General features: G+C 41.8%; 1 protein-coding gene across 1 annotated transcript; it reads left to right on the forward strand.

Annotated features, from left to right (window-relative positions):
* Positions 1-60,091: 60,091 nt before the first annotated feature.
* On the forward strand, positions 60,092-113,141 carry LOC127574179 (frizzled-6-like). Its single transcript, XM_052022960.1, has 7 exons — positions 60,092-60,356; positions 61,353-61,740; positions 95,276-95,472; positions 97,294-98,311; positions 102,178-102,326; positions 102,894-103,304; positions 107,400-113,141. The coding sequence occupies exons 2-7, from the start codon at positions 61,552-61,554 to the stop codon at positions 107,569-107,571; spliced, it is 2,136 nt and encodes a 711-aa protein (XP_051878920.1). The 5' UTR covers positions 60,092-60,356; positions 61,353-61,551; the 3' UTR covers positions 107,572-113,141.
* The last annotated feature ends 18,103 nt before the right edge of the window (positions 113,142-131,244 follow it).

Raw genomic sequence — 131,244 nt, forward strand, 5'->3', positions numbered from 1 at the left:
ATTAGGTCTAAATATCAGGATACGTGATGTCGACTTTGAAGCTATGGACCAATATCTCACCCGAAGGGATCGCGACCGCCATCATCTGCACCTGAGCGGCGTCGCCACAGGCACCCCCCGCGGTGCGTCACGCCTAATGCAATGGTCCTCTGGCAACACACTTGATGCGGGAGGAACTCAGAGGGTGAGGCAGCATCTGTAGATGGAAACGGGCAGCCGGCTGAGTCCAGAAACTGTCCATCCACCCCGATGCTGCCCGACCCGCTGAGACCCTCCAGCGCCTGCGGTCTCCTGTGTCTCACGTGGCCCCTTCGTCGTTGCCGGGGAGACGAGGTCACGTGGCCACGAGCGGGACCCGCCGTCGCCGCCCCTCGATGTGAGCGGGGCGGTGAGGACTCCGTCCTGTGTGCGGCGTGGGGACTCGAAGAGCAAATGCTGGAAACACGTAGCAGGTCGGGCAGCGGGTGTGGGAAGAGAAATAGAGTTAACTTTTCGTGCCCGAGGCTCTTCGTCAGAGCAGACTCAACGGGAGCCTCCCTGATCAGGCCGCAACTTATGTGTCCATTCCCCCAACACCCTCTCAAGTGTCCCTAACTCCATTCCCCCGGCCAGCCCCCGCCCCTTCGTGGAAGCCCTCCCACTCCCCACGAATCTGCTAATCCGGGAGCACCATCCACAGATGTCCTGAAGCCCCCAAGCATTGTCCCACCCCCGAGCTCTTGATCTTAAAAAAGCCCAACCACAGCCAGTCCATATCCCCATCCCCCAAACCCAACCAGTTCTGGACCACAAACTTGACAAGTTACTGCTGGTTCTCTCTCACCAACAACAGCACTGACCCAACCACTTCTGGACATTTCCTTCACATGCTCTGCAAAGTCACTTGTGTGAAAGGGTCATTTGATAGCGCCTGTGTTTTTAAGCAGTGGTTCCATTTGTTCCAGTGGTTATTGCATTGCAGAATAATTAATGCACTCCGGTGGGCAACAAAGAGTTTCTAAGACATACCCATTACAAATTAGAAGTACGTTATATTAATATTAAAATAAAATTCCTTAAGGCTAGAAATCAGAGCCAATAAACTCATATTCTAATATCTGCTGGCAATGCTTTAAAGGAGTGTTGCACTGGGATTGGAGCTGTCAAGCAAATACTTGTATTTCCAGCTCGATATTCCCTGGTAAATTAGGTTGGTTTGAAAAAAAACAAGAATTTGGTTACAGTGCTGCTGAAACTACCAGTATTTGCCATCATTACCCCAGGAACCAGTAGCAGCTTTAGGATTTTCATATATGCATAGTTTTATGGGGAAGCCTAGAAGTTGCTGTGAGTGATTCATTCCCTCCTTCACAAACCATACTGTTTTGCAGTCTTCTCTGCCACAATCAAGAGAAATTGGTTGAATAAAAGAAAACGTTGGGTATTTACACACTGGTTTTGCTGTAAAAAGCCATGAAAATGTTATCCCTGTAACAGACCAAAGTGTATTTTTAAAGACATACTAAGAATCTACTTCTGCATAGCAAGCTCTATGGTCCTCAAATACTAATTCCATGTGGATTGTAATACTCCCATAAATATTTAAAAATGTTACATTTTAGTAGTTAAAATGACTTTTAATCTTTGGGACATTTATGAATAATATTTCAGCTTCCACGTTACTCTTATGAAAATGTTCCATCTATTTTCTGCTCTGTAAAATGATTAAAATATCAGCTTAAAAACTATAACAACTTGATTTGTTTCTGGAGAAAACTGCTCAGCCACTTTGAAAACATCATATTTGCTGGATACCAGGTCACTGTTGAATTAATGCCTGACATCAACCAGCAGGAAAAATAGTAGGTAACTTTGGGGTCAATAGTGAATGATGTCACTTTCCTACTGACTGCAAACTTCAAGCCATTTCTGTACGCTGTACACAAGAATGCAACAGTATGCTCTGAAAAGTTAAAAAAATGCTGGAAAGTTGAAATAAAAATATAAAGCACTGAAAATATTCAGCAGGGCAGGCAGCATCTGAAGAGATGGAAACAAGTTAATGATTCATTAGTGAAACTGTTTGATTGACTGATAATGGGCAAGAATGTACTGATTCCTGCATATGAAGGTTTCTCTTTCAAAAGAAAAATGAAATCAGGTTTTAATGTGATAATGGATCTATCCATTTGTTCTTCAGAATCAAGTCACTTGATGAGTCAACTTGATGACTGGATTGCAGAAAAAATGTTTTTTGTCTCTTTAGGCTTGAATCTATATCTGGAATGAAATCAGATGATTATTCTATATAACATGAGCAGCTATGTTTGGAAAAATAAGATCTTGGTGTCATTTTCTTCACACTATTTTACAATTCAGAATTGGAGAAAACTAGCAAATCATCTTCCTTCCCTTGCAGATACACAAAGGCCAAACAAAAGCAGAGCCCTGAAAGCTGTGGAAGTAAAAGAATGGAGTAGGTTGCAAAGATCAAGGCAAGATCATAAGAAGATTTGATGATAAGGCTATCATTAAAAAAATAGGAATGTTGCTTAAATAGTACTCTGTGCTGGACAGAATAAAGAAGGGTGGCATCATCAACCATAACAAATACCAGAACAATAACCAATCCCAATTACAAAGTATTTTGTAAGTGAATTTGTACAAGGTGGTCTTGATACTGCAGTTCTGGTAGGAGATGGAAAGAGATCTTTTAGGTTGAAAGAAGAGATCTTTTAGTTTAAAAGAAAACAACAATTAATGATCTAAAGAACAGTATTTGGATAACATGCAAAGGTCAAGGACAGACTGAAGAAATGCTTAACACAATTCAGGGAAGGAGAGGGATCCTATCAGAGTAAAGAAGGTAAGTGCAGGGCTATGGGCAGCAGTTAAATAAACAGTAGCTGAGTTGAAGGTGGATCGATGGAGTAGGAGGTTGGCTTCATAAGCATTGAAACTGCAAGGAAGGATGGAATAGGAAGTATCCAATGATGGGCAATTGGATGTTGGGGCCAAAGGCTGGGCATGGAATGACGGCAGTATATAAGATGCTTTAATGTGAAGCTTGGGTAGTAATTTTGCTCCTCCCGATTCATAGTAAGTTACTGTTCCATAGGGCTGCTTTCCATCAGCCTCCACCAGTTTGGGACCTTAGAAGGCTGCACGTCTCTCAATGTCTCAGTCATAAATAAGAAATCAAAGCAATGAATAAAACTGGAAATAAAATAGAAGATGCTGTGTTAGCAGGTCCAGCAACAGTTGCGGAGAGAGAAAAAATAACATTTTATCTGAATGGTCAGCAACCTGAAATGTTAACTCTGTTTCTCTCTCACAATGCTGGCTGACCCACTTGACTATTTACAGCATTTTCTGCTTTTAATTTGGATTTCAAGCATCTGTAGTTTTGGTGAGTAAAATTGGATTTTTTGTTTCAATTTTGTCTATTCCTAAATTGAATAAATAGGTTTCTATTCCCCAGAGCTTAGAATAGGTTTCCATTCCCCAGAGCTTAGAAGAATAAAAAATCACATCATTGAAATGTGTATTATTCTGAGAGGGCTTGGGAAGATGCTGAGACAGACCCCTCCAGCTGCAAAGTTTTAATTTGGGGAAAATAACTTTAGAGTTAGGGAGTCAGCCATTTATGAATAAAGATGAGGAGAAATTTCTTCGAACCTTGTCCTTGCTAACAGATGCACAGCCATTATGGAGACAAAGCCCTGCCTTCACAGAGGAAACCCATTGCACTAAACACAATAGTTCAAGAATTAAGTAAGCATCTCCAGTCTAGGTATCAGTATAGTGCTGCTGGCCATCAACAGCAATAGAATTGCAGTCAAAATGAAGGCTTGGGGCAGGTATATAATAAAATATAATTTTATTATATAATTTTGCTTGATGATTCACAGTATTTGTACTGTAATAACTCTGAGCCATTGTCTATACCACACAGTTTTAGCAGCCTAGTTGTCAGGGTTGGGGAGTTTTTTATTTCTGCCATTTTCTGACAAATCCTGAAAATGTCAATAACTCAGTAGATTTTAACTACCATGGAAGCTTATAGTATAGAAAGAGGCCATCCAGCCTGCTATATCTTTTGAAAGAGCAGTTATGATTATGCCCATATACACTTTTAATCTATAAATTCATAAGATTCTCATCCTCCTGTACCTGATCTCAACAACCATGAGTTGGAAAGTTTGTGTTCTCTCTTGTTCTATTCCAATGATTCTGACTCTAGTCTTTGACCTACTCACCCGTGAGAATTATTTTCCCTTTCTTCTCCATGAAAACATCATTTTGGAAGTATCTATTAGGTGACCTCTTAACGTTCTCTTTTGAGAGCTGAACAATCCTTTCACAACTGCTTCTCATAACTGAAATCTCTCATTCATGGTAACATTCTGATTAAGCTCTTTTCCACCCTATATGAGGCCTTTATGTCCGTACTGAATCATGTTGCCCTGCATTGTTCATAACTAATTTCTAATCATTTATAAACTTACATTATGATCTTTTTACCCTTGCATTCAACTGCTTGATTTGTAAAACCAAGTAATCTTTTGATATTTAACCACATTTAAGAATGTAAATATTTGGATTTGCTCTTCAAAAATATGCATTGTCCATTAAGGTTAACATAAAAGGCACGATGCTCAAAATATTCAAGAGATAACTTAATGGCTGCCATGCATTGTCCCAACCTAAAGCAGACCTGGGAACTTATTGGTCAATGGATTACATTTTTCAAGATTGGATTGTTTCCCAGGTTTAATGTTCCATAAATCCAAATGTCAATGTTGGCATAATATGCACTATAATCTGAGTGCTGTATTACGTGGTAACAGATGGTAGGTATTTGATGTAACCTCATTAGATTTTACAGATATTCAATGAGCACTGCAGCCTGCATCTAGAAGTTCATAAGGTCGCCATTTTTCTTTGCCCAAGAACAGCTGTTGCATATTTACAAATGTCATTAAACTATAGCATTCAGTGCCTGAATTTGACTAATGTGTTATTTAATCCTGCCTAGGCTTAATTCTTTGATAGTCTACAAATAACATGCCATCTACACCAAGTTACCAAGTTGGAAACTACAGAGAAGAAGATTTTATATTTGGCTGCCCAGTGGAAATCTTGTTAGCTAACAGACTGAAAATGCCTAACCGCTTGATGTATGTTCCCTGCCATACCCAGCCCACATTGTTGTTAAGCAGCCTTGTCCTGTGTCTCTCATTATATTTGTGTGTTTTTAATATAAGAAAATACATAGGAACCAATCATAATTATGATTGACAACTGCGCATATTATATTACATGTTCTAATTATTTTCTATGACCCAAGAGGCCTTAGTCTCTCTGTTGTTTCCAGTTGTCACACCACAAATACCAAGCCTCCCCACATCCCCCCACCCACCCCATCACTTCGACTCCCATTATAATATTTGCCTCTGTCCTTATTTTAAGAATCAATGGAGGCTGTGACAGGAATATTCAGCAGATCCTCACCACATGAAATAATTTTCATCTCTGTGAAACCACATAACGCATTTCTGTTAGAAACAGAGAAGGACATGGAAAGTATTCCATGTAGTGGCTTCCAGACTACAGAAACAGTATCTTCTGTTGTTTCATAATTTTAAATTTCAAAATCCTAGACAAGACAGATTCAAGACTGAGGTCTAGTAAGGACTGGTGCCCACAGACTGAAACCACCCTCTCATGGAACTATAGCTCATTTCCAAGTTGCTGGCCTTATTGCACCATGACAGTAAAATATAGGAGGTGACACTTTGCTTCCCTGGAGCAAACACCAGAAATGTAAACAGCAGAAATTCCCTGCTAGTAGCAAGAGACCAGAGTCACATTTATCCCATGAATTTCTTGTAAAGGATGTGCAGACAATCATCATTCATGATGCTGGCCTTTTCTTTCTAGAAGAGAAGAAAGAAAATCATGTGTTGACATCAGCAAAATGCAAGTTATTAGGAAAAAAGGTCTGCTTTCCAGAGTACTCAAAGAGAATGTGCACTGACTGTGCTTTGTTAATGGTAGTGAACTGAGTCACACAGGAAGGGTTGCTACTACTAACTGCTGAGTTGTTCACTGCAGTGATGAATAGAAGTATTTTTATGTGATAGCAAAGAGGACGCAGTGAATTAAAAGATCTCTCTTCTTGGAAGGTAGTGGGAAAACATGATAAGATGGCAGTGTCAAAAGCAGTGGCCAAGGAATTTTATCACATAGTGCAGTATTTATACATGCACAATACTACATTGTCGAAAAAAGCTAAGCAAGCACACAAAGTACTTAGGAAAACTAACTGAATGTTATTGTTTATTGCAAGGGGAATTGAATGCAAATATTGGGAAGTTATGCTTCAGATGTATTGAGCATTGGTGAGACCACATCTGGATTGCTGTGTACAGTGCTGATCTTCTTATTTAAGGAAGGATATTAATGTATTGGAAGCAGTTCAGTGAAGGGTTAGTAGACCAATATCAAGAATAGGCAGGGTGTCTTGTAAGGAAAGGTTGAAGAGATGAGACTTGTGGTTACTGGAGTTTAAAAGAATGAGAGGAAGCTTGATTTAAATATATAAGATCTTGAGGGATGTTGACAGAGTAAATGTTTCCTCTTGTAGGGGAATCAAGAGCAAGAGATTATTGTTGAAAAATAAGGACTGCTCATTTAAGATGGAGGTGAGGTGAAGCCCTTAACATAATGGGGTAAATGTGTAGATGTAAATCTGTAACCTTGATGTACATAGTTTTGGATGATTATTGGGGTAGAGGGAATGCTCCTGCTTGCTTGCACCTTGCATATACTTCCACAGGAGAGAAGATTTTAGCAATGAGATTTCACCTCCTTCATAGCAAGAGCAATAACCAAGTTAACGCATCCTTGAATAGCAGAGTTGTATATAAGATAATATTGATTATAAGCATTCATGACACATGATCTGTGGAGGACTATATATTTGTCCAAACAATAATATATACATTTAAGACCGCAAAGGTCCTCATAATGAACAATTTAACTAATGCTCTCCTGCAGCTCTTATGAAGAAATTTTATGGGAACACAGAATCAGGGATGAGGCTTTACTACTCCTTCCTTTCTAGTGATTTTCTTCATTAAAAGGTTTGCCAAAGGTCAGATCTCACAGCATAAGGGAACCATGATTACTTCCATGATAACTCCCAGACATATAGATCTGAAATAGTTGCCCTTGTTTATTCATTATTTAAATACAACTGGAATTTCAGCTATGACCTCTCTTTTACTTTCCATACCATAAGTATTATTACACAATTTCTCCATGTCTGCATGCTTTTCTCTGTTTTCTAACTGAAGGCAACTTTAATGCGTGCATTGTAAAAGAATGGAGTTCCTGAGCAAATATTAGTTAATTAGCATGCCAAAGACTAATTCAATTCACTGTGTGAAAGAAACATCCAACATTGTGTGATTAGCCTGAGAATAATTTTGCTGCAATTGCTTATATACACAAAAAAATCTTATTTAAGTTAATATAACTAAATAAATTCTTGAAAAAAACACCACAGAATTGAGTCAGCGTTAAGCCTCCAGTTGTGCTTGCTAATGCATATTTATTCCATTTAGTGTGAAGTTCTACTCAACTCACATTTTTTGGTTCATCTGTGTGTTTCTGTTATGAACATTGGACTTATATAAAAGCTACTTTTTATTGATAGTGCACTGGCCCCTCCCACCCCAATTGAAAGACAAATAATTGATTAACTTTTACTGGCAGTAAATGGTTAAATCATAACCACACATTCTGGCTCCAAAATCCTGGTTCTTGAGAGACAGGGTATTTGATTCCTGAAGGGAAGGAATTTGAGACAGAACCCATTTACAGCAACAATTTCTATTTATGTAGCAGATTTAACCTCACAAAATGTCACAAGGCACTTCAAAGGAATGTTATCAAACAGAATTTGACACCAAGCTACTTTAGTAGGGCAGATGTCAAAAAGTTTATTCAAAGTGATTAGTCAAGTAACTGAAAGATCACATAAGTGAGAATTATGGGGAAGAGGGGTTGAGACCAGCATACATCAGCCATGATCAAACTGAATTGTAGAACAGGCTTGAGGGGCCTGATGGCTAACTGCTCCTATTTTCTTGAGTTCTTGTGATGGTTTAAAGCAGGACCCTAAAGGAGTAGAGATGAGAGAGACTCAGAGCATTAGGGAAGTAATTCCAGGGCTTAGCGCTTAGCCAGCTAAAAACACAGGTGCAGAAGGTGGAACAATGAGGCATGAATTAATAGAACACTGAGATCTCTGTTGCAGGACTAGAGAAGGTTAAAAAGATAGGGAGAGGTGAAGGTAAGGGATTTGAAAGCAAGGAGTAGATTGTTTTCAATCAAAGCATTACTTAACCATGAGGTAGTATAGACCATCAGGCAGTGTGATGGGATTTGATGCAGCACTGTTTCAGTCAGGATCACGTTTAATGGAAAGTATGAGGTGGAAGATGAGACAAGTACACGGATGCTACGTCATTTGTACTGACCCTTAACATTCTGATAAATGGTGATGCTGATAAAGGCCCCACTTCCTTCTTTCTGAACAGAAGATTAAGGAACATGAGATGTTTTGCATCATTACTCAACCTTCTCTCCGCATTGCATTGCCATGACTTGCTAACCAACAGTTCAGACAGAGCATTACTGATCCAGGCTGGCCATGCGAATATCTTTATTACTTGCATTTGAGATGACCTGCATTTCTGAACGGGGATTATATTTTACATTATTTTTGCTGGTGGTTTCTTGGTTTTCAAGGTTAGTAATCCCAAATATTAATGGAAATTCCATTTTTTTTCAGGCAACTAAAGATGTATACAAAACAAGAACCTAGAGTGAAAGCCATATCGAGCAGAGTTCTACAAAATTGTAAAAATGTAAGTCAAGTTCCTATAGAAGTGGATATTTTTGGAAGTCCTTGATCCTAAAGGGGATCCTGTGAGTAATTGGCAGGATAACAGGGGCAAAGCTGTTGCTGTGGAATTCAAACCAGGATAAGATTTAACTGGCCCAAATTATGCTTTAAACATCAGCTACAGCTGGAATTTTGAAATAACCCTTGCTCAGTTGTGCAGCTAAGAATTTAACCAGCTATCTTTCAGGAAGTTTCAGCCAATGAAATCTTCTTTCCTCCCTTCTTTCATGAATCTGTACCATGGGATCATAATGTGCATTCTCATTTGATCATTAAAATAGAGGAATAATGAGAACAAAAAGGAGAGGCGAGAACAGAAATATGCTAAATAAAGCTACTTCTAAAGAGACCCAGTGGAAAACATGAGATCAGACATCAGCAAAGATGACTGTTGCATAAAAGTAAATTTCAGCCACATTACGAATGTCTGGACCTGAGTGCCCACTGAGCTGCATGGTAAGAGGCCTGAGCTATAAATTATATGCAATAGATCCTTTGAGGTGGCATCCTGAATCTCTGTGAATCCAGTCACCATTATTCCCTCCAGAGAGTTCCCCTGAACTTGGAGGCATGAAATCAAAGCATTCTTGCTGGATGTGTAGCTTTTGGGATTTAAGAGTAGGGGGGACAGTAAAGGATGATTATAATCGTCCCTGGTTCCAGTTTTTACTTCAGTTCTTTCTGCACTGTGCCAAAGCTTTCTCATTTATTAACAAGATCAACTCTTTCTGTAATAAAACTAAAATTGCTGGATGTACTCAATCAGCCAGGCAGGATCTGTGAAGAAACAGAGATAACAGGCTACTAAATTGTTCTCATTAATTCAAAGAAAGCAGTATTGCACTGTTGAAAATAGGCTTAAGCTGGAACAGAGAATATTTGTGCACATTTCTGGATGCCTCAGTACCAGCCGGGACAGGTGTTTTCTTCATCTTTTGGCAGGGCTTTTTGTTGTCCCAGGCATTGGTTTGCAAGATAAATGTTCTGCAGTGAAATTTTCAAACTCACAGGTTTAAAAAAAATCATAAGTTATTATTTACTCACAACGCAATCCTGTTTTTCCAACCCTATCTCTCTTGGAACATTCCATCTGTGGGCACTGTTCACCAGCCTGATGGAGTCCGTCTGATGCCTTGAGAGCACTCTTCCATGTCTACCATCAGTAGCATCCATTCGTTCAGTACAACACAATCAGTGACTGGAAGAGTGCTGCCTGCATTGCTGACAACTGCAAGAACTTGTAACATATCAATAGGGAGCCCCATTTTGAAAGCAACAATGCTAGTTTCTGCACAGAAATATACAGGAAAACCCAACAATGCTTTTCTGGAAACCTCACAATTAAAGTTCCCACTCTTTATGCGACTTTAACTACCAGTGTAAGGGTAACCTGCAATGCCATTTTAATGCCAAAAGAATGGCTTGGAGCAATTTCTAGATTCTAGTAATCTTGTGTTGAGGAATTTTCATCAAAATCATGCTGTCAATTTCAGGTAATAACATTGCAATGTTGAGATACAGCATTGCACTTTTGTTCATTTTGTATTTTTCCATATATGAATACATATCATATGTATTATTTATTTAATAGCTCAGACTTTGCAAGATTCTGCCTGCACTGTGAAGCTTTGCTGGAGAGGAATGTTGATTTGGAGATTGAGTATTCACACCCATTTCACATTGATCTGCATTTCAAGATGCAAAAATATTGGCAGAAGTCAGAAGGCTATTCTGCTGGGCAAAACAATTCTTCATTTCCATACAGAAACCTTTCAAATCAGATTCCACATCATGTTTAACGTTCATCTACTGAGCTGTATCCTCAGTATTAACTTCGTTGAGATGAAATTATTGTGTGACTCATCCATTGGACTGTGATGTTGAAATTGAATTCCGAAAGCAAGCTTTCTGTTGAAAAAGTTGAACCTGATCCTGTAAGAATATTTTACAGTTGGATTGATATCTAGTTCAAATTTATTTCACACTTTGGTTTCTGTTGATATAGAGAGTCAATTTTGCTTAAAGAGTATTTATAAATTGTTGCTGCTTGCTGCTAGAATTGAAGTTGCAACAAAGAAACTCCTGACAATAAACTACTTATGGTTGCACAATTTAGATAAGAAGGGTAACTTCATGTGAAATCCTGATATTCCAAATGTGATGACACTTTTGTCTCTGTGTTTGGTCGACACAGTGGCAAGACTGTAGAGCTGCTGCTTCACAGTTTCAGCAACCTGGGTTCAGTCCTGACGTCTGGTGTTGTTTGTGTGGTTTGCATGTTCTCTCTGTGACCGCTTGGGTTTCCTCCTAGTTTCCTTCCACATCCCAAAGTTGTGCAGGTTGATAGGTTAATAGGTCAATAGGTCATTGTAAATTGCCCCTAGTGTGTAGATGAGCATTGGAAGCTGGAAATACAGGGAGAATAAAATGGGTTAGGATAGAATTAGTGTAAGAATGCATGCTTGATGCTCAGCATCAGCTCAGTGGATAGCAGTTTATGGATGTTTACCCTACCCTTTTTTGAACATCCTGCAGCTGCTCTGATACATCCTTCACCCTGGCACCAAGGTGTCAACATACCACGCAAGAATTTCACTTTCAAGCACAGAAATGCCTGCTCCCCTTTCAAATGAATCCCCTATCACTATAGCTCTCCTAGTCATTTTTCCTCCATCCTGTGCAGCAAGGCCAGCCATGGTGTCACAAACTTATCTGTGGCTGCTTTCCCCCAGGAGGCCACCCCCTCCACAACAGTATCCAACATAGGATATCTGTTTGAGAGAGGAATAGAGACAGGGGACTCGTGTATTACCTTCTTGCACCCACTACTCTGCTTGGTGGTCACCCATCACTTTTCTGCCTGTGCAGCCATAATTTTGGGGTGACCAGGTCACTAAACATACTATCCATGATGTCCTCAGTGGATGCTCCATCGTGAATCTATCTTCCACTCTAACTGTACAATATGGTGAGACAGGAGCTGGATCTGGACACACTTGCTGCACACATGGTCATCAGTGACCTTGATTTCCCACATAGCACAGGAGGAACATACCAGAGGATCAAGTTCTCCTGCCATGGAGGACCCCTGAATTACCTTAGTATTCAAAATTAAGGGAGTAATGAATTACACTAGGGGCTTTATTCCACTCTAAATACAATCAACTATTATCTGAAGTCCCTACTTTTCATTTACTTAGTTAAAGCTGCAAAGAATGATAGAAATACCCACCTGTTGCCACCCACCAATCACCCTCCTCACCTAAGCGCTTTACTCACCAAAGCCCTCACTCTGAGATTGCTTCACTGCAAGATATGCTGTGCAAAACCACACTGTGTCACACAAAATATGTTGTGAGGAATCTGACTGGCATCCATTGATGCTATCTCATATTGGAAAGACCCTTAAAAAGGGATTACATAAATTTCCTGCTTGAATGCCTTCTAGTAGGTTTATGACACAAATAGACTCTGCTGTGACTGTGCAGACTAAGTTTTTGTGTTACTGAGTAGATGATACCCCATCTCCAGAATTTTTCATTTACACTTTTCATAGACTTCAGATCAAGAGTGCAAATTTAAGATGGCAGCTACACCCCATATTTTGCAGTCAAGTTGGTTATAATCAAATTCTCCTTAAAGCACACACAATAGTGGCAGAACATGCAAATAGCCACGGCTACAAGCAATCTGTAAAGGGGACTGGCAAGTTTAGCTACTCGTACTGTTTTGGATAACAATACTGATTCTGAGTACACCTTTTACATTCCTCAACAAAGCAATGATCCTTTATTGTGCACATGGCTTCTGGAGTCCATCAAGTATTGCTATCACCCCACTCACACCCCACCCACCTGACTTTTAAAATAAGACATCCACTCAGGCTGGGCGCTGACATGAATCCTTGCCATCTGTCGGCACTCCTGCAGCAATGATCTGGCAATCTGGCTATACAGAATGAACCACTTAGGCAATGTGTAATGGCTGGTGTTGGAATAGCTGGGTGAGTGTTGCGGCTGCTCAGGACAAAGACATAGGGGTCAGGTATGCAGCCTGTACCAGCAAGGTAAGTGGGAACCATTATTAGAGATTAGCTGCAGCTACTACATGTGTTGACAGTCAGCCTGGATCCTAGGTCTCTCATCATCTTTTGCTTGTTGTAGAAGCTAATGTCTCCATATCTCTTGTGTGCACGGCTGCCTCTAACTTGGTGATTTCCCTTTGGTAACAAGCTCAATGACCAGTAACCACACTTGACCTTGTTACCACATAGAAATTTCTCAGGAGGTCCCATTACAAGAGCACCAAGGGAGATCCAAGCCTCAACCAGGTTCCAAGTACAGCAGAGCTCAGCAGAGAAGAAGGCAGGGATTCAGGCCATGTTCTCAGCACAGCAGTGCTATCAGTCAAGTATATTATTATAATGACCTTTTCATTGTTAATTCCATTGATACTCTTGATTCAGGGACCATATCCTGGGTGCTAAATGAAATGCCGGTGTAAATTTCATGTGTCTGTGCTATTTGTCTGTCCACAAAAAGTATGATCTATTACTTCTAATAAAAAAAGGAAAATAAATGAGAAGCATTTGTAGCTTTGCATGCTACCTTTCTGCAGAGTTGTGATTTGTGCCATGTGTACAATTTCCCAATAATAAAAACAGCCTTGACATTCCTTCTGATACCAGAAGCCACATTCTGTGGGCTACCTTCTTCCAAGCAAATCATGCATCTGTTTTAGAATGAAACATTCAGCTTTAGCAAGGTCATACTCCTCCAACAGGTTCTTATAGATGTCCTCAATGGTGTGGAGAGCTGTACCTGTGATGGAAATGGCTGAGTCCACCACTCTCTGTAGCCTCTTGCATTCCTGTGCTTTGGAGTTCCCAGACCAGGCTGTGATGCAACCAGTCAGAATGTTTTCCACTGTACTTCCATAGAAGTTTGTCAGAGTATTTGATCACGTGCCAAATCTCCTTAAACTTCTAAGAAAGTAAAGTTGCTGCCACTCCTTCATCTATGTGCTGGGCCCAGGATAGGTCCTCTGAGATGTTGACACCTAGGAACTTGAAGCTGCTCACCCTTTCCACCGCAGACCCTTCAATGAGGACTGCTGCGTGTTCGCCTGACTTCCTTTCCTAAAGTTCACAATCAGTTCCTTGGTCTTGCTGATGTTGAGCACAAGGTTGTTGTTACGACATCACTCAACCAGCTGACCTATTTCATTCCTGTACACTGCCTCGTCACCATCTGTGATTCTGCCAACGACAGCAAATTTGTAGATGGCATTGGAGCTATGCTTAGCCACACAGTCATAGCTATAAAGAGAGTAGAGCAGGGGGCTAAGCATGGCACCGGTGTTGATGGCCAGTGAGGAGATGATATTTCCAATCTGCGCTGTTGTCTCCCAATGAGGAAGTCGAGGATCCAACTGCAGCGGAAGATACAGAGGCCCAGGTCTTGGAGCTTGATGATAAGTTTTGAAGGGATAATCGTTTCGAGCATTCAGTACCATCATCTTCATGGAACATTTCTGCCCATGCATGATCCTAGGAAGTTAGCTAATGAGCATGTGTTTTAACTCACACTATAAAAATCACCGCACTCTCTGTAAATGCCCCCATTATCTATAATGGTGACAGCACCCTTTTGAAAGGTGCAGGCTTGCGCTTCAACCAGTCACACTGCTGATCAGGTTACTTGTTCCTTTCTCCAAGGTACAAAGATGGGCTTGCATTATTCAGTGACAATCAGCTGTTTTAGCAGTCAGCACAAACCTAGCCCTACTTTTATGGTCATGTAAAATAGAAATATATTGTTAAACTTGTCAGTTTTCTGCACAGTGTCTTGAAACAATCAAAAAGATTGGGAAAAATCAATTTACCATGTTATTGCCGAGAGCAGCACTATTGCTACAGTATTAAAGTAATTTATAGAAAATTGCCTGGAGTTTGTTGTCAGCAATTCGCCACTAGCCTCAAAATTACCTGCTTACAAATATCTTCCAATCTCTGTGGTGTGGAAATGCTGAAAGTTTTGCCTTTGCCTTTGGTCTGTAACTAAGCATAAAGATGTAAACAAGGATAACTTGGTCAACCCAGTTTCTCTCCTTTCTTTCCTGACTATGTTACATCTACCTCAAATGTACCTTCCACTGACTGTGATTATGTTAGCATCCTATCACTTCTGGGGACTATTTGGCCAATGTTCTATTTCCTCAAACAGCAGTGGATAATTTTGCCACTTTATATTTCAAATTTAAATAAAAGAACCACACAATAATTTTGTGAGGCTTCGTAAAGAACTCTGGCAGAAGTATTCCACAGCAACCTATAACAAAATCAGATTTATCTTCTGTCCTTGAAACCTTCAAAAATAGTGGAGGAAGTAATTACATTACTGAGTCATCAAACACAAATCTATCAATTATTGCAAACGTGCAGAATATTCCTTCCAAACCTTTGATCTTTATCCTTGGTAAATGGATCACAAAAAATAAACATTTTCACCTTGTGAATCAAGTGTGAAAAATGAACGGGCCATGTGATTACAAATGGGACTTTGTACCTTTCAGCTTGTCATTGAAGCTTGTTGATCTCCAGCAATGTGTTAGAAAATGCAAAGCTCTGAAAGGAAAAAGGAGGTGAAAAGAGTTTATTTCTGCATGAAAGTGTGGGATGTGCTAGGTGATTCATTATTTGCAAGATCATAATGAGTCAAGTTCAATCAGCACATTAACCTGTTCAAGCAGATGCTTATTTAAGCAAAATACACAAAAAATCTTTCTGAGCTGTTCTAAATCTGCTTGGCACTGAGTAGAGACTGAATTCTTTCTAGAAAAATGGTTGTTTTAAAGCAAGTTTAATAATGTATGATAAAAATATGATGATCTGAGAGAGACCTGCAGGGTTCCAAAAGAAAAATCACTGATAGATGAATCATGTTAAATATTCATATATGCAGTTGGTTCAAAAGTTCCAGCTGATTCCAAAGGCTTTTATTAACCATCCTCTAGAGGTGTGCTGGTGATATTGAAATTAGGTTTGACATTTGATGAATAATCTCCACTTTGAAGGCACTGTTTCAAATTTGCTAGATCAATTAAAGGGCTCAACACATGGTCAGGACAGCTGTAAACAAGGTAAATTGTGGTAGAGATGGTGGGGGAAGAGGATGACAATCCTGAACCCTGGAAAAAATTCAACAGTTACATTAAAATATGTATTTATTTGTTTTCATTGCACGTGGAACTGGTTGTCTGGCCTAGGCTGCAACTAATTCTGAGCTACAATGACATTCAACATCCTATGTACATTGAAGGATCCCAGGTTCCACATTATGCCTGAAGCAAGGCTATAAGCTCCTCTTAAAATGAAGCTAATCTCACTTAATAAGGTAAAACTGAAATCTATGGTCATCAACGAGGAAATGCTCTAGAGGATATCACTGCGGGGGTTTTGTAAGATGGAGTTCTAGACCCAACCATATTCAGATATTTCTTCAATGTCCTGTCTTCCATCATGAGGTCAGAAATGCAGGTGTTCACTGATAATTGTACAACATTCAATTTCATTTGTAACTCTTTAGAAAATGAAGCAGCCAATAGCATCATGTAGCAAGATCTGGGCAATATTCATGTGAAGGTTCTGCATAATACTGTCGTTAGTTCCAGAATTCGGACCCAGTGATAAGTAATGAACAATGATATATTCCCAAAGGAAATCTCAGGAAGGCAGCCAACATAATCAAGGACCCCTCCCACCCCATTCATACTGCCGTCTCTCTTCTCCCCTCTCCTGTCAGGCAGAAGATACAAAGGCTTAAGAACATGCACCACCAGGCTCAAGGACAGCTTCTATCCTGGTGTTATCAGACTCTTGAATGGATCTCTCATATGCTAAAAGGTGAACTATTGATCCCCCAATCTACTTCATCATGGCCCTTGCACTTTGTCTACCAGCACTGCATTTTCTCTGTAACTGCAACACTATATTCTGCAGTCTGCTTTTTTTTTGTTTTTGCTAGCTCAATGTATTTTTGTATGGCATAATCTGTCTGGATGGCATTCTATGACTTTAACCAATGACTCCACCATAGAGCCAATTCCATTGTAGAATTGACTATGTCATTGCTCCAGCTGTTCTGTAGATCTTTTATGCGGCAGAATTGCACCACACTCCATTGAAGTGGAGCTAATCTACAGGGTGAATGGGAAAATGTTCAAGCTCTGTTGTTTTCACTCAAGAACCAAAACCGCCCTGCCTCAGTTGTTGAGCTGCAGTGCACAGAGGTCACATTCCAAATCACTGGCAACTTATTCACTAAAGGATTTAGGAGTATGGGCCATGCACTGAGAATTCATAAAACAAAGATTCTCTTCAAACTGTCCCGCAATACACAACACCCCCTTGAAAATGTAGATCATTTTCAATATCTAAGAAGCCAAGTGTCAGCAAGGGCCAATGTGATAATAGAATTCACCATCACTTCCAGTGTGCCAACACAGCCTTAGGCCAGTTTAGGAAAAGAACATTTGAAGGTCAGGACCTCAAACCCAGCACTAAGCTCATGGTCTATCATTGCCAAGTTCCCCGTAGTCAGCGTCATGGGAGTTATCACTGATTAGAAGTTAAACTGGACCAGAAAAATATTATGACTACAAGGGCATGTCGAATGCTGTGCATCCTGCAGTGAATGATTCATCTCCTGATACATCAAGGTATTTCCACCATTTGCAAAGTCAAAGTCGAGTTTATTGTCATATGCATAAATACATACATGCACAGATGTAATGAAAAACTTACTTGCAACAGCATCACAGGTAGATAGCATCAGATAAGTAGCATTCACAAGAAAAACATAAATTAAACATAAATTATACACAATTTTTACAAGAAAGAACACAATTAGAACAAAAGAAAGTCAATGGTTGTGCAAAATGATCAAAGTGTTCATAGTGTTGCTACACTAAGGTAGTGATTAGGGTTGTGCAGGTTGGTTCAAGAACTGAATGGTTGAAGGGAAGTAGCCGTTCTTGAACCTGGTGGTGTGGGACTTCAGGCTTCTGTACCTCCTGCCCAATGGTAGCTGCGAGAAGATGGCATGGCCTGGATGGTGGAGATCTTTGATGATAGATGTTGCCTCCTTGAGGCAGTGCCTCATGTAGATATTACCGATGGTGGAATGGGATGTGCCCATGATGTATTAGGCTGAGTCCACTACTCTCTGCAGCTTCTTACATTCCTGCACATTTGAAATGCTGTACCAGACTATGGTGCAGCTAGTCAGGATATGTTCAACGGTACATCCGTGGAAGTTTGTTGGAATGTTTGGTGACATACCAAACCTCCTTAACCTTCTAAGAAAGTAAAGACGCTGGTGCGCCTTCCATGTGATTGCATCTATTGGTATGTACCTTCACTAGAAGGACTATTGGGATTCAAGAAGGTGACTCAGCACTACCGTCTCAAAGGGATCTAAGAAAGGCAATAAATGCTGGCTTTGCCATTGACACCCACTTCCCATAAATGAGTAAAAGAAAAACTCATTTTGAGACTGTTATTATCCTGTTGACACCGATTGAAAGCAGTGAAAGCTACTGTCATTGAATGCAGGGTTGAATTTCATTGCTTTGTGTCAGTTCTCTTTGATGTTCAGAGCGGATAGTGCTGTAATCACCTCAGAACACATTTTCTCATTTTACAGATATAAAGAAAAAGATCCTTCTTTTCATCATTTTGAAATCAAAATTATAAGTCTGTATAACTTTATTGCTGATGTAATTATGTAATGTGAATTTGCCTTGGAAATAGCAGAAAATCAGCTCATCATGAGGCATCTGTTACACTGCTCCTTTCACATTTCTCATGGAGTTAAACAGCCACTTAACATGCAGAAGTAACACAAATTTCTCAGGGATGCTGTGGGGTGCATAAGGCTGACATCAGAGGATCCAGAAAATGCCAAGTTACTGACACTGCCAGAGGATAGTTATTCTTTATACACAATTTAGAGGGATACATGAGCTTTTCTGCTAGTGAAAGGAAGAGGGTGGAAACTGCAGCAACTATCATGTGCCACCCACTGTATTCATCTATCTGAATCCCCAACATAAAGAGGTAGATGTTGAAATTGTGGAGTCCTCATTACTAATGGGTTGTGTCATAAATTGCAGCACTCCAGTTGATTCTGGGCCAGCACTTTTCTGTTGAAACACATGGAAGGGAAGAATGAAGGACAGAAGCTCAGTTACAGATCGTATTTCAAATAAAAGGAAACTTGATTGAGTGCACAACAGGCTAACAATTTATCGGTAGCTATTCTGCACATACTCCAAAATAATATTTCACCCCCACCCCCCAAATACATCCTGAATTTCTTTGCATTTTGTCACAAGGCCAATCTTGTGACCTCTCAGAACTGGAATGAAAGTAACTGTCTAATAAGAAGTAAAGTAGAATTAAAGTATACCCAAAGCTGTCAGTGGCCCAAAATAAAAAAAATACTGAAAACCGAAGCAAACTTTGTAGTTCACTGTTTCTCTGGATTCAGATTTGATTACCAAGTAACTTTTGAATACATAACTAAATCATGAATTATTATGAGCATCAGGCTGCTATAATGCCTGTGAAATGGTCCTGCAAGAATAATTGACTTTTAAGTACTTAATCAGTGTAGCCCCAGAGGTGACAACCAAGTTATGGCTGCTCTGCTAAAAAGATTACCATCTTCATCTAACAGTTTAGAGAACTAGTTAAACAGAAAGATCCCAACTTATTCCCAATTAGAGTTATATGCGCTGTAAAACTGTTAATATTGTCTCAGTCAGCTACTTACTCCAAATCAATAATAACAGACAGCTGGTTATTATCTATTTTATACGCCTGCTAACCTTACCTCCTCCCACACTCACCCAGAGGAATCATTTCAGGTGGGAAAGTGGTAGAGGTGATGAAATTAATTAGATAGGAGGAAAGAGTCAGCTTGCTTCCCATTGTTGATTGCTAACCTCGGATTTTATTAGAAATGAAATGTGTATCAGATGCAAAAGGGGATAGAATCAGGCTCTGTTGCTCTGCTTTGCTCTCTCTCCTCGGTCCAAATCCTTGTGCTTCATTTAATCTTGCTTTTTAGTTAAAAAAATAATAATTTTAATGTAGCAAAATGATGGGTGATGCAGTCTTTATGAGAGGTGAATACTGTGTTATGGAATACATGCTCCAACAGAAAGAAGAAAGGAAGATGGAGCAAAGGGCTTACTTGCACAAATGTAAATTTCACCTTTCAGATATCTTTCAGGACACCCTAAAGCACTCTCCTGCCAATTAAATACTTACGAAATGTAGAATAGATGGCAGCCAATTTCTGCACAGGAAGCTCCCACACATTTTGGAAATGATGATTGAGGAACAAATATTGGCTAACAGAAAAGGAATAACTTCCCAAATTGTCTTTAAAACAGTGCCATGGGCCCTTTCAAGTACACCTAAGAGAGCAGATGGAGCTATTATTTAATACCTAACCCAACTAATCATCTCAAATAGTATTGCATTTCCTCAGTACTGCACTAGAGTATCAGCCTAGCGTTTTGTGCTCATCAGTGGAATGAGACTAGAAGCGTTCACTGTAGTTCCAAAAGTACTCCCTATTTTCTACAGACACAAGGTCAGATTTAAAAGCTAACAATTATACTGGTGGACCGAGAAAGTACAGAGAGAGAGATCAAGTTGTAAAGTCACCAATTATCTTTTTTCTCTTAAAGAAAGTGAAAAAAGTAAAGGAAAGCACAGCTAAATATTTTCACATGTGACCATGACAATTAGTAGTTTATTTTAAAAGTACAACACAAATATATTGTGTTAGCAGAAAGACTATACATTATATGGGGAGTACCACTACTCTGCTTTTGGAGACTTATTAATGAAGTTGCATCAGGACTGATTACCTAATGACTTATAAGCCAATGTCTATATGGGACATAGGAATTTGCTAGTATAGAAATGGAAAAGGTCATCTTGCCCCATCAGGATTTGAAAACAGAGTATATAGTTCATCTTGTAAAGTTCCAACTATAGTATATCTCTGCTTTTAAAGTGCAAATTCTAGCATCTGCAACCTCTTCTGTTTACATTTTAAATTGCATTATATTATCAACTTCAGTTGCTATCATCTGTAGACTAACCAAGCATTAACCACCCTCCATGCAATAACTGATCACTGCATTCACTTAAACCCTGAGATTTGCAATATGCTTCTTCTTGTTCTCAGGACCATGGTGACAAAATTGCCAGTGTTCAATTTTTTGTTTCCTGAAGTGTCTTGAATTTTTCAGTAATATCGTTTTACATTAATATAAATGCACTCAGTGACCTAAAAAATTCAGTGGTATGGTTAGAGTTGACAATCTCCACATAAACAGCCTCTAAATGCAGGCTGAACTTCGTCAAACTGGGGAAGAGAGAAAACATCGGCCCTCATACTTTTCTGCCATTACCTTTGAGCTCCAAGTCCCAATCTCGACCTAGACTAGTGAGAATAGGCATCATTTTGGCATTTAATAGTAGGACAGGACTGAGAATGAGGGTGTGGGAATTCCCATGCCAAGGTGTCTCCTTAATTCAGTATCTAGCAGAGGAAGATGCAGATTCTCTACCCACAGGGCCAACTCAGCCATATTGTCCTCTGACCAATAGATAGCAGATCAAGGCTCTGGTGAAGTATGTAGCCATTTGGGTGAACTCCTCCTGGAAGGTGGACTCTTTAAAGTAGTGGACTTTCAGTCCAGATTTCAGTAATTCCATATATCTATATAATATGTATATTTATATATACATATATACCTCGTTGGATGTTCCATAGCAATTTACAGCAAATGCAATACTTTTAAATTGTAGTTATTGCAGTGAAGTAGGAAAGGCAACATCCAATCTCTGCAAACAAGCTCCCACAATACAAATTAGTAACAAACAGGCATCTAATGTAATAGTTTAATTGGTTTAAGACATTTAGACTTACATGGATAGGAAAGGTTTACAGGGAAATGGGCCAAATGCAAGCAAATGGACCTAGCTCAGGTAGACAATTTGATTGGCATGGACGAGTTGAGCCAAGGGGCCTGTTTCTGTGCTGTATAACTCAATGACTCCAAAGTTCTCATGTGAGTCTTGCAACAGATAGCACCATGGGGCAAATTTTCTAACTCCGGTATCTTTAACCAGCAACAAAGCTTGTAAGAAATTCATGCTGCTGTGGACTATTTTCCAATCATTTAAATCAATGGTTAGAAAATCATGCATAGTGAGATCCTAAATATTCAAAATGCATTCCATTTCTGGTGAGGCTTCCTGCAAGAATGCAAACTTAGAAACGTGTCTCCAAAACGTAATCACATCCTGCACTGGAGCCCAGTATGTGTAGCGAGATGGTGTGATACACATCCTGACTGCAACAAAGTTGAATTACAAACTATGGGATATTTGTTTGATCCATAGAATTTCTTTGTTTATTAATCTACCATAAGTTTTGAAGTCACCATATTTTCTTCATTTCTAAATCCAGCTTATAAAGCTATTTTTCAGTTTGAATTCCATGGATCATTTTACAACATTCTTTAAGTGGTTTCTTGGAGATACGTAATAATAAATTTGTATGGGTCACTGCCTGTGGTGAATAACTAGACATTTCTTTGGTCAGTGGCTTCTCGAATAGGGATTTTGTTGCTAATCTCACAACTGTTTATGTGCTGCCTCAAAAGGGAACAGGACAACAACCTGATATTGATTTATCTGCCAACATAAGTTTTAAAAGTTGCCTCTGACATAGGAACAGTTTCTCTCTAAATTGTCTATAAATGTAATGATTTAAAAAAAACTTGTTTAACATTCCCTCAGATCTACCTTTCTTGAAGGAGAACAATCCCAACTTCTCCAGGCTGTCGACTTCCCTCCATAGATTCTGCATGACCCGCTGAATTACTCCAGTTTGTGTGTTAAACAAGCCAACTGTTCTTTCCAGCAATATTCAGGTAGTATCAGCACAAGAATCAAGGAATGCAGGCTTCCAAATGATTCAGGGTATTACTGACCACAAGAAGATTCCTTTTAGATGCTGCAATCAGCTCTGCCATGTTGAGATGAAAGGGTTTGTGACACAACTCACAAGCCAGTGCCTGGTATTCCGGCCACATTAATGATGTCAACAAACAAAGGGTGGTTCATAGCAATAATGCCAGCCATCAAAGATATAATTTACAATCCATACCTCTGTGCACACCATACATATTATAAGAGCCTTATTGCCATAGGGTTGTGATAGTGTATACTGAAGCATAGATTCTGCCACCTGGAGTGCATTGGATGCTGTGCGCCTTGTCATGGAACTGTTTCCATACAAATTCCTAAAACAATCTGTCCTTTTTGGTATAGAGATCACTATGCATGGCATCTTGCTGCAAACCTATTGTGAATATGTAATGGAGCCACAGTTGATGTGAGTTGGTTATGCAGACTCATCAAACAGACTTCTTTGCCCTGGATGGTGTTGAACTTCTTGAGTGCTGTTCTATCTGCAAGAGCCCACATGAGCTTAGAACATATGATTGCAGTGCTGTCTTGGGTTACAGTATTTATTTGGCAGGTCCAGTTTGAATTTCAATAGTGATCCTCAGAGATGGCAGGGAGGCAATATCAAAGAAACGAAATCTCTTTTACAGCACAAATGTTACTTACCACTTATCAAAGATATCTACTCCAAACACCTTTGAACCAGATGTGACTATCCAGTGAGCATTTTCATCCCAATCTCCACGGATATTACTTTAGGGCTACTTGGTAAAACATACAGTCAAATGCTGTGTTGACATCAAGGACAGTCATTCTCATTGGGAATTCAATTGTTTTATCAACTTTAGAGTGAATATGTAACATAGTCTGGAGCTGAGTATTCCTTCAGGATTTCAAACTAGGAATTAGTGAGTAGATCATTGGTGAGTAAAAGTCACATGATGATGTTGTAACAATACAGAACCACTCACATAACACTATTAAATTTTCATATCCAATTGAAGATTTTGATTTAACTCTAAAATTTATTTCCCACTGATTGAACTGGCAAAAGAGAGTGATTGATCACCGATGTTGGTTATTTGGAAGACCAGAATATGAAAGAGATTACTCCCAGGGCTGGATTATCCAATTGGACATCTGCCTTTGAGTCATTGATAATTTATAGTTAACATGTGCACTGTTACCTGTTAAACCAATGGAGCTTTCAAGAATCACTAGAGTCAGGAATGGTTCCAGAGGACTGGAAAATCGCAAATGTCACTCCACTCTCTGAAAGGGAGGGGGGCAAAAGACAGGAGATTATAGGCCAGTTAGCCTGACTTCAGTGGTTGGTAAGATGTTACAGTCCATTATTAAGGATGAGGTTTCGGGATACTTGGTAGCACATGACAAAATAGGCTGAAGTAAGCATGGTTTCCTTAAAGGGAGATTTGGCCCGACAAATCTGTTGGAATTCTTTTAGGAAGGTACAGGCAGGATAGACAAAGGAGAGTCAGTGGATTTGTTTACTTGGATTTTCAGAAGGCCTTTGACAAGGTGCCACACATGAGGCTGCAAGATAGGAGCCTGTGGTATTACATGAAAAGTACTAGCATGGATCAAAGATTGGCTGACTGGCAGAAGGCAAAGAGTGGGAATAAAGGGGCCTTTTCTGGTTGGCTGCGGTGGCCAGTGATGTTCCGCAGGGGTCAGTGTTGGGTCCACTACTTTTCACGTTATATGTTAATGATCTGGATGACGGAATCAATGGCTTTGTGGTCAAGTTTGCAGATGATACAAAGATAGGTGGAGGGGCAGGTAGTGTTGAGGAAGCAGGGCATCTGCAGAAGGACCTGGACAGGTTGGGAGAATGGACAAAGAAGTGGTAGATGGAATACAGTGTAGGGAAGTGTATGGTCATGCACTTTGGTAGAAGGAATAAAGGCAAAGACTATTTTCTAAGTGGGAGAGAATTCAGAAATCGGAGGTGCAAAGGGACTTGGGAGTCCTAGTGCAGGATTCCCTAAAGGTTAACTTGCAGGTTGAGTCAGTAGTAAGGAAGGCAAATGCAATGTTAGCATTCATTTCGAGAGGACTAGAATATAAAAGCAAGGATGTAATACTGAGGCTTTATAAGGCATTGGTCAGACCACATCTGGAGTATTGTGAGCAGTTTTGGGCCCCATATCTATGGAAGGATGTGCTGGCATTGGAGACGGTCCAGAGGAGGTTTACAAGAATGATCTCAGAGATGAAAGGGTTAACATATGAGGAGCATTTGATAGCTCTGGGCCAGTACTCACTGGAGTTTACAAGGATGAGGGGGTATCTTGTTGAAACCTGTAGAATATTGAAAGGCCTGGATAGAGTGGACATGGAGAGGATGTTTCCAGCAGTGGGAGAGTGTAGGACCAGAGGGCACAGCCTCAGAATAGAAAGACGTCCCTTCAGAACAGAGATGAGGAGGAATTTCTTTAGCCAGAGGGTGATATATCTGTGGAATTCATTGCCACAGACGGCTGTGGAGGCCAAGTCATTGGGTATATTTAAACTGGAGGTTGATAGGTTCTTGATTAGTAAGGGTGTTAAAGGTTACGGGCAGAAGGCAGGAGAATGGGGTTGAGAGGGAATAATAAATCAGCCATGATTGAATGGTGGAGCAGGCTCGATGGGCCGAATGGCTTAATTCTGCTCCTCTGTCTTATGGTCTTATACTTGGTGAACCCCTGAATAAGAACTAAATTCTGTGCCACTTGTCAATCACCAGCCAGTGGCAGAGGCCATGTAACTAGTCTCTTCTGGGTCCTCCAAAGTAATAGAAACTGTCAGAGATGTATCTCAACTATGTCTTCTATTAGAGTGGCCTCATACCCTCGCCTACCCAAATAAGGATACAACTGAGGAAAATCACCCAGTTTTCCCATCTCAAGCACCTGGATATGTTTAAAAATATATAAAAAACACATTTTGCAACTTGGCTTTACCGTCTTTCTAACTACATCAACATGAGCCTCTAGTATCATACCAAAGCAGAGCATGTATTCCATCCCCACCCATTGCTCCACTCCGCTAGACCTCTCTCTTATTCCAGATCACCTCCTTCACCTTGAACTCCTCCCCAATGCCTGAGTCCCAGACTGAGCTAGAGACCTTGCAGCTTCAAGCTCCCATTCAATCAGTGGCCTCTTGTCATTCCATAAACCTGGTGTGATGAAAGATCTCAATGGAGCCTGAATCGTGGGATGAGGGGGTCATTTGCCAAACCTGGGCCACGAGGCAGCAAGAGACTCCATTGCGCCAGCTGACATGAGATCAGAAGGTCAGTGGTTTGGCAATGAAGGCCGCTACCTTCCAACCAGAAACAAAAGTAAGTACCAGAAGCTACTTCCATGGTTGGGACAGTCCAGCCCTTTACAGCAGCTGTGGCTTGCCAAGCAGTATAGCAAGAGCAAACCAACTCCAATTACTATAATGAGGTATATTATTTGAGAGGCAATATTCCACACATAAATGTAAATATCTTTTTTAAATTGTCTCCATGGCTACAACACTAATATAACAAATGACAGCACTAGTTTCATAAAAATATCCAGTTGAAGATTGCAGATGAGAAATTTTGTGATTAAAATAATTAATATGTCCCTTGATTTATATTAAATCCCTTTCCTCATACTGATTTACTTTTTCGTGACAAAAACAAATTCCACCAAGATCAGGTCATATTGTGATTATGATGGTTTAGCGTGTGTGCAGATGTGCCTAACAACTGAGATTACTGGGAAGCAACAATAGCAAGAAGTTATTCATACATCTTTAAAACAGGGAAATCTTGCTAGGCACTCCAGAAAGTGGCATATAAATCAGACAGTGAGTGAGAAAAGATATTGAAGGTGCTTCGAGCGATTTTGATGGAGAGGGATCAAGCAAGGAGGATTAGTTTGGGAGTGCGAAGCTGCAAGTGCAGGAATCAATGGGTAGGGAATGGCAGTTCTCCTGGCTGGAAAAGCTAGAGTGCAAAGTGAGAAGAATATGCTGAGAGCTAAGCAAAGCAAGGATATGATGATATGCAAACCAGAATGGGGATTTTAAATGAATGAACTGGCATACACAGTGGTTGGAGATTGGTCAGGGCAGGTAATAAACAGGAATGATTTTATCCAGGATTAGATCTATATGGCAAGATAATAGTAGATTAGAAGTTTGGAGTGGTAAAGGAATGACAGCACAGGCACTAAGTATATTCTGCAAAAAAATTACAAGCACATTTATGAATGAGTTGGTCCAATTCGGTATGTGCTTGTGGGCGAGGGTGGGGTAGGGTGGATCATAATATGCCATGGACTTAAACAATCACACCCAGAATTTCACTCACCCAAAATTTCCAAAGGCTTCAAAATAGCATTTATCTTTCTTTACAAATTTTCATTCATCACATTACAGAAAGAAAGTTGCCACAATTGGGAAATCATGAGGAGTGCATTTATATTTATTACTTTTGTAAAGATCATGTACCAAGTATATCGTTCACCAAGGCAAAATCATAACCCTAAAATAATGAAAGAATAAAATACAATTTTTCCAATAAGTAGTTTCAACTGAAAAGCAAAATGCACAGCAATATTTAATCTAATATACTAATGGAAATGTGTGGCGGTTGCTACCGTGGAATAAAACAAGACTCTACTCGGAGGATTGCCAAACAGAACTGGTTTATTTTCCCGCCTTGCGCGGGCCCTTTAAGGGAGAATGTTCCCACCCAAAACAACCGGCAACGAAAAGACGAGGCCCGCCGCCATCTTGGGCCTCGTCGCTCCGACGCTGCGCGACCCGACTGCCGAGCCGGTTCGCCTGACTAGACGGTGAGTCGCCACAAATGAAAACATCTAACGTTCAATAGTGACCACTTTCCACCAATTAGTCTGGTCTTTTACCATTTATACAAACAGTGAACCCAATACGGCCTTTAGTGCTGGTCGTCCAGCATATTCTAGGTTTTCCCCCTTCTTGCTCCATAGTGCCTGTGGAATGGTATTAATCAGACTTTCTGTTTAATATCCAAACACTTCCATTTTTTCTTTTCTTCTCATTCAAGTAAAGGCTCATATTTACCAGTTTCTGATTTAATCATTCATTCTGTGTTGCATATTTTTTATGATACCAAAAGTAGCCGTCTAGCCTATTGAGTCCATGTGAGCTTGTGGAGCAATCCTAATCCCTACTAATTTTCCCTGTAACTTATTCTTTCCACATTCCCATCAATACTCCTCAGATCCTATCACTCACTTACAGACTAACAGCAATTTTACTGTGGCTAATTAACCTACCAAACCACACGTTTTTGGCATGTGAGAGGAAACTAGAACACCTGGAGGAAACCCATGAGGTCACAGGGAGAACATGCACCATCCACACGGACATATTCATTTGTTTTCCGTGCAATATGTAGAGTACAGGTAGAACATTTCAGAAGTGACACTTTTCAAAGGTTTCAACTTTTCAAGTATTTTTAGTATATGCCCAGACCTCAGAGACGGAGAGCCCTGTTGAAGTGACAAGAGTATTTATTGTGGAGTTCTGTTTTCATTGTGATTTTGTTAATAGTCAGATCTTCTTCAGCTAATCTTTTTTCAGTTGTCCAGAAGTAATGATTATTCTTCTGTTTACTTATTTCTGTTGCAGCATCTTCTTTGATGTTACTCCAAGATATTTTAAGTATATTACTTTTCCTAACTTCCCGTTGCTAATTATTATTGATGTGTCATTGTTACAGGCTGATGTTATCATTACCATGCTCTTCTGCACACTCATTTCCATCATTTTTCCTTTATGGCCTTATACAGCCTTTTCCTTTGAACTCTTCTGCAATTGAAACAGTCATTAATAATGCTGTCAAATGGCACTTACTTACCAATAATCTCCTCACCGATCACCAGTTTGGATTTTGCCAGGATCCCTTTGCTCTAGAGCCTTGATGAAAGAGCTGAATTCCAGAAGTGAGCTGACAGTGATTCTTCTTGTCTTCAAGGCAGCATTTGACTGAGTGTAGCATCAAGGAGCGCTAGCAAAATTGAAAGCAATAGGCACCAAAAGGAAAACACTCCAGTGGTTAGAGTCATACATCACACAAAGGAAGATGGTTGTGGTTATCAGAGGTCAATCATCTCACTCCAGGCCATCACTGCAGGGGTTCATCAGGGAGGTCCTGGACCTAACTATCTTCAGCTGCTTCATCAACCACCTTCCTTCTGTCATAAGGTCAGAGTGGGGATGATTACTGATCAATTCTATCCATAATTGCTCAGCAAATGAAGCAGCTCATGCCAGCATGCAGAAAGTTCTAGACAACATTCAAGCATGAGCTGATAGTGGAAGCTAATAGTTATGCCACAGAAGTGCCAAGCAGTGACCAGCTCCAACTAGAGAGAGTCTAACCATTTACTCTTGATATTCAATGGCATTATCATATCTGAGTCCCTGAACATCAACAGCCTGGGGGTCACCATTGACCAGAAACTCAACTGGATCAGCCTCAAAAATACCATGGCTACAAGAGCAGATCAGAGGCTGGGTACTTGGCAGCAAATGTCTCACCTGCTGACATCCCTCAAAGTCTTTCCACCACTTATAAGGCACAAGTCAGGAATATGGCAGAATTTTCTCCTCTTTCTAACAACTATGAAGAAGCTCAATACCATTCAAGACAAAGGCACCACATCCACCATCAAGGCTACAGTTACCCACCTTGGCCTTGCCAGCACTACCCATTATCTGGAATAAATAAAATTGTTCCAGTTATTAAGTCAATACCAACCACAAAATGAAGGTGGTTAATTTCTCATCCTTCAACTGACACCCTTCCAGTGAAATTCTCTCGGGCATCTGATATAATTTTTGTTAGATACAAATAAATAAATACAGTGGAAGAATAAAGCCTTAGAATACTTCAAATGCTATTGCAAATAACTCTATGTTATTTAATGTTAGTATCTACAACACTCCAATATTAGTATTGTTGAAGAATTCTTCTGTAAGATTTATCATTGTGGGATTAATGTTACGTTCCTTCATTATCAGCCAACTCCATGCCATGTCAAAACCTTTCTTAAAGGCTTTCCACCAAAAGGAGAATAGTTCAAGTTAGAAATATCAACTTCTCCACTTCAGGACTCATGAGCAAAGCAATTAATAACTTATTCTTGTGGAAGCCCAGAATGCCCATTGACTTCAATTGGAAAAATCAGAAACAGAGAGAATTATAAATTCGATTTTTAAAAAATATTTTTTAATCAAGTGCTGATTTAAATTGATACGATTGTTTTAATTGTTCCTTAGTGTGTGGTATTTTAATGTTTTAATGATTTTCAAAACGTGTATAGTATTTTTAATTTTTAATCATTTTTGGATGTTTATTCATGTCATAAGCATCCACAAGCATTCAATTAGCAGCTTTAACTGTGGGTTAGCTGTGGGGGGGGGGGGGGGTGGGTGGAGGGTGGTGGGGGTGCAAAATTTAACTGATTATGTGGGAATGGAGCCTATGCTTCACGGCACCTCACTGATCATTTCTGTTTAGACCAATGATCAAGAGCAGGCAACCAGTGAGTTAGAGCAACTTGCTGATCTGTGGAAGATCCAGGTCAGTCTACAACATTATGATAAAGTTCTTCTGGGTATTTTTTGCACATTATTCTGAGGTTGAGATCCATTCAAATTGTGCTTCCTCCAGATGTAATTCCAGTTTAATCTCTTTGAGTAAATCTGCATTTTCAACCCATTTAGGATAATTCTAAGAAGCACCTTACTTGAATGATGATTGAGGTTAATAGTTTGGTATGGTATGTTATTGTATATTATTCTTCTTGGAGATACAGATTTTTACTAATTTTGTCCACCACATTGGCCAGGTTTTCCTTTTCCATATTATGCTGCAGTGTTTTTTTGCAATTGCCTTATTCCCTTTTTTTTTCAATTATTCTGTGGGCCTTTGGCCAGCCCCTTTGTTTTTACTTTTGGTTTTAATGTTACTCTTCTTACACAGTCCCAGATCCTCCTTTGTCTGATTAAGTTTTCACTTCTGGGTCTGCCTGGTTATAATATTTATACAGTTATTTTGCTTACTCCACCTTCCTGTCATTTATTGTATTGTTTTCAGTAAAGACACAAAGTTTGTCCCATTTCAATTGCTCTTCCTTGATATACCTTGGTTACTTTTTTGAGGTTCTCACAAACTTTTTTGCTATTGTGTTCAGAGCCTTTTTATATCTCTTTACAACAGTCTGGTATCTTGTTTCCTTTATTTATTTTGATTCTCTCTTTTTTGATTTTCTGTCTATTTTGGATACGATCATAACCCGATTGAAAGCATTTGGCTTTTAGTTCTCTATATGCATCACACATTTCAATAATATTGTCCTTCATTCTTGTTTTCTTTTCCTTTCACTTCCTAGTATTTCTTGCATAAGCCAACTGTGATGTTCTGAAAGTCATTTACCAAATGAACCTGCGCCCTATTTTCGTTTCAGCATTACTTTTGTCCAGTAGATCTATTAGTTTCTCAATCTATATTTATCTCATGATCCCTTTTTCTCACTGCTCTTCTTAAGTTTAATTAATATCATCCCTAAGGTTGATAGTAATCTTGACTGAGTTTGAGTATTGTTCCAAATAATGTTTATTCAACATCACCTGGAACTGACAAAGTCATCATTAGATTACTGGGGATACACCTGGCTAGTATTACATCTTACTTCTGAATGTCTTATGTGGTTGAATGCTGTTGACAATTAGAAGCTTTATGAATTACAGCGGTGTTAATCTTCTCTCATTGTTTCAGTCACCTGAGACAATAAGACTATGTTTGGTGTCGTTGATATTATTTCAAGTTTGTCATAAAAACTCTCAATTCCTTCTTCCGTGAATTGGGATGTTTGTACAAATATTAGGATCATTGTAAAGTTCTTACAATTACAATTTAAAAATTTGGATAGAAATCCTAGTTTTTTCTATTTTATTTATGTGGTCTTTGTGTATGAGAAATCCTATTCCCCTTTATAATTACTTTTCTCTCTGCAGCATCAGAATGTGTGTTCTTCCTTTATTAATAGTTCTCCTAAATTTGTCCAATGCACCAGTGAATCCAAGCACATGCACTATAATAATTTAAATTCCTCAAGCCATTTTATGCATCGAGAGTCCTCACATTCCCACACTGCAGTGGTAATTTCTTGTTTACAGTAGAGAATCTAGTGGAGTAGAAATCTGTCCTTCATCACATGCTAAACATGCAATATAATATATACACTGTACTCTGATTCTGAAATTTAGTAGAAATGACCTGAATTTTGGAAGTGGAATGCCATGAACATTCCCTACTACATTGTGTTTTAATGCATAAAAGCAAGGACAGATTTTGACCTGAGAACTTACTATTGGTAGGTACTATAAAACTATTCACTATGTGCTTTATTCTGTTCAGAAATCATGGGAACACAGTACTCTAAAATATGCAGTTCCTTAATGTGATTCTGATTGTGGGAATAAAATTAACACGGATGTTCATTGTACTGTTCCATTAATTTTTCTGTAATACTCCTTAAACAGCAAGTCAGCTGTTTCACCAATATAACTCAGAAAGCTTATTGAAACTCCTGCAGTGGAAAATGCAATTCTTTTCCCAAATGTCTTGGAGAAAAGCAGATTTTGATTTGCTGGGAGGTACAGCTCATCCATACTCATGCTCTCAGCTTTGCAAATGGAGTCACATGTGTGGTTGGTTACTGCCTGCCAACAGTGTGGCCTTGTCTCCACAAACAAACTCACCACACAAAATGATCTTTATAATTTAGATTTGATTTGTTTTAAAACAAAATAGTAAAATCTTTTCTTAGTGCAGCATCTCATTAGGTAAGCAGTGAAAGAAATGTTCTAAAGCATTATTAGAAATTATTTAGACCAACTACAGTTGCAGTATAACACACAAAGTATTTGGTTTCCATTCTTTTGTTAGAGATTTAATACACATACTTATTGCGACTGCTGCAAGGGACATTTTATGGCAATATACAACGTCCTTTATGTTTTACAATGCACTTCACATTGTGAAGATTTAAATAGAATTTTCAAGACAAAATAATTTATTTCACACAACCAGCCATGGAATCATAGTCATACAACAAGGAAACAAAGGACTGCAGATGCTGGAATTTGGATGAAAAGCGCTATGATGCTGGAGAAACTCAGCAGGTCAGGCAGCATCCATGGTTTCTCCATGAATGCTGCCTGGCCTGCTGAGTTCCTCCGGCATTATAGTGTCTTTTATTCAAACAGGCTCTTCAGCCCACCATGTCCATGCTAACCATCAAGTTCCCATCTATATTAATCCCACAGGCAGTGACACCTCCACCATAATTATCCTCAAAGCTGGTGCCCCACAAGGCTGCATCCTTCATCCCCTACTTTAATCCCTATACACTTATGGCCAGATCCTGCTCTAACTCCATCTACAAATTTTCAGATGACACCTCTGTACTGGGTCAAATCTCAGATAATGATGAGTCGGAATACAGGAATGAGGTAGAGAGCCTAGTGACATAGTGTCATGGCAACAACCTTTGCCCCAAGGTCAGCAAAACAAAAGAGCTGATCATTGATTTCAGGAAGGGAGGTGGTGCACATGCTCCTGTTTACTTACATGAATGGTATTGAGGTTGAGAGGGTTGAAAGCTTCAAGTTCCTAGGAGCGAACATCATCAATAGCCTGTCCTTGGCCAACCATGTAGACGCCACAGCCAAGAAAGCGCACCAGCACCTCTATTTCCTCAGGACGCTAAAGAAATTTGGCAGGTCCCCTTTGACCCTCACCAATTTTTATCGATGCACCATAGAAAGCATCCTATCCGGATGCATCATGGCTTGGTATAGCAACTGCTCTGCCAGAGACGGCAAAAAACTGCAGAGAGTTGTGGACACAGTTCAGCACATCACGGAAACCAGCCTCTCCTCCCTGGACTCTGTCTATAGTTCTCGCTGCATTTGTAAAACAGCCAGCATAATCAAAGACCCCTCCCACCCAGGACTTTCTCTCTTCTTCTCCCTCCCATCAGGAAAAAGATACAAAAGCCTGAAAGCAGGTACCACCAAGCTCAAGGACAGCTTTTAGCCCACTGTTGAACGGTTGGACTATTGAATGGTCCCCTATTACAATAATATGGACTCTTGACCTCACAATCTACCTCATTGTGGACTTGCACCTTATTGTCTGTCTACACTGCACTTTCTTTGTAACTGTAACACTTTGTTCTGCACTCTGTTATTGTCTTCCCTTGTACTACCTCAATGCACTGTTGTAATGAAATGATCTGTATGGATGGCATGCAAAACAAAGTTTTCACCGTACCTTGGTACATGTGACAATAATAAACCAATTTACCATTTATCAGCATTTAATTTGGAACCTTCTATGCCTTGGCAACTCAAGAGCTCATCCAGATACTTTATAAATATTATAAGAGTACCTGCCTCCACCACCACCTCAGGCAGTATGTTCTAGATTGCAACCACCCACTAGGTGAAAAAGTTTTTCCTCAGATCCCATAATCCCTCTTACTCCTCATCTTAAACCTATGCCCTCTGGTTTTAGATGTCTGCATTATGGGGAAAAGTTCCTTACTATCTACCCTATTTATGCCTCCCACAGTTTTGTACACCTCTTTCAGGGCTTTCTCCGCTCCCTCTGATCTGTGTTGATTTTATGTCTAACAAGAGCTCTTCCCATTCTACTTCATCTAATTACAGTTACACATGCTTTTCTTATTTTTTAACTCTCTCCCCACTAATACATCCATGCACTTTGCATGTTGTGGTGCATTCCAAAGTCTAAACACTCTCTGGGTAAAGACATTGCTCCTGAACTCCTTATCACATTTACCTGTGACTGTCTTATATTTATGACCCCTAAATTTGGACTGTTTAACAGCTTTTGACTCCTTGAGTTTTAAATATCTCTATTAAGTCATAGCCTTCTCTTTTCAAGAAAAAGATTTCAGCCCATTCCATCTTTCCTAATAATTGTAACTTTTGTTCTTTAGTTATAAGCAATTAAAAATAAATCCTAATTTATTCCAATCTTTTCAAGAAAGACATTTTGTATGAGGCAATCTATTTAGTTCTTTCTCTACTGAGTCAGGAAGTAAGCTAAATATGATACAGCACACAACACAAACACCTCTGTAGCAAGAACAACCGCATTCATATAATGCGAAAGAATGCTCGTTGCATGGTGTAGATACTGAGGGAAAGAGTGTTAGTAAGGGTACAGGATACGTTAAACATATTAAGGATGTGTCACACAAATATGTAACGTTTAGCAGTTTGTCATGTTCTTACAAACAGGCCAAATTTAAATTCCTATGCATGCCCCAGATCCAACAACACCACACAAGAAAGAATCAGAATTCAGAATCAGGTTTATTATCACTGACATATGTCATGAAATTTGTTGTTTTGTGGCAGCAGTACAGTGCAAGACATAAAAATTGGTATAAGTTACAAAAATAAATAAATAGTGCAAATGAGGAATAGCGAGGTAGTGTTCATGGACTGTTCAGAAATCTGAGATTATCAGATTACATTTGACATTGAGTCATATAAGGAGATATTAGAACTGTTAAATTAAATCTTGACCCAAGAGCTAAATTATAAGGAGTCCCATTAAGGAAGAGTAGAAGAGAGGCAGAGTGAAGACAGCCATCAATGGTGGAAGAACAGTTAAAAGTCAGGGATCTGCATGAGGCATAAATGGGAGGCTGTAAAAATCTCAAAGTTGTGGAGCTGGGAAGAACCTAAGGAGGAGCTGCCCAAGGAGACTAGACTGGGAACTAAGGTAGATCAATGGTTGGTGAATACATAATGAACTTCTGGCTGGTGAACACAAATCTGGGAGAGAGATTGTTACACAGAAAATGAATAGCATTGTTCTTTTCGGTGTAAGCAATGGAACATCCGATAAACATGGACTGGAAGAAAATCTTCACCATACTTTGGTTTCGACTCTGGAAAGTCAACTGGACGCTTCTGGCATGATCCATGCTATTGCATCTGATGCATTTTCACAGATGCACAGACAATGACATCCTTCATCGTGTTCTGCCATTTTTCAGCATTGCCAACATAAAATGGAGTTTCCAGCCTAGGAAACAACTTTCAGTTAACAGTTCCCAATACACCTCCTTGCATTTCCTGCTTCTGTTGAAATGGTATTTAAAAGGCCACCACATTACAATAGGAAACTTCAGTCCAATGGCGGCCTGCACTCGTACAAAGTCGTCAATGATGACAAATCCCAGTCTCTGATATGCCACCTGTTCCTCACTGAAATCAAAGAGGATGAGATCATCCCTTTGCAAATATAGAGCCTGTGTGACATTTCAAATGTTTCAGTGAGCAGCAATTTGAGAAATATACCATAAATCTGCTTCTACTATCTGAAAAGATCAATTAGCAAGAATGATATGCATCATCATCACCTTGAACTCCAAAGAGAAAGTAGTCCAAGCACTAGAACATGGCTGAAAGTCTGTTATCATGTAACATCCAGCAGACTGTTACATGATGACAGACTTTGATTACCTGAGCTTATAGACATGTTCCTCATCAGAGTGGTCCTGATAGGTTGTGGTGTCTCTGAAGACATTCTGGGAATAGGTTCTTCTCAGATGGACATTTTGGCCCTTCTTAGTCCAAGGTCTTCGACCCTCCCTATTCCAAAACTTCCAGTAATGGAGTGGTGCCAGCGATGTCACAGCTGTGACATCCATGGAATGATTGGTCCAGCAGCAAAATGCTGGAGAAAACACAACCTGTTAGTGTGCACCACACTCTGTGGACTTTGGAAGATGTTTGTGCAGAAACCGCCCAGTTAGGTCTCCCAATGCAAGTAGAACATCAAGAAAAGAAGATTCTAGCTGTGCTCCTGGTTCTATTGAGACTGTTCCATAATGGTCACAGTGTGAAGCTTTGAGCTCCAAGTTATGTTGGTAGTGGCTGACATGGGGTATACACAACTACCTACATCATTGGGCATGTAATTGACATGAGGAAAGGTCAGGCAGTCTAAAGTGAATCTTGCACAAGAGTGTCTGATCTAATTCAGTGGCTGCTGCAATTTCCCCTGGAAATTTCCTATTGATTTTACCTTAAACCGACATCATTCGGTGATCTAATCTCTAGGTTTTAATCTCACAAGGACCAAGTTCTTCTGTGAGGAGTTTCTTACCTTTCCATCAATATACCTGCTCAAGCAGTTATGAAACCAACCTTGTAGAAATCAGATTATTTACTTAAAAGGCTACGTCATAGATTAATTGTTTGTCAAGTCATTAGATCCCCTTCTTGTAATTGCTCCCATTGATACTAGCATCATGGGTACCTGTTGATCTTTGTTCCATTCCAGTCTCATCACTGATTACACTCATCCCACCATTCCAATGAATCAGACGATACTCAGCCTGACTGACCACCCATATTCATACCTCTTCCCTGTGCCCCAAGTCAGCTCTTGTAGCTGTGCTAACCTTTTGCAGCCAAATGGCTCCCTACAACCTTGAGGCTTTGGTTCTGTAACTCTCCTATGAGCAGATTGGGCCACAAGTGGGCACCAAGCCTCCACACAATGAATCCTGAGGCTTCACATCCAGCAACACAGTTTGTGCTGCAATAGACTCATTTTCCCATTCTTAAGTGTTCCTGATCCCTACTAACCCGATACCTTCGGGACCATTACATTCAAATTGTTCAACAAATTCTGAACAGCAGTGAAGCAACACAGCAGAAAAGGAACAGAAATAATGTTTATGAAGCCTTTTTTTCTAGCACATAGCTTCTCAGGTGAGCATTTTGTCAATAGATAGCCCTAATGGTGCTTTGAGAGTTACTTCATTCTCATAGTAACATCCTGTAGAAGGAGTCAGTAGTGAGTGGCAAGAAGCAGCATTTAATCAACAATGGGACCATGTTAGACCCGACCAATGCCCTGTGTTCACCCCTCATGGGATGCCTGCGGTCACACTTAATTTTTGCAGCCATGCAGCTCCAATGACTGACGCTGGCACAGTGATGTTGCAATTCAGCTGTCTCTCAGCTCCAGCAACCCAGGTTCAATCCTGATCCTCAGTGTGGAGCTTTCACTTTCCATTGGGTGCTCTGGTTTCCTCTCACATCCCAAAGATATGATGTTATGTTAATTGTAAATTGTTCCTAGTGTAGGTTGGTGACAAAACAACCAACGGGATATTAGAGTCAGAGAATGATAAAGTCATACAGCACAGAAACAGGCCCTTCGGCCCACGGAGTCCGTGCAAACCATCAACTATCAGTTTACACAAATCCTACAATATTCCTGTTTTATTCTCTCCACATGCCTATCAAGCACCCCCCCCCCCCCCCAGATCCTGCCTCTTACCTACACACTAGGGGTAAATTATAGTGCCTTTTTAAATATTAACCACCAACCTGCATATCTTTTGGATGTGGGAGGAAAGCCTTGCAGTCACAGAAAGAACATGCAAGCTCCACAGAGATAGCACCGGAGATCAGGATTGAACATGGGTCACTGGAGCTGTGCCACTGTGCCATCCATGTTAATGGGCATGTGATAGAATAGGTTACAGGGAGATAAGCTAGATAAAGGGATTGATGGGAAAGCATTGAATGCCAGCCTAAACTCAATGGACTGAATGGTCTCCAATAGTGTCATAAAGTAACACATGGAATATGGAACATCTTACCAGCCTCAGTGCTGCAGCCATTCTACAAAGTGGTGCAGGCTGCAAATAGCAACCAGGCCACAAGTGGTGGAAATTAAGGCTCCACCCACAGACCACCCTGCTGGCCTTGGTGGCTTGGGCTACCAGAAGACCTCACAACTCTTTCTAAATAGCTCTGATGAGTAAAAGCATTTAGAAATAGTTAAAAAATGTTTAAATTTTTTTTTGAATCACATGCAACTTATATGTTAATTAAAGCATTGATATTAATTAAAATAAAGCAAAAAATGATTTTATTAAAGGTCAATAATGACTCTTTCTGAACGAATGGGACTGCACTAAATGTGTCAGCTCTGGCTGGCTTGTACCTGAGGGACCAGATGTTACATATTCAGCCCCCCAGATCAGTATGTTACAGAGGTCAAGTGCACCATGATCTAGTGCTCTTCTCAACAGAACCACCAGCTAGCCATCAGCCCAATATTTGCATATACAGTTGTTGTGCCTTGCACAAATGTACACCAGGTATCCACAGTCATGTTGTTTTGAGCAAAGAAAAGATTAACCCCTTCATGTTCATCCAATATATTGAAGCTGCATTGTAAATGCTACCCAATGTTTAATATAAGAAATCCTACAAATTAAATATGTATGGTTTAACTCTGGAGAACCCCAGTTCGTCAATTTAAACTACCTTGCAATGTGAATGGAAGTAGAAAACAGTCCATCACAACATTGCATAATACTGTAAGTTGCAGACCAGCTATAGGTGCTTCCCAAGACAATGTTCACAAGGATTAGTTTCTGTAAGATTACAGTAACAGCTATTAATGTTCACATAGAAAAAGGAAGATTATACTAGAGGTTATTCAGAGTCATTTCTTGTCATGTGTACTAATTATTAATCATTTTTCTTGACTGAACCATCCAAGTGATTGTACTGTGTGTCCCTCTTGGGAGTGCATCATCAATCACTGGCTGCTTTAGAATTATTCATTTCAAGATCATTTGAGCCTGGCCAAGGTTGAATTAAAGCAAAGCTTTGTGTTAAGAGGTTTATTTTAATTAATTAATATTAAATCAAACATAAAATACTGAAATGAAATTTAAGTTATTTACAGTCACATCGATGCTGTTTGTTAGTTATTGTTCTCAAGGTAAGTGTGGAAAGCTTACAACTATCACGCAGTGCTTTCCATCCCCATCCCCATCCCCATCCCCATCCCCATCCCAACCCTCATCCCCAACATATTCCACCATGGCTATGAGCAGAATGTTCATAGACTGGCTTCTTCTACTTGAAGGGCCTATAGACATCTGCAAATGATACCAAGAGAACCTCCTACCGTATCAGGGCACTAGCTTCAAAAGGCTGCTCACCATCACGGGAAGCCACATCTGGCCAGCTGTGGGTCAGAGGTCAGTGTGTTTACTGAGAGGTTGTAGTGGAAGAAATAAAAGAAAAGAAAATTAATAAAATAAAAGAAAGGAAATAAGATAAAAGAAAAGCTAATAACTGCTATAAAGTGGGATTATCAATGGACCCTCGCACAGAAATACACGTCACCTACAAAATGGAAATGGTGCTATCCTAGCTCCAACGAGAGGGGGGAGAGAGGCAGACTCTTCCATGCTCTTTGCCATTTCCAGTACATAGTCAGGAAAATCTGGCAACTTGCCAAGCAGTTCAGTTGGCATCTGTACCAGCTTTCTTGTGCCAGAGTCTGGAGAATACTGCGTCATTTCACCCGACTCTCAAAGTCAAACACAGCAGTGTCTGACATTGCAACGTTAGGTGCAATGGTACAGTGTGCTCTTCTTCATCATCATTCTTTGCAGGCTCATTTTGTTGCTTCTTTCATCCCTCCTCATGCTTCTTCTGTGCTGGTGTTTGAGGCTGTGATGGCAGGGAGCAGTCTCTCAGGGAATCTTGCAATAACAATCACAATAGTTGTATGGCTGGTGCTTCTGGGGAAAGTGCACATATAAATTAACGTGTACTTATCACAGACTTCAAACAAGGATGGATTGTTGGAGGATGGAACATGAGAGATACGACCACCAGGGAGATTTAGAAGCTTCTCACCCTGGCCTCAGTTTGGAGTTGTGTGGCACCCTGTCTCTATAAGCAGCAGGATCCTCTCCTCCATCCTTTTGAGGTATTGAGCGTGTAAGGGCTTCCAAGTAGCCTCTCTCTGATTTGTTGATACCTTGTTCTGAAAGAAAGAGGGAAAACGCTGTGTCATTGACAAATTGGGAGATCCTTCAATTAGTGGCTGGATCATTGTATGTGTGGAATAGTGAAAGTGGGAAGAGGTGTGTCAGGGTGAATGCAAGTTAATGGTGGTGGGGATGGGGATGTGAGTGAGTGAACGTGTGGGCTAATAGCATTGGGCCTGTGTCTGGGGGAGTAAGTTAGTGGGGGTGGGATAGGGTAGTAGGTGTGTGGATGATTGTGAATAGAAGAAAGGGTCGGTGGAGCTGTTTGATTAAATATATGTCAATGGGGCAGGACAGAGGAGTCACAAGAGAGACTGCAGATGGTGGAAATCTGGAACAACACACAAAATGCTCGAGGAACTCAGTGGGTCAGGCAGCATCTATGGAGGGAAATGGACTGTCAATGTTTTGGGTCGAGACCCTTCATCAGAACTGGATAGAAAGAGGGTAGATAGCCACTATAAAAGCGTGGGGGGAGGGTGTGGAGTGAGAGCTGGCGGGTGACAGGTAGATTCAGGTGAGAGGGGATGATGGGCAGGTGAGCGAGGGGGAGAGTGGGAATGATGTCAGAAGCTGGGAGGTGGAAGTGACAAAGGGCTAAATAAGATGGTGTAGCGGCCCGGACCCGCAGAACTCGAACCGCCATTGGCGGCCGCGGGCGCATGCGCGGGAGCGCAATGTAGACTAACCGCGGGGCGGGCCTTCCAGCAGGGACCTCACGTTACGTCCGCCGGAGAGGCTCTCGGGTACTTTTGTGAGCGCGTGCGCTTTGTTCCAGTCAGTAAAAGTGTGTTCCAGTCCAGCCTCCACGTCTCTGCGTTTTTCTTTTCTGCCATGCGCTGCGTTCGCCTACATTTGGTGACCCCGAAGCTCCCAGACAGCATCTGGAACCCGCGACATGAATCCCAACGAGTTGCACAACGCAGTCTCGCTCAAGCTCCTGACTTTCTGTGCTGCTCAGCCCCACGTTTGGTTTGAGCAGGCTGAGGCCCAGTTCAGTATCCGAGGCATTACAGCTGATGCCACGCGGTACTACTATGTGGTCAGCGCGCTTGACCAGGACATGGCGGCACAGATCATCAACTTCCTGCACCATCCACCTACGGAGGACAGGTACATTAAGATCAAGGCACTCCTCCACTGCACTTTCGGACTCCCCCGCCGCGAATGAGCCACGCGGCTTCTGCGCAGGGACGGCCTGGGTGACCGCAAGCCATCCGAGCTGATGGACGACATGTTGGAGCTCATGGATGGCCATAGGCCCTGCCTCCTACTCGAGCAGCTGTTCCTCGAGCAACTGCCAGAGGACATTCGCCCCCTCCTCGCAGGTGAAGATTTCAGCGACCCGCGCACCCTCGCGGCCAGGGCGGACATTTTGTGGCAGAGTAAGCAGCGGGGAGTGGCTTCCATCTGCCTAACCACAACCACGCAGCCTAAGGCCAAGACCCCACAACCGAAACCGCCAAGACCCACAGGGGACAGAGATGAGGGTTCGGACCAATGGTGCTTTTACCATCAGAGGTGGGGGTCAAACGCGCGTCGCTGCCACCCACCGTGTGCCTTTCCGGGAAATGCCAGGGCTGGCCGTCGCTAGTGGCTTCAACGGCTGGCCATCGCAACGGCCTCCTGTTCCTCTGGGACCAACACTCCGGGCGATGTTTCCTGATGGACACCGGGGCCAAGATCAGCGTCCTTCCTCCCTCAAACATGGACACTGTAATGTGGCCCCAGGCCCCGACCTCACCACCGTGGATGGCACCACCATCCGGATGTACGGCTTGTGTACCATCCTGCTGCGTTTTGGCCCCAGCTGTTTTACCTGGACTTTCATGGTAGCAGCGGTGTCGCGGCCGTTACTAGGGGCGGATTTCCTACAGGCCAACCGTCTTCTGGTTGACCTGAAAGGCCGGCGTTTGGTCCACGCCAAGACTTTCCAAACCTTCCAGCTCGGGGAAGCCCAGTTCCCGGCCCTCCACCTGGACTGCGTCACACTCTCGGGTGACGAGTTCGCCAGGGTGCTGGCGGATTTCCCCTCCATCATCACCCCACAGTTCTCCACTACCGGTCCTAAGCATGGCGTACAGCACCACATTCCCACGCAAGGACTACCACTGCACGCCTGGGCCCATAGGCTTCCACCCGACAAGCTCCGTCTCGCCAAGGAGGAGTTCTGGAAAATGGAGGAGATGGGGATCATCCGCCGCTCGGACAGCCCCTGGGCATCGCCGCTGCACATGATGCCCAAGTCCGCAGAAGGTTGGAAGCTCTGCGGGGACTACAGGAGACTCAACGATGCCACAACCGCCGACATATACCCGGTGCCTCACATCCAGGATTTCACGGCCAACCTCCACGGGGTGACCACCTTTTCAAAAATCGACCTGGTCCGGGGTTACCATCAGATCCCCGTGCACCCTGACGATGTGCCCAAGACAGCCCTCATCACCCCTTTCGGGCTGTTTGAATTCCTAAGGATGCCCTTCGGCCTCAAGAACGCCACTCAGACTTTCCAGAGGCCAATGGACTTGGTTGGGCGAGGCCTGGATTTTGTCTTCATCTACCTAGAAAACATCCTGGTGGCCAGCAAGTCAAGCAAAGAGCACGTGGCACATTTGCACCAGCTCTGCCAGCGCCTGAGTGACCACGGACTGGCAATCAACCCAGTGAAGTGCCAGTTCGGGCTGACAGAAATCAACTTCTTGGGCCACAGGGTCAACCAGCATGGGGCCTCCCCTCTGCCGGACAAGGTCCAGGCCATCCGCCAGTTCCCCAAGCCCAGCACGGTCAAGGGCCTGCAAGAGTTCGTGGGGATGGTGAATTTCTACCATCGGTTCGTGCCGGCGGCGGCGCGCATCATGAGACCCTTGTTCGGTCTGATGGGCAGCAAGGCCAAGGAGGTGGAATGGGACGTGGAGTCCACGGAAGCCTTCGAGTAGACCAAAGAGGCTTTGGCGAAGGCGGCCCTCCTAGTACACCCGAGAGTCGATGTACCCACGGCGCTCACAGTCGACACTTCCGACACGGTGGTCGGCAAAGTCCTGGAGCAGCTCGTCGAGGGCCAGTCGTGACCGCTCACCTTTTTCAGCCGACACCTGCGACCACCGGAGGTGAAGTACAGTGCTTTCGACTGGGAGTTGCTAGCGCTCTACCTAGCTATCCAGCACTTCTGGTATTTCCTCGAAGGAAGGGATTTCACCGCGTATATGGACCACAAGCCCCTCACCTTTGCCTTTGCAAAGGTATCAGACCCATGGTCGGCTCGGCAACAGAGGCACCTCCGTTTATCTCGGAGTTCACCACCGACATCTGCCACATCGCGGGGAAGAACAATGTGGTCGCTGACACGCTGTCTCGTCCCCACATCCACTCCATGACCACCTCAGCCCCAGGGATCGACTACACGGCGCTGGCACAGGCATAACAAGTGGACACCGAGATCCTGGCCTATCGCATCGCTGTTTCGGGTCTCCAGTTGGAGGATGTCCCCATCGGCCCAACAGCGGTTCGGCTCCTGTGCGACACGTCGACTGGCAGACCTCGGCCTGTGATACCAGCAGCATGGAGGCAGTGGGTGTTCGACACGCTACATGGCCTGGCCCACCCATCCATCCGAGCGTCCATCAAATTGGTATCAGACAAATTCGTCTGGCACGGTCTGCGCAAGCAGGTCGGACACTGGGCCAGGACCTGCGTACACTGCCAGACTGCCAAAGTCCAGCGGCATGTGAAGGCTCCCCTCCAGCAGTTCCAACCGATGCTCGGCAGGTTTCAGCACATCCACGTGGACGTTGTCGGCCCCCTGCTCGTCTCCCGGGGCACCAGGTATATCTTCACCACAGTTGACAGGTTCACCAGATGGCTGGGGGCTATGCCACTAGCGGACACGTCCACTGAGTCCTGCGCCAGGACGATCATTGCAAACTGGATTGCCAGGTTCGGACTTCCAGCGGACATCACCTCTGACAGAGGGGTGCAGTTCACGTCAGGGTTGTGGACAGCACTGGCGCAGCTCCTGGGCACCCGGTTACGCCACACCACGGTGTACCACCCACAGGCCAACGGCTTGGTTGAGCGGTTCCACAGGCACCTCAAGTCAGCCCTGATGGCGCGCCTCAGAGGGCCCAACTGGACAGATAAGCTTCCCTGGGTTCTACTGGGCATTCACACGGCCCCCAAGGAGGACCTGGGCACCTCCACGGCGGAGTTGGTTTATGGCATCCCACTAACGGTCCCAGGCGAGTTTGTGCTGGGGGCCCAAGGTCCAGCAGGGACGCCGGCGGAAGTACTGACGAAGCTGCGGGACAAGGTGGGGAGCCTGGCACCGGTCCCGACCTCCAGACATGGCACTACACCGTCTTTTGTTCCTAGGGATCTCCGGGACTGTGAGTACGTTTTCATTCGCAGGGGCATGCACAAGTCACCTCTGCAGAAGCCATACAAAGGACCCTTCAAGGTGATCCGGCACAACAGTCTACGTGTGTCGTGGAGGTGGGTGGCTGCGAGGAGACCTTCACGGTGGACCGCCTCAAACCAGCACATTTGGACATCGGGCAGCCCATGACGGTGCCTTCACCATGCCAGCGGGGCAGGCCACCCAAGAGGGACACACAGACTGGGGATCCCACGCCCCCGATGGGCGATTCTGGGGGGGTGGTGTAGCGGACCGGACCCACAGAACTTGAACCGCCATCGGCGGCCACGTGCGCGGGAGCGCGACGTAGACTAGCCGCGGGGCAGGCCTTCTGGCAGGGACCTCACATCACGTCCGCCGGAGAGGCTCTCAGGTACTTCTGCGAGCACGCGTGCTTTGTTCCAGTCAGTAAAAGTGTGCTCCAGTCCAGCCTCCACATCTCTGCATTTTTCTTTTCTGCCACACGCTGCATTCGGCTACAATGGAATCTGATAGGAGAGAACAGTGGACCATAGAATAAAGGCAAGGAGGTGAGGAGGGGAACCGGAGGGAGGAATGTGTGGGTGATGGGCAGATCATCCATGGGCAGATCAGGTTGGAGACCACCTTCGTATACCTCCCTACCTCCACAGCATCTCATATTCCATTTTGGTAGTCTCTAACCTGACGGCATGAATATCAATTTCTCTAACTTCTGGTAACCACTCCCCTCTGTCCCCCTTTTTTCCCCTTTTCCCACCGGCCTCATCACCGCTTCTCTTTCCCCTCATCGTCCTCTTGATCTAAGAACATAAGAACAAAAGAAATAGGAGCAGGAGCAGGAGCAGGCCATCTGGCCCATCGAGCCCGCTCTGCCATTCAGTAAGGTCATGGCTGATGGACTCAGATCCACCTACCTGCCTTTGCCCCATAACCCTTAATTCCCCTACTATGCAAAAATCTATCTAACTTTGTCTTAAATATACTTAATGAGGTAGCCTCTACTGCTTCCCTGGGCAGAGAATTCCACAGATTCACTACTCTCTGGGAAAAGCATTATCACTGTCCTAAATCTACTCCTCCAAATCTTTAGGCTATGTTCCCTAGTTCTAGTCTCATCTACCAGTGGAAACAACTTCCCTGCCTCTATCTTATCTCTCAATTTCATAATTTCATATGTTTCTTTAAGATCCCCACTCATTCTTCTGAATTCCAGCGAGTATAGTCCCAGGCAACTCAATCTCTCCAAATAGGCTAACCCCGTCATCTCCAGAAGCAACCTGGTGAACCTTCTCTGCACCGCCTCCAAAGCCAGTGTATGTTTTTTCAAGTAAGGAGACCGGAACTGCATGCAGTACTCCAGGTGTGGCCTCACCAGTACCCTGTACAGTTGCAGCATAACCTCCCTGCTCTTAAATTCAATCCTTCTAGCAATGAAGGCGAACATTCCATTTGCTTTCTTGACAACCTGTTGAACCTGCAAACCAACCTTTTGTGATTCATCCACAAGCACTCCCAAGTCTTTCTGCACAACAACGTGCTGCAAACTTTCACCATTTAAATAATAATCTGATCTTCTATTTTTCCTTCCAAAGTGGATGACCTCGCATTTACCAACATTTTATTCCATCTGCCAGACCCTTGCCCACTCACGTAACCTATCTATATCTCTCTGCAGACTCTCCGGATCCTCTGCATAATTTGCTTTTCCATTAAATTTATTGTCATCAGCAAACTTAGATACACTACATTTGGCCCCCCTTCCAAATCATTAATGTATATCATGAACAGTTGCTGGCCCAGCACCAACCCCTGCAGCACCCTGCTCACCACTGATTGCCAACCAGAGAAACACCCATTTATTCCAACTCTCTGCCTTCTATTGGTTAACCAATCTTCTAACCATGTTAATACATTACCCCCAACTCCATGCATCTTTATCTTATGGATAAGTCTTTTATGCGGCACCTTATTGAACACCTTCTGGAAATCCAAGTATACAACATCCACCTGTTCCCCTCTATCCACTGCACCTGTTATATCCTCAAAGAACTCCAGTATATTTGTCAACCAGGATCTGCCCTTCCTGAATCCATGCTGTGTCTGCCTGATGGATCCACTTCTATCCATATGACTCACTATTTCTTCCTTAATGATAGCTTCAAGTATTTTCCCAACTACAGATGTTAAGCTAACTGGCCTATAGTTACCTGCTTTTTGCCTGCATCCTTTATTAAATAGTGGCATGACATTCGCTGTCTTCCAATCTGCCGGGACCTGCCCAGAGTCTGGAGAATTTTGGTAAATTATCACAAATGTCTCAACTATAACTTCCGCCATTTCTTTCAGTACCCTGGGATGCATCCCATCAGGACCAGGGGACTTATCTACCTTCAGGCCCACTAGTTTGCTCGTCACTACCTCTTTAGTGATAGCAATTGTATTGAGGTCCTCACCTCCCATCGCATCCACTACAACTCTCTTTGGCATGTTAGATGTGTCCTCAATGGTGAAGACCAACACAAAATAGTTATTCAAAGCCTTGGCCATTTCCGTGTTACCCAATATTAATTCCCCCTTCTCATCTTCCAAGGGACCTACATTCACTTTGGCCACCCTTTTCTGCTTTATATAATTATAAAAGCTGTTGCTATCAGTTTTTATATTTTGTGCCGGTTTACTTTCATAATCTATCTTTCCTTTCCTTATTGCTTGCTTAGTGGTTCTTTGTTGCTTTTTAAAGTTTTTCCAATCTTCCAGTTTCCCACTACTCTTGGTGATTTTGTATGAATGAGCTTTTAGTTTGATGCCTTCCTTTACTTCCTTAGTTATCCAAGGCTGGCTCTCCCCACCCTTACTGTTCTTGCTTTTAACTGGAATATACTTTTGTTGAGCACTGTGAAAAATCTCTTTTAAAGTCTTCCGCCGTTCTTCAACTGTCCCACCATATAGTCTGTGTTCCCAGTCTACCCAAGCCAACTCTTCCCTCATCCCATTTTAGTCTCCCATCTTTAGGCATAATACACTGGTTTTAGATCAAACTATTGCACCCTCCATTTGTATGAGAAATTCAATCATACTATGGTCACTCTTTCCAACAGGATCCCTAACTACAAGATCATTAATTTTACTTGTCTCATTGCACAGGACCAGATCAAAGATAGCATGTTCCCTTGTAGGTTCACTAACATGCTGTTCAGGAAAGCTATCACGGATGCATTCTATGAAATCCTCCTCAAGACTGCCTCGACCAACTTAATTCACCCAATCTATGTGCAGGTTGAAGTCCCCCATGACAACTGCTATTCCATTCTTACATGCATCAGATATTTCTTGGTTTATTGCCTGTGCCACTGTAATGTTATATTCGGTGGCCTATATACAACTCCCACCAGTGATTTTTTTCCCTTTACTATTCTTAATCTCTACCCAGATGGATTCAACATTCTGCTCCTTAGATTTTATATCGTCTCTCACTATCGCCCTGATCTCTTCCTTAATTAAGAGCTCTACCCCACCTCCCTTACCTTCCTGCCTATCCTTCCATATTACCTGATACCCTTGGATATTTAATTCCCAATCATCTCCACCCTGCAACCATGTTTCTGTAATGGCTACTAAATCATACCCCTTCGTACTGATTTGTGCCACAAGTTCACTGACCTTGTTTCGAATGCCATGGGCGTTCTAACAAAGTTCCCATTACATGCATTGTCCTTTTAGAACCTAGTAATCCTTGTGTCCTTTGCCTTTGACTTTTCTGTACTCTACTTTTCTCTTTTCTAACTTCTGCTCTGGTCTCTGCTTTGCTTCCCTCTGTCTTTCTGCATGGATTCACATCCCCCTACCATATTAGTTAAACCCTCCCCAACAGCACAAGCAAACAATCCCCATAGGACATTGATCCCAGTCCTGCCCAGGTGTAGACCATCGGTTTGTATTGGTCCCACCTCCCCCAGAACTGGTTCCAATGCCCCAGGAATCTGAAACCCTCCCTCCTGCACCACTGGTCAAATCACATATTCATCCTACTCTGACTAGCACATGGCACAGGTAGTAATCCTGAGATGACTACCTTTGAGGTCCTACTTTTCAATTTATCTCCTAGCTCCCTAAATTTGGCTTGTAGGAACTCATCCCACTTTTTTCCTTTATCGTTAGTACCTACATGCACCACGACAACTGGCTGTTCACCCTCCCTTTTTAGAATGCTCTGCAGCCGCTCCGAGACATCCCTGACTCTCGCATCCAAGAGGCAACACACCAACTAGGAGTCTCGTTTGCGGCCGCAGAAACTCCTGTCTATTCCCCTTACCATGGAATCCCCTACCATTATAGCTCTGCCATTCTTTTTCTGCCCTCCTGTGCAGCAGAGCCACTCACAGCACCATGACCTTGGCTACGGCTGCCTTCTCCTGGTAAGCCATTTCCGCCAACAGTATCCAAAGCATTATATCTATTTTGGAGGGAGATGACCATGGGGGACCCCTGCACTACCTTCCTGCTACTGCACTGCCTGTTGGTCTCTCATTCCCTTTCTTTCCTAGGCCCTTAAATTGCGATACGACCAACTCATTAAACATGCTATCCACAACATTCTCAGCATCACGGATGCTACAAAGTGAATCCATGCACAGCTCCAGTGCCGTCATGCAGTCTGTCAGGAGCTGCAGATGGACACACTTCCTGCACACGTAGTCATCATGGGACACTGGCAGCATCCCTGAGTTCTCACATTGCGCAGGAGGAGCATGACACGGGTCTGAGCTCACCTGCCATGACTAAAAAGATTTGAGCAAAAGAAAGAACCTACCCTCACCTTACACTAGTGTTGCTCGCCCCCCTCACTGAAGCCTGGTATTAACCAAAGCCCACACTTAGACAACCAGCAGCACTTTGACAAGACAGCAGCCCCTCTCAAAATGGCCACACCACAATGGCTGCTCCGTTTGACCCTAACTTTTTATCTGCCCATCACCCACATATTCTTCCCTCCAGTTCCCCTCCTCACCTCCTTCCCTTTATTCCATGGTCCACTGTCCTTTCCTAAATGACTACCACCCAGTGAGTCTGACATCCACCATCAAGAGGCTGGTCATGGCATGAATTAACTCCAGCCTCTTAGACAACCTCAACCTACTGCAATTCGCCTATCGCTGAAACAGGTCTACGGCGGACGCCATCTCTCTGGCCCTACAATCATCTCTGGAGCATCTGGACAGTAAGGACATTCATATTAGACTGTTGTTTATTGACTACAGCTCTGCCTTCAATACTATAATTCCAAGCAAACTCATCTTCAAACTGCTCTGCCCGGCACCACAAGATACTGCAGAGAGTTGTGGACACAGCTCAGAACATCACGGAGACCAGCCTCCCCTCCATGGACTCCGTCTATACCTCTCGCTGCCTTGCTGAAGCAGCCAACGTAATCAAAGACCCCACCCACCTGGGTCATTCTCTCTTCTCCCCTCTCCCATCAGGCAGAAGAGACAGGAGCCTGAGGGCAGTACCACCAGGCTCATGGACAGCTTCTACCCCACTGTGATAAGACTATTGAACAGTTCCCTTGTACAATGAAATGGACTCTTGACCTCACAATCTAACTTGTTATGACCTCGCACCTTATTGTCTATCTGCACTGTACTTCCTCTGTAGCTGTGACACTTTACTCTGTATTCTGTTATTGTTTATACCTTGTACTACCTCAATGTACTGTGTAATTGAATTGATCTGTACAAACGGTATGCAAGACAAGTTTTTCACTGTACCTTGGTACAAGTGTCAATAATAAACCAATAGAGAGATAGAGAGCCAAGTGACATGGTGTCATGACAACAACCTTTCCCTCAATGTCAGCAAAAAAAAAAAGAGTTGGTCATTGACTTCAGGAAAGGGGACAATGCACATGCTGCTGTTTACATCAATGGTGCTGAGGTCGAGAGGGTTGAGAGCTTCAAGTTCCTGGGAGTGAACATCACCAATAGCCTGTCTTGGGCCAACCACATGGACACCACAGCCAAGAAAGCTCACCAGCGCCTCTACTTCCTCAGGAGGCTAAAGAAATTTGGCATGACCCCTTTGACCCTCACCAATTTTTATTGATGCACCATAGAAAGCATCCTATCCGGATGCATCAGGCTGGGTACAGCAGCTGCTCTGCCTGTGACTGCAAGAAACTGCAGAGAGTTGTGGACACAGCCCAGCGCATCACGGAAACCAGCCTCCCCTCCTTGGACTCTGTCTTTACCTCTTGTTGTCTTGGTGCAGCAACCAGCATAATCAAAGATCCCACCCACCTGGGACATTCTCTCTTCTCTCCTCTTCCATCGGGTAGAAGATACAGGAGCCTGAGGGCACGTATCACCAGATTTAAGGACAGCTTCTACCCCACTGTTATAAGACTATTGAATGGTCCTCTAGTACGATAAGATGGACTCTTGACCTCACAACCTACCTTGTTAAGGCCTTGAACTTTATTGCCTACCTGCACTGCACTACCTCTGAAACTGTAACACTTTATTCTGCATTGATTGTTTGACCTTGTATTACCTCAACGCACAGCTGTAATGAATTGATCTGTATGAATGGTATGCAAGACAAGTTTTTCACTGTACCTCAGTACATGTGACAATAGTAACCCAATTTGCCAATTTACCAATTTATTAGATTCCATCTTCTTCAGCCCTTTGGCACTTCCACCTATCACCTCCCAGCTCCCAGATCCTTACATCATTCTCACTCTCCCCCTCCCTCACCTGCCTATCACCCCCCCCCCTTCACCTGGATCCACCCATCACTCACCAGCTCTTGCTCCACCCCTTCCCCCCACCGTTTTATACTGCCTATCTCCCCTGTTTCTTTCCAGTCCTGCTGAAGGGTCTCGATCTGAAATGTCAACTGTCCATTTCCCTCCATGGATGCTGCCTGACCCATTGCATTCCTCCAGCATTTTCTGTGTTGCTCCAGGACAGAGATGTGTGGGGTTGTGTTTGTGTGCAGGTTAATAGGGGCTGGAGAAGGAGTCTGTAGGGATGTTTGGATGAATGTGGGGTTGTGGCAGTGAGGGTAAGGGAGTATGTGACCTTTTGGGTGAGTATGGATCAGTAGGATTGGGGGTAGGAATGCGTGGGCATGTCTGGGTGACTGGCTGGTGGGGATGGTTGAGTGCATCATTGAGGATGAGTTTTCAGAGCAATAGCTCCCAGCTGGACATATCTCATAAGGTCATGTACTCATTGCAACCCTGCTCCATTGGTCCAAGGGTGGCGCTCTTAAAAGCCAGAGTATCTGCTACCTCCCACCATTCCTAGCCAATGGCTGCCCGGTGGTACCTCCTACCACTGAGCTGCATGGCAGTCCTTTCCTGGTTTTGGTTTCATCAGACAGTGTTTCTACATCCCTCTCCTCTGCTGTCTGTCTTTCCTCCATGGCAGAAATAGCATCTGTTGTTGCTGATGGGCTGCCATGATTAATGCACAGCCAAACACCTGCAGTTGTTTGGAAGTTCATGGAGGAACCATTATGACCCATGCTGCCTCCCACATGCAGCAGTATCTCCTGGCTAAAGAAGCATTTGTCTGTTTACACATTCATTGCAATCCAAGTTTGCAATCATTCTTCCTTCTATCTAAAATGTGGCTTCCCCTCTACCATTATTAATGAAGCCCTTGACCGCATCTCATCCATTTTCTACGTCTCTGCTCTCAACCCCTCTCCTCCAAGACAAAACAAGGATAGAGTTCCTCTGGTCCTCCCCTTCCACCCCAGCAGCCTCTGCATTCAACAGATTATTCTCTGCAATTTCCGCCACCTTCCAGGGATTCCACCACCGGACACGTAGTCACCTCTCGTCCCCTTTCAGCATTTCATAGGGACTGTTCCCTTTGCAACTCCCTGGTCCATTCCTGTGCTTAGCAACCTACAGTGGCTAAGTAACACTCAAAGCATCCACTTCAGAATCAAAACCTTTCACACTTGAACCACTCCTCCTCTGCCAGCTCCATAAAGACCACAGGAGCTGCAACACTTGTCCTTTTACCTCTTCCCTTCCTATCAACCACAGAGCCAATCAGTCTTTCCAGGTGAAGAAGCGATTCATTGCACTTCTTCCAATCTAGTGTACTGCATTGGGTATTCACAATATGGTCTCTTCTACAATGGAGAAATCAAATGCAGATTTAGTGACATCTTTGAAGAGCACCTGCATCCAGTCCGCAGGGACGACCTTGGCCTTTTTGTTGCCTGCCACCTTAATTCTCCATCCCACTCCCATTTTGACCTATTGGTCTGTGGCCTCCTGTACCATTAAAACAAGGCCCAACACAAGCTTGAGGAACAGCACCTCATTTTCTGTCTGGACATGTTGCAGCCTTCTGGACTCAATATTGGATTCCACAACTTCAGGTAACTTGATTTCTATCTGTATCACTTGTCTGTCTATGACATTGGCTCAGCTCTCTTTTTTTCTCTCTGGGAAAGAAGGAAATGCCCAGCCTGACCCGTTACCATGTCCTCCTCTTCTGCACTTCTCAACTCCTCAGCTTCTTTTGTCTATATCATTTTGTGTATGTTCTCACTGTCTAACTGCTCCCATTCACTCATTGACCAGATAACCTTGTTTCCAATTTATCTCAGTGGTCACCCTGGTTTTATGCTATCAGGGATATTCAAAGATATCCTCCTCCCCCAGCTTCCTTGCAGCTTAACAAGGTTTTTTTTTGTCTCCTTCCTAGTTCCTAAACATTAACTCTGTTTCTCTTCCCACAAATGCAGCCTGACCTGCTGAGTATTCCTAGGTTTTTCTGGTTTTATTTCAGATTTACAGCATCTTTTTGTTATTTTCACTTTGCAATCATTTTCAATGGAATAAAATCAGTGTGGGAGTACCACACGACAACCTTATAACATTCCAGAAACAGTAGAAGTAAGCTTCTAGGCACATGAAAGGTATCTGATGGTATGATGGAAGAGGTATCATGTTTCATACTGTAAGGGATGTGGTGCATGATAGCTTTGCCATTGGCAATAGAGAGAGCTAAGGTCATGGAAGCAGAACGGAATGATAAATACCAAGGCCATGGAGCTGGCAGAGGAGGAGTGGTTCAAGTGTGAAAGGTTTTGATTCTGAAGTGGATGCTTTGAGTGTTATTCAGCTACTGTAGGTTGCTAAGCACAGATATGGTGGATTCTAGGGTTGTGCTTGGAGTGTGTTAGAGCTTATGTAACATGGAGTGTGGGAGGCCAGTTCCAGAACAACAAACAGCATTTCTCAGGATGCATTAATAGTTAGTCTGTCCAAGTGATATTAAATTTAATCAGTTTGGTTGCTTTTCAAACTTATTTGAAAAAGAGCAAAACACAGGTTTTAATTTGTACATGAATATCATCTTCAAATAAAATATAGAAATCCAAATGTTATCAGACTGACTCCCCCAGAAATTATTCACTGTTTCTCCCATTCTTCATCCCTTTCAGAATGCTTGTTCCCAGTAAACTCAGGTCTACTACTAAAAGGTTCAGGATACTAATGTCACCTGCCAATATTCCAACATCATAGCCATCAATACTGAAGCTCTAAAATAACATGTAATAGACAATATGGCAGCCATAAAATTCAAAACAATCTGTTCCTTATCATTCCAAATCGAAAAAAAATCACACTTGTCTCCATGAATAACAGCATTTCAGTTTGTGAGTTTCTGAAAATAATTTTGAATGGGTTTTCCGATGAAGCTTTTTAAATGTTATGTATTTTTGGTTCACAAAGTTAAACAAGAAGAGAGGCAAAGAGAGATAATTAAAGACAGAGAAAAATAGAGGGAGAAGCATTGAGACAGAAAAAGACACGAAGAGTACAACAAAGAGAGAAGAAAAACATACACTGTCCTCTCATTTACAATAACCATTATCTTGGATATTAGCAGCTACAACATGATCCCACCACTCGCCACATCTTCCCCTCCCCACCTCTTTCTGCCTTCCACAGGGATCACTCTCTCCATGACTCCCTGGTCTGCTTATCACTTCCCACCTATCCATCCCCCTCTTCAGGCACTTTCCCCTATATCCATAGGAGGTGTAAACCTGTCCCTACACCTCCTCCCTCACCACCATCCAGAGTCCTAAATAGCCCTTCTAGGTAAGGCAGAGATTCACATGCATTTCCTCTGGCCCTGTCTATTACATACAGGTATGGTGCTCCCAATGTGACCTCCTCTACATTGGTGAGACCAGGCGAGAACTAGGCGATTGCTTTGCCTAGAATCTGTACTCCATCTGCCATTGCCTTATGGAGCTCCTAGTTGCTAGCCATTTTATTTCTCCCCATTCCCACACTGCACATCTGTCCTCGGCCTTCTCCACTGCCAGGGTGAGGCTAAATGTAAACTAGAGGAACATCAGCTCATATTCCACCTGGGGAGTCTACAACCTGATGGCATGAATATTGAAGTCTCCGATTTCAGGCAAGTTGTTCCCCCCCCCCCCCCCCCCCCGCCTTGTCCATTTTCTCTCTCCTCCTGATCTATCCAGTTCTTCCTGCACTCACCACAGCCCCCATCACCTTGTTTCTTTCCCCTCCCCCACCAACTCCATCCGCCCATCACCCACACACCCCTTCTACTGGTTCCCCTCCCCCCACTGTTCCCATCTGCCCTCCCCACCTCCTTTACTGAAATCCATGCTCCACCTTCCTCTCCTATCAGATTCCATCAAATGCAGCCCTTTGTCGCCTCCACCTATCGCCTCCACCTATAGCCTCTGTCACTATTTCAACTCTCCCTTCCTCCATCTGCCTATCTCCCCTCCTCACCTGGATTAACCAATCACTTGCTAGTTCTTGCTCCACCCCTCCCTTCACCTTTTTATACTGGCCCCTATCTTTCAGTCCGAATGGTCTCTGAAACATCGACTGTCCATTTCTCTCCACAGATACTGCCTGACCTGCTGAGTTCCTCCAGAATCTTGTTTGTTGCTCTGGATTCCAGCATCTGGCACCTCTTGTGTCTTGATTTTGTATATTGGCATTGAGAGGGAACAGTAATTAATTGCTATTGGTTACAGAATGTTATGTGTCATTTGTTTATTATTCTCTAAACAATTTAACATTGTCAACTGTTTGTAATGAATAAAATGAATAAAAATTAAAAGACACCTTGTCTCCAGCAAATAATGATTTCTAGAGAAATATCTGGAGTCGCTAATGATTAACAGAGGGTATTTGTTGATTAGAAATTCAACCCCTTGCAAATGCTTCCTAAAAGAAGGTGAAATGGAAAATAAGGTGGAATACTTGAAATAATAAAAGGTTCTTTTTTGACTCAGCATATTAGAGGGAATAATTTATTTGATCTACTTTTATTTGTGATGCAAAGTGAATATGGAGATAGTATTAGATTATGTGTACTCTAATACTGAGAAAGAATGATATTTTTAGAATATTGTTCAATGATAAAGAATCTGTAGATATACACAGGAGGGATTGGTAGTTTGAGATCAAAGTTGAATGAGCTACCTTCAGAAAGTTAAAACACATTGTGTAAAATACTATACCACCAGGTAAATGTAGGAATTACAAAAAGCTATAAAAATAATTAAAATTGTATGAGAAATGTCCTAAATACCAGGAATGGAATATTGGAAAATGAGCAACTATCTGCTGGAGGAACTCGGAGGGTCGTGCAGCATCTGTGGGGTGGCGGGGGGGGGGGGGGGGGGGGGCAAGGATTTGTTAACGTTTCAGGTTGAAACCCTACATCAGGATCTCCTGTATCTCAAGTAAATTAAGTGACTTTTATTAAAGTACTAATCAACCTATCATTATGTTGCAAGGAGAGCAAGTTTGAATGTTAGATGAAAGATGCCAGCCTGTTTTGAGACATCAACATTAAGCCAGTGGATGGCAGGATGTCCACTCACATGTCACTAGATTGAGGGCTCTCAGCAGGTCGGATGTGAATTCAGTGTGTTGGTTACTGGTATGCTCAGGTTATTTTTGTGAAGAAGTTTGAATGCTGCATTAAACCCCACAGAAATAATTCCAAATTCCACTGTGTATGGGTTACTCTCCAACAAGTTCCAATTTAAACTGACAATAGGATCCCAAGACCCCGATTTACATATTAGAATTGGCTACTCCTTCTGACAGATGGAAGCTTTAGGTGTTCACTCATCGGCCCTGTCAGATTGGCACCAGATTTGTTATCACTAATCATAGAAGCAAGGCTTCCGGATCTATGTTGAGCCCTTTGCCAGCAGATGATATAATTGACCCTAAGGAGTCAAAAACAATTGTAGTTTTTAGATTTAATAAATATAATTGTAGCATGGTGAGTTAAAGTAGGTAAGAATGTATTTATTTTACCTTGTATATTGTTTACTCTGTGAGCTTCATGCGAACAAGGAATTTCCTTGCTCCCTGTGTACATGACAATAGACTAACCTAATCTAATCAATCAGCACATGTCTTTCTTTACATTCATTGTGCCATCAAACCAATTTGATGGCACAAACCTATTTACAATGCATTAATACCACTCATGTTTCCTCTTGTACAATACACACATGAAGTGTTTGAGAGGCTGTTACGAGGGACCTCAGAGTCCAGTGGTGACAGGACCTTGGACAGGGGTCCTTCCCTGCAACGCCTTTGCAGTGGCTGCACTGAGTTTGCAAGGCAGCTGGTTGAACTTCACCCAAACCTACCAATTGATAATCCCAACCTGTGGTGTTAGAAGCCCACCACAGAACAGCTTTAAGGTGACCACCCTTTCCAGGGTAGACTCCAGACAGCTGAATCCAGTCCAGTATCTGTACAGATGTGCGAAATTCCCAAGGGAGGAATGGCAATGGGGTGTAGTGGTCAGTTATGGTCAGCTTTGGTCCGAGGAAAATCAGAATCAGGTTTATTATCACTGACTTACATGACGTGAAATTTGTTGTTTTGCGGCAGCAGTACAGTGCAAAGACATAAAAATCATATAAATTACAAAACATAGTGCAAAAAAAGGAAAAACGAGGTAGTGTTCATGGGTTAATGGACCATTCAGAAATCTGATGGCGAAGAAGCTGCTCCTAAAGTGTGGGTCTTCAGGCTCCTGTACCTCCTCCCTGGTGGTAGTAACGAGAAGAGGGCACGTCCTGGATGGTGAGGGTCCTTAGTGATGGATGCCGCCTTCTTGAGGCACTGCCTCTTGAAGATATCCTCGATGGGTGTGGAGCGTTGGACCCATGATGCAGCCTGCTGAGCCTACAACCCTTTGCAGCCTCTTGAAATCCTGTGCTTTGGAGCCTCCATACCAGGCTGTGATGCAACCACTCAAAAATGTTCTCCACCATACATCTATAGAAATTTGCAAGTCTTTGGTGACATACCAAATCTCCTCAAACTCCTAATAAAGTAGAGCCATGGGTGTGCCTTCTTCATTATTGCATCAATGTGTTGGGCCCAGGATAGATCCTCTGAGATGTTGATGCTCATGAACTTGAAGCTGCTCACCCTTTCCACTGCTGACCCCTCAATGAGGACTGGTGTGTGTTCTCCTGACTTCCCCTTCTTGAAGTCCACAATCAATGCCTTGGTCTTGCTGATGTTGAGTGCGAGGTTGGTGTTGCGACAGTACTCAACCAGCCAAACTATCTCACAACTGTGCACCACCTCATTGCCATCTGAGATTTTACCAACAACAGTGGTGTCATCTGCAAATTTATAACTGGTGTTTGAGCTGTGCTTAGCTGTACAGTCAAGCACGCATCTTTGGGGTACACCTGTGTTGACTGTCAGCGAGGAGGAAATGTTATTACTGATCCACACTGACTGTGGTCTCCTGATGAGGGAGTCAAGGATCCAGTTGCAGATGGAGGTACAGAGGCCCAGATTTTGAAGTTTGGTAACTAATACTGAGAGGATGATGGTATTGAACATCGAGCTGTAAGCAATAAATGCAGCCTGACGTTTGACTTGCTGTTGTCTAGATGCTCCAAAGCAGAGTGGAGAACCAGTGAGATTACACTGCAGACCTGTTGTGGCGCTAGGCAAATTGCAGTGGATCCAGGTCCTTGCTCAGGCAGGAGTTAATTCTAGCCTTCATCACAGTAGATGTGAGTGCTACCGGCCAATAGTCATTAAGGCAGCTCACCCTGCTCTTCTTGGGCAACGGTATGATTGCTGCCCTTTTGAAGCAGGTGAGAAACTCAGCAGTGAGAGGTTGAAGATGTCCTTGAACACTTCAGCCAGTTGGTCACTACAGGTTTTTAGTGCCCAGCCAGGTACACCATCGGGGTCTGATGCCTTGCGAGGGTTTGCCCTCTTGAAGGATGTTCTAACATCAACCTCCAAGACACAGATCACAGTGTCGCCAGATGTTGTGGGGACTTGCCCAGGTGTAGTGTTATTGTCCCTTCTGAAACATACATAAAAGGTGTTGAGTTCATTGGGGAGTGAAGCATCACTACCATTTATGCTGTGAGGTTTTGCCTTTTTGGAGGTAATGCAATGCAAACCCTACCACAGCTGTAGTGCATCCAATTGTGTCTCTAACTTCAAACTTAACTGAATTTGCATGATTAGCTTATGAGGATAGTTTCCTCATGTTATTTCTTGTGGGAGTTAAACATAGAGCAGAGCCTAAGGTAGGGTATGATAGACGTAAATGGGGCTGGGCGTTTTATTTCAGTACGTGAGCACAGACTGTGTGTGGGTAGGTGTCTGGGAGCTGGGAGCACACCTGTTGGCTGTGATCTCCCAGCAGAGTGCAGTGGTCGGGCTTGCTGGGGTGCTTCACTGTTGCGGGAAGGGAAGGGGAGTGGTTGCGATCCGGACCTTTCCCAGTCCCACTCGCAGTAGCGACCGCCAGAAGCTGGAAGCAACAAGTGGCCGGGGCAAAGCTGCGAAAGACCTGCTGGTGATCGCGGTGCCGGATCCCCGCGGGCAGGCCCTCCCGGAGCCGCGGCCCTTCCTACGGAGGATTCCGTCCGATGGGACACGAGGTGAGCGCGCCGTCGAGCCGAGAGAAGGTGGCGAATGATCGGCGCCGCGTTTGGGTAAACTGGGCCCCGTGTGGGCCGGCAGTGCTGGTCTCGCCCCGCTTAACACGGCGTGGGGGAAACAGCAGGCAGCGTACAGTGGCGGGACACGGCTGCTCCCGGGGAGTGCGGGCTCGGTGTTAGTGGAGCCTCAGTGTGGGCTGAAGGAGGGACGGGGTACACACTCCTGCAACCACCCATTCCTCTCCGTCACCCTGTGGGCAGTGGGGAAACTCTCTCTTATCCACACTCCCCCCCCCCCCCCCCCCGGTAACTCCTGAGTGTGAAAAGTCTTTGGAAATTCAAGTGTAACTTCCCCTCATCGGTGGAACCGGAGGGGTGGAAGTGGTGCAAGAGTTTATGTTCAAGCCGTGGCCAACGCCAGTCGTTTCTTTCAAGTGCCTGGGGAAACATTTGAGGAGCTTTGTTGCGTGGACACATGCTGCAGGTACTCGCGAAGGATTTTTCTACTTTTTATGAAAAGATGACAACATCAAATGCGTTCTTTAGCTATGAACCATTTACACATAACTGCTGTTTTATGAATATGTGTGAAAATAGTTTGCAGTGAGAAGCTGTTTACCTCACTGCAGCTCACGGTCTGACCTCCCACACGTTGCGTTTTCAGCGCCGTGGTAATCCCCTCCCACTCCCACTCCCACTCCCATCTGTCAATTGAATCCAAGCGTTTCATTAACAATTTATGTTTAACAGGTACCTTTAAATATACAGTGTCTGTTAATGTTTCATTCTAGTGGCACGCAGCTGGTTTAGGTTGAAGCCCTAGTCTATAATTCCACATGTGCTTGAGATCTGGGGAACATTTCTCCAGGAGAAGCAGTTTCATGAATGAATCCTTGCCTTTGGAAGTGGTGTATGTATAGTAAGCAATAAGCTCTGGCGTGGATATGCAGAGTTAAAATGTTTTCAGTGTACTAACTTCAGGTGTTTTATTTCCAGGCTTGAAAGGAGGATGAACATTTGGCATTCCGTTACTTCAGAAACATTTTGTTAATGCAAAGCAATTTGCATTGATCAGTACAGTTAATGCATTCTCTCAGCAAAATAAAGGATGCAGTTCATTATCAAAAGTGGATGAAAACTACTGCTGTTTCTTGACATTAAGTTGGATGAAATTGTGCTTCATTGCTCTTCCACAATGAAAAGTTCATCGCAGATCCCCGTCTGTTTGTTAATCCTACTAGTGATACATTCAAGCCAGGGTCACAGTCTTTTCACTTGTGAGCCCATAACCATCCATCGGTGTGAAGGTCTCTCATATAATATGACATTTTTCCCCAATAAATTGGAACACTATGATCAAGACATTGCAGCAGTCGCAATGGAGGTACGTTGTATTTCTGTGTATGCATTTCTACATCTATGTTTTAAAACAAAAGGTGGATGATTAGAAAAATAATGCCTATACATGGATCTCACTTTTGTTCCTATTTGCTCAAAGTACAATTAATTGTTTTGGCCTTTACCTACGATCCATATCTGTATCACCAGATATTTAAGGTGGTAGCTAACCATCAGCTTTTTGAGTGATGGCCATTAAATATTGGTCTTGCCAGCAGTGGCCACAGGGGAAAATAATTTTGTCTGTCTCTCTGTCTGTCTCTCTCTCTCTCGCTCCCTCCCTCCCTCCTTTCACACATCTTTTCTGATGAAAACATCTTGTGTAGAGGACAAATTTATTCCTCTAATATTAGTGGTGAGTAAGGTTTATAAAACAAAAAGTAGTCAAAGTGGAAAATAAAAAATAAAAGGTTTCAGCTAGCATGAATACCAAAAGTCAGATCATGCCTGACAAACTAAATTGAGTTTTGTGATGAAATAACAGAAAGTTGAAGGAAATGCATTGGATATTATCAATATGGATGTAGAGATGTGGCAGATAGTGACGCAGATAGCCGAGCAGTATGGGCAGACCAATGAATTTTAATACTGATGGTTAGCTACTTCCTTCAATATCTGGTGATAACCCTGCAGTTTTTTCCAAGATCTACAGTTAGGAACTTTCAGTGCTTTGACCCAGACAATACAGGAATGGTGATTCATTTCTGAGCCAGAATGGAGTACAACTTGGAGATAAACTTGTGAGAGAAGTTGTTCCCATATGCCTTTGACTTGTGCCATCTTAATGATTAAAAATTAAAAGATTAGGAGATGATGTCCATAAGACCATATGACATAGGAATAGAATTAGGGCATTCGGTCCATTGAGTCTGCTCCACCATTTGATCATGGCTGATTTATTTTTCCCTCTCAACCCCATTCTCCTGCCTTCTCCCCATTACCTTTGCGTAACCTGTCAAAGAAGCTTTGGTGTGTTGTGTAGATAGTACACATGTAAGTGATGGAGAAAATTGATGTTTCCGACTGGTGCCTGTCAAGCTGCTTGATGAGTCCCAGATGGTCTTCAAAGGGGATAAGATAAGATATCTTTATTAGTCACATGTACATTGAAACACACAGTGAAATGCATCTTTTGCGTAGTCTTCTGGGGGTAGTCCGCAAGTCTGCCACGCTTCCGGTGCCAATGTAGCATGCCCACAACATCCTAACCCATACCCACACAGACACAGGGAGAATGTACAAAATCCTTACAGACAGCAGCCAGAATTGAACCCGGGTCGCTGGCGCAGTAAAGCGTTATGCTAACCGCTACACTACCGCGGAGTTAGGGGTCAAATCACTTACTAGAGGATGCCTATTGTCTGATCTGCTCTTGTAATCACAGAGTTTAATCGGCCGGTCCAGTTGAGTTTCTGATCAGTTGTTACCTCCAAGACTTTGGTGGAGGAATTAAAGGGGAACACTATTGAACATCAAGGGAGATGGCTGGAATTCCTTCACTGGAGATGGTCATTGTGTGGTAAGCGTTATTTGCCACGAATCAACTCAAGCCTGGATGCTGTTCATCCCTTGTTTGCAAGGATTAAACTATCTAAGAAGTTGAGAATAATAAACATTGTTTAAACATAAGCAAATATTCCCACTTTGTCTTAATGGAAGGAATCCATTGAATCAGCTGGTGGGAGCTGGGCCTAGGACCTGAACTCTTGCAGCAAGGACCTATGGCTAAGATGGTTTATCTCCTTTAGCCACAGTGAATTTTTGTGTGGAATACACTTCCAGCTAGCATGTTATCCCCTTGAGTCCAATTGACTTCAGTTTTACTTGGGTTTCTTGATGTCAAATTCAAAAGCTGCACTGATGTCAAGGACAGATATTGTCACCTGGCTTCTGGAATTTGGTTCTTTTATCAGTTATTTGAACCATGATGTATCCTGGTAGATCACAAATTGAGCATCAGTGAGCAAGTTGCTGGTGAGTAAGTACTATTTAACAACAGCAATACCTTCCATGCCATTGCTGATTTGAAGGTAGACTGATAATTAACTGGATTGGACTTCTCCTGCTTTTGGACAGCACTAATCAAGGCAATTTTCTATTGTTTATTAAATAACATTGTTGTAGCTGTGAATAACTTAAGCAGAGATAGTTCTGGAATGCAGCTGCTCCCCACAGCTGGATTGTTGGTCTACATCCATTGCATTTTCTGTATTCCATGCTCTTGGCCATTTACTGTGATCATGTGCAGTGAATAAAATTGGCTTCTGTGATGGTGGGGACCTTGAGATTGACTTGGTTCATCCATTTGGCACTTCTGGCTGAGGATGGTTGTCAGTGCTTCAGCCTTGTATATTAGCCCCTGGCAGTGAAGATATTCTTGGAAGCTCATTCTCCTGATCGCTGGTTAATTCGGAATCAACATTCATGACTAGGTTTGGCAGGAATGGAGTGCTTTGTTTTGATCCATTGGTTGTGGAACTGCCCAGTTCTGCCTGTGGCATTCTGCTGCTTAGCATGCATACACCATGGGTGACCCTGCAATATTGGCATCTCGCATTTGGATCCTCACTGGCATGGTGTTCTTCATTCCTCACTGAACCTGTTTTGGCCCTCTAGTGTGATGGTAATGGTAGAGTGAGGGATATAATAGGCCAAGAAATTACAAAATGCAATGGAATACAGTTGTTATTAAAAGTCCATGGCAACTTGTGGATGCCCATTTTTGAATTGTTGGAACTATTCCAAATCTATCCAATTTAGCACAATGATAGTGAAACGCAGCATTATAGATTGTGCTTTTAAAGTGAGGACTGAAGTTTGAATTAGAAATTTGATTTTGGTCACTTGTGAAAAACTGTGTGTGTAAAATTGTAGCCCCACATGTATCACTTCAGAAGCTTGATGCTGTTGACTTCTTGATAATGTAAGAAATTTGATGTTCCAAAATGCTCTGTCAAACATCATATGAACAGTTTATATTCGGTATATCTAAATAAAAGAAAATTCAAAATATTTAATTTTGAATGTACAAATTGGGAGCCAGAGGAGGTCATGCAAATTCTGAGTCTGCTCCACCAGAATTGATTGTGACCTCCAACTCCACCTTCCTATCACCCTTTCTTTGTCAGGTATCTATGTAATTCTGCCTTTAGAATACTCTGATTCTAAAGCCCTCTGAAAAAGAGTGTTCCAAAGATTCATGACCCTCTAATAGGGAAAGTTTTCACCTCACTGTCTTAATTGGGCAACCCTTTTTAAACAATACGTCTAGTTCTAGAGGATGTGGACACAACCCAGCATATCACAGAAACCAGCCTCCTCTCCATGGACTCTCGCTGCCTTGGTGAAGCAGCCAGCAAAATCAAAGACCCCACCCACCCCGGTCATTCTCTCTTCTCCCCTCTCCCATCAGGCAGAAGATACAGGAGCCTGAGGGCACGTACCACTAGGCTCAAGGACAGTTTCTATCCCACAGTTATAAGACCATTGAACGGTTCCCTTATACAATGAGATGGACTCCTGACCTCACAATCTACCTTGTTATGATCTTGCACCTTATTGTCTACCTGCAATGCACTTCTCTGTAGCTGTGACACTTTATTCTGTATTCTGTTATTGTTTTTACTTTGTACTACCTCATTGTACTGTGTAATGAATTGATCTGTATGAATGGTATGCAAGACAAGTTTTTCACTGTACCTTGGTACAAGTGACAATAATAAACCAATACCAATAATGCCATCAGGAAATGTCCTCTCCACATCTATTCTGTCTAGACCCTTCAGGATCTTGTTTCAACCAACCTATTGCTCTGGCTTCTAAACCTCAGTGGATATAAACCCAGTTTGCCAACCTGATCAAACAGCTCACCCATTCCAGGTACTAATCTATCAAATCTTCTCCGTACTGCTTCCAAAACATTGAGATCCTTGATTAAGGGGACCAATCCTGCACAGTTGTGGTATCACCAGTGTCATATATAACTGAAGCCTAACCTCACTAGTTTTGTGCTCAATTCCCCTGGCAATACGCAAACATTCTGTTAGTTTTCCTAATTATGCAGTATATCTGCTATGTATAGCCTTTTGAGGATCATGCACTTGGACACCCTCTGCATTTAGAGAACTGCACTGATTGGAAAACATGTTTTTTTTAATGTTTGTTGCCAGAACAGGCAGCTTCACATCTTGTCACATTATGCTCCATTTCCCAGATCTTTGCCCACCCACAACCTATCTACATCCTTTTTGTCACCTCTTGGTGTCCTCTTCACAAATTACTTTTCTACCTATCTTTGTGTTATCAGTGAATTTATCAACTACATCTGCAGCCCCTTCATATGTTACTTAATTTGTAAAAAAAAATGAAGCCCCAGCACCAATCTATACTATCTCTGTATTCCTCGCAACATAACAGGTCACTTGGCTTATGCAGTCTATGCCAGCTCTTAGCAATTCCATCACTCCTATTCCTGACCTATTTCCTTGCGACCTATTGTCTCTTGCATGTCAATCAACTTCCCCTAAATTTCTCTGCCACCCACCTGCACTGCGGGTAATTTGCAGTAACCAGCTAACTTGCCAACCCACATGCCTTTGGGATGTGGGAGGGCACTGGAGCACTCTGTTGTAACCCATGCAGTCGTGGGGAGAAGGTAGAACTTCCATACAGTTGGAGGTCACGATTGAACCCAGGTCATTGTCGCCACAAGGCAGCAGCATTACCTGGTGCACCACATTGCGTTCTGTCTTGTCTGCACTTGTTGCTTTTGCAATGTGGAACCTTCCCAATTGGAAAAATAATGCATCAACTATATCACCAGCCATTGCTTTTGCTACCCTAGGATCTAGTGCATCAGGACCTAAAGACTGTCAGCTCTGTCTGCCTTTAATTTGTATGAAGTTAAATGTAGCATCTGTTACCTGTTTTCATGTTGACTAGATCTGTTAAGAATGTTAACATGATCAGAATTTGCTTAGTTTCCACGTCAAGTGTGTCAGCTGCACTCTTAGGTAAATTAGCTGTGTGGGAAGAATGAAGTGAAAAGAAAATGTTTATTCATGTGCACTCTTTTGACAGTGTTTTAGTAAATGGTCCCTTTTAAGATTGTTGTAGAAATTATTACGTGTTGTTTAATTTTTATTTTCAACTAATTGCACATTCCTAATTGCCTTCGAAAGGGTGGTAGAGAATTGCCATCTTGAGCTGCTGCAGCCTTTGTGATTATGGCCCTCCTACAGTGCTGCTGAATAAGGATTTCCAGGATTTACATCCAGTAACGTTAAAGGAAGAATGACATGCCAGACCATGGTCCACTTCAGGAATGTTGATTCAGGGATAAATATTGGCCACAACACTGGCGATAACCCTTTAACAGAATAAATTGATGTTACCTTTTACATAGACATGATAGAGCAGGCATGATAGTGTAGCGGTTAGCGTATCGCTTTACAGTGCCAGCGACCCGGATTCAACTCCGGCCACTGTCTGTAAGGAGTTTGTACGTTCTCCCCGTGTCTGTGTGGGTTTCCTCCGGGTGCTCCAGTTTCCTCCCACATTCCAAAGATGCACGGGTTAGGAAGTTGTGGGCATGCTATGTTGGCGCCGGAAGTGTGGCGACACTTGCGGGCTGCTCCCAGAATGCTCTATGGCAAAAAATGCATTTCACTGTGTGTGTTGATGTACATGTGACTAATAAAGATATCTGTCTTATCTTAGAGATGGACCTTCCACTCCAGGACATCTGAGATGTCCAGCTTTACTGACTGTGGCTCCCCCCCCACTACTGTGGTCGAGAGAGTTCGCACCCATATCTCTGCCATTTCCCGCACCTCTACTCTCACCCCCACCCCTCCCAGACCCAACAGGGATAGGGTCCCCCTTGTCCTCACATTTCATCCCACCAGCCTACGTATCCAACACATCATTTTCTCCCACTTCCATCATCTCCAACGGGACCCCATCACCAAGCATATCTTCCCCTCCCCACCAATCTCTGCCTTTCGCAGGGACCGCTCTCTCTGCGACTCCCTAGTTCGCTCGCACCTGGGGAACTTTCCACTGCCCCTGCCATGTGTGTAATACCTGCCCCTACATCACCCCCATCCAGGGACCCAAACAGTCCTTTCGTGATTCACCTGCACCTTCTTTAATATCATCTACTGCATTCGGTGCTCCAAGTGTGGCCTCCTCTACATTGGCGAGACTAGGTGACCGTTTCGCAGAACACCTGCGCTCCATCCGTAACCGTGCTCTGCACCTCCCCGTTGCTAGTCACTTCAACTGCCCCTCCCACACTATCACAGATATGTCAGTCGTCAGTCTCCTCCACTGCCAGGAGAATTCCAAGCGCTAACTGGAGGAACAGCACCTCATTTTCTGTCTTGGAACCTTGCAGCCTAACGGCATGAACATTGAATTCTCCCACTTTAAGTAATCCCCACACCCACCCCCCCCACCCACCCCCAACCATGCCTCTTCTTTTCTTCGCTTTTCTAGCCTAACTCTTTCTTCTACCCCCCCCTTTTTTCCTCCTTCTCTTTGACCCATCCCCTGGTGGACTTCGTCCTCCCCCGCACCTGCCTATCACTGTCTCTTACCTGCATCTACATATCACCACCCTGTGCCCACCCCGCCTCCCCTCTTTTGTCCACCTATCACTGCTCTGCTTTTCCCTCCTACTGTATATATTGGGCTTCCCCTTTTCCTAACTTCAGTCCTGAGGAAGGGTCTTGACCTGAAACATTGACTGCCGGCTTTTCTCCACGGATGCTGCCTGGCCTGCTGAGTTCCTCCAGCATCATAGTGTTTTTCATCTAGATTCCAGCATCTGCAGTCCTTTGTTTCTCTAGAGGGATTTAAAAGCTTAGCAACCAGAAAATCATTAGCTTTGAATTAGATACATCCTCAGAGGCCAAGGGAAATGAAATTGGAGATAGCAGTCTGCCCCACTTCCTCAATCTTTCTCAAAGGTGGGAGCGGTGCTAAACGATGGAGGATTGCAAACATGATATCCCTGGTAACCTGACCCCCTTGGCCTCTTGTCAGTGAGGAAGCGATTAAAGGCAGTGATTGAAGACAAAATGAGTTTTCCTGGAAAAATATAGATAAATTGATGACGAATTAAAGACTTAGTGCCACATAATAGACATTAGCAAAATTAAAGCCCAAGGCTTTAAGGGACAGCTGTTGTGTAATTGAAAGTAATGGGGAGGAATTGGTTTTCAGATTTCAGTACTAGGTGATGTCCTAGGGTCAAAAATTGCAGCCCATGCTTTTTTTTATATAGTTACTAACAGACTGAAATTGTATGTGGAGAGCCTGGTGTTAAAGTTTGCAGATGATGGGTATATTGGAAATGTAGTAAGCAGTGGCCAGGATAGTAATGGATATCTTTGTGCATTTTAATAGGAAGGATGGGGTGGAGGCAGTGCAAAGTAAATTAAACTGTTTTAAATGGGTTACAAGAACAGAGAAACCTGAGGGTATATGGACACAGATCTTTGGCTGGCGATGCTGAGAAGCCTGTAGGAAAAGTGAACTGGATCTTTGGCTTTGCATAGAGTGCAAAGTCATTGAATTATGCTAATCATTTGTCATTTGGAATATTGTCCAATTCTGGGCCTCACACTTTAGGAAGATAACAAAGTCTAGAGAGTGCAGAGGAGGTTTACCAGAATGGCACCAGGGATTCCAACTTCAGTTTAAAAATGAAGACCACAAATGTTAAGGATTTTCTTGCTGCATAGGAAGTTTAAAGAGCTGTTTATAATCACAAGGGGTTTTGAGAGGATGGGTTGAAAAAAGCTGCTGCTGAGAGTGGTGGACCTTGGAATGCCAAAAAACTGAGTAGAAAGATTTCAAAAAGGAGAAGTTTTTGAATGGTTTCAAATATTTATTTTTGCTTGCTATATTAAGTTCTTAATCCTTTTTGTCATCAATAAAACCAGCCAAAAGCAATTTTCAACATATTTTGTGAATGCATGATTTTGACATGAAGGTCATTTGTAATATGTTAATAGCATTTGTTTTGCTCACGAACTATGGAATCTATAATTGACTTGCCCAGATCACTGCTTTGATGAGATACAGCTGTGAGATTATGTCAACTTGTAAGCATGCTAAACTTTCTATGCAGAAAATCAGAAGTTTACTCTCTTATGTGGTTAATATACATTATTTCAAGTCTTTGCAAATATGTGACTTTATTGACTGGAAAGTGCCATAATTGTTGTTGATTGTTCAGTCTGTTATTACAAATGCCCATTTTTTTCTTGAAACTGATCCCTCTTTCCTCCCCAGGTTCTCCGATTCAATCTTAGCAACTACTGGTAGCAGTATTGTCTGCTGTTGCATTCATTGGCTTAGAGTTGAAGGTTTCTGTGCAATGCACCCACACAGATGGACATATGCACTCCTGATCTGGAATAGTATAAACTGCAGTGGGAAGCACGGACACTTAAGGCTTTTTCACCTGTTGAATAAAAGTGATCAAGACGTGTTGAAACAAATAAGATGAGGACAGCTCAAAGTTAACCACAACCCTTTCATTTTTATCCATCTGTTAAATCATGTCATTGAATCTCCATTTAATTGGAAACTGGTTTGCTAAAATGAACTGAAAGCATCACTATAGCAACCAGTGCAAGGCTGCCAGAATACTGTCTGCTCTACTGTAATGTTTTTCTGTTAGATTGTTCGGAACCAAGGGAAAATAGTAAGTTGGTTTAGTGGCAGCAAAGGGTAACGATTGATGGGAAATATGATAATTGGAAATCTGTATGTATTGGTTTTCCGTGGGGCTCAGTTCTAGGCCTTTTGAATGTTGTGGTGTACGTATAAATGATTTGAACAAATGTAGGAGTTGCAATTTAAAGGCTGTGTCAACAATACCAAAATTGTTACTCTGATATGAAGAAAGTTCTGGGTTTCAGGGAAATCTCAGTGGACTGGTTTTCTGTGCACAAAGGTGGCAAATGGAATTTAATCTGGAGGAATGTGAAGGAATACATGTGGGGAGATGTAACAATGGAAGGGATTACATGATAAGTGGCAGTATACTAAAGTGTAGAGGAACAGTGGTATCATAGAACCACATTGGCTGCAGCATGGGAAAAGGCAATTTGGCCCATGAAGTGTGTACCAACTCTTTGTAAGAGCAATTGAGTTAGTCACACTCTTCTACCCTCTCCCCATAGATCTATAATTCTTTCTTAGATGCTTATCCAGCTCTCTTTAAGCCATTACAGTTGAATCTGCCTCCTCTACTTCCTGTGCATTCTGGAATCTCATAACTTACTGTGGTTTTGTTTTTAAAGAATCCTCTTCACTCTTGGCTTTTTTGCCAATGACTTTTATTCTATGTCCCCTAGTTTTTGATGCTCCCTCCCTGCGAATGGGAACAGTTTCTGTCTAATGTTTATATTTGAAATACATCTATCTGATCTCTTCCCAAACTCTCTGCTCCAAGGAGAATAATGCCAGCTTCTTCATTCCATGCACAAAACTAAGGTCCATCATCCCTGGAATCACTTTTTTCTGTGCCCTCTCCAAAGCTGTCACATCTTTCTTCAAGTGTGGTGTCCAAAGTGGATTCAATACTCCATTCATGGCTGAACCAGGGTTTTATAAAGATTCATTGTGACGTCCTTGCTTTCGTATTCTCTGCCTCTAGTTGTAAAAAGCTGCTTTTTTTTCTTTGAAGCACATTCTCAATCTGTCATGCCACTTTCAATAACCAATGTGCACAAGTTACAAAATCTCTCTCCCTTTTAGAATTGTACCCTCTGGTTTATAAGATCTCTTCCCATTCTTCCTACTAAAATGAATATATTCATATTTCAATTGCTGCTCCCAGCCTGCTGCCACACCTTGTCAATACCTCTTTGGTCTATTACTATTCTTTTTGTAGTTCTTTATGCTTCCAATGTTTGCAGCTCACTCAATGTAGTGAGGCCAGTAATTGGAGTGATTTCAGAAGGCATGTGGGATGCTTGAATACGAGCAGAGAAACCCTGCTTACACTGTATAAACCAGAGCAAAAGAACTAAGGCTGGTTCCGGCCCTCTTTACAGGAAGGATATGAAGGAACTAGACAGAGTGCAGAGGAGGAGATTTACATGGTTGTTGCTAGGGCTAGAAAATTAGAATTGTACGGGGAGACTGTCTAGGCTGGGGTTGTTTTCTTTGGACAAAAGGAGACTAAAGGGGGATTTAATTTGGTGCAGAATATTGAGAGGTCTAGCTGGGATAAATGGATAAACAGAACAGATCTAATGTCCTTGGCAATCAGTAACTGAGACATTAAAACAGGTCAAGGGATTAGAGGGGAGTGGAGAAATTTTCCATTCAATGAATGGTGTGGGTCTGGAACTCGATGCCTGAAAAGGTAGTGGAGGCAGAAACTTTCACCACGTTTTAGAAAAAACCTGAATGAGACTTGAAGAGCCATATCCTGCATGGCAATGAGCCAAGAGCAGGAGAGAGGAATTAATTGTCCATTTTGACTGTCATGGATGCAGTGGACTGAAAGTCCTCCTTTCCCTTAATTCTCTGATTGCATGAGTAATTGAGCATAGTGTCTGAGTAGTTTTGAAATTGCTGAAATAATGGCATTTGTGTATAGCTAAAACTTTTAGTATAATTTCCAGTAGAGAGTCGTTTGGAACTATGTACTTTTTCTGGATCCTGCTCCTACATCCACTTCTGAGTGGACAAGATTTTGTTTTTCACATTGTGGTACAATGAAGCTTTTTCATTATGCTCTTAAACCTTTTGGGTCTGTCTTTTCATCAGATCTTTAAAAAAATTCTGACATTTATATTCCATATTTGAAAGCCTTGTTCATGACGTATCAAAGTTTTGTCCAGCGAAAATAGGCTTAACAAACCTAGCAGGCCACATCATATTGGTTGTGATTGAATATTGAATTTTGTGTCTGATTAATACAGCACATGGATGAAATGCCTTTTGTTACATCTGTGTAAGATATAGCTATTTTTACCCTTAGGAAAAGAGATTTGTAATTGAGAAGTCTCGAATTGGTGCAGGGAAATTGTAAACTGATGGTACAGGATCCCTTTTAATTTTCTGCATATTGTCCATTTTTAATTCTAGTTTATGATCTGGTGCAATGGGTAGTTACGTTTAGCCTTGATGTGGAAGAGCTAAAACACAGAAGCCTTGATGGTACAGAATCTGTCCTGCTGAAAGAAAAGAACAGTATGGAATATCATTGAGATCAGGCAACTGAGGGGAATCAAGATTGCTTGGAATTATATTTGATTCCACCCCCACCCTCCCTGCTTTGCATCTTCCTAACAACTAGTTTAGTTCTGTGACATGGAGATTTGATTGTGAATTGTGACTTGCGCACAGGAAACAACTAAATCTGCTTCATTAGTGAAGCAGAACTGCAATGTCTTGCATATATCCCAAGAAAAAAGAGTATTTGATTTTGTTGCAAAGCTCATGTATAGTTTTCTCATTATACAATTCTCAATGAATATAAGTATTGTGAAGTATCAAAATACTTCTCCCTGTTTCTATTTTAGTGGTATGCACAGCTGTGTTTATGGATACAGTCTTTTCGGTATGCAACTGAACATTTATTGACAGTTTTGCCTTTGGGGCAACTTTTATGTGGGATTCTTTGTTTCATCGCTGTATGAACTTTTTCTGTATTCTGTGAAGCAGGAGTACAGGTCCTCATCGATGTGTGCACATGTTCACTGCATTAAATGAAGGGTGTGCATGAATTCCAGCATCTGAAGTCAGCAAGTTTAAAATTGTCGGGTGTCCCCTGCTGTTGTGTACCCGCTTCTGTTTAAAAAGACAGGAAAAGAACTCAAACCTTTTTTATTTTAAATTGCTCTGTTGAAAGGAGCCTTGCTTATTTGAAATTGTATCATGTTCATTTTAAATTGATATTTGTCTGATGTATATTATGAATAATATCCAACTTCAACATGAGATTTCTGTATGAAATGAAACTTCATATGGCTTGCTTTAAATATTTTGATCCTTTGGAATACATTCTTTATTACTGCTTTTGAAGACATAGATCATCAATTTTGCAAAAGATAAAGTGTATCCTTTTCAGAAGTAAGATATTAAAGCTTCAGACCATCGGTGGAACAGATTTTTAGATGCTTGTTGCATGCATTTTACAGCATGATTTCCCACTAATTAAGAAAGATTTATGTGCTCAGGTTCAATCTCGCAACCAATTTGTTGTTTCACATCCACTGTTCAAGGATATCTTACCAACATTTGAAATCCCCTCCCTATAGTTGCTTCCACACACAACCAGCAATACTCCAGCTACCAGCCATTTATGAACTTGTGCTTGAAATCATTAATGGAATAACTGTGGGTGGGGGAAATTCAAGAAAAATGGAGCGGCTGAGGGGAGATCTGATAGAAATGTATAAGAGTATGAGGGACATAGATAGAGCAGGCAGCCAGGATCTTTTTCCCAAGGTCGGAATATCAAATACCAGAGGGCGTGCATTTAAGGTGAGAGTGGGGTAAGTTCGAAGGAGATGTGTGGGGCAAGATTTTACACACAGAATGGTGGGTGCCTGGAATGCGCTGCCAGGTGTGGAAGTGGAGGTGTTACGGACCAAGTTACTATTGGCGAATGTCCCTTTAAGATAGAGCATAGTGGTGTGGGTGTTGGCGTGGTTACGACAACAGAAGATAAAGAACGTAATGATGTTTTTGAAGCAGTCAGTCGGAGTCAGTCTGAAGGAGAGAGAGAGACACCAGCTTGCTAGTCTCTGTTGGTGGATGAAAAACAGTAACTGTGCCTGTCACTACAATCCACGTATGGATTTTTGGAGTAATCCGGTGGAGTCCACTTTGTCGTTAACCTGCAGAGGGAAACAGGTATTTGTGTGGATGGCCACGATTCAAGTGCCTTTCGGGGTGAGGAAGATGCGGTGGAGTGGTCACTGCTGAGTAAACACTGAGGTGTCGTTTGGGTTCCAAAGTGGAACATTTGGAATTCGTAATTACTCTCCATTTTCTCTCTACATCTTCGTTTTGTCTTCAGTCAACAGTGGTTGTTGAAGAAGCCTTTGCTACCTTTCACCTTATGGCTTGCTGAACTGAACTTTAAGAACCATTCCTGGTCTTGGAGTTTGGGAATTTGTCACACACACACTACGAGTTTAGTTTTTGGGCTTAATGTTTAAAATTTAACATTTTTACTTCTAACATTCTAACATTTTTACTTTTATTTTTCTTATTATCATAAGTAGCTATTAATAAAGTAGTTTTTAACACTGAATTATGACTCGGTGTGTTTCTTTTGTTGCTGGTTCATAACAGGAGGCAAATACAATAGAGGGGTTAAAGAGGCTCTTAGGCGCATGAATATGCAGAGAATGGAGGGATATGGACTTGTGTAGGCAGAAGGGACTAGTTTAATAGGTTTTTAATTATTAGTTTGGCATAACATCATGGGCTGAAGGGCCTGTTCCTGTGCTATACTGTTTTGTTCTATGTTCTAAAAATAATAATAATGTTAACTCATTTATGAAATATGAGGGTTTCTTAACAACGCTTACAAATAATAGTTGAGTCGTAAATTGTATACCAGTTTTCATTTTATTGGTAGAGGTTCAAATAGTGTTTAGTCTACTTGAATTCTAGCCAATGGTCAGGTGACAGCAATGCCATTAGACAATGGGGGTAGATGGTTAGACTCTTGTTGGATAGGGTACTTGTGCAGGCACTTAAAGTGGCAAATAACATTTGCACTTCATGCTGTGTAGATCTTGCTGAAGACGCACACGTGTATCAGGTACTTGGAAACATCTCCATCTGCAGATTCCTCTAAGTTTCTCACCACTTTAAATTGGGAAAATGTCATATTCCTTCATTATTGCTGGATCCATATCTTGGCATTCCCTAACCAACAATATGTATTGGGTGAACATATGCATCAACAATATGGGTGTACCTTCTCCAGATGAACTGGAGCCATTCAAGAAGCTAACTTTCCACTTTTTTGAACAAACAAACTTCCTTGAAATTTTAAGAGGAGACACAGTTATTTAAAACTCAGCTTTGTTAATGTCAGGAAAAAATATTTCCTCTGGGAAGTAGTTTGAAAACTTGTGATCATAAGTCTTAAAATAATTGCTGGGTGAACTTGAACAAGAAGGTGGAGATGTTTTCTCAGTTGTTGTAACCTGGAACACAAACCCTAAAAAGTTGAGTGGATTTGGATTTCACAGCTGGGCATATGCTTAAAGAGGATTAATTTGAACATTTTAGGGGAGTGTGGGGGTGGGAGAACCTGAAGTGAGGTTAGATTTCATACCTCTTTCAAAAAGCTGACACGTGGCAGGCAAATGGGCACTGTGCTGTAAGAGGATTTGTAGCTTCACTAGATTGATGCCTCATTTTCAAGTATGCCTGATTCTGCTTGCATTAAACCCAGGTTTGGCCGAACTTAATGGCACAGGTAATAAAAAATGCGCTGTGCCTTGCAGCTACTAGGTATGCTGCAGTTGCTTGCCCATGTCCACTTCATGGCCATCCACATGTGAACTGCTTGATTAACACAGTGGTAATCCAACCCAATATGAAAGAATGCATGTATGTTAGCCTTTGAAGTATTTATCCATTTCCCTTTTCAAAGATCATAGTTGGATTTGCTTTATTCACCCTTTCAAGCAGTTCTAGTAACTTGCTGCAGTTGTCTCTCCTTGTCTTCAGACAATTACATTGAAACACCGTCTTCTGGTTTTCACAGGGAAAAGTTCCTCCTTCTTTACTAGATCAGAACATTTCAATGGTGTGCACTTGCTATCAGCTTTTTCCATTTAACTTTTCCACCCATAGAGGAATACCCCATATTCTTTGTTCATGTAACCAAAATCCTTTCACACTGGTGACTCTCTTACTCGCTCTCTCTCTAGCAAATTTCATGGGCATGGACCTGCTGATCTCCTTCCAAAATTGTGACGCCCAAAATTGACTTCAGTCCTTGAGCCAGGCCCAGCCTGCAATTCATAAAAGATTTAACCTAATTTTCTTGCTTTTGTATTTTTGTACCTCCCATAAAACAAGCATACTCTTAATTGTTTTAATTGGCTTCCCCACTGGTCCTGTCTTGTTCAAAAATCTATTTACCTTCACCTCAAATCTGTGCTCCTGCATTTGCTGTAAATTTGTACCATTTTATTTTTATTGCCTCTCCTCACGCTTCCTACCAGAATTATTCATTTCACACTTTACTGTTAAATTTTAACCTGTTATGACTTGTGTTGTCATCTTCCTATCTCCTTCCTATATTTGTTATTTTGTGTTAATGCCATACTTTAGAATTATGTCTATGTTTTGTGCCCAAGTGCAGATGATTGATACCATAGAACCATACAGCACAAAACAGGCCCTTCGGCCCACCATGTTGTGCCATCCATCAAACCACCCTCACACTATCTAACCCTTTCCTCCCGCATATCCCTCTATCTCACATTCCTCCATATGCCTATCCAACAAACTCTTGAACCTGTCCAATGTATCTGCCTCCACCACCACCCCAGGCAGTGCATTCCATGCACCAACCATTCTCTGGGTGAAAAACCTCCCCCTGACATCTCCCCTGAACCTCCCACCCATAACCTTAAAGCCATGCCCGCTTGTCTTGAGCATTGGTGCCCTGGGAAGGAGGCGCTGACTGTCTATTTATTCCTCTCAATATTTTATATACCTCTATCATGTTCCCTCTCATCCTCCTCCTTTCCAGTGAATAAAGCCCTAGCACTTTAAGCCTCTCCTCATATTCCATACGCTCTAATCCAGGCAGCATCCTGGTAAATCTCCTCTGCATCCTCTCCAACGCCTCCACATCCTTCCTATAATGCGGAGACCAAAACTGAGCACAGTACTCTAAGTGTGGTCTAAGTAAAGTTTTGTAAAGCTGCATCATCACTTCGCGGCTCTTAAACTCAATCCCACGACTTATGAAAGCTAACGTCCCATAGGCCTTAACTGCTCTATCCACCTGTGAGGCAACTTTCAGTGAACTGTGAATATGAACCCCCAGATCCCTCTGCTCCTCTACACTGCCAAGTACCTTGCCATTTACCTACACTGCCAAGTACCTTGCCATTTACATAATCAGAAAATGCACTGCTCCCAACTCTAACCCCAAGGGCACCCCACAGTATACTCCCCATCAGCCCATAAAGCAACAAATAGAATAACATAGCACAGGAGGCAAACAGTCAGTGCGCTTGAGTGCACCAGTCCTTCCTGTACCTGAAAGGTTATCTGTTTCTCTTTCTGCAGATGCTGCCTGACCTTCTAGATGTTTCCAGCATTTTCTGTTTTTTTTATTTCAGATTTCCAGCATCTTCAGATTTTTTGATTTTCATTTACTTTTGAAGACCCAACCAGTTGATCCCATTTTTCCCACTATTTCCCTGCAACATTTTTGTCCTGCAAGACTTTTACTTTCCCTTAAGACGGTGTTCTCAAATACTAAATCACTGCATTATTTTTAAAAATTTCTTCTCATCACCTCTGTTTTTGTCATCACTTCAAATCTATAAATCCATTCATAATTTTGAAGAATTTTATTTGGCCAATATCTGGTGTCTTCTAAAAAGACTAGGGTAAATTTTATTTTGGTCAAAGAAGTTAATTCATTCTTTTAAATCTGTTTTGGACCTTTTTCCAGAGCCTTACTTTTGTACAATGAAGACTGTGCTATACTTGGTAATCTTGAGTATGATTTAACCAAGGTTCTTCACAACTTTGACATAATTTCTTTGCCTTCATTTCCCTCTGAGAATGAGGCCCAGTAATTTGTTTGCTTTATTATGGTCTTGTTAGCCTGTGTTTTTACTTCTAATGATTTGTGAATCAATGCACAATTGCACTGAAACCTCTATATTCCATTAGCCACTTTTGTATCCATCAAGCTCTTTAATGCCATAGGCTTTAATTTTATTAATGAGTCTATTGTGATATTTTATCAAACAGTTTTTTCAAGCCTGTAGACACATCAACCCCTCTATCCTTATGAATTATTTCCTTTATTTCAAAAAAAAGTTTTCATACACTGGCATTGACTTTCAATTATTGGCCCTTTTTGTTCTAATTAATTTTGTCCCAGATCATTGGCTCTAGCGCAGTTTCCACTGCAGATGTTGCAGTGACTGGCATTATAGTTACTAGTTTTATCCTGCATCCTTTTTAAAATATGTATAATTATTTCTGCTAGTTTAATCTATGTGGGATGGGAGTGGCTACATGTACTGGATGCATCAAATATCCAAGTAGGATGCAGGAAGTTCCTGAATTGGAGCATCCTCCTGAACCAATCAGCTCCTGTGCAGCTATAATGGCATTTACCTGGGAAAGTGGAGGGTCAACTAGAAACTCATGATAACTCCAAAGTGGCCAGATACAGGGTGTCTGGTTGATCCCCTTCCAATGGCAATTTGAGTGACATAATCATCTGGAGAGGGAAGCAGAGATTGAATTCTGGGTGGATGATTCATCCTCAGAATGTGAAGAGTTAGCCCTGTTTCACTTGCATTAATGTTGCCTGATTTGCTGGGCACTTCCTGTGTTTTATGCCATTCTTCCAGCATCTACAGTATGGTATTAGGTGTTGAGGTGAGTTGGGAAATGATCCACCAAAATATGGGAGGGAGAATTTTTTTCCTCTGTCCACCTAGATATATTCTCCCTTTTTGCCAATAATTAAAATGGAAACTAAACTAACTTTTCATTCCCCACTCTAAAGGCAGTAACATTGTAGGATTTGGGTGCTCCTGCTGCATTCTTTGGATAAAGGAAGAGGAAGAAGAGCAGTTGAAGACACCTTCAAATGCACCAGGAGATGAACTTTAGCTCAGAATGCAACTGATGTGGAAGTGTTTTCACACAAGTTCTTGCCCAGCTATCAAGTTGTACTGAAACATTTCACTCTGTGCCTAGGGAGCAGCTTGCCCAGATGGTTAGGTGCCAACTCCTGCAGCCTTCTGCTGACCCAAGGCACCATCCCATGACTGCGGTTACAAAGGTCGCCACTCCATTAACTTTTGTACCTTGGGGTCCTTCCAGGCAATGACTGGGCACACACGAAGAACTTTGTATTCCAGTTGCTGCAGTGTCCTGAGGGAACCAATAATTATGTTCATTGGCTGACCAAGGAAAATGATGGATTGTCTTCCAAGTGAAGTGCTCTGAAGGTAACATAATTGAAGCTGAGTACAGAGTGTAATTGGCTTCATTTCTGTTGCCCTCGGCACTTCAGGAGCTTTCTTAAGCTGCCATCAATTTTGCTACATTTACATAAAGCTTGTATGTAACTATATTAAATGTAGTATGAAGCCTGTGCCTGCTGCATGAGATGCCGTCTTTATTTATTAATCTTGTGACAGTCAAATATTTCAAACATGGGAGGGTGGATACTGTCGATCCTCCTCCCCATCCTTTCAATTGAGGTTATTGTCTCTTATTCACTTGCCTCAGCAAGGCCGGTATAACAATGTTAGCATCTCTTGCTCTCCACCCAGCATTGACACAAAGCTTTATGTGCCTTGATAAATCCAGGCACTTCCTTCAGTATGCTATGACCACTTTGACCACTTTGCACTAAATTGGACTTTTTTTTTGTTTTAATTGTGTTCTTTCTTGTAAAAAGTGTGTATAATTGATGTTTAATTTATGTTTTTCTTGTAAATGCTGCTTGTATGATGCTATGTGCCTGCGATGCTGCTGCAAGTAAAGTTTTTCATTGTACCTGTACATACATGTACTTGTGCATATGACAATAAACTTGACTTTGCATAATGATGGCTTGTTGCATCCCAGACTGCAGCTGGAGGAAGCAGATTAACAAAGGAGGCAATTCCTCTGGGTTGGTGTGTGAAGATGAAGGGCCAGTACAGTGGTCGGGTAGCCACATCTCACCAGGTTTTCAAGATCAGGTTGTTAGCTGTGGTCTTGTCCTGACTACTGTTGGTAAGAGATCTTGGGAGTGTGGATGGTCAACCTCGTGCAATCCTTTGATTTACCCAACAGTCTTGATAACGTGAAGAGTTGAATTAAAATTGATTGAACCTCATCTTGTTCCTGACTGTTGAGTTTAAATTTGGTTTAAATATGGGAGCGAATAACTTGGCTGTATTATGTTTGGAAGCCATTTTGGAGTAAAAGGAGTCAACTTGCTCTCCGCATAGAATGGAAATCATGGATTAAGTCACCAAGGACCATTTCTGCATATCTTCAGTGTGTGATACACAAACACTAATAGGCCAATTAGCAGGAGAGGGATTAATGTGGCACTGGTGTTGGGAAAGAAGGGAGAGACAGGCTTTGATTGAAGTCCTCTGTTGGTATTACTGATTCCAGTAAATCAGGCAATTGTAATTAAAGCCAAAGAAAATAGTCTCTTTTCTGAAAAAAAATCTGATTAATGCAATGATGCATTTCATTTTGAAGTATGTCATTTTTTTATTAAAATCAGTGAAGTGAGAATAATCTGTGGGTGTTGCGTTGATGATGAAACTGAAGAATAGCTTCCAGTATTTTAAAATGCAAATTGGCACAAAAAATCATAATCAACTTCAGCAGCTTTTTAATTCCTAATACATTGACTTAAGTATGTGTTTGAATGGAATTTTTTAATATAATATTTAAAGATAGAAAATGCTGGATTCGTTAATCAGGCTGGGCAGGTAGGTGGATGGGTTATAGACAGGAGCACTTTGGGTCAATGACCTTTCATTAGTTTCATCAGGAAAATTCTGACTGATCTGCTCAACACATCCAATAATTTCTGCCTTGACTTTCCATTTCCAATATCTGCAGTATTTTCCTTTTGTGCTGCTCTTTATGCTCCTTATTCTAGAGTTCTTGCATGTAAAAACTAAAGCCTTGTATAATTGTTTAAAACAAAATATACCTGTTTCAGCATAGCCCTTCCAATCACACTTGCAACCTACACAGCCCTCCTCCTGGGATGGGTGATACAATTACAGAATCTGATGGAAGGCCTTTTTCCAAAAATGGTGTAATGACACATCTTGCCAATTCAAGTGCCTGTCTATGGACTACTGTGAGGATACCTGCCTCTACTGCCCTCTTTAGCAATGTGTTACACCTCCAATCACTCTGAGTGGAAAACATTCTTCCTCAGAATCCCTCCAAACCTCTTACCCCTTGCCCTAAAACAGTAACCTCTAGTTATGGGCACCTCTGCTTATAGGGAACAATTCCCAATTACCTACCCCATCTATGCCCCTCGTAACTTTGTATATCTCTATCCAGTCTCCCCTCTGTCTCCTCTGCTCTGAGAAAAAGAAATCCAGTCTCTCCTCGTAATTGATCTTGGACAAAGTCCCAGTGAATCTCCTCTACACCTTCTGATACAATTCCTATGCTGTGGCAACCAGAACTGCACACAGTACTCCATCTGTGGCTTAATCAATGTTTTATAAAGTTGCATCATAACCTGCCTGTATTTATTCTATGCGCTGACTACTGATGGCAGATATCTTATTTGCTACATTCACTACCTTTCCTACCTGTGTTGCCACGCTCCCTGAAACTAAGATTTACACTAATCCCCCACCCCTAAAGAGGCTGAGAATTTGGTCAGTCAGAATTTTCAGACAACATGAACAGCTTATTCTGAAGTGACACTCAGGGGATAGGGAAGGCAGTAACTGAACCATGATTCAGTCGAATAACAGAAGAGGTTCAAAGAACTAATTTGGTGATGAAAGTTCTTATGTGTGCAGCTTTAGTGCCTACCATTTCATAAATTCAAATTCACAAATGGAGGAGGGTTTGATTTATCACTAAGCGACTAGTTCCATTTCAAACTCTCCATGGCCTTTGTCCTAAACAAGGAACTCGCATAGCAAGTCGCAGTGTTTCAGTTCAGGCAGCAGCTTTCCTTCAAACCAAAACAGCACCTTTGGGAGGGGAGCATTGGTCAGAGAGGTCCTGATGAATTGGTAAGTGTAGATATGGATGGTTCACACATCTCCTCTTGTGTTGTAGAATCTTAGTGAATTACAGGGGAAGCTATATTCAACACCATTCTACCAGTATAGGATCACAATTGTAAATATGCTATTGGGGAAAAATAGACTTTGACATGCTGTACCACAACATCATTAAATGGCAGAAGAGGCCACTTCCGTACGTGCATGCATAGATGACTCCCCAATCTAATAAAATCACCTCTCAGTCCTTGCTGCTGTATCTTTATCCAGAATCATACTTTTGAATGAGTCTCATCATTCTTTATCTGAACAATGGAGACATTTCTACATTCCAGTTTTCATTGCTTGCACTTTGTCCCTCTGCAGCTGATATCCCATTCAAGCCAGGCTAAATATAGTTGTCCTTGAAAAGGGTTCAACAATGAACAGAACTTGCTCAAGATTCTTTTCATCATCAGCAATATTTACTTAGCTGGTTCCTCAGAGCCACTTCCTATTCTCAGTGCAAACCTTTAGGGAATATTTTCCTCAATAGCTCCAAACCAAGTAAGAAAACAAGAAATTGCTGAAAGTAAATAGCAAGTCAATTAACAGAGGTAATGCAGAAATGAGGGGTGATGTTTTGGCTAAGCACCCTTCATCACACTAGCAGGTGATTAATAAGCCAGCATTTTAGTAAAGTCGAAAATGGATGGAAAAGGGAAGAGGAACGAACAAATAAATAATTAATCGGAGGGAGAATATTTGTGTGCAGCATACTCTTAAATAGAAAGCCATTGGGTAATGTACAAGGTCAGCACTTGAATAATGGGCATACATGGATGTATGTGTATACATGGAGCACCTTTCACGTCTCTTTTAGAATGCCTGGAGATGCTGTGCAGCCAATGAAGTACATTTTTGAAGTGTAGTTGCTATTGTAATGCAGGAAATATCGCAATCAGTTGCCCACAGCATGCTCACATGAACAGTCATGTGCTAATGACCAGATGATTTGATTCAGTGATGTCAAGTGAATGGTAAATATTGGCTGGTATGCTGGGAAGAATTCCCTCCTCTAAAGTAGTCCCATTGATCTTTTATATCCAAAGACAGATCCCTGGTCTAACATCTCATCTGAAGGGTGGCACTTCCAACCTTATTTCATTTGTTCAGTGCCACACTGGAGCATCAGTCTAAACTTTAGTGCTCATGTCTTTAGAATAAGACTTGAACATTGCTGTACTTTTGCTGTTCCACAGCCATTTCAAGTGATCTGTAGCAGGAAATGTAGATTGTTTTTTTCTCCTTGCTGACCACTAAATGGTAAAAATTAACAACTCCCACTGTGGTAACAAATAGAAAGGTTACTTTGGAGTACAGTAAAGGTACAGTTTTATGCCTGGTAAAAGCTTATTAAAACATGCAAGTCATCATTGGTGCTGCGTTGCATCCACATGGAGATCTGCGACAAGGGTCAGCCTATGAAGGACTGAGTGAGAGGAAGCATGCCTCTCGTTCACAGGTTCTAAGTAACTCAGACTGTCTGACCATTATTAGTGCTGTAAATGATAAAAATGTAAATAAAGCACTCAAGCTCGCACCCACACAATTAGAAAGTCACCGTTCCTTTGGAGGAACCAACTATTTTGCGGTATGCCAGCTAGTCTGTCATGAGGATGCTGCCATTGCCACAGTAGAAAAATAGGATACCCACTTGGCACCCCATGCCCAAGCACTGCTAACATACATACTTAAAGACATAGAAAAAGAAATGCCTTATTTCAAGACCCCCAATGACAATAGCAATGGGTTGGTAACCTTTGTGGCATTTGAGTGCTTATAATGGTGGGACAGAATGAAGTTTATTGTCGATATCATTACTATGCAGCTGAAAGAAGATCTATTGAAAATAAATTTCTTTTGGTCATCAGTCAAAATCTCTTGAGTATGAAGACCTCAATAAAACAAAAGTTTATTTTAAAAGCTGCTCTAATATAAAATACTCCAAGGCATTTAACAAGAGCATTATCAAACAAAACTTGCAACGGAGGATATTGGGATAGATGAGCTAAAGCCTAGGAAGTTTTAAGGAGTGTTTTAAAGGATGAGTGAGAGGTTTAGGGAGGGAGTGCAAAAGCTTCAGGCCTTCATGGCATGGTAGGATGATGAAAGTAAGGCATCTCAAGGCCATTATTGAAGGAGTGGGAATCTCATGTAATGTTGCAGAGCTGTAGAGGAATACAGAGATGGAAAACAGCAAAGCTGTGCAGAGCTTCTGAAACAAAGCATGAATTTTAAAATCAAGGCATTGCTCACTCTCTGAGTTTAGAGGGAGCTTGGGGAACAAAGACTCAATGAGTTTAACAAGCATTTGGTTTAAACAAAAAGCTGGGAAATTTAAAGAATTCCTTCAGGCCAAGTGAAACAGTAATAATAGTAGTAGTGATGTTTTAAGTGTACTTCTTCTATTAGCTGAGTTAGTATATTAAATAGAAGCATAACAGGATACCTTGGACATATGGAGTGCATACCTTGTACCATGTCTGAACCCAAAACACTTCCCATGTTCTGGACCAGCATGGGTGCAGAAAGTGTTCCCAATGGGAGGAGCTTGAGCTTTGGGTCATTGGAACATGACTAACAGCTGGCATCACTGTAGTCCATCCATGAGGCTGTGTGTTTAGTGAATAGAACAATTCAGGAAGTGGTTAACCCATAGCTCAAGAGAACGAGGGAAAGGGCAACTACAAGACCAAAAAGGAATTTACTCTTGAGAGGCAGAGGGCATGGGTGAGATACTAAATGAGTATCTTACATTAATCTTCATCAAAAAGGATGAAGCTAGAGTCTCAGCAAAAAAAATTGTGATTAAGATTCTAAATGGGCCAAAAATTGATAAAGAGGACGTGCCTGAAAGTCTTGCTGCAATTAATTTGGATAATACACTTGGTCCAAATAAGAATTGCTGAAGGAAGTGGGGGAGGAAATTGCAGAGGGCTGGCCATAATCATCTAAATATCTACAGGTATAGGGTGGCACCTGAGGATTGAAATATTTCAAATGCTATATTCCTGCTCAAAAAAAAGGCTGCAGGGATAAATCCAGTGACCATAAACCAGTCAGTTTCATATTTGCTGTGGATAAAGTTCTAGAAACAATGATCAGGGGCAGAATTAGCAGTCACTTGAAAAAGTGTGGATGAATTGGAGAAAGTCAGAATGGTTTTGATAATGCAGATTTTGTCCTTGTAACATGATAGAGTGTTTTGTTGTGGTAACAGGATCGACAAGGGAAATGCAGTTGATGTGGGATATTGCCGACTTTGATAAGATGCCTCATATGGACTCATCCTCAAGAATGAAGGCCATAGAACAAAAGAAACTCCAGGAACATGAGCAGAAAATTGGAGAAGTTACAGGAAATAGAGTATTAATGAATGGTTGATCAAAACCAAAAATCCACAGGTGCTGGAAGTCTGAAATAAAAATAGAAAATGCTGGAAGCACTCAGCAGGTCAGGCAGCATCTGTGGAAGAGTCTAGTTCTGGGCACTACATTTCAAGAAAGATGTGAAAAGTTCAGAGAGGTTGCAGAAGAAATGTATTAATATTATTCCTGACTGAGGAACTTTATAGTATTGTGCACAGACTGATGCAGCTGGGATTGTTCTCCTTGGAACAGTGCAGCTTGTGAGGAGTTCTGAAGTAGCTATTTAACATCATGAAGGGTATAGATGAGTTCAAGAACTGGTTAAATAATTGAAGGTGATTGTCAAAGGAATTAAAAGTGACTACCTTTACACAGCAAGTGGTTAGGGCCTGGAATGAACTGCCAGAGTTAGTGGTGGGAGAAGATTTATTTGTAAGATTCAAAAAGGAGCTGGACTTGATGGGCTGAATGGTCTTTTTTCTTGCTATAACTATTCTGTGATTTGATCAAGAAGTCACTATTGACTAATGAGCATGGAGCTGGTGGGCGAAAAGGCTTTAGTGTGAATTAGGAGATAAGTAATAAACTTTGGTTATCCTCAGTACAGAATGAAGGAAAGCACAATGAAATCTAAAGGGACTAAAGATATGAATCAAGATTTCTATAGCAGTCAGAATTATAGCCACTGATGCTCTGAGTTTGAATTTGCTGCATATCAATCCACCAAGTAATTTCGGCAAACTTTAAAATATCCATTCAGCATTGTCTAGCTGAACACAATCAGCTAATAAATCATTCCAATAGCACTGAAACCATTGTTGTGCAATTGAGAATTGGTTTAACCCAGAGTTGAACAAGACTGCAATCATTTGTGAGCCTCCACACGGGCAATTCAGCTTATGAATTTCTGTTGGGATTTTTGTTAGTGAAACTCACACCAATGATGTCAGTAGTAGTGAAGCCCTCATTTCTTGTTTTTCAGTGTGATTTTTTTTCAACCTCATTGGTCCAAAATAATAGTCACTGGTTATTCAGAGCTCCACAGCACTCTGCAGCATCAGACTGTTACACTTATCAGTGAGCCTTCAATAATATTTCCGCAGTCAAAATTTCCTTCCAATTACCTGGACCTACCACTCCTTATGCTGGATGACAAGGAAGGGAAGCACAGGCATGGGAGCCCAACTGGCTGCCATGGGAACCACATAGGAGGAGCATAGAAAGACTCAACACTGAAGATAATTTTCCACCTTCTCCAAAGTTTACAGGAATCAACATCGTATCCAGACTTCCTTGAGGAGGAATATCTACATAGCTTGTGCTTCATCAGGACAGTTTTTACTAAGGTCTGTGCGTTTCTGAGAATGCTCTCTCAGTAAAAGTCACTATTACTTTCAAATTCCTTGTCTTGGGATCAATGCAGTCCGGTGCTGTTGATCTATTCTTTATCTCATAGCTTTCTGCACACTGCTGCTGTAGGGATGTCGCCTAGGTGGAGAGAAGAACTTGTCTTCTTTTCATTCAGCCCAGAGGATTAGGCAGAGCAGGCAAGGGGTTTGCTTGCATTGCAGTCCTTCCCAAGGCATAGGCATTTGCAGACTGCATTCCTGCAGTTCTTAGAGCTCCCCCTTCACAACCATAACCTGTTCATCAGTCGCCATGAGACTCATTCACTTAATATGCAGCTTGTGGTGTAGACCGTCAAGGGAACCTTTGCATGATCAATTCAAGTATGCTGGCAGCTTGCATGATCCCTATATTCTGAGACAGTCATAGCTAGCTTTCATCTCTCAGGGCCCACTATGTCCCAAAGGAAGGATGTTGGGTAATTAGGAATATCCATTCCTCATGACTCCTCACTACTCTGAGAGCTGCAGACACTGTAGTTGAGCATCTCTATAACAAGAGTCTTAGTGGAGACTGCAAGAGTGCTCAGAATAAGAATTTGCTGTCTGGACCACTTCCAGGCACCCCACAATGGTCACCATCCGGACCCACACACTCTCACTAGCTAACTATTCTAACAGCCTTGGTCCACAAGACATAATAATTGCAAGAATTGTTGGGATACATTCTTTAGTGGCTCTATGACCTGGTCATTGAGCGAAGGCCTGACTGTGAATGGAGAGGATGAAGGAGTGAGGGACAAAGTGAGTCAGCCGTGAGTGTATGTATGTGTGAGAGAGAGAGGGAAACAAGAGGAAGAAGCAAAAAAAAAGTGAAAATCTGGAATAAATACAGAAAATGCTGGAAATACTCAAAATACTAAACAGGTCAGGCAGCATCTGTTGAGAGAGGAACAGATGCAATGTTTCAGTTCTGATGAAAAGTCATTAACTTGTTACATTGATTTTGTTCCTCCTCAGATGCTGCCTGACTTGCTGAGTGTTTCCAGTCTTTTCTGTTTTTATTACAAGGAGAAAAAAGGGTTTTCTATAGAAAGGACAAAATAGAAGTACAGGGCGGTTGTAGAAGTGAAGGATAATGCTGGGAAGAAAGTCAGTAGCACAGTGTGATGTAAGAAAATCTGGTGACTGTAGACTTTATAAAGTCACTTCCACATATTCTTTTCCAAAGTTGTGTTCTATTTGTGCACAGGTCCTGCAATACTGGGAGTGTCACTCTTACAAAACATCTCCCTGGCAACCTCTTAACAATGGCTACACTGGCTGTGGCGCTTAAAGGCTTCCCTAGCCCCCAAGCACTCCTAGCATCCCTTGCAGGTAAAGTGCTCAATATTCAATGAGCCTGAGAGTCTGTTACCTCTACTAATACCTCAGCAGCCATTGTCTACAAAGCAGCACTCTGGCCTGTTGGATCAGTGTTGCATCTGCTATACATGATGGCAGTTGTGTGATATTGAAGACCATCAATAGATTGTCATGGACTGAACCCGAAACATGGGCTGAAGCACTAGGAAACCCAGCTGTGCTATTTACTTATGGTCACATTTGAAGATTGAACTCCTACTCTCACTTATTAAAACAGTATTACCACACCTCACAATGCTATTTTAGTGCACCCAAAATGCAGAAAAGCAGCTTTTAGTTCAATGTTTTTCAGGGCATCTAATCACTTTGTAAATGGCAGACATGCTGTCTTATTTGGCAAGCTAGATCTGGTAGTGAGCCGGTCTTTGCCCATTTAATTACTAGAATGGTGCTTGCAAAGGTATCAGCATTTTACGGCACTGGAGTAAGCTAAATGATTTTCTTTGTTGGCACTTTGTGCATATATTTTGATTAATTAGTGCCATTAATGCAATGAAAAATTTGATCTTATATCAAGGGATAATTTAGCCTATTTCTTGATGACTTTGCAATGATTTAGCTGGTCTATATCCCATTACAGTCTCTGCAACCAGCTCACAGCATATGTCCCACATAACTTTGTTTCATCAGCATATTTGGATATACAGCACTCAGTCCCCACATCTGTTTCACTATTTTAAATAACTGAGCACTGACCTTAGCAGACCTCTTATACACTAAAGATGAACTCTTGATCTCCCAGTCTACCTCATCGTGATCCTTGCACTTGATTTATCTACATGCACTGCACCTTCTCTGTAGCTGTAACACTATATTCTGCGTTCTATTTTCCTTTTTACTATCTCAATGTACTTGTGTATGGAATGATCTATCTGGATGGCACGCAAGCAAAAGCTTTTCACTGTATCTTGGTACATGTGACAATAATAAACCAATTACTGATTCCAATTGTGGCACTCTGTTGAGTTAGGTGTTATTCTGTAGCACTTTGCTAAATGCATACTGGAATGTATAAACTCATCTACACTTTGCCCCAAGCTGCAAGCCACTTTTAAATCTAATGCTATCCTTAAGTTCTCTAGCTGGCCATGGCTCTACCACTTTTCAATTGAATTTTAATTCCCCAGTGCAAACCATATTGGTTAATAAAGTCTTCATTTGTGTTTGCCGTTGTTTTTTATTGTCATGTCTTTTATTCTAATTGTCCATTCAAACTCTCCCAAATCATTCTTCCTATTTTTGTAATGGCTGTTTCAGTCCTAACCATAAAACACTTAGTATGAAATTCTAGCCTACTAAGATCACTCTTCCTTAGAGGATTGCTTAATGTAAGATTACTAATTAATCCTATCTCATTTCTAAATACTCTGTTGAAAATACTTCAGATGATTTTTTGACATTTTGTTCTATGACTTTTAAATCTAATAAGTGCTCAAAACACTTCTTTACTTTTCATTTTACAACTCAGCAGTGCATGATCTGATCCTTTCCAAGTCTGAATAAATTTCAAACATTCCCAATTAAGCAACTAGAAGCATGTCTAGGCAAACTCTTGTGTGAATTTAAGAAAAATTCTTAATGATTGTTCTTGAGAGGTGTGGTAATGTAGTAAAACAGACTTTTTTTTAAGAGAAGTGGTTTGTTACAACATGTATTTTTTCTAATAGCTTAAGTCTCACACCAAACGCTCAGACTTTTTTTTGCTACTGATGCAGTTTTTTAGTTTTCTTCATTTATCTGCTTTTTATCATTATTCTTTAAAATTTCAACTACAGCACTCAACTTTCAAAGCACATTTTTTTGTTAATTCAGTGTTACGTGCACTGTTTGAATGTTCATAGGGAGGAGTATATGGAGGAGAAAGGCTTTTGAACTGTAGCAGTATGTAGAATTACAATCTATTGAATAACACAAGTGAAAAAAATTACCTAATCTTTAGCTTTTAAGCTATTTCTAAGGCATAGTTGCGGGCTCCTAACAAGTATGACTGGGGTACTGTTATCCAGAAAATAAGATTTGAGATTCCATTGGTTTTCTTGATGCAGAAATTTAAATCCACTTAGAAATTTCCAGAAAATAATTGTTCAGTTTTATTGTTTTGGAAGTGTATGTTTTTGAAACAACTAAGTGTTTATATATTCACATGTTCTTTCTCAGTGGGGTGAAGGTACCATTTCAAGTATACAATCACAAGCCTTGGAAATCATGCTGAGGTTTGTAAGGGCACGTTTTGGTAATAAGACACCGCATCACAAATTGTAAGGTGATAGTGTAAGCTGGAGAGAAAAAAAAGTTGGAGAAAAAAAGAGACCCATTTAATCAATACTGTATTTAAAAAGGACGGGCAGTATTTCTGTCGAGAGTGAAAACAAATCAGTTGATTGAGTTTAAAGTTTGAAGGTATTTTATTTTTAAAATTGTCATGTACTACAAGATTAACAAGTTGGGAGTGGCAGATTGGTGGTTGTGAACAATACATCTTTTCCTCCTAGCAAAACAGGAAGGATGTATTGAATGCCAGCTCTGCTGCTCACGGTGTAGTGATGGTTATCAAATCCTTCACCACATGATGCTGTAGTTAATACTTCACCTTTCAAAACAAATGTTAATAAGAATGCGGCACCAAGATTCACAGGTCACTGGCTTTAGTGAATATCAGCAATTAATATCATCTGAGGTTTCTGAATTTCCATTTGGTGTCTGGTGTGACAAAATAAACTGTAGCTGTGAGATTGATTAGTATTACGAACATTCAAAGTTAGAGATTAGCATTTTTAAGGTAACATTTATACTAAGAATAGGAATTGTAAAATAACTGACACTTGCTGATGAGATCCTGAATTTAATTTTTAGCAAAAGCCCTGCAGACTAGGGAGGCTTGTGCTGTTAAAGTTATGAATATGGATGCCGAAAAAAATAACTAGTAAGGGGTATCTATCATTAGCAAGGCAACCTACTTTTCACAGATGAATAGCTGGAATATGATCTCTAAAGCACTGGTAGAAGCATATAATTCCATATTAATAAAACAAGTATCCTGTGGCTCTCAGCAGAGATTAAAATGTTTTTAAACTTGCACACGTCTCTGTGTTACATCTGCATGCACTCATTAATTACCTGGGGACTTCAATTACTATGTTAAAGGAGCTTATGCCAAGAGCAAGTTGTTCCTTTCACTCACGATTTTATGGTATCTTTTTCCATTCGAAATTCTGATCAATCTGCCTTTATAAATGTCTGTAATTAACCTCTTCAGCCGGTTTTGCAGAGAAATTTCTGTGTTTCAACTAATACCACATGTCCTCTCAAATTCTTCAGATTTCTCGTTAAATTATGCAACTAAATTTAAAAATAAGATGAGGTTTACCAATTTAAAATTGGAACAGAATAATATCTTTGCTCCTTGGTGAACTTTCCCATCATACAACATTTCTTCACCTAAAGATAACACTTTATACAATGTCATGAGAACATGTAAACACTGAGACCACTCTGAGTTTCTTCAGTAAACACGCCAAGATAAATATGGAAATAATTTCTAATGCACCCTGCATGACATAATCTGAATGGTGACAGTCCAGAAGTATATGTTTGGTGACCAGCGGAGCAGTGGCATTAGAATGAAATTATTGATAAAACAGTCAAAAAAGTAATCTCTATCTGAACAAAAGTGGTCACCTCAGGTTCTGTGACAGTTGCCCAAGAAGGTTCAGGCACTGTAAGTGCTTTGGTATTTGAGACCAGCACTGTACTTGACCGTCAATATGTGCAGTGAAATGTTGTACAAGCCATGTTAAAACAAAGATTACGTGACGTTGAACTTCACTGTTCATGTCCAACAGCCTCATGGAGGACTCTAATCAGCATATTGCTATAAAGCAACAGTTTTTAACTCCTTCAAGAGGTTGTTGGCTGGGCTCTTAAGTGAATGAGTATTCAGAGCTGACTTCAGGCAGCCCACAGAGATTGTAGGCTGGCTCAGTGGGTTAATTTTGCATTGTCCCATTATGTCTGACACCAACAATGAACTTCCAATTATCATCAAGCAGGCTAAATGGAAAAGAAGAAGTGAAATGCGTGGATTATAATGAACATTTTACTTGATTTGTAGACAGAAAAATAAAGATTGAGATGCAGACAGGAGAGACTGAAGCACATTTTTAAAAAACTTTTTAATAAAATTTATAGAATCTTGCAAGGAATGATTATCCCAGGGCCAAAGAGTTTGTGAATAAATAATAATGGCTGCACAGCTTAAAATAGTTAGACAGCCTCAGAATACTTGTTTTATTAATGTGGAATTATATGATTTTACTAGTGCTATGGAGATCATATTCCAGCTATTCATCTATGGAAACAAAATAGATTGCTAGGCTCAATATACACATTCAATTTTTACTGTAAGAATGGTGCACAAGACATTTTCACTTGAAATCTCTCTTTTGGATTGATTGCATCCGCAGTGACTGCAACACCAGTTATGACTAACAACGACTTCTGTATTTCTGCAATGGACTCTATACACGTGGATGTTGCTGTGAGTTTCACACAGTAACGCCAGTAAGCTTTAACAGTTTCACTGACATTGCAACAACATTCTGTGTTACTCCCAAAGTAACATCCCAAAAATGGCTTTAAATCAGCAATTGGAATGGGAAAATTTACAGTCATCAGGGAAGTGATATTGAGCAAATTGTTGGAGCTGGAGGATGACAGGTCTCCAGGTCCATGTTGACTTTGTCACGGGCACCAAAAGAAGGTGGATATTGAGACAGTTGACATGATGTTTTTAATTTTCCAAAATACCCTAGAGTCAGGGAAGTGACAATTCAGAGAAAGAAATTATATTGGAAAGTGACAAATCAACCTTTATTCAAAAAGGGTGGAAGACGGAAAGCAGGAAACCACAGGCTAGTTAGCTTAACATCTGTTATTGGGAAAATTTTAGAAGCTATTATTAATGATGCTAGCAGGGAACTTAGAAAAAAAAATCAAGATAGTCAGCCAAAGTCAACATGAGTTTGTAAAAGGGAAATTATGATTGACCAATTTCTTGTCATTCTTTGAAGAGGTAACATTTGCTATGGATAAGGGGGAACAATGAGTGTATTATACTTAGATTTCCAGAAAGCTTTTGATAATGTGCTGCATAAAAGGTTATTGTAGAAAATAATAGCTCATGCCGCAGGACAGAAGATTGGTTGGCAAACAGGAAACAGAGAGTAGGTTTAAATAGGTCTTTGGTTGGCAAGATTTAACAATGGTGTGCACAGAGATTGGTGCTGGGGCCTCAACATTTAACAATTTTCAGACTTTCTTTCCTTACTTTTTAAGTCTGTTGTCTACAGCCTGCAATTCATGGTTCTTAATAGCTTCAACACTGAACTACTTACAAAACCTTCTAAAATAAGATTTTTCCAAGCAAATGGATAAAAATAGATCCAGGGAAGGGCAATTTACTTGGCCTGTTAACAAATCCTATTCTTCTGATATGTTAATGTGATATAGGTATACAAACACCTGAAGTGGCAGAATCAGAATCAGGTTTATCATCACTGACATATGTTGTGAAATTTGTTGTTTTGCGGCAGCAGTACAGTGCAAGACATAAAGACATAAAAATTACTATAAGTCACAAAAATAAATAAATAATGCAAAAGAGGAATAACAAGGTACTGTTCATAGACCATTCAGAAGTCTGATGGCGGAGGGGAAGAAGCTGTTGAGTGTGGGTCTTCAGGCTCCTGTACCTCCTCCCCGATGGTAGTTAAGTGAAGAGGACATATTCCCGGTGGTGAGGGACCGTAATGATGGATGCTGCCTTTTTGAGGCACCGCCTCTTGAAGAGGTCCTCAATGGTGGGGAGAGTTGTTCCCATGATGGAGCTGGCTGAGTCTATAACCCTCTGCAGCCTCTTTCGGTCCTGCACATTGGAGCTTCCATACCAGGCGGTGCTGCAACCAGTCAAAATGTTCTCCACCGTACATCTGTAGAAATTTGCAAGAGTCTTTGGTGACATACCAAATCTCCTCAAACTCCTAATGAAGTGGAGCCACTGGCATGCCTTCTTCGTGATTGCATCATTGTATTGGGCCCAGGATAGATCCCCTGAGATCTTGATGCCCAGGAACTTGAAGTTGCTCACCCTTTCCACCACTGACCCCTCAATGAAGACAGGTGTGTGTTCTCCCGACTTACCCTTCCTGAAGTCCACAATCAATTCCTTGGTCTTGGCAATTGGTTTACGTTTCTTGTTTTTTAGTAGTTCTCAATTATGTCAATGTGGAGGTTGTGATACCATCTAGTGGGAATTGTGTGACTATAAGTGCAATAATTTTGCCTTCTCTCCTTTGCAGCCCTTCCTGCCTCTTATAAATCTGCTTTGTTCACCGGACGTGAGAGCGTTTCTGTGCAGTGCCTTCGTGCCAGCCTGCACTGAAGAACATCAGATTATCCCACCTTGTCGAAAGCTTTGTGAGAAAGTTTTCCAGGACTGTGAAAAACTGATTGAGACATTTGGGATCACATGGCCGGAGGAACTGCAGTGTGATCGGTAGGAAGAGTTGCATTAGTACCTGACCTAAGTTATATGATGGATATCTCTCTCACTATTGAGGGGTGAAATGATGGATCTCTCTTTCATTATGGGGCTGTGTGGAATGATGCTTGGAAGTAAGTTTAGGCAAAAGCAAAACATAAAATTTACGAAATGCAAAGAAATATTGATGGAGGAAATACAAAAGAAATCCTGAAAGAAGGTTGTTGCTGAAACATTTCTCTTCTGCCTGTATGCACTGTTTGGTTTTATGGACTGGGGGTGCATTTTCTGTTTTGACTTTTAAATTTACATGTTTGATTTTAATTTTGTATACAGACGTGGTGCTCTGCTTGACTCTCAGCTGAGCTTCAAACCTTTTGTCCAGTGCATTCCAACAATGCCCACTTCTATCACTGAGACGTTCACCCCTGCTGCTGGAGAGACCACCATACACACTGCTGGAGAGACCACCAGTCCCCTTCAGGCTGGCTTCCTGAGCTCCAACCCAAACTCTCTCACTCATGCCCCAGGAATAACACTTGGCTCCTCTTGTCTATCTCTTTGTGTTCTCTGCCAACCTCCATTACTGCTTATCTGATGGATAACAATAAATCAGGTTGGGGAGTTCTGAAATCAAGAACTTCAGTAGATTTAGAGCATGGTATTTATGTGATGCCCTGAATCCTAGCCTTCAATTCCATAGCCCCTTTTATCTAGACCTCCAATCAGTCTCATTTTCCATTGAAACTTGAGCTGTGACCCTGCACTCTGGAACTGCCTTCCACACTTCAGGTTTTCCATAAAACCATAAGATATAGGAGCAGAATTGGACCATTTAGCCCATTGAGTTTGCTCTGCCATTCAATAATAGTTGATTTAGTTTTACAACCCCACTCTTCTGCCTTCTCCCCATAACCCTTAACCGCCTTACCAATCAAGAACCTATCAATCTCTGCCTTAAATACACCCAAGTTTTCCTTCATTTTTTTGCCATCAACAAAAGTTTTCTGAAGCATAAATGCCTAGAAATTTTATTGCATGGTGCTGTGTTTTTCAGTGTTGTGGGATTGAAAATTGATTTTTTCACCCCTCTGGGGTGGAGTGCAGTTGCAGCCATTTCCAGGTTATTATGCATCACTCTGGAAATTCAGCCAGCTTCTTTTGATTGTGAGTCACCCTTGAGCAACGAGGCAATTTTGATATTGGGGAGAATGGAATGATATCATTGCCTGTGCAAGGCTTTTTGAAGAGTGTAATAGGTGGCAGATTGAAACTTTGTGACTGAAGTTTGCATGGGTGAGGGGGAGATCAATGAAATAGTCATTGCTATGTTCACCTAACACACCTTTTTGGGTGCACATGAATCTTTAAGCCAAAACACATAATCTTTCCATGTTTAATTTGGGAAATATTGTGATGGGATTGATGGGATAGAACTCAGCCTTGTGCTCACATTATAGACTTGAAACAGCTATGTTTTAGGTGTTGCTGTGGTAGTGACTAAGAAATGTTTTGTTCTGTCAAGGAGTAGGGAGACCTGGCTTCATCCCATTTAGTTTTGTGATCAGTGTTTCTGTCCGAAGAAATTTCAGTGAATCAATTGAACAACAGAAGATAAAATTACTCCATTTGGGGCACTGGATAAGAGCAGGAACCAGAAGTAGAATTTGGGTAGCAACTTGGTTCTTTTTCTCAGCAAGAATCTTGAATATAATTTTAAAAAATGAATACCAAAAGTGGAAGTGCTTGAAAATCATGTTGGTGTTTGATAAATTAGGCATAATTTGAAGTTAAAACTGATTTTTAAGAGAAGTTTGTGTGAATTTTTATTTCAAGGTTAGAAGATTGTATTGATGGCCAACACTCTTCAGCAGTCGCTTCAACTTCAAGATCAGCCACAGAGAAGACTTCACAAATGGTAGTGAAGGACTATGGATTTTGGTGTCCACGACCTTTGAAAAACCCGACTGGGCACGGTAGTTCATTTCTTGGTGTAGGTGACTGTTTGCCACCATGTCCTAACATGTACTTCAAAGAAGATGAACTGAATTTTGCCAAATATTTTATTGGAGTTGTTTCCATATTTTGTCTGTGTTCAACTCTCTTTACATTCTTGACTTTTCTTATTGATGTTAGAAGATTTCGTTACCCTGAGCGACCTATCATTTTCTATGCAGTATGTTACAGCATGGTATCTCTGATGTACTTTGTTGGTTTTGTTGCTGGTAATAACATAGTCTGCAATAAGGCAGATGAGAAATTGGGTACCATGGAAACAGTTGTCATAGGTGCACAGAGCAAAGGATGCACAATCCTTTTTATGTTGTTGTATTTCTTTACCATGTCAGGAACTGTTTGGTGGGTAATTCTGACCATAACCTGGTTCCTGGCAGCAGGACTGAAATGGAGTTGTGAAGCTATTGAACAGAAAGCATTGTGGTACCATTCTGTTGCCTGGGGAATGCCTGGGATATTCACAATAATGCTGCTTGCCTTGAACAAAGTTGAAGGTGACAATATCAGTGGGGTATGCTTTGTTGGACTGTATGACTTGAGTGCTTTGCGTTATTTTATCCTGACACCATTGTGCCTCTGTGTGGTGGTGGGATTGTCCCTCCTTTTGGCAGGAATTATATCCTTGAATCACGTAAGGCAGGTGATCCAACATGATGGAAGAAATCAGGAGAAGCTCAAGAAATTCATGATTCGAATTGGAGTTTTTAGTGGGCTATACTTGGTGCCATTGGTAGCGCTCCTGGGATGTTATATTTATGAGCAAGCTCTTCGGACAACCTGGGAAACGACGTGGGTTCATGATTACTGTCAAGATTATCCCATTCCGTGTCCCAATCAGGTATGTCTAAAAGCCTATATTTTAGAATTCTTTGTCAGTATTTTAAATGTTCATCATATGGCACTGTGAACTATTAATGCTCAGACATTATATAGTGTTTACCATGAGCAGAGAGAATTGAGGCTTCCATTTCTGAGGTAAGTGTTTTGAAGTGGTAATGAGTTGAGCAGTAACTAATAGAATGGTCATAGTTGTGATTTTCTGTGACCAGTTGTTTAAACAAATCCATTAGCAATTTTATCGACCTTTAGTTTTGAATAAATAATGTAAATGATGCAAAGTAGACTAAAAGGGGCTACAGTCGAATTGCCATTTGTGATCATTAATTAGATCCTGAGCTCCCGAATGCAATCTCATCAAGACTTCAGTAAACCTGTATAGTGGGCTAGATGGTGGCTGAAGAGATTGTGGAGGCATTAGTCGTGATCTTTCAAGAATCACTAGATTCAGGAATGGTTCCGGAGAACTGGAACATCGTAAATGTCAGTCCACTCTTTAAGAAGGGAGGGAGGCTAAAGATAGGAAATTATAGGCCAGTTAGCCTGACTTCAGTGGTTGGTAAGATGTTAGAGTCCATTACTAAGGATGAGGTTTCAGAGTACTTGGAAGCACTTGGTAAAATAGGCCGAAGTCAGCATGGTTTCCTGAAGGGGAGATCTTGCCTGACAAATCTGTTGGAATTTTTTGGGGAAGTAACAAGCAGGATAGACAAAAGAGAGTCAATGGATGTTGTTTACTTGGATTTTCAGAAGGCCTTTGACAAGGTGCTGCACATGAGGCTGCTAAACAAAATAGGATCCTGTGGTATTACAGGAGAGGTACTAGCATGGATCGAAGATTGGCTGACTGGCAAAGAGAGGGAATAAAAGGGGCCTTTTCTGGTTGGCTGTGGTGACTAGAGGTGTTCTGCAGGGGTCAGTGTTGGGTCTGCTACTTTTCAAGTTATATGTTAATAATCTGGATGATGGAATTGATGGCTTTGTGGTTAAGTTTGCAGATGATACAAAGATAGGTGGAGGGGCAGGTAGTGTTGAGGAAGCAGGGAGTCTGCAGAAGGACTTGGACAGGTTGAGAGAATGGGCAAAGAAGTGGCAGATGGAATATAGCATAGGGAAGTGTAAGGTCATGCACTCTGGTAGAAGGAATAAAGGCATAATATTTTCTAAACGGGGAGCAAATTCAGAAATCAGAAGTGCAAAGGGACTCAAGAATCCTAGTGTAGGATTCCCGAAAGGTTAACTTGCAAGTTGAGTTGGTAGTAAAGAAGGCAAATGCAATGTTAGCATTCATTTCGAGAGGACTAGAATATAAAAGCAAGGGTGTAATGCTGAGGCTTTATAAGGCACTGGTCAGACCACATTTGGAGTATTGTGAGCAGTTTTGGGCCCCATATCTAAGGAAGGATGTGCTGGCATTGCAGAGGGTCCAGAGGAAGTTTACAAGAATGATCCCAGGAATGAAGGGTTAATATATGAGGCACGTTTGATGGCTCTGGGCCTGTACTCGCTGGAGTTTAGAAGGATGAGGGGGGATCCCATTGAAACCTACTGAATATTGAAAGGCATGGACAGTGGACACAGAGAGGATGTTTCCAGTAGTGGGAGAGCCTAGGACCAGAGGGCACAGCCTCAGAACAGAAGGGCGTCCCTTTAGAACAGAAATGAGGAGGAATTTCTTCAGCCAGAGGGTGGTGAATTTGTGGAACTCATTGCCACAGATGGCTGTGGAGGCCAGGTCATTGGGTATATTTAAAGCGGCGGTTGATAGGTTCTTGATTAGTAAGGTCATCAAAGGTTACGGAGAGAAGGCAGGAGAATGGGGTTGAGAGGGAAAAATAAATCAGCCATGATCGAATGGTCTAATTCTGTTCCTATGTCTTATTGTCTATAATGAAGTATATTTGTTTTACTTTTTCTTCAATTGTTTAAAAACTGTTGCCAAAGACATCTCTGGTTTACAATTTTGTGCAATTGTGCAATATAGACATTTACAAAAAAATATAGTTATGTTCAGCATAGTTTATTAAATGCAATTTTTAGAAAGGGAATGCATCATGTGCTGAATATTACGTTAAAGTAATTACAACAAGCAGTAGTTTACAAGTTGATCCTGTTTAATTACAAAGAATTCTACTTTTTATCTCCCCATGCTTTTGAAGCAGTGGAAGCTCAATTAGCATTTGCAAGTCTTTTAATTATACCATTGCTGTTTTAATTGTATAAATTCAATAATTATCTTCATGTGCTCAGTCTCCTTTAAGCTTTGTCGGTCTGAAACGTGAAGATATAACCATCCCGATAAAGTTTAAGACAGAGGAATCATGTGATGTACTAATCTAATAACACCAGAAAATTCTTACATTGAGTATGGTCTGTCTGAATTAACAAATCAGGGCTGGGACATTGGGTGTGTTAAAAGTGGCCTCAAAGTTCTTGGGGGAAGGAAGGGGAGACAACTGAAGAAGAAATGATCAACACTGGGCCAGAGTCAAGAGGTGAAAAGTCTGCAGGGGTGGCTGACGGGTTGACATTGGATAAATCATGTTGGAGCCAGCTCGCCACCCACATTTACCTGGTGAGACGGGGGGGGGGGGTGCAATTAATCTACATCTAGGAGTTGTTTGGCAAGCCTTTGATAGGAAACTAGGGATGGGAGCTTTGTCTCTTATCGAAACCCATGAGGTTATATCAGCTTTTCGATGTCTCTTATATTCAGAAGATCAAAAACAATAAAGTCACTGTAAACAATTTTAATGTTATTTTAAAAAAGCTAAAATATGATTAAAAACACATTTAAACTCTAAGAAATAGTTAATCATAACAAAATAAGTAAAATATAAACTTTTCTCTCTGAATTTCCCAGCCCAGAATGTGGGGACTCCAGTCCTACACCAGGTCTGACTGTCGGTGTGGGATGGAAAGCTGGATTCCCAAGAATAACACTGGGTATCTCAGTAGGATAGTAATCCACTGTGGGACTCCATGTAGAGCCCTGCCACGTAGTGAACTGACAGAGGTGCTGTCGCAGACTTACTCGCTTGGAAGCTATTGAACACCAGCTTTGGAAAAGCTAGCACAGTTTGGGCCACTGGGCAGAGGGTGAAGATCTCCAGAACTCAATTGACCCATCAAAAAAATGGCTACAACACTCGGCGTGCAGGATGGCTGCAAGGCAACTGCACTTGTGCACTGTAACCAGTTCCGCTGGACCTTGTCCAGCAAACTGTAAAACATCTACTAGATCACCTACATCTGTTTGAGTTGATTCTTTCAGGAAGAAGAGAGGGAGGAAAAAACTAAGGGTGCATGAGCTCACTCTTATGTGTGACAGTTTCATTACTGTAACTAGGTGATTCTTGTTTTGCTCTTTACAGTTCCTACATTCAGCTGTTTGACATTTTATCAACATTTTTGTTTGCCTCTGTCATGAACACTGGAATATGCAGGAAGAGAAGTGGGGTATTCATCAGTCACATTACCATGGACAGAAGCATCAGCAATTGCAAATTATGTAGCACTTTTAACAAAGTATTGCCGTAGAGAAAAGGCACCATCAGCTGGTTATGGCATTTCTCTGAGCTTCTGTCAAAATTAGGGCATGAGATTGGAAGAACCTTTGCAAGAATTTTAGTTGTGGTTATCTGCAGGCAGTATAGGAAGCTTAATTGTGTCATTATAATATTGCTCAAGTGGATTCTCCTTACTAATGAATTGTAGTCTTCCACCCTGGTTAAAACTTGGATGATTTTGTTTTCTTATAATAATTTATGCTGTGGTGGTATTGAATTTTAATTAAAACTGGCAATGCTTACTCATCTTCCTGTGGTATATTTTGATGTAGTAATTTTTTTGTGTGTTTTTATTCAGGTTGAAACTCTGACTAGACCTGACTTGTCTCTTTTTATGATGAAATACCTGATGACTCTAATTGTCGGTATACCAGCAGTTTTCTGGGTTGGCAGTAGGAAGACCTGTTCTGAATGGGCCAATTTCTTTCAGAGCGCTCGCAAGCGAGAGTAAGACCACCTCTTAATCTTTTAGTGAAGTGTGCTAACTATATATGGGGAAGGTAGTAGAATAAGTCGGGTGGTGTTTGTAGGGGTTGGGATGATTGCTGGGTGGAAGTGTGGTGGTGGACATTTAGAGCAGCAGTGGAAGGGCTCAATGCACGCCCCTAGATGCTGTGTTCACCCATCAGAGCTATTGAAGGAAAACAAGGTGCTTCTCCATATCTCATGGCTACTTTTCAATTTCAAATCACCAGTGCTTTTGGCCTTTTGCAATATTTTGGCTTACAAACTTAATTTTGTAACAATAAAAGAGTTAAATGACGTCTTTTCATTCTGCCTCTTAGCAACATTTCATTGTCATTGTCTCTGCGAAGGCACACATATGAGTAGATTTATTAAATTCATTTTCACAGCATGACATGCGAGGTTTGGATTATGATCTTGGGACTGCTAGTACAGCAGCGTAATCACCACACTTACATCAAATCCCGAAGGATTAATTCTGTTGAAGCATTGTCCATTTTGATGATTGATGCTTATTTTCTGAATGTTCTCATCGTTCTGTCTCCTTAGCCCAATAACTGAAAGTCGCAGAGTGCTGCAGGAGTCCTGTGAATTTTTCCTAAAGCACAATTCCAAAGTACAGCACAAGAAGAAACACAAGTCAAGTTCCCATAAACTCAGGGTAATCTCTAAATCCATGGGGACGTCCACCATGGGTGTGGCAGGTCATGGGACGTCCTTGCCTGCAGCCAGTCCAGGGACACTTTCAGAAGCTAAACCTTTCCTTGAAATCAATGAGCATGATACTCTCCTGCCTGAAATGCCTTCTACATTGAACGTCTCCACTGGGGAACAAGCTTCTATCAGTTTATTGGGCCAAGCAATGTCTGCTGACTTGCCAGAGAAAAGAAGTAAAGAGGGCAACAGTTCTGGTGGACTAAGCATCCAGTCTGAAGGCTTGCAGCGTGTCCCAGATGGAAGGTGAGGGACAGCTGATTCGCTGTGTAATTTAATGATTGCATCTGAAGTAAATAAATGCAGTGGACTTCACTCTTAATCAACAGTATTGTAAGCATTCAGGTTTGGGGATCAGATCTTACCTTCCAAAGTCGTGAAATAATTTTGAAATGATTGGTTTGTTGTTTGATACAGAAATGAATTGTTATTTAAAGATGTTTCAAACTGAACTGTCTCGCTGCCAGCCTGAATACTCTTGCTTCTGGACTGGACTGTCACTGCCAGACTGGATTATCTCACTGCCGGACTGGACTTCCCACTCAACAAAACATGGAGGAACACAGCGGGTCAAGCAGTCCTGATGCAGGGTCTCGATCTGAAACATCGACCATTCCTTTCCCTCCACAGTTGCTGTTTGACCCACTGAGTTCCTCCAACTCTTTGTTTTTTTTTACTCCAGCTTCCAATATCTGCAGTCTCTTGTGTCTTCCTGGACTATCTCACTGCCAGACTGGACTATCTCACTGCCAACGAAACCAAACTTCTGGGGGAGCTCGGCAGGTCAGGCAGCATCTGTAGAGGGAAATGATCAGTCGGCATTTCGCGTCAAGACCCTTCATCTGGAAATAGCGACAGAGGCTGGGAGGCGATTGGTGGAGGCATCAAGGGGCTGCAGATGATGGAAACTGATAGGAAAAGAAGGTAGAGCATGGAACCAAATAAGGGAGGAGGGATGGGCAAATGGGAACAGCGAGGGGAGAGGACCCAGTGGGAGGAGTGTGGGGGAGGGGAAAGAAACTGGGTGATAGGAAGGTGGGAGTTGGAAAGAAGGGAGTGTGTGAGAGGACATGGGTATATCAGAAAGGAGAAAAAAGACACAGGAAGAGCAGGTTACCTGAAACTAGAGAATTCAGTGTTTATGCTGTTGAGTTGTAGACCACCCAGGCATAGACTGCCCAGGCAGAATATGAGATACCGTTCCACTAGCTTTAGTTTGGCCTCATTCTGGCAGCGGAGGAGGCCGAGGACAGACATGTCAATGTGGGAACAGGGAGGGAAATTTAAACATCTCCCAAAAGGGAGCTCCAGATGGCCACGGCAGACAGGGCGCAGGTGCCTGGTGAAGTGGTCACCTAGTCTCTGTTCGGTCTCTCTGATGCAGAGGAGGCCACATCGGGAGCAACAGGTGAAATAAACAAGGTTGGAGGAGGTGCATTGAAAGGGCTGTTTCGGGCCCTGGACGGTGGTGAGGGGGAGATGTAGGGACAAGTGTTGCACCTCCTACGGTTACTGGGGAAGGTGCCTGGAGAGGGGGAGGGATGGGTTGGGAGGGATGAGTGGACCAGGGAGTCATGGAGAGAGTGGTCCCTGTGGAAAGCAGGAAGAGGTGGGGAGGGGAAGATGTGACAGGTGTGAGATTACGTTGTAGCTGGTGGAAGTGTCGAAGAATGATGTGCTTGATGCAGAGGCTGGTGGAGTGAAAGGTAGGGACCAAGGGAATTTTACCCCTATTCTGTCTTGGAGGAAGTTGGGTGACAGCAGAAGTGCAGGAAATGGAGGAGATATGGGTGAAGGCTCCATCTATCGCAGTAGGGGGAATCCCCCTTCCCTGAGAAAGGAGAATATCTTAGATATCCTTCAGTGGAAGGCCTCAGCTCAAGAACAGACACGACGGAGTTGGAGAAACTGAGAAAAGGGAATGGTGTCCTTGCAAGTGACAGGGTGAGAGGAGGTGTAGTCAAGGTAGCTGTGGGAGTCAGTGGTAAATGTCAATGGATAGTTTGCCTCCTGAGATGGAGACACAGAGACCAGAAAAGGGGAGAGAGGTGTCAGAAATGGTCCAAGAGAACCTGAGGGCGGGGTGGAAGTTGGTAGCAAAGTTGATGAGATTGACAAGTTCCATATGGGTGCAGGAAGCAGCACCAATGCAGTCGTCAGTGTAGCGGACGAAGAGTTGGGGAGTGGTGCCAGAGTAGGTTTGGATCATGGATCGCTCCATGTAGCCAACAAAAAGACACACATAGCGGGGGCTCATCTGAATGCCTATGGCTACACCTTCAATTTGGAGAAAGTGGGAAGAGTCAGAGGAGAAGTTGTTCGGGGTAAACACAAGTTCTGCCAGGCGGAGGAGGATATTAGTGGAGGGGAACTGGTTGGATCAATGTTCCAGGAAGAACAGAGAGCCTTAAGGCCTTCCTGATGAGGAATGGAAGTGTATAGGGACTGGATTTCCATGGTGAAGATGAAGCGGTGGAGGCCAGGGAATTGGAAGTTCTAAAAATGGTGGAGAGCATGTGAGGTATCACAGATGTAAGTCGGAAAGGACTGAACAAGGGGGAATAAGATAGAGTCAAGGCGCGGAGATAAGTTTGTGGGGGGGCAGGCAGAGCCAATGGGCCTACCAGCGCTGTCCTGTTTGTGAATCTTGGGTAAGAGGTAGAAATGGGCAGTACAGGGGATCTATCAGGTTGGAGGCTGTGGAGTGGAGGTCTCCTGAAGTGATGAGATCTGTGATGGTATGGGAGACATTGGCCTGATGATCAATGGAATTGGAATTAGTTTATTATTGTCACTTGTACCAAGGTACAGTGAAAAACTTGTCTTGCATACCGTTTGTACAGATCAATTCATTGCACAGTACATTGAGGTAGTACAACATAAAACAATACAGAACGCAGAGTAAAGTGTCACAGCTACAGAGGAAGTGCAGTGCAGGTAGACAATAAGGTGCAAGGTCATGACAAGGTAGATTGTGAGGTCAAAAGTCCATTTTATTGTACTAGGGAACCATTTAATAATCTTATAACGGCGGGGTAGAAGCTGTCCTTGAGTATGGTGGTACGTGCTTTCAGGCTTTTGTATCTTCTGCCTGATGGGGGAAGGGAGAAGAGAGAATGTCCCGGATGGGAGGGGTCTTTGATTATGCCAGCTGTTTTACAGGTCAATCCGCCAGACTATCACGGTTGCTGCTAGACTGGACTACCTTGTTGCTGGATTGAACTGCCTTGCCAGACTGGACTGTCTTGCTGCTGGACTGAGCTGCTTCTCTGCCTCAATTTCTCTATGTTTGCTGTTTCTCTGGATCAATTCCACTTCTCAGTCACAGTAGTACAATGCAAGGAATCCTGTGACTTAGTATGGACTAGCCAGTGGGGGACATGCCCAGCAACCATGATGAAGTCCTCTCACAGTTTGAAGCAGTTTTTTGGCCTACATTAGATTTAAGTTGTCTCACTACTTGAAGTAATCAATGGAGCAAAATCAGAACTTTTTTAAATTGGAGCAGAAAATTTCATTAAGGTGAACAGGTTGTTGCTGAAATTGACCATACTTTGTTTCAAAATGGGTTCTGGTTATGTTGATAGTTGCATGAAATTTACCAAGTTTGGTCAATAGATGGAACGCTATGGTACAAGAGATCCAGCCAGTAGATACCATAGATGGATGAATCGTAATCCTTGTCCTACCTGAAACAAATCTCCAGCTTTATGACAGTGTTGAACATAAAGAGGGATAATCCCAATGTAGTTGAGGACCATGGTTCTTCAAGTGTTCTTTTGTAGAGAGCAAGACAGAGAGATTTTGAGACTAATCCAGCAACAAGTAGCAGAAACGATAAAGAGCAAATTTCCCAGTTGGGCAATGTGGGTGGGAATGGGCCACTACATTGATTATATAGAATGTTTTAAATATCTTGTGACTGAACATACATTTTGTTTGTCGACATTATTGGTGTCAAATTTGTGTGACACTTTTTAAATCAGCTTCTTCACATTTATAACAAAGGCTATTTATGTAAACATAATTTAATTTAACTCTCCTGTCAGTGGTTGTGCTGTAACATCAGAGTTCCTAGTTTCTTCTCTTGTATTGTGGAGAAATTCCTTTGCTCCAACCAACTCTATTTTTCTGCTTCCAAAATTGCTATTCTTTTTGCTAAATGCAAGATCTAAGCATTTAAAAAAATGGATGCTAAATAACGTCTGCATATATACATTTATACTCTGCTGGTAATTCTCTGCTTTATCTAAAAGCTACACATGGTCTCAACAGGTTATGTGCAAAGCTTAAAGAAGATTGATTGCTTTGTTTTCACTGACTGTTTATCCTTGAATATAGATTAACACCAAGTGGCAACTTCGCTGAGGACTCTACGCTGCAAAGTAGCTATGCCCTTGTGCCACACTATTCACGTCCCACAAGCAGCAAGGGCTGCGCTTCTCTTGTTGTGCATGCATTGCCGGAATTCAGCAAAGTTGAAGACCCTGGGAATGATGACTCAAATGCCTGAGGATTCTTGCTTTGAACCATTTGCTTTACATAGCTTTGTAAAATATTTTGACCACAGCATATTCTTTGTGAACTTAGTACCCTCTATGCTTTATTTTGTAAGCTACTTACAGTCTTCTTTTAAGAACAGTAATTTAAGTGCATTAAATCTTAAATAGTTTGAGCATAAGTAAATCTAAAGTTTAATATAAATGGGCAATTACTACAGACTTTAAAAACACTATAAAATAGCATGAGTTGAACCATTTTTACACTTCCAGGCAAGTATTTTTTTGATATCATGGTGATCTTCATTTTATACTTAAATGTTAGTTTTGTGTTAAGGGGAGAAAGGAGTTTAGTGAATATTTTGTCATATTTTTGTGCAGTGTAAAGTATTCTTAGGTGGCATATTTTTCTGTTCAATCAAACGGTAGCTAATATTGTTAAATTCAAATGTTCTTTTTCATCTTGTATACTTGATTATGTAGTGAGAGGATTTTTGATAGACCTTGAAATATTAATAGTGACTCTAAAAGCAGCTGCTGTTGCAGCCATTATGTAGTCACTGCAGAAATTGATCTTGAACAAACCCAATTTGCAATAGTGGACTGGGTCATATTTATTTTGTACACTGGCACAGGGAGTACAAAGTAGAAGACGAGCAGTTTTGTTTGAAGAATTCAGGGAAAATAAGTTGGAGCTTTATATGGTCACATTCACTGGAAGAAGATTACAAACTTTATATATTGAATTTTTTTCAATTTATGAATATGAACATGTATGAACACAACAAAATTAGCTGGTAATTTAGATGTGTATATTTTGGTTAGGATATAGATGCATAAAACCAAGCAGATGTGGTCTGGAGAATGTAGGGTAGAATTTTAAAATGGGAAGCAGATATATAGTGTTGGATCTCTCATGTCAGTGAAGTTACCATTTGCGATTGCAGGTCCTTCCCAGCTTATGAATGTCCATCTTAGATACAGTCCATACATACAAATGAGGGTTTGGGAGACTGGCAGTATGTATTTACCGGCTGTTGTGGGACTGCAGGCATCTTCTGCTGGAGACGCAAGAGACTGCATGGACTAACAAACAACCTGCTGGAGGAACTCAGCGGGTGAAGCAGCATCTGTGGGAGGAAAGGAACTGTCGACATTGCATGGCAAAATTTCAGATCCCGATGCAGGGTTTCGACCCAAAACAGGGACAATTCCTTTGCTCCCACAGATGCTGCTCCACCTGCTGAGTTCCTCCAGCAGATAGTTGGTTGCATTAGGCATCTTCTGCTGCCTGGGGTCTCAGTTCACGGCTGAATTTTGGGTTATGAACAGTTCACAGGAATGGAACCCTGCTGTAAGCTGGCGACAACCTGTACTACAAGTGGAATCTGCGGTGGTGATAAATGGTGGTTTTGATCTTCTTTAGATTTAAATACCATAGGTTTAATGTTTGCATTCAGTCTTCCCTAATGGCACTACCTTAGTTGGTTTCATTCAGGACAACTTCGTGTCTCAGTTCTAGTAAAGGCAAAACAACCAGACAAGGCATGGACTCCTATTTACCAGCTGGGGATGTGATAAGATATGGTGTGTGCCTGATTCTCATGAACCTGTAAACAAACAGCAGTTGGCACCTTGACAACTAAGGAAGTGGGTGCAAAAGCAAACTTTTTGCAACCAAAATGCACCCTCATCATGTAGTTGCAGTCATCAGTCTGCTACCTTGATTGCATTTTGTCCCAGAGTTCAGAAATGTGGTGTATTACAGAAAAAGATTGAAAATGTATCGTCTGCAAGGAGTTAATATGAAATCTGAAAGGGAAAGAGGGGTTAGTACTTTGAGTGGAAGTGCAGTAAAACTTCAATAATCCATAGTCTGACCATTCAGAAATCCCAGTGGTTTGGCATCTGGCTCACCAGGTAACATCAGCCACTCTTCCTTCTGACTCACTGAATATCCAGTTCTCCCACTCCTTTCCCACCCACCAGGGCCCTGGTTCCCATGCTCCCTTTTATGCACTGGGGCACTGATTCTCACACTCCTTTTGCACTCATCAGGACTCCGCTTCCCTCACTCCTTTCTGACTCGTCATGACACCATTTCCCACGCTCCCTTCAGCTGATTGGGGCTCCAGTTCCTGTTCTCTTTTTAAACTGACCAGATTCCTATTTCCTTTGCTTCCTGTAAACTTACTGGGTTCACTGGGAAACAGCTTTAATACTGTGTAACATCTTAAAAAAAAGTGAATTAAAAATGTGTTGGAGTTTTAGTAATAACATCCAATAGTCCAAAAAATCTGCTAGTCAGGCACCATCAAACTCCAAACATGTCTGATTATCAGAGTTTTCCTGCATATTATCAAGGTTTTACTGCATATAGAATTGAGCACTGCATTATTTAGCTCTGCACTGTGCTATCATGTAACATAGAGTCCATTGCTGTGAGTCACCTTGACTTTTACTCGTGAGTTGAGGAGTTAGAACCCTTGGTAAATCCTGGACTGTTCAACCTACATGGTGAGGGAGAGAGGACGGGGAGTGGAATTAATTGAAAAGCACTACAAAAGAGTTGACATGGGCACATTGGGCCACATGGCCACCTCCTTTGTTGTATCTTTCTGTGTTGAGAGACTGATCCATTTTAATAATTAAAACTTTCTCATGAAAGTACCATTGCATGATTCAACTTGATTGAAGGAGCTATATCAATGCACAGTCTGGTGTATATTTATAACATAATTGCCCATGGTTAACTTTGGTCCAGTGAAGAACATGTGACAAAATCTTTTTGAAGTTAGCATGTGTGCAATCTTATTTTAATAATTTGGTGTGATTATATATAAGGAAATGAAAATAGATGAGTTTCTCGGACTGAGATTGTTTCTCACTGGAAGGCTGTGACTATTGGTGTGCCTCAGGGGTCAGTGCTGGGCCTATTGTTGTTTGTCATCTATATCAACGATTTGGATAAGAATGTACAAGGCGTGGTTAGTAAGTTTGCAGATGACCCTAAAATAGGTGGTATAGTGGACAATGAAGAAGGTTATCAAAAATTACAGGGGGATTTTGATCGGCTGTGTAAGTGGGCCAAGGAATAGCAAATGGACTTTAATTCAGATAAGTGCGAGGTGTTGCATTTTGAAAAGTCAAATCCAGGTGGGACTTCCACAATGAATGGCAGGACCCTGCGGTGTGTTGTCGAAGTACAAGTACATGGTTCACTGAAAGTGAAGTCACAGATAGACAGGGTGGTGAAGAAGGCTTTTGGCACGCAGTCCTTCATCAGTCAGGGCATTGAGTTGGGAGGCCATGGTGAGGTTGTACAGGATGCTGGTGAGGCTACACTTGGAGTATTGTGTTCAGTTTTGATCACCCTGCTATAGGAAAAATGTTATTAAACTGGAAAGAGCACAGAAAAGATTTACAAGGATGTTGCCATGACTTGAGGGACTGAATTATAGGGAGAGGTTGGACATTTTATTCCTTGGAGCGTAGGCAACAACTGAGAGGTGATCTTATAGAGGTGTAGAAAATCATGATGGGCGTGGATAGGGTGAATGCACTCAGTCTTTTTCCCAGGTTTATGGTGAGAGGGGAAAGATTTAATAAGAACTTGAGGAGCAACTTTTTTGCACAAAGGGTGGTATCCATGCGGAATGAGCTGCCAGAGCAAGCTGGATCTACGTTATCACCCATGTTACCCCTTCTAACACTCTTCATCTAACACCATCAGTGTATCATTCTATTTCATTCTCCATCAAATGTTTACCTAGGGCTTTCATCGTTCCCTTTAGATCCAGCTATGTGGGTTGCCTCAATCACTCCTTGCAGTAACAAGTTCCACATTCTAACCACTCATTGACAAAGGAGTTCCTTCTGAATTCACTGCCAGAGTCATTAGTGGCCGCCTTATATCGGCATAAGCTTTGCTTTCCTCCAGTAGTGGAAGTTCTTCTTCCACATCTGCTCTCTGTGCCCTTTAAAGATCACTGTCTGGTCACGTCTCAGCCTTTTCCAGAGAATAAAGCAACAAGCTGTTCAGTATTTTTCAGTAGGTATAACCTCACAATCCTAGCTTCACTCTATTGTAAATCTTTTTTTGCATCTTTTCCAGTGCTTTTATCCTTGTAATTTCCACATTGTTTAAATAATGTCCTCTATAACTTCAAAGTAACTTGTGCTTTCAATTCTATCCCTCTGGAAACAGACCTGTTTACTTTTTAATGTCCCTACTGCTACTGTTTTGTGAAAACTCAGGTGATTCATGCTGTTCTCTGCTCATTTGTCCCACTAGTTCATTATGGCCAATGCAGAAATTCTTTTATCTGTCCCTGCCATTAGTTTATAAAATGTTGAATCTTGCTGTTTTCTGAAGGTTTCTGTGGTTTTCTCTTGGTCAAAGTTGGGGACCTCTTAAAGTCCTCACATGTTTTCTTATCCTGGTTTAACTATAAATGTTTTCAAAGTTTTACCTGTTCTTCCCTTGGATTATAGAATATTATTTTGATTTTTTTAATGTTTTCTCTTTGGTGTTAAGGATTAAAAAACAATTTTGCAAAAGAACATTTATTAAGAAATGCAAGTAAAACTAATGCAGGTTCTCTCTGCTTGTTGCTTGTAACTATGTTTATCTTTCTTGCTATTGCTGATAATGGCAGTAAATCAAAATCGGAATCCATGTCTGTAACTGCTGACCAGTGGAATGTTTAATACAAGGCTTTTGCAATTCCGGCTTCTTCATAATGAATCAATGAGCTCTGCCTTAGTATTATAAAATGGAAGGTAATGACGCCTTGAGGATATGTGGTGAGGGAAATAGTGAAAGATAAAACACCAGTACACTATGAAAGGTATTCCAACATTTGAGGCAGAAATACTGGAAATCTACTCCAGTAATGTTTAGTGCTGCCACGAGGTGGGCTAATGAAGGAAGGGTTCCATTCTTTTCCACCTGCATCGTTGGAGCATTAAACATCACCAGTGAGTCAAAGACTGTTTTTTCATCTAAGTGAACTACCTGAAAGAAATGAGTGCTTATATAAAAAATACATTTCAGTAATTTGAACAAATTTTTGTTCTGACATTTCTAAATGAGCTGCTTTGATAGTCCTGGAGATGAGTTTTACCTTGATGTTTAGCAGTGTGATACAATTAAAACCTGTTAGGGACCAAATTTAGTGTGATATCATTGTACATTATTTACTCTGGATATAAATCCATATCAGCTAAAGTAAAAGAAAACTAAGCATGATTTGGTATGTATATGTTTAGTGACTGAAATAGGAATGGACTTAAGAATAATAAGATCCAAGGTTTTTCCTTTCAAATTGACTGTGAAAGGATCAGCTAAATAATGCATAAGTGACTGAACTGCTGTACTTCTGATATCTTATATATAGTTTACTTCAATTTCTTTTGTATTTTGCTGCTATTTTTATATGCTATTTAAGATGTTTTCTTAATGGGAGTGGCCTGTGATTCAACTGCTTTTGCACAAATTTGTATTTCTGTTACCTGATTACTAGTGATGTTCTATTTGATTACAATAAGTACTTTAATGTGTCCTTATTTTATAAGAGTTATTGCAAATTCAAAGTGCAAGATTTTACATTTAATTAAAATGCAGTAACTGCATATTTGGAAGTGTGCACTAGTGGATTACTTTGGGTAAATTCTATTCCCACATTTAATTGTGATATTTTGTTCACATTGTTCAGCTTATTCTTGGAGCAGTGAACGGTCAATGGCAGTAAATAATGTGCAGTAATACAGGCTATTCAAATTCTGAACAGGGGGTCTATGCTGCAAGTTCATAGCAAGCATGATACAGTTCTACAAGTATAGCACCTTTTTTCCTGAAGGTATTGATGAATCTGAAAATAATGTGGCCTTTACTGACTTGCGAAGTCTACTGATAGTTTAAAAGTAAAAATGCAGGTCATTTAATATCTGGGCAAAGATTAAATGGATAAAATTTTGGGTGTAACCATTCAGCAGAATTGGAAAAAATGGGAAATTAAACTACTAAGAATGTAGAACTGGATAAGTAGAGAGGGAATAAACACACAAAAATAACTGGAAAGTGGTTTAAATTCCTGGGGCATTTACTTCATTTGTTCCACTCTTCTAATATAAGGAAACAATTGGAATAAACAAATTAAATGAGAGAAACAAAGGACGTGATCAGGGCAAAAAAGCATCTGGGTGTTTTTCCCAACAGCAACCTGACATTTTTCCTTCACCAATGCCACCCCCATCCCATTCCACAGCTGCATCCTTGCTGCTTTTACTGTAAAGAAATCCAAGGTTGGGGCTTAACAGTATTCAAGCCAGTGGAGATGTTGCCTTTCAAATAAGACCTTAACCCAAAGACTTTGTTTAACAAAGGTGCAAGATCCCACATCAAGGTGCCAAGATTCATGCTTAATGCTACCAAATTATTAATCAGGTCATTTTTTTAGATTGCTACTCTGCCCAAATTCTCTACAGAAAATGAGTCACTACACTGCTAAGTCTCAAGTGTGTTAGTCTCAGAGGGAAAAGGAGCTGATACATCGAACAATTTGAAAGATATATTATCCTCCAGTTATATTGCTGAATTTACTGTACATAGATTAATGTTCAATTGCCTAGAAATTAAATTTCATCTATTTTTGATATGCTAGACAGGTGTTGCTTTTAGCATAATGCCCAATCAGAGAACCCACAAAAAAATCTCTGATTGGGTGGTTTTCACCCACTTTCTTTCATTAAAACACTGCCTGTGCATTTCCCAGCAGCAGTCATATGCAGAGCTTGTATGAACGACATTGCAAAAATGGCACCTGTGTTAGGGCCAATTGTAGTTGGGACTGCCTGGTTCAGTTTCCTGACTTATGGGGCTTCAAAAGGAAGTGGGAGCAACCAATAGAAATATATGGTATGTGATGTTTGTGTACTTACTCATGCAAAATAGGAGTGCAGAAACATTCCCTATCTGTAGAAAAACTCATATAGATTACCACACTACACCTCCCCATTCTAATTTCAGGTAACCCACACACTCCCCTCCCCTGTGTTCCTTTCTCACTCCTATGGGTCCACCTAGGCTCTCTCTCCTTTTGTTCCCTCCCCTCGCTCCTTTACCTAGATTTGTCACCCTCTTCCACCTGGTTCCATCTGCCCATCACCCACGCTGCTATTTACCAGGGTTTCTTCTCCTTTGGCCTACCTTTCATATCCCACCTCTGTCCGACCTGGTTCCAGCACCCATCATCCCTCCCTTTCCTGCTTCCACGTCACCTTCCAGCCTCTGTCTCTACCTTTCCCCCACCCTCCTCACCTGGCTCCATCCGCCTAATTTCTGCCTATCACCCAGCAGTCTTTGTCTCTCAACTGCCTCCCCTCCTGCTCCCCCACCTGACTCCATCGTGACTCAGCTACTGATGAGTTTGTTGATGTCCCCTTGATTATCAACATTGGAGAGGCACTGAAGAAATTAAATAGAAGCGCGAGTAGACCATTCAGCCCTTTTGCCTGCTCCATCATTAGATAAGATCAGGGCTGATCTTTTACTTCAGTTCCACTTTCCTGCTTTAACCGCATATCCCTGATTCTCTAAATCTGTTGACCCTACCTTAAATGTACTCGGCAACTGAATCTCCAGATCCCTCAGATGGAAAATTTTAAAGATTCACTTTCCTCTGGATGAAGAACTTTTTTCCTATTTCTGTCCTGAATGTCCGCTTATTTTGAGACTGTGGCTCTTTTCAAATCAGCAAGAGGAAACATTAACTTCACATCTACCCTGGCAAATCCATAAAGCTTCGGTATGTTTCACTCCCCCGAACTCCAAGCAAAAAAGGCCTATACTCTTGAATCTCACAAACAACAAACCCGCTGTCCATGGAATCAATCTGACGAATCTTTTTTATAATCCTTGTAATACAAATAAAAGCTTCCTGAGGTAAGGATACTGTACACCTGTACACAACATTCCAGATGCGGTTTCACCAAGTGCTATATAATTGGATCAAGCCATATCCATTCCTGTACTCAAATCATCTGGCAAAAAGGGCCAATGTACTGTTTGCCTTCCTAATTGTTTGCAGTACCTGCAAATTAACTTTCAGTGGTTCATGTAAAATTACACCAACATTTGTCAGTTGCAACTTTGCCCTGCCCTTGTTAATGTTTAAATGACTAGTTTAATTAAGTTTCTATGAAATGGTAACATCACCCACTCAGTGTTAATGGTGGGGAACTAAGCAAGGGGCATGGTTGACCTCCAGTATTTATGTGTGTGAACATTTCCTACTAATCATCCCAAACCTAGACTCTGTCTACATTTTACTGTATGCTGCACTATTACTGAAGAATGAATCTGTACACCAGAATTGGTTTACAACAGCCCCTTCTTGGGGCAATTTTATTAATGAGACATTTGAAGATGTTGGGATGAGGTCAAGTCTCAGACATAAATTCCTTGATGCTAGAATAGTTACCAACAACCATACCCACTTTCAGTGTACGTACATGATTTTATCCACAGAAAGATTTTCCTGCTGACCTTCACTTTCCCATGGCTTCCCATGACCGGCTGTCAAGGGCAGCAGCATACTTCATCTTGTCTCTCCCAGGATAGGGAGAAGAACCATGTCTTGTCGGAAGAGACATGACAGGTGCTCAGTTATTTTCATCTCTTCCTATTGTCACAGATGAAAAATTTTGCTCAGATGAAACAGTTAGTTCTGGTTACCATGTGCAAATAGTTTTATTTGATAATTGGACTAAGCTAGTAACACGATTCATTTACATCTTAACTAATTTACATGTGGCACTAAATTTTTTAGTCAGCTAATTAAGCTAACAAGGGAGCAAAGTGACAGCACATATCAGCCACTAGATGGAGTACTGTGCAAATTTGTTAATCCAGTGCAAATGTACGGGAGGTCTATCAATCTGGGGCTGCATGGGCATATGAAGTTCAATAATGTGACAGATGTATGTTGCTGAAGCCCCCTTCACAGAATGTACAAGATACAGTGGCTAATCAAACAGCAAATTACTGTGGATCATGGAAATCAATAAAACAGAAAAATAACGGAAGTACCCTCAGGCAGCATCTGTGGACAGAAAACCAATGTCTCACGTTAATCACCTTTCACAAACTACGTGTGGAGGAATACAGGAGTGACAGAATACTCGTCACACTCTGTTGAACCAGACGCATGTCCAGCTCAAGGGGCTACCACAAGAATGAGAACACAAGAGGAGCATATGCAAGTTAGCAACATGAAGACTGACACAAGCCCTCTGCACCACGGTGGAGAGAATGGAGGAATCCACCTTCATTTGGTGAATTAATGAAGCAAGATGTTCAAAAAATGCATTACAGGGAAAGAAGGGCTGGCCTTGTGGAATTTCATGCACAACTTTCAAATGAGTACAAGGATGACAACTTTTCTACCACCATAAACAGAATGGCAGATACCAAGTTGTGTCCTTCCAGTGTTTGAAAATAAAAAAAAACAGATGCTGGAAATCAGAAATAAAAACAGAAAATGCTGGACATATTCAGTAAGTCCAGCAGCATCTGTACAAGGAGAAACAGGTTGTAGAATACTCATCAGAACTGGAAAGTGAGAAAAAAAGTTAGTTTAAAATTGCAGAGATAGTGGGGGGAAGGGTGCGTAGGACAATGGGATTATCTCTGATAGAGTGAGGCCAAGGCTGCCGAGTTGATCCTGCTGTTTGTGGAGACGTCAGGTTGATAGATTAACGAGAGTAGCTAGAGAGAGAAAACAAACAAAGGGGCATGTTAAAGCTGTGAAATGCAGGTCATAGCTGATGCAGAGAACTGAAACCAAAAGGGAAATGCTGGAAATGTCTAGCAGGTCAGGCAGTATCTGTGGAGAAGGAAAAACTGAATTACTATGACAGATAGTTAACCTTTGCAGCCAAACAGGCCAGTTCTGATACTAGTAGGGAAAGCAAATTACCTCAATTTGTTTAATTGGAGATTGGGTTCCAAAGGCTGCTACAATCTCACGAAGAAGATGAGGTACTGTTGCTCAGGCTTACATTGGCCCACATTAGGTCTCATTGGAACATTGCAGAAGGTCACAGACAGATAAATCAGAGGCGGAGTGGAATGGAGAATTAAAGTGACAAGCACTGGAAGCCCTTCAGACTGAGTGAAGGTGCTCCGCAAAGCAGTCATCCAATCTTCGGTTTCTCCATTGTGAGCACCAAATGCAGAACACTAGATTGGAAGAAGTCCAAGTGAATCGCTGTGACACCTGATAGGACTACTTGGGTCCCTGGATGGTGGGAAGGGACAAGGTAAACGAGGTGTTGCATCTCCTGCAGTTGCATAGGAAAGTACCATGAGAAGGGTTAGTGGAGGTGGAAGAGTGGACAATTGAGCCACAAAGGGAATGGACCTTCAGAAGTCTGAAAAAGGAAAGGCGGAAAAGATGTGTCAGGTAGTAGAATTTTGTTAAAGTTCTGGAAATCATAAAGGATGATCCATTGAATGTAGAGAAGAATGGTGTGGAAAGTGAGGACTAGGGGATATTTATCCTTGTTCTCCCAGGGAGAGAGGGGTGAGAGCAGAGGTGTAGGAAATAGATGAGAACTGGTCAGGGGCTCTGTCAGCTATGATAGAGGAGATGCCACCATTAAAGAGAAAAGAAGAAATCTCAGAGGCAGCTGTGTAGAAAGTCTGATCATCTGAACAGGTACAATGAGATGGAGTAACTTGTAGAATGGGATGGAGTCCTCAGAGGAGGTAGGTTGGGAGAAGGTATTGACAAACCAGCTGTCAAGAGTCCATGGGCTAGTAATAGATGTTTGTAACCTATCCCCTGAGATAGTGACAGAGAGATCCAGAACAGGAAAAGTCTGAGATGGACCGTGGGAAAGTGAGAGCAGAGTGAAAATTGAAAGCAAAATTAATGTAATTTTCAAGTTCTGAATGAGTGCAGGGAGCAACACCAATAATCATCAATGTACCAGAGAAAGAGTTGAGACAGGGGGCCTGACTAGGACAGAAACAAAGACTGTTCCATGTTTGTCACAGAATGACAGATAGAGCTTGAACCGTGCAAGTTTCCAGAGCTTCAGCTTTGACCTGCAGAAAGTGAGTAGAGTTGAGGGAGATTTTCAATGTCAAGTTCAGCCAGCCAAATGAGCGTGTTGGTGGAGGGGAACTTATTGGATCTTGGTTTAGGGAAGAAACAGAAGGCCCTCAGTCCATTCCTATCGGAGGTGCAGAGGGATTGTGTGTCCATGGTAATAATGAACTGGTTGGGACCAGGAAATTGGAAACTGTGAAAGTAGCGGAGGCCATCAGGTGTCATGGAATGTAAGTGAGAATGGACTGCACTGGGGGAGAAAGGATGGGGTCAAAGTAGAAAGAAATAACTTGAGTGAAACAAGAGACTTAAATAATGGGTCTGCCCCTCCCACTGTAGTCATCGTCAATCTCATATTACTAGAGTAGTAAGAGTGATGCAGCATTAGTCCATGATGGGAATGGTGGCAAAAGGGGGTCATGGTTGTGCAAACTCTGCCCTCCCTTCTCATCTGTCATCTCCTCCCACCACTTCACGCAGCCCATCAGCCACAGTCCATGCTGCTGCCTCCTCTCTCAGTGGCCATGTCTATCTCTGCTCAGGTGCAACTGGTGCAGAGTTTGACAGGAGCTCCAAACCTCAGAGGATGTTGGCTAAAAGCATTTCGATGGTCAGGACAGAGAGCAGAGCAGCCTACATCTACCTCAGGGGAGGTACCAGAGAGATGCGTTTGGTGGATCAAGGTTAAAAAAAGTGGAATTAACTAAGATTATACATGTGGGTATTGTCACGAACCAGCAACAAAAGAAACACACTGAGCATGATTCAGTGTTAAAACTATTTTATTAATCACTACTTATGATAATACGTAAAATAAAAGTAAAAATGTTAGTATGTTAGAATTCAAGAATGTTAAACCTCGAACGTTAACCCCAAAACTAAACTCTTCGTGTGTGTGTGTGACAAAGTCCAAAACTCCAGTTCCTGAATGGTTCTTAAGTTCAGTTCCGCAAGCCATAAGGTGAAACGTGAGCAAGGGCTTCTTCAACAACCACCGTTGTCTGAAGATAAGATGTAGATGTAGAAAAACATAGAGAGAGTACATACGAAATCCAAATGTTCCACGATGGAACCCAAACGACACTTCAGTGTTTACTCGGTAGTGACTTGCTCACCCCGAAAAGCATCCGAACCGTGGTCGTCCACACACAAATACCTGTTTCCTTCTACAGGTCAGCAACAAAGTGAACTCCACCGGATTACTTCCAACTTCCATACATGGATTTCAGTGGCAAACACAGTTATTGTTTCTCATCCATCGATAGAGAAAAACAAGCAGGCTGGTGTCTCTCTCCCTTCTCTCTCTCTCTTTCTTCTTCTAACTTCTTCAACAACGTCATTACGTCCTTTATCTTCTATTGACGTAAGCACGCCCCACACACACATACACACACACTCTCTATCTTAAAGGGACTTTCACTGAGTCCGTAACACCTCCCACCTAAAAAAAAATTTTCCAAGAAAATTTTAACCGCGCATAGTTAGTAATTTTAATAATTATCATGCTACACAACTACAGACTATCAGATTAGTACAGATACATGTTTCCCATTTAACATCGGGAAAGACAATCAGCAATCACATTATCTTTGCCTTTAATGTGAGTTATCATGAGATCAAACTCTTGCAAAATTAAACTCCAGTTTAACAGCCTTCTGTTCTTGTTTTTTGACTCGGCTCAGAAACACCAATGGGTTATGATCTGTATACACAGTCAATGGTTTCTGAGCGGTGCAAACATATACACTGAAATGTTGCAAGGCTAAAACAAGCGACAGTAATTCTTTCTCTATGGTGGAATAATTCTTTTGATGCTCATTAAATTTCTTTGAAAAGTAAGCTACAGGATGGTCAATATCATCAAGGTCACCCTTCTGCAACAACACAGCTCCTGCAGCTTCATCACTGGCATCTACTGCTAATGAAATGGCTTTTCAAAGTCAGGTGTTCTGAGCACAGGATGGTAGCATAAAATGGCTTTCAGCTTCTCAAATGCTTCTTGACAAGAATCTGTCCAAACAAACTTTACTCCCTTCTTCTGAAGATTAGTTAGGGGAAGAGCAATATCAGCAAAATTTTTACAAAATTTTGCGATAATATCCAACCATTCCCAAAAATCTTCTAACAGTCCTCGTACCTGTGGGAATAGGGAACTCAGATATTGCTTGAACTTTTGCCTGAACAGGAGCTTGCTTGCCTTGACCTACAACATAACCAAGATACGTCACAGTGGCATGGCCAAATTCACTTTTAGCCAAGTTAACTGTAAGGTTAGCCTTGGAAAGTCTTTCAAACAACCTTTCTAACGCAGAGATGTGATCCTCCCATGTATCATTCCCAGTCACTAAGTCGTCAATGTAGGCATCTGTATGTTTTAACCCATGAATCACTGAATTAATCATTCTTTGAAATGTTGCCGGAGCATTTTTCATTCCAAATGGCAAAACATTGTATTCATACAATCCAGAAGGGGTTACAAAGGCTGAAATCTCCCTTCCTCTATCTGTTAATGGAACACACCAGTACCCTTTTAATAGGTCAATCTTTGTAAGAAATTTTGCCTTTCCCACTCTGTCTATGCAATCATCCACTCTAGGAATAGGGTAAGCATCTGACTTTGTTACAGCATTCACTTTCCTGTAATCTGTGCAAAATCTAATAGTTCCATCAGGTTTAGGTACAATAACACAGGGCGAACTCCAGTTTGAAGTAGAATGTCTAATAATATCATTTTCCAACATGTATTTGATTTCCTGATCAACAAGTTTACTTTTTTCCACATTCATTCGATATGGGTGTTGTTTGATTGGTTTTGCATCCCCAACATCAACATCATGGGGTAATTATCGATGTTCTGTTTGGAACATCTGGGAACAGATTTTTAAATTTTAAATTAATTCTCTCATCTGTTGTTTTTGTGAAACTTGTAAATGGTCAACTTCGTTTCAAGGTTCTCCAGGATATTTTGGTTTTTTAGTTTCGATGGAACAATATTTGGTCTAAATTGGCCTCCTCAACATCAACATCAGGCATTCTAGAAACAACCTTTACATCATCCACCAAGGCCACAACTGAATCCCTCTCATAATAAGGTTTTAGCATGTTTACATGACAGAGTTGTGTTTTCTTGCGTCTATCTGGTGTTTTGATTATATATGTTAGATCAGTCACTCGAGATTCAATAACATAGGGTCCAGAAAAACGAGCTTGCAAGGGATTATTTTGGCTAGGGAAAAATACCAACACCTTTTGCCCCACTGCGAATGTCCTAGGCCGAGCACGTCTATCAAAATATGTCTTCATTCTTATCTGGCTTGTTTTCAGATTCTCTCTCGCTAGCTGGCAGACTCTCTCCAACCGAGTTTTAAATTTTGGACATAGTCCAACAGACTCAAGTGAACTTCCTCATTAACCCATTGCTCTCTTAATAACTCCAAAGGTCCTCTCACCCTATGTCCAAACACAAGCTCAAACGGACTAAATCCGATTGACTCCTGGATCGATTCTCTAACGGCAAACAAAAGTAAATGGATACCTTCGTCCCAATCCTTGGTGTTTTCAAAGCAATAAGTCTTCAGCATATTTTTGAGAGTAGAATGAAATCTCTCCAGAGCTCCTTGAGATTCTGGGTGATATGCAGATGATACAATCTGCTTTGCTCCCAGCTCATAGACTATTTGTTGAAAAATTTTTGACATAAAATTACTACCTTGATCAGATTGGATTTCTTTTGGCAAACCAAACAAGGTAAAAAATTTTACAAGAGCCTTTGACACCGTCTTGGCCTTAATATTTCTAAGGGGTATTGCTTCTGGAAATCTAGAAGTGGCACACATGATGGTTAACAAATACTGATTTCCAGTCTTAGACTTTGGTAATGGACCAACACAGTCCACAATCACCTTCGAAAAGGGTTCACCAAAAGCAGGAATTGGTTTCAAAGGAGCCACAGGGGGTTTTTGATTTGGTTTACCTACCATCTGACATGTGTGGCAGGTTCGACAAAACATCACCGCATCTTTTCTCAAAACCAGGCCAATAGAATTGTTTCAAGATCTTCCCTACAGTTTTATTCACACCAAAATGACCACCCCAAAGGCATACTATGGGCCAGGTTTAAAATCTCATCCCTATAACTTTTGGAACAACAACCTGATGAATAACTTCCCATTCCTCAGTAACAGGAACATGAGGAGGTCTCCATTCCTCATTAACACTCCATTTTTGGACATAGTATCCAGTTGGCACCTTTTCAATCTCCTCACATGAGAGTGCTTTTTCTTTCAATTCTGTCAATTCAGGGTCCTTTGTCTGTTCCACCATAAAATCCTTCCTCGACAAGACAAATCTTTAAATTCAGGCTCACTGTAAGGATGTTGATCCTCCAGTGAAGACAGAAAAGTCTCAGATAAGGCATCAAAATTTTCTTCCTGTTTAGGACTGTCACAAGGAACTACATCAGACTGCACCGGACTGTCTGTCTTGGCTAATTCTTTAGCTCTAGCTCGAGTCACCGCACATGATGGGTAAACATCTGAATCATCCTCAGACTCATCAATCCTTGGTTTGGTTGTTAACCGTACCACGGATCACTTTCTCCATTTGCAAGGTCATTTCCCAATAACAAAGAAACTCCTTCCACTGGCAAACTAGGTCTTATCCCTATCTCGACTGGTCCTTCTACGAACTTTGACTTTAAATCACCCTGTGAAAAGGGACAGACATGGTCTCACCTGTAACGCCTCGTACTAGATTTACTTCACCAGTGTCACTTTCTTCACCAAAATTTAAAACACTGTCCAGCAAGAGAGATTGACTAGCCCCAGTATCTCTAAGAATTTTCACTGCACCTGGGGTGACTCATCATTCAGTGAAACAAAACCCTCTGATACATACGAACGGAATTCCTTTCTCACCTCCTCCAACTTTTCCGCTTTTCCCTCTTGCAAGGACTGATCTTTAACAGCATCTCCTAAACCTTTTTGATTTTTAATTGCCTGAAAGCAAGCATTGGGCCCAGCTTCCTTCTTTTTCTTCAAAAGGGCACAATTAGATATCACGTGGCCAGGTTTCCTACAGTAATAACAAGTACGCTCAACAGATTTCTCCAGCCCTGGCTTCTTTTCATCTTTTCCTTTTTGATTACCTCCCAATTTAATCTCTGGTTTACCTGGATTGTCTTTGTAACTCTTTTGAAAGGTTTTAGGTTGTCCCCATTTGGATTTATGGGTTAAAGCATAATCATCTGCCAACCTAGCAGTTTCTTGTAAAGTTTCCACTGCCTTTTCATTTAAATATGTTGTTAATTCAGCTGGAACACATCTTTTAAAGTCTTCCACTAGTATCAATTCTTTCAATTTATCAAAATCCCCATCTACATTTTTAGCCATGTACCATCGTTCAAAACATATTCTCTTTCCATTGGCAAATTCCATATAAGTCTGATCTGCAGATTTCCTCAAGTCTCTGAATTTTTGTCTATAAGCCTCAGGGACCAATTCATAGGCCTTCAAAATAGCTTGTTTTACCTTGGTATAATCAGCTGCATCCTCAACAGACAAAGCAGAATAAGCTTTTTGAGCTTTACCTTTAATCACACTCTGTACCATAAGAGCCCATCCTTTCCTTGGCCAGTTTGAACTCACAGCAACCTTTTCAAAATGTTGGAAATACTGATCAACCTGATCTTCTTCAAACGGAGGGACTAATCGAACCTCCCTGCTGGCTGAAAAAACATCATCAGAATCAGATTCCGAACTCCTACGCTTCATTTGTAACTCATGCTGCCTCTGTTTCTCCTTCTCCTCACTATCCAGCTCCATCCTCTTCAATTCCATCTGCTTCATTGCTAGATCAGCCTCTATCTTCATCTGAGTTAGCTTTTGTTCGGCCTCTAATTTCTCTCGCTCGGCCTCTATCTTTAACTGGGTTTGTTCTCGTTCAGCCTCTAATCTCTTTTGTTCTCGTTCAGCTTCTAATTTATTTTGCTCTCGTTCAGCCTCTATCTTTGCCAGCTGCACCTGTGCCTCAGAAATTGCTATTTCACTGCCAGGAAACTGTTTTAACACTTCCTTCTCAAACACTTTCTTTTCCACATAATGGCCAGCTATCAGTCTCTGAATATCTGCCTTTCTCATAGACTGCTTTACTTCTGTAAGGTTTAGCCTTGTAGCAATCTTTATCAGATCATCCTTTTTCGCCACCTCCAATCCCTTTTGGGTTGGTGACTCCAAAAATGCCTTAATATCCATTGCTGCTGGTTTCCACACACACAAGCCAATTAAAAAGAATTTATCAGACCTCTCTCAAAAATCTTTGGATTGAATCTCGAACAAATTTCGTCAATCTGGGGTACAATCCCAGACGACACTCGTTAACCTTGGGAACTATCCCGGACGAGCCCCCAATTTTGTCACGAACCAGCAACAAAAGAAACACACTGAGCATGATTCAGTGTTAAAACTATTTTATTAATCACTACTTATGATAATACGTAAAATAAAAGTAAAAATGTTAGTATGTTAGAATTCAAGAATGTTAAACCTCGAATGTTAACCCCAAAACTAAACTCTTCGTGTGTGTGTGACAAAGTCCAAAACTCCCAGTTCCTGAATGGTTCTTAAAGTTCAGTTCCGCAAGCCATAAGGTGAAACGTGAGCAAGGGCTTCTTCAACAACCACCGTTGTCTGAAGATAAGATGTAGATGTAGAAAAACATAGAGAGAGTACATACGAAATCCAAATGTTCCACGATGGAACCCAAACGACACTTCAGTGTTTACTCGGTAGTGACTTGCTCACCCCGAAAAGCATCCGAACCGTGGTCGTCCACACACAAATACCTGTTTCCTTCTACAGGTCAGCAACAAAGTGAACTCCACCGGATTACTTCCAACTTCCATACATGGATTTCAGTGGCAAACACAGTTATTGTTTCTCATCCATCGATAGAGAAAAACAAGCAGGCTGGTGTCTCTCTCCCTTCTCTCTCTCTCTTTCTTCTTCTAACTTCTTCAACAACGTCATTACGTCCTTTATCTTCTATTGACGTAAGCACGCCCCACACACACATACACACACACTCTCTATCTTAAAGGGACTTTCACTGAGTCCGTAACAGTATGTACAATTGATGTTTCCGTCCCTTTTTCTGTAACTCCACAAAAAAATTATTGATGGGTATCTCTTCTGCATCTTCCCATTAACACTTCCTGAATGCCAATTGACCATTTCAATTACTTTACCATTGGTCAGTCAAAAACAGGATTGAAGATTGTTTTGTGAAAACTAAGGGGAGGATCATGGGTGCAAACATTCTGCAGGGTTTCAGTCCCCACATTTTTCAGTGTAATTCTAGGCCATCCCAGGAATCTCTGGTTAGTTGACAATGAAAGCTCTAACTTCATTCTTCTGCACCTCCTACGCTTTACTGTGATTTGAAGTTAAGTGATGAACCCATTCACCCTTCTCTGTTGCACTCTGCAATGTTGTGAAAGATGCAGCACACTCCTCTCGGGTACTGAAAAAACCCCTCCTGACTTGCCTCTACCTGAAGCAGACTTTCAACATCCAAGTAGTGAACTCCATGATACATCTGTTGGTTTGTCCTTGCTCCTCGTGATAATATTCCTCATAGATGTCACAACCAAATTTAAAGGGATATGTGTCAGTTATACTGAAAAGTTGAGCTCCGGCTACTCCTTTATTCAAGCTCCTGTAAATGCCGACATCTAGCTAACAATGTTGCTATCAAGCAGCACTTACTCAGCAATAACCTTCTGAATGGTGATCAGCTTGAGTACATAGAACATAGAACTGTACAGCACAGAAATAGACCCTTAGGCCCACAATGTCTGTGCCAATAATGATGCCAGTCTAAACTAATCCCATCTGCCTGCACAAGACCCATTACTCATCTATTCCCCGCCCCATCATGTGTCTGTCTAAATGCTTTTTAAACATTGCTATCATATCTGCTTCTACCACTTCTCCTGGCAGCGCAATACACCCTCTGTGTAAAAAACTTGCCTTGTGAATGTCCTTTAAACTTTCCCCCTTTCACCTCTAACCTAGATTGGTGGCATTATGGATTGTGTAGAAGATTGCCAAAGGATATAGCAGGATATAGGCCGGTTGCAGATTTGGGCGGAGAAATGGCAGATGGAGTTTAATCCAGCCAAGTGTGAGGTGTTGCACTTTGGGAGATCAAATGTAAAGGGAAAGTACACAATTAATGGCAGGACCCTTAACAGCGTTGATGTAGAGAGGGGTCCAAGTCCATAGCTCCCTGAAAGTGGCTGCACAGGTTGATAGGGTGTTAAAGAAGGCATATGGCATGCTTGCCTTTATTAGTTGAGGCATTAAGTTCTAGAATCAGGAAGCTATATTGCAGCTTTATAAAACTCTGGTTAGGTTGCATCTGGAATATTTAATTCTGCTCACCCCATGTGGAGGCCATGGAGAGGATGCAGAAGAGGATTACTAGGATGCTGCCTGGATTAGAGGGCACATGCTATAGGGAGAGGATGGACAAACTAAGGTTGTTTTCTCTGGAGTGGTGGAGGCTGAGGGGAGACATAATAGAAGTTTATAAAATAATGAGAGGCATAGATAGCATAGGTAGCCGATATCTTTTTCCCAGGGTCGAAATGTCTAATACTAGAGAGCATGCATTTCAGCTGAGAGGGGAATACTCAAAGGAGCTGTGTGGGGCAAGCTTTTTACACAGAGAGTAGTGGGTGCCTGGAATGCACTGCCGGGGTGGCGAGGCAGATACAACAGTGGTGTTTAAGGGGCTCTAAGATAGCATGAATATGCAGAGAATGGAAGGATATGGACCAGCCTGGAAAAAAGACTTAGACTATCTACCCTATCTACACCTAACATAATCTTATAGACTTCTATCAGGTCGCCCCTCAGCCTCCAATACCCCAATGAAAACAATCCAAGTTTATTCAACCTCTCCTTGTAGCTAATACTCTTCAGTCCAGGCAGCATCCTGGTGAACCTCTTCTGCACACAGGCTATATGCCTCTTTTACCACCCTTTTCACTTGTGTTGCCACTTTCAGGGAACTATGGACTTGCATCCCAAAATCCCTATGTACATCAATGCTCCAACGAGTCGTGCTTTTCTCTTGTATATGATCTCCCAAAATGCACCACCTCACACTTGTCCAGATTAAACTCCATCTGCCATTTCTCCACCCAAATTTCCACCTGATCTATATCCTGCTGTATCCTTTGAAAATCTTCCTCACTATCTGTCATTACACCAATTTTTGTGTCATCTGCAAACTTACTAATCATCCCATCTACATTTTTGTCCAAATCATTTACATACATTACAAACAGTAGGGGTCTCACCACTGATCTTCTCAGACTTCATGGATTACAGCCAGCAACATTCAGCTCTCAGGAAATATCAGGTGGGTTTCCTCTGCCTATAGTCATAGCTCACACAACAGAGGATAGTTGTAATTTTTATGGGCCAATCATCTCAGTGCCAAAGGGTTAAACAGCTCAGACTAGTGTCCTAAGCCCAATCATGCTATATCAGGGATATTACCCCCTTATCCCTCCATCCCTCCACCCCCATCAGCATAATGCTGGAAATCGAGTGGTTCACTGATGAATGCTCATTTCCTTTTGTTCCTCAGATAATGAAGGAGTTCATTGTCCACATTCTGCAAGACCCAGTTGAGATTCAGTGTAGGTTGATAATTAGTGTATTATTCATGTCAAAAGGTGCCAGGTAAAACCAATATGTAAGAACCCAAGCACCTTAGCTTATTATTCAATGCAATTGTCAAAAAAAGTTTGCAGATGATACCACCATTGTAGGCTGTACCTCAAACAGCGATGAGTCGGAGTACAGGAAGGAGATAGAGAGCTTAGTGAATGGTGTCATGACAACAACCTTTCCCGCAATGTCAACAAAACAAAGGAGCTGGTCATTGACTTCAGGAAAGGGGGCGGTGTACATCAATGGTGCTGAGGTTGAGAGGGTTGAGAGCTTCAAGTTCCTGGGAGTGAACATCACCAACAGCCTGTCCTGGTCAAATCACGTAGATGCCACAGCCAAGAAAGCTCACCAGTGCCTCTACTTCCTCAGGAGGCTAAAGAAATTTGGTTTGTCCCCTTTGACTCTCACCAACTTTTACCGATGCACCATAGAAAGCATCCTATCTGGATGTATCACGGCTTGGTAGGGCAACTGCTCTGCCCAGGACCACAAGAAGCTGCAGAGAGTTGTGGACACAGCCCAGTACATCACAGACACCAGCCTCCCCTCCTTGGACTCTGTCTTTACCTCTCGTTGTCTTGGAGTAGCAGCCAGCATAATCAAAGACCCCACCCACACGGGACATTCTCTCTTCTCTCCTCTTCCATTGCGTAGAAGATACAGGTGCCTGAGGGCACGTACCACCAGACTTAAGGACAGCATCTACCCCACTGTGATAAGACTATTGAACGGTTCCCTTATACAATGAGATGGACTATGACCTCATGTCACTTGTTGTGACCTTGCACCTTATTGCACTGCACTTTCTCTGTAGCTGTGACACTTTACTCTGTACTGTTACTGTTTTTACCTGTACTACATCAACGCACTTTGTACTAACTCAACATAACTGCACTGTGTAATGAATTGACCTGTACGATCGGTTTGTAAGACAAGCTTTTCACTGTACCTCGGTACAAGTGACAATAATAAACCAATAACAATACCAAAATCCCCACCATTAATAATGTGGGAGCCACTGGTATCAACAGAAATACAGCATTGAAAGAGAAAGCATCCTAGGAAAAGTAAAGTCAATGGGCATCAAAGACAAAGCACTCCAGTGGCTAGTCATACCCCACACAAAGGAAGATGGTTGTGGTTTTTGGAGGTCAATCATCCCACTGCAGGAGATTCCTTCAGGTGTTCTTCAGTCCAACCACCTTCAATTACTTCATCAATGACCTTCCTTCCATCATAAGGTCAAAATTGGGGATGTTTGCTGATGATTGCACAATGTTCAATTCCATTTGCAACTCTTCAGCAAATAAAGCAGCCACATCTAAATGCAGCAAACCCTGGATAGCATTCAGGCGTGGGCTGATAGGTACAATAAATATTCATGTCACAGAAGTGACAGGCGATAACCATTTCCTACATTAATGGTATTACATTCACTTACTCCTCCACAATCACATTGACCAAAACCCTCATCTGGATCAGCCACATAAATACCATGGCAACAAGAGCATGTCACAGGATGGGTTTCCTACAGCAAGTGTCTCAACTCCTGACACCTCAAGGCCTTTCAGCCAGCTAGAAGGCACAAGTCAGCACATGCCGGATGAGAACACAAAAGCAGCCCACCACCACCTAATTACAATTAGCAATGGGTAATAAATGTTAACTTTTCTCCAATGCTCACATTCCACAGAGGGCGGGACAGTGGTGCGGTGAGCAGAGCTGTTGCTTCACAGTTCCAGTGTACTGGGTTCAATCCGGTGCTGTCTGGAATTTGCATATTTGCATGTGAAAACGTGGGTTTCCTCTGGGTGCTCCAGTTTCCTCCCACATCCCAAAGACATGTGGGTTGGTAGGTTAATTGGCTGCTGTAATTTGACCGTAGTGTGTAGGTGACCAGTAGAATCAGGGACTGTGACTAAACTTGTCTTTCCTTTGAGCCAGCCTTAAATCCTGGAGTAAAATGTACTGCAATATTGTGTCGATGCAGTATGAAAGCATCCTGTCAGCTTCCTTGTACCTCTTCTTATTGCTCTACACCAGCTCCACATAGATGGTTGAAAATTTTTTAAAAACTACAGATGCTGGAAACCTGAAATAAAACCAGAAAATGCTGGAAACACTCAGCAGAGCAGACTGTTCTGTAGGTGTAGTGAGATTCCTCTTGTGAACCCATCTTTTTTATCCTGGAGCAAAGAGGTGCCTCTCAGGATCAGACACTTCTCCAACAGAAACAGATTAATATTCAGACACACCAGAGAGCTGATTCCCTTAGAAATGTGAAGAATGTAGTAGCAGACAGCAGATCTGTCATGGTTCTCAAGGCTGAAATGTTGGGACCGCAGTCTGGATTACAGCAGCTCGGAACTTCTTTGCCTACTGAGTTCCCTGAGACATCTACTGGTGTCGTGGAGCATGGCATTGCTGTCCTTCTCAGGAAGTCAGTGCTTTTCCTGCCAGGCAACATGCTCACCTTCGCACCACAGTTGTTATCCCTGACTTCACATATTGGAACGCAGCATCAAAGACAAGAACTTCTCATGGTCGTCTGTAGATCCTCCAAACAAAAGGGAGCAGCCTGTCAGCAGCTTAGCTGCAGCCAAAGTAGGGACACTGCGTCACAGTCTGGGGTCTTCCACTCTCACTTGATGAGCATTCATAAAGGGCAGCAAGGTACAGGAGCTGAGGGCACGTACCACCAGGTTCAAAGGACAGCTTCTATCCCACTGTGATAAGACTATTGAACGATTCCCTTATACAATGAGATGGACTCTGACCTTATGACCTACTTTGTGACCTTGCACCTTTCCCAGTAGCTGTGACACTT

Source organism: Pristis pectinata, chromosome 9, assembly GCF_009764475.1.
Source record: "Pristis pectinata isolate sPriPec2 chromosome 9, sPriPec2.1.pri, whole genome shotgun sequence".
NCBI lineage: Eukaryota > Metazoa > Chordata > Chondrichthyes > Rhinopristiformes > Pristidae > Pristis > Pristis pectinata.

Bases quoted from the DNA above. Each gene is read 5' to 3' on its own strand.
- LOC127574179 (XM_052022960.1), top strand. From the start codon at position 61,552: ATGAAAAGTTCATCGCAGATCCCCGTCTGTTTGTTAATCCTACTAGTG. The intron at 98,312-102,177 runs GTATGTCTAAAA...GTTTTTATTCAG, and splicing joins CCATTCCGTGTCCCAATCAG to GTTGAAACTCTGACTAGACC. The intron at 102,327-102,893 runs GTAAGACCACCT...CTGTCTCCTTAG, and splicing joins CAGAGCGCTCGCAAGCGAGA to CCCAATAACTGAAAGTCGCA.